General features: G+C 41.9%; 2 protein-coding genes, 1 long non-coding RNA gene and 1 other non-coding gene across 5 annotated transcripts; 1 reads left to right on the forward strand and 3 right to left on the reverse strand.

The window, feature by feature from the left end:
* The first annotated feature begins 4126 nt into the window (after window positions 1-4126).
* Window positions 4127-31553, forward strand: Ctr9 (CTR9 homolog, Paf1/RNA polymerase II complex component). Its single transcript, NM_009431.2, has 25 exons — window positions 4127-4357; window positions 5390-5488; window positions 8867-9106; window positions 9524-9641; window positions 10464-10553; window positions 13562-13710; window positions 15731-15838; window positions 17992-18099; window positions 18202-18438; window positions 18593-18682; window positions 18790-18918; window positions 19012-19195; window positions 20553-20641; window positions 21430-21615; window positions 21692-21779; window positions 21939-22087; window positions 24440-24556; window positions 24686-24831; window positions 25610-25681; window positions 26121-26256; window positions 26626-26772; window positions 27478-27635; window positions 28558-28654; window positions 28990-29102; window positions 30535-31553. The coding sequence occupies exons 1-25, from the start codon at window positions 4313-4315 to the stop codon at window positions 30959-30961; spliced, it is 3522 nt and encodes a 1173-aa protein (NP_033457.2). The 5' UTR covers window positions 4127-4312; the 3' UTR covers window positions 30962-31553.
* Window positions 31554-43160: 11607 nt separating this feature from the next.
* Window positions 43161-58206, reverse strand: Eif4g2 (eukaryotic translation initiation factor 4, gamma 2). Of its 2 annotated transcripts, NM_013507.3 has the most exon segments (22): window positions 43161-47933; window positions 49005-49126; window positions 49214-49425; window positions 49516-49720; window positions 49856-50114; window positions 50202-50417; window positions 50513-50617; window positions 50763-50888; window positions 51456-51569; window positions 51872-52032; window positions 52114-52252; window positions 52401-52499; window positions 52585-52668; window positions 52813-52923; window positions 53201-53352; window positions 53449-53515; window positions 53598-53729; window positions 54469-54571; window positions 55358-55498; window positions 56075-56140; window positions 56683-56809; window positions 57961-58206. In NM_013507.3, coding segments are annotated over 21 exon segments (2721 nt in total). In that variant the 5' UTR covers window positions 56724-56809; window positions 57961-58206; the 3' UTR covers window positions 43161-47867.
* On the reverse strand, window positions 51236-51403 carry LOC115486847. The gene has a single exon (XR_003947194.1). It is a non-coding gene; the product is annotated as a small nucleolar RNA SNORD97 (small nucleolar RNA).
* Window positions 58207-92848: 34642 nt separating the features above from the next.
* Window positions 92849-97851, reverse strand: 1700012D14Rik (RIKEN cDNA 1700012D14 gene). The gene is made up of 3 exons (NR_015573.2): window positions 97559-97851; window positions 96084-96199; window positions 92849-93068 (listed from the first exon to the last, which is right to left on the reverse strand). It is a non-coding gene; the product is annotated as an RIKEN cDNA 1700012D14 gene (long non-coding RNA).
* Window positions 97852-144179: the final 46328 nt, after the last annotated feature.

Here is a 144179-nt window from a genome sequence, read left to right on the forward strand (position 1 = left end):
AGCCTGGTCTACAGAGTGAGTTCCAGGACAGCCAGGGCTACACACAGAAACCCTGTCTCAAAAAACCAAAAGACAAAACAAAACAAAACAAACAAAAGACAGGGTTTCTCTGTGTAGCCTGGACTGTCTTGGAACTAAATTTCATTTAAATGCTAGTAGCTCTCAGGCTTCCTTCTCCAAGTCAGGAGTCGTCCTTCAGGTCTCCATCTCCAGCTGCTTAGCTGATGACTGCCTTTGGCCAGCTCAGTCTTATCAGCTGGTGGATCAGTGGCTAGACAGACCGAACCTTAAACCCCTCACTCCTCCTCCACTACCTCAGGGATGCAGCATGCCACTAGGACAGGAGTCTCTTAAGCAGTCTAGCCACATTCTTTCACCTTCCAGTCCATTTGCAAGCACACAGGACAATCTTCTAAAGCCACAGAGAACGTTTTCTCATTCCCTTTCTCTGATGCATACACATCTTTTAAAACTTTTCAGTCGCAAGGCACTTAGGTCAAAACCCCGAACTCAGGGAGTGGGGGTGGGAGAGCTAGAGATGGCTGAGTGGTTACAAGTGTGTTCTGTGCTTCCAGACGACCAAGTTTGGCGCCCAGCACCACGTTGAGCAACTCACAATTGCAACTGTCTTGTCCAGGGTATCCAATACCTTCCTCTAGGCTCCACAGGAACCTGAAGACAGACGTGTGGTATAAAACACACACACACACCACACACTCACATACTTAAATAAAAATAAGTCTGAAGGAGGAAGGGGAGGGGGAGGGGACACCAAAGCAGAGCTATTGTTAGAGCAATCACTTATAGTAACATCTGTGGGCTAGTAAGATGGCTGCATGGGTAAAAGCCCTTGATGTGCAAGCCTACATTGGAGGTTGATCCCTGGAGCCCTTGATGGAAAGAAAGAAGAAATACCTGAAAGTTGTCTTCTGTCCTCCACACACACAATAGTAAATAATAAATACGATTCTTAAGTTAAAAATAAAACACTTGGAAGAGTTTTTAAGTGAGCTCAGACTTAAAAGGACTGGTTCGGGCTGGAGAGATAGCTCAGAGGTTAAGAGCACTGACTGCTCTTCCGAAGGTCCTGAGTTCAAATCCCAGCAACCACATGGTGGTTCACAACCATCTGTAATGAGATCTGATGCCCTTTTCTGCAGTGTCTGAAGACAGCTACAATGTACTTACATATAATAAATAAATCTTAAAAAAAAAAAGGACTGGTTCATCAAATCTATACACACCAGAGTTTCCAGTTTTATAATTAGTCAGTTAGTGGTGGGAAAAGGACTATTTTCTCACATGATTCCAAATGATCTCATGTCTCCAAACTTTCACATTTAAAGTCTGCAATTAAATTGTTCTGTCAGAGAACCAGTGTCATTTGAGAAATGTTAAATACTTTCCTCTTGGGAGGCTGTAGGAAGTTAAACATTGTCCTATACTGGTTTATTTCAAAGCACAAAGTACTCTGTGTTTCCTGCTGCACCTTGGGACATCAGTGCTGACTAACACCATGAGCTTTTGTTCTACGCGGCTAACATCAGCATGCTTGAAGTAGGAATCTTCACTTCACCCTACTCTCCACGCACCCATGCCTTACGCTCCAGTCTCATGGCTTCCTTCTGGATTCATGAAGCTCCTCTCTCTAGTACACACCCACCCAAATCATACTAAATTCCCCATTAATTATCACATCTTCCAAATCCCAGTCTAAATCAAGTTCCCCTATTAACCAAACATCGAGTTCTATATTATCAAGATATCTTTGGTTACCAGTAAACAAGAGACCAAATGTCTGACAGGGACTTTCATACCAGGGAAGCTTTGGGTCATGTAAAATAATCACCACTGCCTACCACAAAGTGTGTGTGTGTGTCTCTGTGTGTGTGTGTGTGATTCGTTATAAGCTTTGTCACGATTTAAGCAGAAGTCAGTGTACTTCCTAAAACAATATCCATTAAATGCATGTGAGGACATTTGAAATATGGCTTATCCAAGTGGAGGATTGACTTTAATTGTAATTAATTGAAATTATGGAAAACTGAGGTATGTGACTCCTCTTCCAATTGTAGATATTAGAAAATCTAAATATTGACCCAAATAAAATTCATCAACTAAATTATATATATATAAAATACATGCTGGATTTCCAAGACCTAATAGGAAAAATGATAAAATATATTACTAAAATTAATTTAATCTGGCTTTTATATTTTAATGTGGTTGCTAACATTCTTTAAATTATGATGGGCATAGGTGGCTCACCCAGCACTGCACAGGCAGAGACAGACAGATCTCTGTGAGTTCAAGACCAACCTAATCTACATAGTAAGTTACAGGCTACATAGTAAGACCTTCTCTAAAAAAATTTTTTAAGATTACATATGTAGATAGCACTTTATTTATTTGGCAAGCACTTATTCAAACATGTAAAAATAGTTACACAACCATTAAGTCACAACATAAATTGAATTCAGGGGCTGGAGAGATGGTCAGCGGTTTAAGAGCACTGACTGAATTCAAAATCCAGCAACCACATGGTGGCTCACAACCATCTGTAATATCTGATGTCCTCTTCCGGTGTGTCTGAAGACAGCTACAGTATACTTACATATAATAAATAAATAAATCTTTAATAAATAAATAAATTTAATTTAGTTTCTTCTCAAGAGTTTTAAGAGAGTTAAGAGGAAAACTATAAATGAACTGGCATTTTTCATAAATACCTACGAGTGAAATATAGCTGAAACTAGGTTGGAGCTTGAAGCCAGAGAAGATGAAGAATCAAGAAAAGATGGCAAAGAGATAATAGTAGCTTTGGCTCAGCAGAAGAAATTGGGAGAAAGAGCAGTGAATATCTTAAAAAACACTGGCTAGCAGGGATGGAGGGGGGCTCTGTTTTGAGACAGGATCTCTCTATTCTGTAACCCCAGATTAGCCTGGAACTCCATGTATAGAGTAGAATGGCCTAAATTCAGCGCTCTCCTCCTGCTCCTCCCTCCTAAGAGTTGAGATTAAAGACATGTGCCACCACACCCAGTTAAACTAACCCTTTTTATTCCCCATTTGGGGGGGGGGGTTCGAGACAGGGTTTCTCTGTAGACCAGACTGGCCTCAAACTCAGAAATCAGCCTGCCTCTGCCTCCCAAGTGCTGGGATTAAAGGTACATGCCACCACTGCCCGGCCTATTCGCTTATTTATTAAGATCCTTCCCTTGTTTATTCCAAGCACAAGAAACTATTTAATACTCTTCTATAATGAAATCATGAGCTAAAATGTTTTTGAATTCTATAATTTCATTATTTAGGTTTAATAGAATTCTTTTGATTTTATTTAAATCAAACCTAGCAGTTCCTTTTCATTGTGCTCCTAAAGAAATATAAGTACATTAAGAAATATATATAAGCCAGGTGCCCAAGCATATGCCAATAACTGCAGCAGTCAGAAGGCTGAGGTCGGGAGTTTCAAGTCAACCTGGGATACAGAATATCTCAAGAAATAAACAGGGTCTGCAAAAAGTTGCCTGGCTCCAACGCTGTCTATCTGAGTTCGAGCCCTACGACCTTCAGAGTAGGAGAAAACTGATTCCCACAAGATGTCCCCTGCCCTCCATTTGCCACACCATCGCTCGCATGTATCCATATACAAATATGTAACGCAACAAATAAAAATAATAATCCGTGCATTATTACCATAACTTCAGAATTCACTGATTATGTCTATTTAAACTAGTCACAACGACATCACCAGTGTGACTTGCACAAACTGGCTGGGACAACACAAAACGACTGTAAAGCTGATAAAAGATTGAATTATCCCCCAAGAAGCTTAAGTGGCCGAAGAGGCAAGGCACCGCCCATAGAATTCGTCACCAGAGGCCCCGCCCATAGAGGCGTGGTTTCGCCTCACCACCACCACTCCCCGCTCCGGCGCGGGTCTGTGAGGAGCTCAGTTTGGACACCTTAGCGGCAGATGCCGCGTTCCCGAAGGCGCTCGGTCACCTACGGCTGACACAACAACAACCTCAGGACTATCAGTCTTTCCAAAGAAGGACGCATCAGAGCCGCCAGGCGGGCGGAGCTCGCGTGGGACACGCCCTACTGGTAGTGCTTCCGGGACAGGGGGCGGGGCCTCCGGAAGTGGCCGGTCGCGGTCTGAAGCTCGTTGTTTCAGCGGCGGACAGCAGAGGAGAAGCTGGTCTCCGGCAGCTCCGCTGGGTGTGAGGTGTGGTAACCTCTGTAAGGCTGGAAGCCGGGACTGCGATCTGCCGAGCGGCGGGGTGAGAAGCGCCTGCTTTCAGAGCTCACCATGTCGCGGGGCTCCATCGAGATTCCCCTCCGGGATACTGACGAGGTGGGTGCCGAGTGTGCAGCGGGGGAGGGCTATGAACTTGGACGATCCCAGCGCCGATTTTGCTCCGCTTGGTTTTTGGAGGGGAGAGCCGCAGCCGAGCTTCTCGGCCCAGGCACCACTCAGCTGGTCACCTTTCTGGCCGCAAGGACTTCGGGAAAGTTCGCCTGCAGCCTGCTCCTTGTTGACAGTCGGCTGTCTTCCGAGGCGCAGGGGTGTGAGCGCCGAGTAAACCTCACCTCTTACAGAGGGGAGTCAGTGCCCCAGGGGCTACCTGCTGCTCCAACTTGGGATTTGTTTATTTTTTTAAATCTCCCTGGGTATCTGAGAGACGGCTCTTAATGCCATGGAAGAAAAGTCTGTCAAGGCACACTATTAACACAGCTCTCTGGGCGAGATAAGGGGCCCGAGATTTAGCCGCTCCTGTGTGCTGATGGCAACGACCCACTTTCATCCATGGCGTGTGGTTTGTCCGAATAAAGCTCCAGCGTTGCCTCAGTCAGACTAGATTTTACACACTTTTATTTTCGATCGAGGTAGAATTCATTTCTAAAATATGGTGGTCTTGGGTACATTCCAGAATATTTTTCTTCTAATTGTTGGTGCCCACATTTTAGGCATGTATGTGACCCACGATACTGCCTCCGTGATTTAAGTGACCGTTGGTATTCAACTTTGCCTGTCCTCTGGGATAGAGTTTCTCAAGCTCTCAGACCTATGGCATCAGTGTTTCGTTGGCCTATGGGTTGTACAAGGTTTCATTTTGGTTTTGAGTAAGCAAGTCGTTGAGAATTTTATAGTTTTAGCGATGTGAAGAACGACCAACAGGATTTGCCTGCTTTTCTATGCTTTGACCAAACCAGACTACAACCTGTTTGCCATGTGTTTCCTAAATAGGAACATGTATTAATTAGTTCACTCCATTGAAAGTGAGTACATACCCTTTGTGTATGGGCATTGATGAGTATTCAAAACACGCAGAAGAGAGAAATTGTGAATTTAAAAAGGAAACGAAACGTTTATTCTGTGTTTTAGGTCATTGAACTTGACTTCGATCAGTTACCGGAGGGAGACGAAGTCATCAGCATTCTGAAGCAGGAGCACACACAACTGCACATATGGATTGCCTTGGCGGTCAGTATTCCTAGAGCAGATTTTTCTGTTGACTAAAAAAACATAGGATTTTGGTTCTCAAGTACAGTAATAGCCCACAGGATTAAATCTGTTGTGCATGATTAAATCATCTGTATGAAAATTAGTAGCAGCAGAGGCAGGTCGATCTCTGAGTTTGAGGTCAACCTGGTCTACTTCCAGGACTGTGATGGCACGTACTCACGAACAATGGTTATATTCTCATTTATGGAACAGTAAGGTCAGTTTCCCAACTACAACTCTACTGGTAAATTAATGTCTGTTGATAAAGGTGAGAGATTCATTTAAGGTAAATAGTTCTCTATATTGAGGTTTTAATTACTTCGTGGTAATTCAATGAAACTTAGCTTATGTATAGATAGAATAAACATTACTTTCCATAGCTTTTCTTCTAAAACATTCTGGAAGGTGATTAGGCTCCAAGCTAATGCAGAAGAAGGCCCTTTTGCAGTGAAATTTATCTCGGTATCACGTTTTTTGTCATATTTGTTCCTGCCTTCATAATATGAATGCTACTAGAAATTCTCAGCAAATTCAGTGTGGGAACCTATAATTTTAGACACTCTACTCCCTGGCATTATGTTTCCTTTTTATGAGCAATTGTAAGATAAACTATACTCACTATTCCTAAACTTGTATGCTACAAGTGGCTTTCATAGAAAGATACATAAGAAGTTCCAGCCGGGCGTGGTGGCACACGCCTTTAATCCCAGCACTCGGGAGGCAGAGGCAGGCTGATTTCTGAGTTCGAGGCTAGCCTGGTCTACAAAGTGAGTTCCAGGACAGCCAGAGCTATACAGAGAAACCCTGTCTAGAAAAACAAAAAAAAAAAAAAGTTCCTAATGTTACCTTGATGGTCAGAAAAGTAGGTTTAGAATTGGGCACATATTCTGCTCAATTATGCTATGGATTGAATCTAGGTCCTTGAAAATACTGGAACACTCATCTTCTAAGGTGTATCCCCAGCCTTGCTTTTACCTTTTATTATGAGGCAGAGTCTCACTAAGTTTCCCAGCTGTCCTTGACCTTTAGTCTTCCTGCTCAGCCTTCCAGATAATCATCTTAAAAAATATATAATTGTTAGTGCACATTGTACCTATTAATGGATTTCTCTATATGCATATATTGTGTGTTGGGTCATATTCACCCTCCTAAGCTCCCTCACTTCCATACCCTGCTGTATTCCATCTACTTTGAGGAGTTTTTTTTCTTTTTCTTTTCTCAATTCCAGCTCACATGTTTAAAAAAAAAATCTATACCATGCTTAGAGTTTTGTATGTGTCCTCTAGTTCCATCCATTTTCCTGAAGCTGACATGGTTCATTCTTTATGGCTAGGTAAGACTCTTTTACACATCTGGTATATTTACCATTCACCTGTATGGGTACCTACACTGATTCCATAGGCTGGCTAGTGTGCCACACTGAATGTGGATGTGCAGGTAGTGTTTATATGTGCTGACTTTTTCCTTTGGATATAAGACTGGGAGTGGTACAGGATGCTTCCCTACTGATTTTCCTCATCCTTGTCAACATTTGTTATTGTTGTTATTATTGGTAATAGCCATTTTTACTAGGGCAAGGTAGAATCTCAACTTTTTAAATTTTTGATTTATTTTTTGGAGTTTTTTTGTTTTGTTTTTAAAGATTTATTCATATTTTATGTGTCTGAGTGCTTTGCCTGTGTGTGTTCTTGTATACCACATGTATGCCTGATTCCTTCAGAGACCAAAGAGAGTATTAGACGCCCTGGAGCTGGAGGGATAGACAGTTGTTCGATGCCATTCAGGTGCTGGGAACCAAACCCCCATCCTTGCTGCCCTTAACTGCTGAGCCATCTTTCCATCCTCTGGTTTACTTACTGTTGTTGTCTGGGATGGTATTGTTGTTTGAAACAGAATTTCATGTAGTCCAGGCTGGCCTCAAACCAGCTATTTGTCTGAGGCTGACCTTGAACTCTTGATCTTCCTGCCTTCACCTCCCAAGTAGTGGGAGGTTTATGTCCCCATGCCCAGCACACAGAGTACGTTTCGTACACACTTGCCTAATGACTAAAGATAGTGAACATTTTTCATGGACTTAGTTTGTACTTAGCCTTTGGGAAGCATTTGTCATGTCATTGACCTGTTTGTTGATCGGCTTACTTGTTTTTGTGTTTGGTTTTTGGATGGTTGGTTTCTTAGTTCTTCATGTATTCTAAAGATGGATTCTGTTAGGTGAATAGCTGGCAAAGATTTTCTCCATTCTGTAAGCCATCTCCATCACTCTGTTGACGCCTTTGCTCTGTAGACACTCATTTTATTGTAGTTCTGTGTGTCAGTGGTTCTGTTTTCTAAAATGTCTACTCTAAGAAAATCTTCCCAGCTAGGTGCAGTGGCATACTTCTAAAAGCCAGAATTTCAGAGTCTGAGGCAGGGGGATTTGAAAGTTTGAAGCTAGTTTAGGCTCCATATGGAAACTGTTTCAAAAAAAAAAAAGTACATCAACAGCAACAAAATGTCTTCCACCCAGTGTGGATAGACTAAAAAGTATTCTTCTAATGGACTTTGCCATGCTGCTAGAGCAGTCACCTTTTCCTATTGCCTGGAGATTTTGATCCTGTTGTTAATGGATAGAGTTGGTATTAATGACAGAGTAAATGATAAGGCTCTGTAGATTGGGTTCCTTTTGGGGAAACTGGTCTTGGGTTTAAAGAAGACTTTGTTCAAGTTCCAACATGACTGCTGTTTGTCTTTAAACAATACTCTAATTTCTGAGGCTGTTTCCTCAAAACTATGAAGATGTTAGTACTGACTTTATTAGGTAGTTGTAAGGATCAGAGAAAATGTGTGTAGCTCCTGGCATGTTCTGTGACCTATAGACAGTAGTTAATATAGAGTAGATATTCCTTTTATATTAGCTATGAAGCATATGCCTAGGAAGTTAATAATCTGTCCCAAAGTCACTGATAATTTTTCATAGAGGCAAAACCAGAGCCCAAGTGAGTTGTGTTGTTTTGGAGACAGGGTCTCTTGTAGCATGCTAGAATTCTGCTCATTCCGTACTGGGGGTGAGGTTAGTATATATGCTGTATGCATCTGATGTGTGTTGCCCTTGTGTATGCATGTGGAGCCCAGAGACCAACATTAACTATCCTTTTTTTTTTCTTGGAGACAAGCTTCTTTTAGCATAATTAATTTGAGATTTATTTTGTCAATAGTTCACTTCTTTGCATCACAGAAATATACCACAGCTATTTTATTGATACACTTGTTAATTTGGCTTCCCATTTTTACTATTACAAATAAAGGTTCTATAAACATTTGTGTTGTTATGTGTGTGGACATGTGTTTAGTGATTTTAATTTCATCCTTTGCCTAAAGCTGGAATACTACAAGCAAGGGAAAACAGAAGAGTTTGTGAAGCTGCTGGAGGCAGCACGGATAGATGGCAATTTGGACTATCGAGATCACGAGAAAGACCAGATGACTTGCTTGGATACATTGGCAGCCTACTATGTACAACAGGCTCGGAAAGAAAAGAACAAGGACAATAAGAAGGACCTTATTACGCAGGCAACTTTGTTATATACAATGGCTGATAAAATTATTATGTATGATCAGGTAAATCAAATTTGTTTCGATTTACAAGAATACCATGTGAAAGCAAAATGTGTATAGCAGATTCTTTGTGAAAGAATTCTTACTAAAATAATTGTTGATACAGTCAAAAAAAGAATTATTGAAATTAGAATCGCATTCGTCCTCAAACTGTTATATTTGGGCAAATTTAGTGTATATGTACATGTTGAATCCATATTCCCAATATCTTGGGTCAATTTCAAACAGGTTTTAAGGATTGTGACCTTTGTCTTGTTGCTGTCTTAGGCACAGAGTTGCATTTCAGGGTAAGCTTCTCATTTGTACTTAAAGATTCTTACTGGTAGCCAGCTCCTCTGGTCACTTACAGAGGAGTGCTGAGCTCCCACCCACTGTGGATGGTAAATTGTCTCTAGTCTGAGTGAAGCCTGTACATTACAGAACCATTTGTTGGGAAGAGCCTGCTTCTGTCTGCTCGAGGGCGACAAAATGGACCAAGCTGACGCACAGTTTCACTTTGTACTTAACCAGTCTCCAAACAATATTCCAGCCCTTCTTGGTGAGTGATCTTCAGCAGGGACCATAGGTTCTAGTTGGTCATCATTGACCAGGAGCTTCTATTTGTGTGTGTGTGTGTGTGAGAGAGAGAGAGAGAGAGAGAGAGAGAGAGAGAGAGAGAGAGAGAGAGAGAGAATATGTTTTATATGTGTGTATAGTACAAAAGTATATATTATAATATGTATAAATATAATAAGCTAGTATGTATATGTGTCTCTAAAGAGAGTCCTGGTAAGTTTTTTATCATTTTGGCCCAAGGTAGAGTGAAGTGGGAAAGGAACCTCTATCATATTACCTGTAGGCAAGTCTATAGAGCGTTTTCTTGAATGATAATAGATAGAGGAGGGTCTGACTCACTGGAACAGTGCCACTCCTGGGGAGACAGTTTGGGGTGGTATAAAAAAAGCAGGCTGAGCAAGTCAGAAGGAGCAAGCCAGGAAACAGCATTCCTCCATGGCCTCTGCTTCAGTTTCTGCCTCCAGGTTTCTGCTTGAGTTCCTGTCCTGACTTGCCTTCATGACAGACTAAACTGTAAGCTAAAATATGTCCTTTCCTCCCCAAGTTGTTATGGTCCTGGTGTTTGTCACAGTAATCAGAAGCAAAGTAGAATAAGTTGTTGTTTGCTTCCAAAGAGTCAACAAGTAATCTCTTCATAGACTAACTGCAAGGTAGTTATTTATATTGTACATGAAGACTTTTAGGACTGAAATATTGCACTACCTATGGAAAACCCATTCAAGTATTTCTTACTGAGTTATAAATTAGTGTATAGCATAACAAATGTATGTTCTTTAATCAACAATGTTGTTTTTAAAAACTACAGGGAAAGCTTGTATTTCATTCAACAAGAAGGATTACAGAGGAGCTCTGGCTTACTATAAAAAAGCATTGCGCACTAACCCGGGATGTCCAGGTAGGAGGACTTTTAATTCTAAGCTGTTTATGATCCAATTTAAAATGTTGAAAATTGGTTATAAAGAGATAGTTTAGGAGTAATGAAATGACAGGATCAAAGTTATTTTGTTCCAGGGTTGGGGAAATGGCTCATTAGATAAAGTGCTTGCTACCCCAGAGCGAGGCCTGGAATTTGAAAAGTCAGGCAAGTGTGGTAGCCATCTGTAATCCCAGCACTCAGAAGGCAGAGATGGGATGCTGGTACAAGCCAGCTAGCTACACACACCAGAATTAGTGAGTGCTGGTTTGGTTGAAAGACTGCATGGATAAATATGATGGAGAAGGATGGAGGCCCCACTGCCGCTGCCGCACCCCCCCCCCCCCCGATTATTTTTTTCCTTGGTGCTTGATTTAAAACCTAATGCCTAATGGCAGATCATTATTATATTTTGACCTGTGCTACTTTTCTTCCCAAATAATTTTCATTTAGTATATTTTTGTTGTGTATCAACTATGTGCCAGGCACTGTTGTGTGCAGAGAATGCAGCAGTGAACCAAAAGATAAAAGTTTCTGCCTGCTCATGTAATTCACCTTCCAGTGAATTAAATAAGAAACACAGAGACTGTGGAAGGTTGAGAACTTGAAGCAAAATAGGTCTATGAAAGCATTGAAGAATTACTTACAAAGGGTGGCCAGGGAAACCTCCCAGGGATATAAAGTTCTAGAATAGGGTCATACAGACATATGGGAGAGTATGGTCCTGGAAAAAGCACAGCGGGTACAAAGGTCCTCAGAAAACTTGTGAAATACCATGGAGGCCAGTGTATCCAGAACGGAAATGGGTGGAAAGGCATAAGAAATGAGATCAAAGATGCTGCCCAGTGCTTTTCATGTTGAGCGTCTGAGTTTATGTTAGATACTTCAAGCTTTTGACAGAAATGGGAACCCTTGGAGGGCTTTGGGCAGAAGAATGTGTGATCTGACTTGTGCTTAAGAGTACCATTGGGGGGCTGGAGAGGGAGTTCAGCTCCCTCTCTGGAGTTAGGAGCACTGGCTGCTCTTCCAGAGAACTAAATTCCCTATACTCAAATGGCAGCTGAAAACTGCAACTTCAGTTCCGGGGAACCTGACTCCTTCACACAGACATACATGCAGATAAAACACCAGTGCACGTAGAACTTTAAGAAAAGAATACCACTGAGCAGGAGTCTAGAGTGGAGGGAGTGAATGGGTAAGGGCAGAAGCACGTGAACCAGGGAGAAGATTCTTGCAAGTGTGCAGGTCACAGACAATTCAAGTTCAAAACTGAGGAGATGACAGAGGGTAGTACATGTGGTCACAGTCTCGTATTTTGGAAGGAGAGCCGGTGTGATATGTGAAGCAAAAAGAGCAAGAATCAAAAGCTGAACAAATTTTAAGAGTGAAGCTACATTTTACTACATTTGGAAAACAGTCCTATAGTAACCTGGTTAGACATTAAAAGACTGAATACCTGTCTGAGGTACTGGCGGGAAGACTTTTATCTTGGAGTTCATGAAAGAAGTCTGTGATGAACAGGTTAACTTGAAAACCAATGTATTGATGATGCAAAAGCCAGGAGTGCATGAAGACAGGAGGAGAGTAAGTGTAGACAGGAAAGTGCCCTAGGACACTCGAGAGCAGTGGTCCTCAGCCTTCCTAAGGCTGACACCCTTCAACACAGCTGTTCATGCTGTGATGACCCCAGCCATAATGTTATTTTTGTTGCTACTTCATAACTAATTTTGCTACTGTTATAAATTGTAATATATCTGTGTTTTCTGATGGTCTTTAGTGACCCCTATGTAAAGGTCGTCTGACCCCAAAGAGGTCAGAACCCACAGGTTGAGAAAGCTGCTCTGAAGTATAAAGAAGATTTGGAAAAGCAGCCTAAGGAGTAGCCAGAGATAAGGAGGAAAAACAAAAACCTCCAAGTAATGTCCTTGAAGCCAAATGAGAAACATTTGCAAGGGTGATAGACTCTGTCTCATTGTATGGTTAGGCCAGTGAAACGGGCTGAAGGCAAATCACTAGTGACCATGATTAAATAGTTTTTCTGGAGTAGTGGGCATAACACCTCACTAGAGTGGATGCCAGAGGAAACAGAAGAGAGGAATTAGGCCAGGCGTGGTGGCACATACCTTTAATCCCAGCACTCGGGAGGCAGAGGCAGGTGGATTTCTGAGTTTGAGGCCAGCCTGGTCTACAAAGTGAGTTCCAGGACAGCCAGAGCTACACAGGAAAACCCTGTCTCGAAAAAAAAAAAAAAAAAAAAAAGAGGGGGGGGGAATTAGAGGCACCACATGTTTGATCAGTCGGGGAGTCTGTTGCCTGGAAGAACAGCAGTGGGCTGGCAGCCGGAAAGGAAATGGAATCAAGAGACTTTTCTGTAAGATGGAAGAATGTTTGAATATGGCTGAGACTGGTCCAGAGAAGAAAATATTATAATGCAGGAAAAATGAGAGATGGTACTGTCATGGTGTCTTCAAATAAATGAGAAAGAATCCCATGACCACTGGAGTGTAGCCTTAGGGAGGACATGTCTGTGTTCTGTTACTGCCTTGAAATGAGGTAGATTGTATGAGCATAGCTCAAATGAATGACACCAGTTCTGTGTGCTCCAGACATAGACTGAAAGTCTTGATGAGGGGTTTATTCTCTATTTAAATAGTAAGGTTATTCATGCGTGTACCAGAGTGTATGAACTCACATTTGTATGTGTACACACATATACATAATACTTTTTAAGTAGAAATGGAGCCGGTGATGGTGGTTTACTGCAGCAGGTACTATAAGATAAGAAAAATGCCATTATTATAGATATTCTTTTGTGTAGTTCGAGAGGTACCCATAAGAGGGGAGAAGGATTAGAATGATATGGTCTGACTACTAATGAAATCAAGTTTGTGGTCGGCTAACAAGTCTTAAAGAGTCCAGACACTGGAAATTAAACTCTTAAAGTATCCTAGATTGACAGGACAAATGACTTGATTTTATTTATTTTTTAGCTGAAGTTCGTTTAGGAATGGGCCATTGCTTTGTCAAACTTAACAAACTGGAAAAAGCTCGACTGGCATTCAGCAGAGCCCTGGAACTCAACTCGAAGTGTGTGGGAGCACTGGTTGGACTGGCTGTTCTAGAACTCAACAATAAAGAGGTATGGGAGAAAGAGGACCTCTAGCTTCAGGTTTATCAGGCCTGCTGTCCCATATCTGGGACTCCTAGAACGAACGAACTATGCTTTAGAGATGTAGATTCTAGGTTATAGTTGAAAAATGTGCTGCCTGGGCTGCAGGCACTGTCCCAAAGCAAGCATATTTCTGTGGTATAGCCGTGAGAAGACAGCCTCACAGCTTAGGTAAGATGTTCCTGCTGCCATCTGGTTTAAGACCAGCACACATACCACACACCCCTCAAAAATGGCTTTAGAACTTTCTGAAGTTTAGAATCTCAGATGAGAGATTGTAGGCCCACAGATCTGTCTAACATGTATCTGACAAAGTAACAAATACACACTCCACTGACTTAAACAAGTGTTAACTTTTTTAGTTCACTAAACAAAGTGTCTGAGATCTTACACTTGACACTACAATGTTACCAGAGTCGGTGATTTTCAATAACTTTATGTTGACTCCCTCCTTAATGTGTGACTTAACCAAGTATCTATCACCTTACAGTTACTAGCTGGTTACTGCTTGTTCCATTAGTCTTACAGAAAGGAAGGAACCAAGAGACTTTCCTGGAGAGCTTTCCCTCAGAAGTTGCAGCTAATGTGTAAAGGCGGTTCCTGTTCTGCTTCTGTATTTAATTGTACAAAGGTTGCCAGGGTTTCTCTGTCAGCACTGTTGACAGTTGAGCCTTGAGTTGTCTTTGAGTAACTTCTCCTTACTGAATGTTTACCAGCCTCTCTGGCCTTGACCATTAAACGCCAGTACCATCTCCATAGTAGTAATGACAAAACCTGACATCGTCCCTACTGAGAATTTCTTCCTTAGGCCAGTCTCTAGAGGAGGAGAATAGATTATCTTGACTAGCTATTCAGTCATGATTTGTCACCTGGGATTGGAAAAAAGGAAGAGAATTTGCAGAAATCAAAATGTCTCACAGACTACAAAACTCTCTTCAGAGGCCAGGCATGGTGAGGCATGGTTGACTCTTACCACACAGGAGACAGATGTAGGCATATCTGTGAGTCTGAGGCCAGTTTTGGTCTACATAGAGGGCTCCAGGCTAGCGTACATGGTAAGACCATGTGTTATAAAGAAAGAACAGAAGGAAGGAAAGAAGGAAGCTGTGTTCCTTTAGCAAGGTAAAATGGCTGCCACACCAAGAAGGCAACTGAGGCAGGACTAGTAAATAGGAAACCTCAAGCAAGAACTGACTAAGATAAGGAACGTAGCCCACCCACAGACCACACACACTGTCTTAGTTAGGGCTCACTGCTTACTGTGAGCAGACACCATGACCAAGGCAACGCTTACAAGAACAACATTTCATTGGGGCTGGCTTACAGGTTCAGAGGTTCAGTCCATTATCAAGGCGGGAACATGACAGCATCCAGGCAGGCATGGTACAGCTGGAGCTGAGAGTTCTACGTCTTCATCTGAAGGCTGCTAGCAGAATACTTACTTCCAGGCAGCTAGGATGAGGGTCTTAAAGCCCAGAACCACAGTGACACACCTACTCCAACAAGGCCACACCTCCAAATAGTGCCACTCCCTGGGCTAAGCATATTCAAACTATGACACACAAAATTAAATATGATTAAAATGGGGATTTCATTACAAGTGAATATTAAAAAATCGCACCCACATTGTATCTCACAGCTGTCTGCGAATCTGATGCTTTCTCCTGCCCTCCACAGCCACTGTTCACACATGGTATACATGTATACAGGCAGAATGCTCATATGTATCAATAAAAATAAGTCTTAGAAATATGTTTTCTATTCTTTGTTCTCAGAGTCAGCATAAGTTATTAAGACTGGCACCAAATATACTTTTGTTAAGAAAACTATATTGTAACAATTTGGCATTTTCCTTATTTGAAACTTTGTGTCTTTTATGAAGAATAGCAACCTGTCTTATGGTGTTGAACCATAGATATAGGACCTTATTTCTGGGCAGTGCTAATTAAGAGATTGTTTTACTCTGCTGTGTTACATTGTTTTCTTTTAGGCTGATTCCATCAAAAATGGCGTGCAGCTTCTTTCCAGAGCCTATACTATTGATCCTAGCAACCCGATGGTACTGAACCATTTGGCAAACCACTTTTTCTTCAAGAAGGTAAAATATTTTTTTAATTTATTTATTTTGAAATCTGGTTTTTTTTCTGAATATAGTCAGTACATGATTTTTGTTTAACTTGGGAAGAAATTTGAAAATGACATTTGTTTTTGTTTTACTCCCAAATTAGGCCTTGTATTAGTTGCCTGAGAGTGAGCACATTCATTCATTCACTAAATTGATATGCACTGTGTGCAGCCTGGCATGGGAGATGAGTAAGACTACTTACTGTCTGCACTCAAGCAAAGGCCTTTGCTCAGACAGAGAAATGAGCAAGTAATACGTGGTGAGCGGAGATGTCACCACAGTGCAGAAGCTGTGAGACCTGTGTTAAACTCGGTGTCACTAGGGAGTTGGAAGAGGACAGGCGTGGGCTGGAGGAAGCCTCCTCAGCCTTTGGAGAAGTCAGGACATAGCATACAGTTAGGCCCAGTTAGGAAGGACTTGCTTCTTAGAATTTGACTGTAGCTGTACAAGTATCAGAGTCAATGGTGGTTCTGTTTATTTTCACATGTTGATCTTGCCTGTTAATTCTACCATTCTTGTGGAACAGTATTTTAGATTTCTTACCATACCAAATCCAAGGTACTATTTAAAAATCATACATAATGAGTTGCACTGTGACCTTTTCATTCATATATAATATATATAATATGTATATATATATATATATATACACACACATATATATTATACTTTGGTCATATCCCTCCATTTTCTCTTATCCCCCCTCCTGCTGATCCTTGACTTTGTCCAATTAGTCCCTCTGCTCTTTTTGTCTGTTTTCACTAATTTATTTATTCACTTGACATCCCAATCTGTCTCTGACTCTGTTGCCTGCCATTGGATTCCCTTCCCCTAACTGGACTGCCTGGTTGGGCCTCAGTGTGAGAGGGTGTGCTTTTTTATCTTAGTTGGTGACCCAGTGGGTCTAATCAGGATTGCTTGTAGCAGCTTAGGTGTGCGATTGTTTATAAGCTCAGGGGCAGCTTACCAGAGGCTAGGCTACACTGCTAAAGAAAATGTCTCTCTCACCCACCAGTGACAGTTTTTATACAATAAGCAAGAGAGTTTAACCTGCTATATTAGAACCAGGGAGTAAATTGTACTATAAACTTTAAAATACTTGAGTAACAATTTAGGTAAAAGTTGGCAGTGTATCAGCCTTACTAACAGGAGCTCATATGTACCGAGTGCTTACTAAATGCCAAGCATTGGTAAAAGTGCATGCCCACTATTCACTCCTGTTAGCTCACATCTAACCTGGGAGGTAAGTAGGCTAATCCTTCCTGCTTTCCTTTCTTTCTTGAGTGTGTGAGTGTGGTTGTACATTATGAATTTATAGTTGTGTGAGTTGTGTGCTGTGGGTGAGGGTGTACATCATGAATCCACAGTTGTGTGAGTTGTGGGAGGCAAGAGGTCGGTGTGAGGTGTCTTCCTCAATCACCCTTTTCCTTTTTTAAAAGAAGGTTTTATTTTTAATTTTTGTGTTTATGCGTGTTTTGCTGCATGTGTGTATGTGCACCACATGGTGTCTAGATGGGATGAGAAGAGAGCATTGGATCCCCTGGAACTGGGGTTACAGAGGATTGTGTGAGCCACCATGTAGGTGCTGAGAACCGAACCTGGGTCTTCTGCAGGAGCAGCAGCTCTTGACTGCTGGGTCACTTCTTTAATCCCTCTCCCATGATTTTTTGGGATGGTATCTCTCTGACTCTAGAGCTCATTGATTCAGGTAAAGCGAGTGCCCATTGAGCTCTCCCTTCCCTGCCTCCCATACTGAGCTCACAGACGCATGGCCAATCTTGCGTGAGTAGTGGGGACCTGCACACAAGTCCTCATGACTGCCAAGCTCTTTCTAACTGAGCCGTCTGTCTAGCCTCTGCCCAGTTTCTTGATGAGTAAATTGAGGCAGGTTACAAGCTTAGAGCTTGATGCTGCATCATTCTTGATTGCTGCTTGTTACAGTTATGATCATTACACACATTATTATATCACATAGTTATTATTTATTGAGGTTAACTGTTACAGTGCTAAAGTTCAACTATTTAGGGAGAAGATGAAAATATACCTTATAGCTAAATGAAATGTTACCAATTACTAGTCAAGCAACCTTCTGACATCACTCAACTTTTTTCCGGTATCAAATTCAGGATTATAGTAAAGTGCAGCACCTGGCTCTCCACGCATTCCACAACACCGAGGTGGAGGCTATGCAAGCAGAAAGCTGTTACCAGCTGGCTCGGTCCTTCCATGTTCAGGTGAGACCATTGTCACCTTCCTAAGTAGTCCTTAACTTAGAGGGTTTCAGGCTTCTGGCCACTTTGACGTGTTGTTGGTCTTGTCTTATTCTCATTTCTCAGGAAGATTATGACCAAGCCTTTCAGTACTACTATCAAGCCACACAGTTTGCTTCATCTTCCTTTGTCCTACCATTTTTTGGTTTGGGACAAATGTATATTTATCGAGGTGACAAAGAGAATGCATCTCAGTGCTTTGAGAAAGTTTTGAAAGCTTATCCGAACAATTATGAAACTATGAAAATTCTTGGCTCTCTCTATGCTGCTTCAGAAGATCAGGAGAAACGAGACATAGCCAAGGTGTGTTCTAAGTCTTAGGTACCCTGAGACTCCAGCTGTGGCTAGCACAGCTGTGAGCAGTATATGGGGCTTCTTACGCAGCTTACGGTAGCCATGTTTAAGGTTGTCATTGCTTACTTTGACAGTGTTATTTTAATGATCTCATTTATCCCAGGGCCATTTGAAGAAGGTCACAGAACAGTATCCTGATGACGTGGAAGCTTGGATTGAGTTGGCCCAGATCTTAGAACAGACTGACATACAGGTATTAATGTCTGCTCTTTATATCCTAAATGATGTGTTTTAATAAGCTGGTGTAGGGTTTCTCTTTGATCTGTGAGTAAATCTTACTCTGTCTACGGTCAAATGCAGGGTGCCCTTTCAGCTTATGGAACAGCCACACGCATCCTGCAGGAGAAAGTGCAGGCCGATGTCCCTCCCGAGATTTTGAATAATGTTGGGGCCCTCCATTTTAGACTCGGAAACCTGGGGGAAGCAAAGGTAAAGAAACAAAACCTTCCTTTTTTCTATGCTTGACCAAGCTGCAGGCACTTGCTCAGCTGTATCCATAACAGTGCCTTTTCTTCCTCACAGAAATACTTCCTGGCCTCACTGGACCGCGCAAAGGCAGAGGCCGAGCATGATGAACACTACTACAATGCCATCTCTGTCACCACATCCTACAATTTAGCCAGGCTCTATGAGGCCATGTGTGAATTTCACGAAGCAGAGAAACTGTACAAAAACATTTTACGAGAGCATCCTAACTACGTTGATTGTAAGAATTTTAGGCTTTTTTGGGGGGGAGAGAATGAGAATGAGAGAGATTATTCCTAAGTTCCCATAATAACAGTAAAAACTTTTTAGGAACGAAAGTCTTTGTTAAAGATGCAGTCTGGAGTGGTAGCACTCTTCTGTCATCCTAGTACTCGAGAGGTAGATGCAGAATGGATCAAGAGTTCAAGGCCAGCCTCCCTACCTAGCAGGTTTGAGGTCACCCTGGCCGTGTATGAGGCCCTGTCTCAGAAACTGAAGTAAGGGGCTCAGGAGATGACTCAGCAGTTAAGGGCACTAGCCATTCTTCCAAAGGATCCAGGTTCAATTCCAGGCACCCACATAGCGGTTCACAACTGTTTGTAACTCCAGTTCTAAGGGACCTGACTCACTCACACAGACATACATACATGCAGGCAAAACACCAATACTCATTTTAAAAAAAAATGAAATAAAACTAACATTGCAGTTTCATTTACTTATGCTGGGAATTACAAGGATCAACAAGAGTCACTTGAGTTGTGCTCAGTAGCTGTGAGTCTGCTGCTGCCGGGCTGCTGCAGGCGAGCTTCACTAGTTAGTGGGCGTCATCTGCAAGCGCTCTTCCTTCACTAGAGGGTTTTGTTTTTGTTTGTTTGTTTTTTTCTTGAAACAATTATTACTAAAATGTCCTAGTTTGAGTTTTTACATCCAAGGCCCTGTAAATGATTGGCATTTCAAAACTAATGTGTGTTCTCTGTGGCAGTTTCTTCTCTCCTGGGCTTCACTCTCTGTAGTTTCATTTGCCTACACTCAGCTCTGCTCTCAAAATAGTAGATGAAAAAATTCTATACATAATTCCTAAATTTCAAATTGTGGACCGTCCTGCATGTGGTGCTGAGACCTCATGGCTCTCCACTCCAGCCAGCCCAGGATGTGCGTTGTCCCAGTACTGTCAGTTGCTGAGCAGTCATTTCAGAGAGCAGCTTGACTGTGGGGTACCAGAATTTGTGTGCAGTGATCCTTACAGTATTTTATAGTGATCCAGCCACATATCTTTAATCCCAGCACTCCAGAGGCAAAAGCATGGGGGTCTCTGAGCTCCAGGCCATCTTGGGCTACATAGTGAATCACAGGCCAGCCAAAGCTCAAGCATAGTAAGACCAGGGTCAAAATAGAAAAGAAAAAAAGAAAAAGAAAGAAAGAGCGACCTAGTGGTGCAGTTTTTCTTTCTCCTAGCTAGAGTGATGTGTCTCCATGTGTGGGGCTTTTCTCTTCTCTCTGAAAGTATTAACAAAATTCAGCTGTTCCAAATGTCAGACTTCAGTGTTAGGACCCGTTAGACATGAGATTGTGAAAATGAATTAAACGTGCACTTTCAGGCTATCTACGCCTAGGAGCCATGGCCAGAGATAAAGGAAACTTCTATGAAGCTTCAGACTGGTTTAAGGAAGCCCTTCAGATCAATCAGGTTAGTGGTATTGACTTGGTTTCAGAAATCTTCTTCTTTTACCTTTCAAAATCAGTCTGTCAGTTCAGTGGCTGTGATGTTTCCCGTAACCATGGCATCTCTGGGTTTAGTGGCTTGTTTTATCTTTGTCTCACTTGTTAAAGACTTTAAAGAGAATAATAGTTTGTATGATTAGTCATCTCATAATCAGAATCTTTTTTTTAAGTATATAAAACTATTTCCCTTCTATTTTTCTCTTCCTTGTCTGCCTCCTGTCTCCTGTACTCAGCCCGGTAGCCTGCTGAGAACAACTTCCAGAGTCAGTGTCTTAGCATTTGTAGGTTATCTGAGTTTCTGATCGTGGCTCACAGTAAGAAGGCTACACATTAAAAGACAGCTTTGCCGGGCGTGGTGGCACACGCCTTTAATCCCAGCACTTGGGAGGCAGAGGCAGACAAGATTTCTGAGTTCGAGGCCAGCCTGGTCTACAGATCGAGTTCCAGGACAGCCAGGACTACACAGAGAAACCCTGTCTCAAAAAACCAAAAAAAAAAAAGACAGCTTTACAAGTTGTTAGTTACTCTTCCTGGTGGGCAGCACAGTTATCATTTCCTTCCATTCTGTTGCACTATGTATGCTGATACAGGCACCACATTGATCTTGCAGTTTGCTAACAGGTCTCAATTCTCAGTCTGAAAGCCACCATTGTGGTTTAGCTTTAAACCTTTTCAGCTATTAGCCATTTTGGGAAAGATGACTGATTTTCTCAGATCCCAGATTGCAAAATTTACTTCTTTATATATACATAGGATCATCCGGATGCCTGGTCTTTGATTGGTAACCTCCATCTGGCAAAACAAGAATGGGGCCCAGGTCAGAAGAAGTTTGAGAGGATATTAAAACAGCCAGCCACACAGAGTGACACCTACTCTATGCTGGCCCTTGGCAATGTGTGGCTCCAGACTTTGCATCAGCCAACCCGAGACCGAGAAAAGGTAATCTCCTCTCTCCTTCAGCAGGATTAGTGTCCATATCCTTGTTGAATTTTTCAGTAATTCTTCTTTCCTCTAGGAAAAGCGCCATCAAGACCGTGCCCTGGCCATCTACAAACAAGTCCTCAGAAATGATGCCAAGAACCTGTATGCTGCCAATGGCATAGGTGACTAGAAGCCTTGGGACCAATAACAATTAGTGAAGTTAATACTTTCAGGGATGTCGGTAGATGAGGTTTTCCTGTTCAGTGCAGCATTTAGTATTGGACTTTGAGTTGTTAGAGCAACAGTCAGGCCTCTTACTGTCAGCCTTTGTGTAACTTTAGGAGCTGTCTTGGCCCACAAAGGATACTTCCGTGAAGCTCGTGATGTTTTCGCCCAAGTGAGAGAAGCAACAGCAGATATCAGTGATGTGTGGTTGAACCTAGCACACATCTACGTGGAGCAGAAGCAGTATATCAGCGCCGTTCAGATGGTAACGTCTTTGCTTCTCCGGATAGTTGCATGTAATGTGGAGCCATGGCTTCCTTAACCTTTCTGGTCCCATCATGGACTTTCATGTCATCTCTGATACTGTCTGCTCAGAAATTTATAAGCATGTAATGACAAAGCCAGGTAGCTATGAGCCGCAATTCCACGGATCCATGCCTCGGGCAGGGCAGATCCTCTGACTGACTTTGCTATCTCTAAAGTGGAAGTCTCTTAACCTCAGAGAGTTTTGAGCGGATCCACTATCAGAAGAACTGGGCACTAACCTGTAGAACAAATATCCGCTAAATGGAAGGTTCGGTATTTATTCCCTCAGTTTCTGAAGTGAACCGTGTTTCAGAACTGTTAAGTGATGAAGTTGTTCATGTCGAGTCTCTCCTTAGTGGCTGACCTTGACCTTGACCCTGTGTTAAAGTGTCTTCCCACATCAGCCTCCCAAGTAGCTAGGATTACAGTCAGACGGCAGCCCTGCTTTACTTGCCTTATCTTAGAATTTTACTTTTCCTTCTATGTGTGTGTTGTATGAAAGCACGCCATGTGGATTAGGATGCCTCAGGAGGCCAACGAAGGCTTTATTCTGCTGGAGCTGGAGCTCGGGCTATTGTGAATCACCTGAGCACAGGTGCAGGGAGCCAAGCTTAAGTCCTTTAAGAGCAGGAAGTGTTCTTCATCACTGAACTATCTATCCTGCCCCACTGTTTATCTTTTAAGATAAAAGAAATAGAAAATGAAAAAAAAAGACAAAAATGGAAACAAGGGTTGTATCTGTAGATTTTGTAAGTTTCTCATGTTTGCTGAGTACTTCAGTGTAAGGAAAAGTATACTCGATGTTTTCAGGACATTAAGAAAACAAAGCTCAGCCGGGAAAAAAAAAAAAGAAAACAAAGCTCAGCCGGGCGTGGTGGCGCACACCTTTAATTCCAGCACTTGGGAGGCAGGCAGATTTCTGAGTTCAAGGCCAGCCTGGTCCACAAAGTGAGTTCAGGACAGCCAGGGCTACACAGAGACAGAGAAACCCTGTCTTGAAAAACCAAAAAAAAAAAAAAAAAAAAAAGATAACAAAGCTCTTGGTGTCTGTGAGTAGAGTACCGTCAGAGCAAAAGAGGCTTCTGAACAAAGAGGACAAGAGTAGTTAGTCCAGGCTTCAGGCTTCACGTACTAAACTGATCAGAGGGATTTGCAGAGCTCAGAGAGCACAACCCAGAGCTTGTGTTCTTAGAGACAAGCCATCCCAATCTGCAGAACCTTAGCACTGCCTTCTAGAATGCAAATTAGCCATTAGAGATAGTCCAGAAAATTACCTTGTCAGTTACCTATAACAGGATGTGTATATGCTTGTGGTCAAAAATGTTGTTTATATAAAAATTAACTCTGGGGGTTAGGGAGATGACACTATGTGTAGAAGTGCTTGCTGCATAGTCATGAGGACTAAGTTCAGATTCCTAGTACCCATGAAAAATATGTTCATTTTCTTAGTGCTGTCAGAAGTGGAGACAGGAGAATCACTGGGATAGCAAAACAGGCCATGAGGGTGGAGGGGTGGCAAGCTCCAGGTGAGAAATCCTGACCATGAGATAGGGCAGCCAGTGACAGCAAGACATATCAAGACATCTGACATCTTCTTCTGGCCCCTGTATCCACCCCTCCCTTCACACACGTGAGATACAGATCTCAGACACACACTAGAGTAAAGAGGTGAAATGAACTCAGATGTTCATTTGCAGGTTGACCAACATACTAGCTGAAGTGTGAGACTTGTATGCTCATTGACACAGATCCCAGAGGAAGATGTTAAGAGTGTGTCACCCAGAGGGCCCAGGTGTGACTTGTCATGGTGGCCATGATGAATTGATTCTGGATTGTGTCCTAAAGATAGGAGAAAGGGGTTTCCCAGCTAAGGTTGAGGCAGGCAGGCAGGCTTAAATCTCTTTACCTTTTACTCAGCACTGGTCCAAATTCCAAGTGGAAAAAGTATTTTGATCCTAGTTTTTCTGTGAACAGATTTTTATGTTGTAAATACGTAAACTGACTAATGTCAGAAGTCAACTCCAGATTAGTCTCTGAAATTAGCCAAATTGGAGTGTCTTTTCAGAGCTTTAAAACTGCTTTGAAATGCAGACACAGCATGAGAATACCTCCCTGCTGTGTTCTGTTGTCGTTTGTTTATTTTTGAGACAGAGTTTCTCTGTGTACTGGCTGTCCTGGAACTTGACCTGTAGAGCAGCCTGGCTGGAACTCAGAGATTGGCTTGCCTCTGCCTCCCGAGTGCTGGGATTAAGGGAACTCGGCAACACTGCCCGGCTCTGCTGTGTTTCTAACCAGCATTTCCTTTCTGTAGTATGAGAACTGCCTCAGAAAGTTCTATAAGCACCAAAACACTGAGGTTGTGCTCTACCTGGCCCGCGCCCTCTTCAAGTGCGGCAAGCTGCAGGAGTGCAAGCAGACTCTGCTGAAGGTAACAGGACTGCATCCGCCCCCGCCCCCGCCCCACCCCCCAAATGGCTGCCTGGCTTTTACTTGTTTACTGAATGCTTTTGGTGGCATTCAGTCATAAGAAGCTACCTGCATTGCTTTCTGTTTACAGGCCAGACACGTGGCACCCAGTGACACAGTTCTGATGTTTAATGTGGCCTTGGTCTTGCAAAGATTAGCTACCTCTGTCCTGAAAGATGAAAAAAGTAATCTGAAGGAAGTCCTTAATGCTGTGAAAGAGCTGGAGCTCGCACACAGGTGAGAGCTCTGAGGAAAGGGGCTTTACAGTGGTTTGTTGCCTTAAAACTGCCTCAGGAGATTAAAAAAAAAGATTTTCCTCAAAAGAAAAATAATAATAATAACCATTAGGGGAAAGCAAGCATTAGAGGTCTAGCTAGCAGTTTAGTTTAAGGTCAAAGCACACAGTTGCCATGTGGTGGCGCCATACTCCAGGCAGAGTCCAGGCAAGTCAGCCTTGAAGCCTGATTCCTAGAGCTGCCTGGCTGGCTGTGGGCTCTCGGGGATTTTCATTCACCTCTCAGCAGTCCGAGCCAGTGTTTTACACTTGTGAGCTGTTTCGTCTCCACTTGTGTTGGTTTCATGTTCTGTTCCAGTGTGTCTTTATGGGATGTTGATTTTCATCAAGCTAGGATTAAAGATCTTATCACTTACTGCTTAACAGATTTATTCAGCTCAGTTCAAATGTGTTTAACCTTATAGGACTTAGCAGTTCAGTGTGTGGTAGATGAAAGCTCCCATCTCTGATGATCAGCTGTGCTATTGTTCATCTCTGTTAATGTTTCTTGCCTCATCTGGTGAAGAGTAAGTGCTCTCGTGACTTCTGCCCCACCCACCGTGCTGACACAGTTAGTTAGAAAGTTTAATGTTTACTACCTGTTGCTATGGTTATTTCTTAGTTTACTGACAGTATTAACTATATTTTACCTTTCTTGATGAACTTCTGTTTATTAAACAGGGCCTTAATATGAGGATTGAGTGAAATATCTTTTATCTTCTATCTTCTTCTTCCATTTAGGTACTTCAGTTACTTGAGCAAAGTTGGAGATAAAATGAGATTTGATTTGGCCCTTGCTGCCTCTGAAGCCAGGTAATGCCCTATTCACAGAAGGTGGCTTGGGGGTGGGGAGCGGGGGACGGGGAGTAGGCACGTTGGGTGTGGATTAGGAGAGTGTGACCATAACAAAGTGGTCCTGGCCTTCTCGGGGCCACTTATTCCCTCACCCACAACACCTTTTCAGATTTCAGGAAATTGATGTAGTCTTCTTAGGTTGTTGGAAAGTGCTTTCTCTTTCTGTTGTCTTTTTGAGGCATGGTCTTGCTCTGAAGCTAGACTAGAACCAGGATCCTCCTCTCATGCTACAAGCACAGGCCTGAGCCACCACACAGCTAAGAAATACGTGGCTGCTTTTCTCACGTTATGTCCATGAATCAAGACAGGAATTCTGAGTTGGGGAACTTGGAACAGTGACTTTAAGGAAAGCAGGTGCTCTTAACTGGATATTATGTCTTTGCATCTGAAATATTAGGCAGTGCTCTGACTTACTGAGCCAGGCCCAGTACCATGTGGCCCGGGCACGCAAGCAGGATGAGGAAGAACGGGAGCTGCGGGCCAAGCAGGAGCAGGAAAAGGAGCTCTTAAGACAGAAGCTTCTCAAAGAGCAGGTGCGTCTACACTGAGCTCAGGAGGGCGGGTGCCTCTGTGTGGGAGGAGCTAGCCCTCTGTCTTCTCTACACTTGTTTAGTTCTCTCTTCTTTCCTTTCCTTTCCTTTCCTTTCCTTTCCTTTCCTTTCCTTTCCTTTCCTTTCCTTTTCTTTTCTTTTCTTTATGATTTTTTCGAGACAGGGTTTCTCTGTATAGCTCTAGTTGTCCTGGAACTCACTCTGTAGACCAGGCAGGCCTCAAACTCAGAAATCCGCCTGCCTCTGCCTCCCAAGTGCTGGGATTAAAGGCATGTGCCACCACTGCCTGGCTGTTTGGTTTATTATAAGAACATTTTGATCAATTCCCATATATCCCCTTCCCCCCATTAGGAAGAGAAACGTCTCAGAGAAAAGGAAGAACAAAAGAAACTTTTGGAACAGCGTGCCCAGTATGTGGAGAAGACCAAAAATATCCTTATGTTCACTGGCGAGACTGAAGCAACAAAGGAGAAGAAAAGAGGTGGAGGTGGAGGGCGGGTAAGATCTGACCCACTGTCTGCAGCCACCTCAGAGGCTGCCTTTGAGCTTTCTAAAACGAAGAGCTTAGTTTAATTGGCTCCGTACTTACTTCTTAACCTTGACTTCCTCTACCAAGGGGTAGTCTTCTAACACAGATCGCAGTGTCCGGTGTGGGCAGTGGTCCCTGCTTTTGTGGTGGGTGTGATGCTTTGGGTGAACATGGGCTCAACACACGTACTCTGCAGCTCTTACACTGCCGACTTGAGCAAGCCAGGTAGTCCCTGCTCCCATGGGAGTGTGACTTACAGGGTTTACAATGAGCATTCGGGAGAACTGGACTTTGAATCATGGTCTTCTCCCAAGCTGAGGCATCTGGTTTGACGTTTGGAATGTGATGCAGGGTAGCTGCAGAGACCATACCTCCCTCCCAGTCAGCTCCATGGTCATGGGGGTAAACAACCAACACCTTTCTGCATTCCCAGAGCTAGGGTGGGCTAAATGCCTTTTAATTGAAGGTGTGCTTGCCTTGTGCTGACTTCTCAGGAAGTTGATGACATCTCATGTCAAGTGCAGAAAGTGTGGGCCTAGCCAAGCCCCTCTTCCACATGACTTAGTAAAAGCTCTTCACTTGTCAGAGACCCGCAAGAGCGCTCTCCGGCCTCCTGCGCCCTAGCTGTGCTCTCTCTGCCTGGAAGTGCTGATGTGGTCTCCTTGGGTCCATAGCGTTCCAAGAAAGGAGGCGAGTTTGATGAATTTGTCAACGATGACACCGACGATGACCTCCCTGTATCCAAAAAGAAGAAGAGAAGGAAGGGCAGTGGCAGTGAACAGGAAGGCGAAGAAGAGGAAGGTGGAGAGAGGAAGAAGAAGAGGAGGAGAAGGTAGTGTCCTCATTACTGTTTAAGCATCTACAAAGGCGAGAGACCTTTTGCTTTGTTTATAAATGCTTTGCTTTATTTATAATCTTCCCAAATTGCCTCCCTGCTTTAGCTTGTTTCAGAATCTCGAGCATTTAATTTACATGTGTCTCTAGGTTAGTCCCTGAAACAGCTGATAGTCACAGTGTCCTTTTGTTTCTTGAATTAGGGTTTATGTATCCCATACCAGCCTTGAATTTACTGTGTATCCCAGGTTGGCCTTAAACTCACAGAGATCTACTTGTCTCTGCCTCCAGAGCTCTGGGATTATTGGTGTGCAACACCATTTGCAGTTTTCTTTTCTTATAATGTATTTTGGACACAGATGTGAATTGAGCAGCCTGGGTGGCAGCTTCATTGACTGCATGTGCAGTACTGGCCGTCACTGAGCCATTCCTCTCTGGAATGTGAGTGATGGATGTGAAAGTGCCCTTTCACCACCCAGTGCCATCTGTCGCACGCTCTCCTGCCTAGGAGTCTTCTTTCGGCAATTTTCTCAGACCCGTCCTTCCTGTGCCTTCCTATCCTTGAGAAAGAACCTATTGATCCATTCAGATCATCACTTGTGTAGCTGTAATGAGGATCTTGGTAGCAGCTGAGAGGAAGGAAAAGTAGGGGAAAGATTTGGAGATCCAAAACATAGGTTCCTCACTCAGGCACTGAACCTTGTGCAGATGGCAGTGTAGATGGAAGAGGGAGCCGCATGGTGACAGGGTAATGGCAGCTGTCACGCAGACCAGTCCCTGCAGACTGTAGAGCCTGTGCCCTTGAGTGCATAGTATAGCTGAGTATCAGTGTCCATACAGAATGGCACTACTGTGATGGCAGTGTAGCCTTAGACCCGGCAGCTACCAACCTCCTGACAGCCTCTCATTCACTATTCAAGACCTCCAAAGGGAGAAGAGGGATCTGAGGAGGAGGAGACAGAAAATGGCCCCAAACCAAAGAAGCGCCGCCCACCGAGAGCAGAGAAAAAGAAGGCTGTGAGTTCTAGAGCTGATTTCAGCTCTGTGTGTGTGTGTGTGTGTATGTATGTATGTGTGTGTGTGTATATGTGTATGTGTGTATGCTGTGTGTGTGTGTGTGTGTGTATGTGTGTATGTATGTGTGTGTGTATGTGTATGTGTGTATGCTGTCTGTCTGTCTGTCTGTCTCTGTCTGACAGAGTGCCACAGTACACTCTTCTGCAGCTTCTTCTAGCACAAATGCTTGCTTTCATTGGTGGCTGTTGATTCTGTTACTATAATAAAACGTAGCTAGTAAGATGTCCCAATAATAAGAGAAGCCCAACTAATGGGTTTTGCTTGACATTCTCTAGCCCAAGCCAGAACGCCTGCCTCCTTCAATGAAGGGAAAAATAAAATCCAAAGCCATTATATCATCAAGTGATGATTCTTCAGATGAGGATAAACTGAAAATTGCTGATGAAGGGTAAGAACCCCCCCCACACACACACACCTTGGTAAATTTTAATGGTAAATAAGTCCCAGTTTGATAGGGGGCAGGAATCCCAGGGTAAATTCTAACTGTGGGAAGCTACAGTAGCTGCTAACCAGCCAGCTGGACCCTCTTCTGTGTCTTTGTCTTTAGAGGAAAAACAGAACTGGAGAGCAGATGACTGGCAGTGGTCAGTGTGCTGTCCTCGCCAGCTTCAGGCTGGCCTTGTACTCTATGCCTAGCTGTCTTGTAGCGAGGAGAAACCACGACACATATCAGCTTAGCTGATATCCTAGATGGCACACTCATCCCTAAGCAAGTGTCATCTGCTGCCCAGCACTGACAGGCCAGCAACTGCTAGGACTGGCCTGGACCTGGCCTTGTGGAGATGAGGAACTTAGTGACCATTTCTTCCCCTGCTGGAGACACACCTCTGCCTTCCTTGGTGGACTTAGCTTACCCACCCTCAGCTCATAGCCTTGATGACGTGACTCCTGACTGCGCTTGCATGTGTGTTTCCCTCTTTTAGATCGGGACACAAGGAGCCTTTCTTTAGTATGTAGGACGCTTTCCCTTCTCCCTAACCTTCCCAGTCTGAGTCCTGTTGGAATGTGTCATGGAAACCAGAACTGCTCAGCATAAGTCTGAGGCAGCCTCTCTCAGCGCTTCTGACATATTGAAGCAGGAGGCCAATATCACAGCTGCTGCTATCTCCCTTTCCCTGACACGTCAACCAACAGTGAAGGAAGCTGGGAAGAAAAGTTAGTAGCCTAAGGCCCCTTACTTAGCCCTGGCTTCCTGTCTGATAACCTTGTCCTTGTGAAGACCTGGGGCCTTCACAAACCTGAGAACAGCACTGAGGTCACTCTTCTTCAGGTGTCTGTTGACATGGATGTTTTAGGACAGAAGTGTTCTGCTGTTCCAGTCTTAGGACTTCTGAGTCTCAGCCACCATCAGGGAGCCCATATTTTACTTGTTTTGTTTTGTTTTGTTTTGTTTTTCGAGACAGGGTTTCTCTGTATAGCCCTGGCTGTCCTGAAACTCACTTTGTAGACCAGGCTGGCCCCGAACTCAGAAATGTACCTGTCTCCGCCTCCCAAGTGCTGGGATTAAAGGCATGCGCCACCACTGCCCAGACACATTTTAGCTTTGTGCCTAGGATTCCCCATTCTGACCTTCTGAGTTTGAAATTGAAAAATGCCTGCTAAACAGAACCTAACACTCACTGCTCATGTGCAGACTGGCTGCCGGTCACTGTGTGCTCCCTCATTGTTGATCTCAGTTTACAATGAAGTGTCCGCATTTACAGAATAGGACACAAAACAAGTACCACAGGCCCCAGCTCCTGTGTAACGCACAAAGGCTGACCCAGAACAGAAAGTGCATTTGGCTGTCCTAGTGTCTCATCCTCACCTCTCTCTTCCAGACATCCCAGGAATAGCAACAGCGATTCTGATGACGACGAGAGGCCCAACAGACGCGCCTCATCTGAGAGCGACTCAGATGACAACCAGAACAAGTCTGGCAGCGAGGCAGGCAGCCCTCGGAGGTCGGGTAGACAGGAGTCGGATGAGGATTCCGACAGTGACCAGCCGTCCAGAAAGAGAAGGCGCTCCGGCTCTGAGCAGTCGGACAATGAGTCTGTGCAGTCAGGGAGAAGCCCCTCCGGAGCTTCTGAGAACGAGAACGATTCTCGCCCGGCTTCTCCAAGTGCAGAATCGGACCACGAATCAGAGCAGGGCTCTGACAACGAGGGCTCTGGCCAAGGCTCTGGAAATGAATCAGAACCAGAGGGCTCAAACAACGAGGCCTCAGACCGAGGCTCAGAACATGGGTCAGATGATAGCGACTAGGTTTATTTCATCAAAGACTCCATGGGTTGGGAGGAGCTTTATAATATATAAAAGCTGTGATAAGAAACCTTTCAGGTGGTTAGTCACTTGTAAACTTTTTCTTAAGGCAATTTTTTTTCTACTTGTATATTTACTAACTTCCAAGAGACATTTCCTGTGCTGGAGAGTCCAGTGTCCCAAGCTGGAGCAGTGAGACTCCTGCATTGTGGTGCAGCTCCACCTGCCATATGTGAAAACTGCAGTGATAACACAGATGCTAAAGCATTCCCAAGGCTTGCAAGCCAGGCTAGCCCCTCCCCTCTCCTCTCCTCTCCTCTCCTCTCCTCTCCTCTCCTCTCCGGTAGGCAGCATGCTGCTATGTACAAACTTGTACCAAATGTTGCAGAAGCAGAGATAAAAGCCTTTGTTCCCTTTTGAGTTGAGACTGAGTTTTATCTCCAGAGGAAGAGATGTCCCTGTACTGAACTCTGTTGGAAGGGGTTGCAGCCATGAGCAGAGTGCAAACACGGGAGGGTAAGGTGTGGAAAGTGCTTTCCTGGTGTCAGAGTGGGAAGACCTCCCCAGTCACTTAATAAACCCTTTACCAACCATGCGAGTGCCTGTGTGTCCTCTTTTTTTTTTTCTTTTGGCTCAATAACATATATTTAAATATATTAAGCAAAACATTGGGAAGCTATCCAAACCAAAGGCAGTTTCATCAAGGCTTTTGTAATTCATGGCAGATTTCTGGAGGCTTTTTTTTTTTTTAAATATACTAGAAGGCTACAGTTTTGTTTATTTTATGTATATGAGTACACTGTAGCTTTCTTCAGACACACCAGAAGAGGACATCAGATTCCATTACAGATGGTTTGAGCCACCATGTAGTTGCTGGGAATTGAACTCAGAACTTCTGGAACAGCAATCAGTGCTCTTAACCACTGAGCCATCTCTCCAGCCCAGCTATGGATTTTTGTTGTTTTTGTTTTTTTTTTTTTTTTTTTTTTTTTTTTTGAGGCAAGGTCTCTACATAGTCCTGGCTGCTCTGGAACTCAGTATGAAGATTAGGCTGGCCTTGAACTCACAAAGATCTGCCTTTCATGTCCTGAGATTAAAGGCATGTGCCACACCGATTTTTAATAAGTAATTATTTTTGTAACCATTATAAAAAGTCTGTGGCAAGTCGGGCAGTGGTGGTGCACGCCTTTAATCCCAGCACTTGGGAGGCAGAGGCAGGTGGATCTCTGAGTTTGAGGCCAGCCTGGTCTACAGAGTGAGTTCCAGGACAGCCAGGGCTATGCAGAGAAACCCTGTCTACAAACAAAAGTCTTTAGTAATCAAGTATTATTAAGTTACCTTAAAACAGTGAACTGAGGATGCAGAGATAAATTGCCCCCTTCCAAAACACTCCGTGAATACAAGTTTGTCCCTATGGAGTGAAGTGGAATGTAGTGAGTGTCTGCAGACTGGGGACACCAAGGAGAAAGCAGACCAGACAAATTTCCTCAAACAGGAGACTCCAAGGTGCTGGGCAGCCCTGCTTCCTGGAGGACCTCTGAGGTGCTGCAGAGGCAAGGCCAGTGACTAAGGGAGCCAGTGACTCCTGGGAACCTCAGAAGCCTGAGATTTGGGTCTGCTGGGTGGGTTCAGGTCACACAGCTAATTCTATGAATTGTATGTGAGGAGGCAGGGTTCTCAGCACTTCTGTCTGCACTTTCCAGAACACTAATACTGCTCAGACCTGTCCCCAAGTGACAAGAACCCATTCCCTTTACTACAGGTGATAATAGCTCTGGGAAAGCCAGAGGTAACATGTGAAGTGTGGTTTCTGTTAAGGTCAGGTTCAGTACTCTTGGTTATTCCATTTAGAATAAAACTGGGATTCTAGGATGTTCCTTGCTCTAGGAGACTCCATTGTGTAAACAACTTTTTAAAAAATGTATGTGAGCCTGTGTGTACATAGGGGTACCACATGCATACAGATGCCTTCGAAGGCCAGAGGAGGACATGGAGCCTCTGAACTGGAGTTGGAGGTTGTGAGCTACCTGGTGTGAGTGCAGGAAACTAAGTTACAGTCTTCTGGAAAAGCAGCAAATACTTAGAAATGCTGAGCCGTTTCTCCCGTTCTTTACAAACAGTTTTTTACTCCATTTTGAGGGAGAGATGGCAGCAGTTTCTGATAGACCTAGAAGTACCATCTGACAGGCTGAGAATAGAAAGGGTGCCACCCTGTAAGTGAGTTGGGGAGAATTAAGACTGTAGGGGCATATGTAAGTATTAAAATCACATCAGGAGGTAGAGGCAGGTGGATCTCTGACCAGCAGAGCTACATGGCAAGACCCTGTCTCACAGAAATTCACGAGAACCAGGTGCAATACTATATTGGACACATTGACCAAGGAAAGAGTGTAACTGTCTTACCAGGTCCCCATAAGTGACAGCATGGTCTCATGGTCTCATGGCCTATTGTCTGATACCTGGAGCTTCAGCTAGCCTCAGTCCCCAGCTGGTTACAAGGCCTACTTGGCTGCCGCCTGTTCTGTTTACCCCTCTGGATCTGGACTTGGTCACCTGCTTCCTGCTCCTGACCCATATCCTGCTTCGGACAGGTTTACTCTCTCACGGAGCAGCTGTACTTCGCAGCTTTGCTCACAGACCTGATTCCAGCAGCTCCCTCCAGGCACTCTCTGGATCATTTTTCCCCCTGCAGTCTTCCAGTCCTTTTTCAATGCCTCTCAAACTCTGCTGTGGTCTCAATACATATATATCTATTCTATAACCCTTATATAGAATGGGTGTTTTGAATAAGAAGGGCCCCTAGAGACTCGTATATTTGAATGCTTGATCCACAGTTGCTAGAACTGTTTGAGAAGGACTAGGAGGTGTGACATTGTTGAGGGAGGTGTCACTGAGGGTGGGTTTTGAGTTTTGAAAGCCCACACCATTCCCAGTCTTGTGTATGTGGGTTGCTGTCTCTCCTCTCTCTGTTTGTCTCTGTGTCTTTCTCTGCCTCTCTCTCTCCCTCCCCTTCTCTCCCTTTCCAGCTCTCTTTCTCCCCCCCCCCCCCCGTGCTTGTGGATCAAATATAAGCTCTCAGCTACTGCTTGAGTGCCATGTTTGCCTGCCTACTGCCACCCTTCCCACCATGATGGTCATGGACTTGTCCTCTGGAACTGTAAGCCCCCAAATAAAATGCTTTCTATAAATTTCCTAAGTCATAAAGTTTTATAGCAATAGAAAAGAACCAAAGACAATATAAAGATATTTAGATACATTTCCTGTGTTATGTGCGATGTGAGCAGTAATAATATAGATTATTGCCATCACTTAAACACTGAACTTTGTAAACTTATTGTCACTCAATGAATTCTGACATTGTGTTCCTGTGTGTCTAGCCTAGTGTATTCACGTTTCTGTGGTGATCTGGCCTCAGAGGTGCCTGTGAGTAACACCCCGTCTGCTTTTTGTTGAATTAGCCTGTTTGTGTCCCCAGACTCCCAGAACAGCAATGTTCTCATAGTGCTGGCTACACTGTCTGCCTCAGAAGACGCTGTGAGGTTTCCTCAGGCAGACACAGCTTCCTTCAGTGCCTGGACAATCACTCCAGGAGTGATCCAGACTGGGAGAGCCCTCTGACAAGGGACCCATGACTGACTTAACTGGCCCTGCTTGGCTCCTGCTGCCCTCGGGGCCTCACAGCAGCTGGTCTCCAATCCCCAGAAAAATCATATGAATGCATGCTCCTATGCCTTGTGCCCCACTTGTCTGGACAATGGGCTGAGTTCAGACACCCTTTCATAGATTATTCTTTTGAAACTTCTTCCTTCCACCCAGTCTTTGTGCCATTCAGTCCTCTGAGCAAAATGGCCACCATCTTCCTCAGATGAGCTGTGCCTGCTTGCACTAGCCTGTCAGTACTGGCCCTCTAAACTGTTAACAAGCTTCATAGAGAGGCAGTGGAGAGGGCCATCAGACCCTCACGGGAGATTCCTACTGCTCCTTTCAGCCATCTGGAGGCAGTTCTGCCCTAACTATGCATGGCCTCGGGGGCTCGGGAGCTGCTGGGGTAAATAGGCTGTGGAAAGTCAGCTGAACGGGGCTGACTTTCTGTTTCCGGCTAGCATTTTCTATTTTTAAATAATAATTATTGGGAAAGACTTCAACTTGGAGGTAACCAAAAAAAAAAAAAAATCTTTAATCTTAATTATGTATCTATTTTGTGTGCTTGTGTGTACTGAAGCTGCTCCAACCTCACTACTGCTGTCTCTCCAGGGACTAATCTCTGTTTGGTCATGAAAGCCACAATTAACTAATGACTGAACACTGGGTAGGCTCGAGGCTTCCAAAAACCAGATTTTCAGACCTTCAATTGCTGAATTGATCTCACCTTCTCATCCAACTTGTTTTTCAAACATCTTTAAACCAATAAGGCTTTTTCATGGCACACAAAGCCTGCATAAAGAAGTCCACAGACTACTGTGTGAATGCCTTTGATCCCAGCACTCGAGAGTCAGAGACAGGTGGGAGCTCTGTGAGTTCGAAGCCAACCTGGTCTACTGAGCTAGTTCCAGGACAGTGATGGCTACACACACACACCCCTCTTGTCATGAAAAACAAAACAAAACAACAACAACAAAAAAAAACCAAAACAACCAAAGAAAGAAAGAAAAAAGATCGGCAGACAAGTTGTGAAAATGCTGAATGCTATAGTCCTGTCACAATTTGCAAAACTTTTGGTGCTTGAATGGATTGTACCAGGAGTGGAGTTGCCCTCTTGGGAGTTCTGTAAGAGGAAAGTGGGGCTCAATTAGAAGACCCCGTATTGCCAGGTGGAGTGGCATAAGGTACACTCCTGAGCTAAGGCAGAAGGATCTCTGTGAGTTTAAGGCCAGCCAGGGCTATATATAGTGGGATCTAGAAGAGCCTGGGGTACCTTGTGAGACTCTATCTCAAAACAAAACAAAACCAGCCTTCCTGGACAAATAAACTTCAAAGCAGCTCCATCTGCCCTACTCTGGAGGTGTCCTTAATGTTTTTAAGATACATTTTATTCTAACCCTGTAAATGTGCCTGGTATGTGGTATACATGAGCGCAAATACCTGTAAGGGCCAGAGACATCAGATACCCTGGAGCTGGAGTTGCAAGCTGTTGCAAGCCACCCAACACAGGTGGGTGCTGGAAAACAAACTCAGGTCCTCAGGGAAAACAACAATCACTCTTTTTGTTTGTTTGTTTTGTTTTTGTTTTTTTGAGACAGGGTTTCTCTGTATAACCCTGGCTGTCCTGGAACTCACTCTGTAGATCAAGCTGGCCTCGAACTCAGAAATCCACCTGCCTCTGCCTCCCAAGTGCTGGGATTAAAGGCGTGTGCCACCACTGCCTGGCCAACAATCACTCTTAATCACTGAGCCATGTTTTCAGTCCCTGTACTGTCTTTGAAAAGTGTTTTCTATCATTTATTTGTGGGGAAGAAGGGGTGATGTGTATGCCATAGCACACATGTGGAGGACAGAAGAAAACTTGTGGGAGGTTGCTCTCTCTATCCACCATGTGGGGCCTGGGAATTGAATTCCCACCACCAGGCTTGATGGTAGATATCCTGCCCTATTGAACCATCTCATACACACACACACACACACACACACACACACACAGACGCACACACATATGCAGGCACATATACCACACACACAGATACACAGACACACTTACACAGGCACAAACACACACACAAACATACATATACACATACTACACAGAGATATACATACATACCACAAACAACATACACACACACTGCACAGATACATACACACACACACACACACACACACACACACACACACACACGCTCTCTCAATTGCACTGTTCTCATTTCTCACAGAATTGGAGGTGGAGGTTACCTGTGTGCCATAGAACACATGTACAGGTCAGAGGACAATTTGCAGGAGTTGGGTCTCTGCCTCTACCCTATAAGTCCCTAACCTGAGACTTAGGTCATCTTGGTGACAAGCACCTTTACCACCTCGCCCACCCTCCCACAGCAGACTTCTGTGATTAGGATATAAACTTAAAACTGACTCTCTTGGGCTCCTGCAGGGTTATAACTTGGACACTGGTCATTGTCGTGTGATACTGAAGAAACTGTAGTGTGTGGGGCTCACATACCTGTCTCGAAAAAACAAAAACAAAACAAAAAAACCAAGACTTAGCAAAAAAAGTGTTATTTTGTTGTTGTTGCTGCTGTTCTTTACATTTCTTTCTTTCTTTTGTTTTTGTTTTTGTAGACAGGGTTTCTCTGTATAGCCCTGGCTGTCCTGGAACTCACTCTGTAGACCAGGCTGGCCTCGAACTCAGAAATCCGCCTGCCTCTGCCTCCCAAGTGCTGGGATTAAAGGCATATGCCACCACCGCCCAGCCCTTTTTACATTTCTTCACAGGAATGGTGGCTAATGCCAGCCACCTAGGATTATCAGCAGAAGGCAGAAAGATCAAAAGGTTGGTGAGTCAGTCTAATATATATCAATAACTGGTACCTTCTGTCCACATTTCATAAAATAATTTCATTCAAACTCTACACAAAATTTTTGACCAGCGGCTTGCCCTCGTGGTTTTTGAGAGACATCACCATTGTGTTGCTTAAACTCCAGGCCTTGGGGATCTTTGTCCCTGAACATACTGAGCTCTAGGCCTCACATTAGGATGACTGGCCTTCTCATTTTACCCAGTAGGTGGGTATTATCTTCATTCAATGTATTGCTTTTAAAAGTACTTGGAGCTGGAGCTTGGAGCTCAGTGGATAAGAGCTCATTCAGCTTGCTATTCCAGAGGACTCAAGTTCAGTTCCCTGCACCCATGCTGGGCAGCTCACAATCTCCTGTAATTCCAACTCCAAGGAGACCTGAAACCTCTTTTTTTTTTTTTTTTTTTTTTGGTTTTTTTCGAGACAGGATTTCTCTGTATAGCCCTGGCTGTCCTGGAGTTCACTTTGTAGACCACACTGGCCTCGAACTCAGAAATCTGCCTGCCTCTGCCTCCCGAGTGCTGGGATTAAAGGCGTGCGCCACCACGCCCGGCTGACCTGAAACCTCTTGCCTCCATGGGCACCTTTACCCATCTGCACAGTCTCACAGAAATATAAACACAATTAAAAGTAATAAAAATAGCCAGGCAGTGGTGATCTGCATGCTTTTAATCCCAGCACTCAGGAGGCAGAGGCAAGTAGATCTCTGAGTTCAAAGCCATCCTGGTCTACAGAGCTAGTTCTAGTACAGCAACAGCTCCACAGAGAAACCCTGTCTTGAAAAAACAAAGCCAACAATGACAAAAAAGAAATATGTCCTGGGCTGGAGAGACGGCTCAGTGGTAACCATGTAAACAGCTCATAGTCACATGTAACATCAGGTCCAGGGGATGATGCCCTCTTCTGGCCCCCACAAGTACTGAAAGCAACTGGTGCACATAAATTCACACACACACACACACACACACAACTAGATACATAGGTATTTTAAAAGTAGTTCTTTAAAAATGATTCTTTTGGCTTCTGATGACTCTTGGGATTGTACAGTCTAGACCCCAGAGCAGTGCTTAAGTCTTTCCATTGCTTTAAAAACCAACTCTTTCAAGGGCCTTTGTGAACATCACAGACCAGCAGAGGTTGGAACAATTTCAGAAGAATGTGTCATTCCCAAACAGAACACTGTTGTCCAAAACAAGTAACTGAAGGGCCTTGTATGGCTGGACAGAAATGGGGAGAGAGAACTGGATTTTCATTCTTTTCTGAAGAGTAATTTAGAGATTAAAAATTGCAAGGCCGAGGAGATTGTAGTTTTGTCTAGCATGGACAGGCCCTAAGTTTCCTCTTCAGTATTGGAGACAAACAAAATACCACAAAATGGTCAGCACAAGTGGCTGTACCTGGGGTTTCCCCAGTGTATTTGAAGTAAACTCCAATATTTTTGAGACAGAGATTTCTCTGTGTAGTTCTGGTTGTCCTGGAACTCGCTCTGTAGACCAAGCTGGACTTAATTCATAGAGATCTGCCTGCCTCTGCCTCCAGAGTGCTGGGATTAAAGGTGTGTGCCACTACTACCTGGGATAAGCTCCAAGTTGAACTGCTGGATTAGAAGAAAATATGGGTGTTAGAATTATTCAAACTTTTAGTCCAGGCTCCTGGCAGACATGACTTTTTAACAGCTGTGCCTTCCTACTTTCTGAACTGGGATAAGTGATATCTCTATCTCAGGGTTTTTTTTTTTTTCCAATTTTTATTAGGTATTTAGCTCATTTACATTTCCAATGCTATACCAAAAGTCCCCCATACCCACCCACCCCCAATCCCCTACCCACCCACTCCCCCTTTTTGGCCCTGGCGTTCCCCTGTACTGGGGCATATAAAGTTTGCAAGTCCAATGGGCCTCTCTTTCCAGTGATGGCCGACTAGGCCATCTTTTGATACATATGCAGCTAGAGTCAAGAGCTCCGGGGTACTGGTTAGTTCATAATGTTGTTCCACCTAAAGGGTTGCAGATCCCTTTAGCTCCTTGGCTACTTTCTCTAGCTCCTCCATTGGGAGCCCTGTGATCCATCCATTAGCTGACTGTGAGCATCCACTTCTGTGTTTGCTAGGCCCCGGCATAGTCTCACAAGAGACAGCTACATCTGGGTCCTTACAATAAAATCTTGCTAGTGTATGCAATGGTGTCAGCGTTTGGATGCTGATTATGGGGTGGATCCCTGGATATGGCAGTCTCTACATGGTCCATCCTTTCATCTCAGCTCCAAACTTTGTCTCTGTAACTCCTTCCATGGGTGTTTTGTTCCCAATTCTAAGGAGGGGCATAGTGTCCACACTTCAGTCTTCATTCTTCTTGAGTTTCATGTGTTTAGCAAATTGTATCTTATATCTTGGGTATCCTAGGTTTGGGGCTAATATCCACTTATCAGTGAGTACATATTGTGTGAGTTCCTTTGTGAATGTGTTACCTCACTCAGGATGATGCCCTCCAGGTCCATCCATTTGGCTAGGAATTTCATAAATTCATTCTTTTTAATAGCTGAGTAGTACTCCATTGTGTAGATGTACCACATTTTCTGTATCCATTCCTCTGTTGAGGGGCATCTGGGTTCTTTCCAGCTTCTGGCTATTATAAATAAGGCTGCTATGAACATAGTGGAGCATGTGTCCTTCTTACCCGTTGGGGCATCTTCTGGATATATGCCCAGGAGAGGTATTGCGGGTTCTTCCGGTAGTACTATGTCCAATTTTCTGAGGAACCGCCAGACTGATTTCCAGAGTGGTTGTACAAGCCTGTAATCCCACCAACAATGGAGGAGTGTTCCTCTTTCTCCACATCCACGCCAGCATCTGCTGTCACCTGAATTTTTGATCTTAGCCATTCTGACTGGTGTGAGGTGGAATCTCAGGGTTGTTTTGATTTGTATTTCCCTGATGATTAAGGATGTTGAACATTTTTTCAGGTGCTTCTCTGCCATTCGGTATTCCTCAGGTGAGAATTCTTTGTTCAGTTCTGAGCCCCATTTTTTAATGGGGTTATTTGATTTTCTGAAGTCCACCTTCTTGAGTTCTTTATATATGTTGGATATTAGTCCCCTATCTGATTTAGGATAGGTAAAGATCCTTTCCCAATCTGTTGGTGGTCTTTTTGTCTTACTGACGGTGTCTTTTGCCTTGCAGAAACTTTGGAGTTTCATTAGGTCCCATTTGTCAATTCTCGATCTTACAGTACAAGCCATTGCTGTTCTGTTCAGGAATTTTTCCCCTGTGCCCATATCTTCAAGGCTTTTCCCCACTTTCTCCTCTATAAGTTTCAGTGTCTCTGGTTTTATGTGAAGTTCCTTGATCCACTTAGATTTGACCTTAGTACAAGGAGATAAGTATGGATCGATTCGCATTCTTCTACATGATAACAACCAGTTGTGCCAGCACCAATTGTTGAAAATGCTGTCTTTCTTCCACTGGATGGTTTTAGCTCCCTTGTCGAAGATCAAGTGACCATAGGTGTGTGGGTTCATTTCTGGGTCTTCAATTCTATTCCATTGGTCTACTTGTCTGTCTCTATACCAGTACCATGCAGTTTTTATCACAATTGCTCTGTAGTAAAGCTTTAGGTCAGGCATGGTGATTCCACCAGAGGTTCTTTTATCCTTGAGAAGACTTTTTGCTATCCTAGGTTTTTTGTTATTCCAGATGAATTTGCAAATTGCTCCTTCTAATTCATTGAAGAATTGAGTTGGAATTTTGATGGGGATTGCATTGAATCTGTAGATTGCTTTTGGCAAGATAGCCATTTTTACAATGTTGATCCTGCCAATCCATGAGCATGGGAGATCTTTCCATCTTCTGAGATCTTCTTTAATTTCTTTCTTCAGAGATTTGAAGTTTTTATCATACAGATCTTTCACTTCCTTAGTTAGAGTCACGCCAAGATATTTTATATTATTTGTGACTATTGAGAAGGGTGTTGTTTCCCTAATTTCTTTCTCAGCCTGTTTATTCTTTGTATAGAGAAAGGCCATTGACTTGTTTTGAGTTTATTTTATATCCAGCTACTTCACCGAAGCTGTTTATCAGGTTTAGGAGTTCTCTGGTAGAATTTTTAGGGTCACTTATATATACTATCATATCATCTGCAAAAAGTGATATTTTGACTTCCTCTTTTCCAATTTGTATCCCCTTGATCTCCTTTTGTTGTCGAATTGCTCTGGCTAATACTTCAAGTACTATGTTGAAAAGGTAGGGAGAAAGTGGGCAGCCTTGTCTAGTCCCTGATTTTAGTGGGATTGCTTCCAGCTTCTCTCCATTTACTTTGATGTTGGCTACTGGTTTGCTGTAGATTGCTTTTATCATGTTTAGGTATGGGCCTTGAATTCCTGATCTTTCCAAAACTTTTATCATGAATGGGTGTTGGATCTTGTCAAATGCTTTTTCTGCATCTAACGAGATGATCATGTGGTTTTTGTCTTTGAGTTTGTTTATATAATGGATTACATTGATGGATTTTCGTATATTAAACCATCCCTGCATCCCTGGAATAAAACCTACTTGGTCAGGATGGATGATTGCTTTAATATGTTCTTGGATTCGGTTAGCGAGAATTTTATTGAAGATTTTTGCATCGATATTCATAAGAGAAATTGGTCTGAAGTTCTCTATCTTTGTTGGGTCTTTCTGTGGTTTAGGTATCAGAGTAATAGTGGCTTCATAAAATGAGTTGGGTAGAGTACCTTCTACTTCTATTTTGTGAAATAGTTTGTGCAGAACTGGAATTAGATCTTCTTTGAATGTCTGATAGAACTCTGCACTAAACCCGTCTGGTCCTGGGCTTTTTTTGGCTGGGAGACTATTAATAACTGCTTCTATTTCTTTAGGTGATATGGGAGTGTTTAGATGGTCAACTTGATCCTGATTCAACTTTGGTACCTGGTATCTGTCCAGAAATTTGTCCATTTCGTCCAGGTTTTCCAGTTTTGTTGAGTATAGCCTTTTGTAGAAGGATCTGATGATGTTTTGGATTTCTTCAGGATCTGTTGTTATGTCTCCCTTTTCATTTCTGATTTTGTTAATTAGGATTTTGTCCCTGTGCCCTTTAGTGAGTCTAGCTAAGGGTTTATCTATCTTGTTGATTTTCTCAAAGAACCAACTCCTCGTTTGGTTAATTCTTTGAATAGTTCTTGTTTCCACTTGGTTGATTTCACCCCTGAGTTTGATTATTTCCTGCCGTCTACTCCTCTTGGGTGAATTTGTTTCCTTTTTTTCTAGAGCTTTTAGATGTGTGTCAAGCTGCTAGTATGTGCTCTCTCCCGTTTCTTCTTGGAGGCACTCAGAGCTATGAGTTTCCCTCTTAGAAATGCTTTCATTGTGTCCCATAGGTTTGGGTTAGTTGTGGCTTCATTTTCATTAAACTCTCATTAAACTCTAAAAAGTCTTTAATTTCTGTCTGTGTTTCTTCTCTTTTTGTAAGGACACCACCACAGAGGACTACAGCCATCCTCAGGACTTCATCTGATTTGGCCACATTCAGGCCTTTAGAGTTGGGGATACAATGCAGCCCATCATAGGGGCAGTCCGGGCTGAGTATGCAGTACTCCAGGTCTCAGGGTCCAACCCTGAGGTGACTACAGCTCCAGTCACACAAGTCCAGTGCATAAGTTTCTTTTCTGTTGCTGTGAAAAAAAGCTCAGGACCATACATGTCAATGTTCAAGAGTTTATTTTGGCTTATGGTTGTAGAGGAGTCCATATGGGTGAGGAAGAAATGGCAGCAGTCAGTGGCCAGAGCAGGGAGCTGGCTGATGTAATTTCTGCTGCACATAGGAAACAGTGGGTGAGCCTATAAGCCTTCAAGTCCTGCCCCCTACCCCAGTGATATAATTACCCCCAGCAAGGATCCACTTTCTAGAGGTTTCCTAACCTCTCCTAACCTCTCCAAATAGTACAATCAACTGGGAGACCAAGTATGCAGATACATGTACGTGTACAGGGGACACTGCCCATTCAAGCCACCAGTAACTTTTGTTAAGGAGACCAAAATAGCTAATAAGCTATTTATGGAGGGAAGGATTTATTTTGGGATACAGTTCAAGAGCATGTAGCCCATGATGGTAGGGAAGCCATGATGACAGCAGTGTGAGGTCACATAGTACTCACGATCAGGAAGCAGAGAGAGACAAGTGCTGGAAACCTCTTCATCCATTCTTCTGTTAAGAAACCCCAATAAGCTTGGAGAGATGGCTCAGTGGTTTAAGAGCACTGACTACTCTTCCAGAGGTCCGGAGTTCAATTCCCAGCAACCACATGGTGACTCACAACCTTAACAATGGGATCGGATACCTCTTCTGGTGTGTCTGAGTACAGTGACAATATCCTCATATACATCAAATAAGTAAGTCATTAAAAAGAAATCCCAATAAACTAGACTTGGATAAAATTTTGTCAGTCATCCAGGTTCTCTCTGGGGTGAATAGACATTTGTTCACATCATTTCCATTCTAGTAAAAGTTACACAGGAGTGCTTAACCAGTATATAGTCACATGTGATAGGACCAGGTACAGAAAAAGGGAAAATAGAAAGGGGGCTGGTAGCATGGCACTCACTGCTCAAGCCAGATGATCTGAATTCCAAGAACCAGTTTTAAAAGCCAGCTGTGGTGTCTCATGTCTGTAATTCCAGCACTCCTACAATGAGATGGAAAGTGGAGACAGGAGAATCAGACAGAAACTCATATTGCTGTGCTGTAGAACAAGAGAGCTCCTTCCTCATAAATACCATGGAAGAGAATGGACTTCTGAAAAAAACAGTCTCCATACCTTGCCCCACCTCCCCTTCACATACACCTTACAGAATCTTAGAAAGGGCTTGGGCTGGAGGATGGCTCAGTGGTTTAAGAGCACTGACTGCTCTCCCAGAGGTCCTGAGTTCAATTCCCAGCAACCACATGGTGGCTCACAATCATCTGTAATGGGGTCTGATGCCTTCTTCTGGTGTGTCTGAAGAGAGCAATGGTGTGCTCATACACATAAAATATTAAAAAAAAAAAAAAAAAAGTGGGGGGGGGTTCATTCCACAGGCATGAAGTTTCTCTGGATGTGATAGTTAACCTTCCTTGCCAACTTGATTAAATTTGTAAATAAGTAAACTGAAGACCCACTTGAAAGTGGTGGCATCATCCTTGAGCTGGGGAAGTACTCAGACTGAATAGAGGAAGCAGTAACTTGAATCACAATGCAAGATTTCATTGCATGTGCCACTTTAAGAGCCTCTGGTTTGGGAACTTTGTAAACATCTTGTACAAGGTATATGACTTATCCAAGTCTCAGGTTCATCAGTAAATTAAAGAGAGCATAGTACCTGAGATTAGATGGGATGAATCATAGTATGTCTACTCTGATCTGACATACTAAATGCTCAGTGTTGGCTATGTTGACTAGAATAACCAAATTTTGCATTTAGTGAATAGTATCCCTGATAACTCTCTGAGCACAGCCCGTTTCACTTTGAATAGTTGGATTGGTTCTACCAACGATTCCATCGCTCTCCTGCTTCAGACCACCTTTCTCTGCTGGACCATCCTGACCTTGTTTAACATCCATCTGTATTTCAGGGCCTGTGGTTTTAGCTCCCTTGTCTGAAGGTTCTTCCTGTATGTAGGCTTGATTCCCTCCTGAAATTCATCTCCCCCAAACATGGGATTCTCAACACCCTGTTGTAAGTAGCGCTCACATGGCTCTCCTCCCTTATCCTTACTTTTTGCTACCTGTAAGTAAATGTTCCTGTTGACTAGAATGTATTCCAGATGTTTGTTCGGCGGCCCTTAAGGTGTCACTACTTCTGAGCCATATTGAATCCTTCAGTCCGTGGGGCAAAATTCTCACTTATCGCTCCTTCAAGTCTTTTTGGATGAAGGACAAAGATCCTTATATCTTGTCTACCAATGTCCAATCAGGAGGCTGGGGTCTAGCAGAGTTCTAGGAACACTCTTGGAGGGCGGATGGCTTTTTGTCCTGTTTTTCTGACCCAGTTCCAAGTAATGTAGGGGTGAAAAGTGAAGTCCATACATATGACTTCAGTGCTATTATGCTATTTCTTGACCAGGACTCTTGTCAGGCTGTCTCTAAGACAAGGTGGGGTAAGAGCTTTGTAATATCCTGGTTTACCTTAACATTGAGAGCTACAGCTGATCCACAACACCCACCTCAAGGATTTGGAGTTTACCCATGCCATGAGCAGTCAGTCAGTCTTAGAGACTGCTTTCAAGGTACTCAGTTTTCAATGTGCGTAAAGTTATATAGTAATTATTTAATATAGAAGATAGTATATCATATATATTACATACAAAACATTACAACCACCACACTGTGAAGGCCAAATAATGGGTTGGAGGCATTGTGCAATGCAATGCTAGGATCACGTGGTGTAACAAATGAAGAAAAAACCCAGGTCACTATCCAAGCATTTATTCATTACTAGTTTTTCTAGTGAGTGGGGTATACACAGATCATTTCAGTTAGTTCTGTTAGCCCTAACTCAGTTATCATGCAGTCAATCAAGCTTCAGATTCAAAGACAATCTTTTATCCAGAACATTTTAGATCCTAAACCTAATTTTGAATTGCTCTTAATTTCTATTACTGCAATTCTCTTAAGATTGAAGCTCACAAAACTGAAATTTATCATCCTACTCAGCAGTGGCTGAAGACACATCTACATTATTCTCCTTGGAGATCTGCTTTCACCAAGGGGTGGGGTAAATGGATAGTGGACTAAAACTAGGCTGAGATGTGGGATGGGCCTCCTCAGCTATCCACTTCAACTCTTCCCAGTTTCTTCTACTCTACTGCAAATCTTCAAAACAAGAGCCGCCAAAGCAGACTACGGTTCTGCTGGGAGGCAGCAAGAGTTTATCTGTTCCTACTCTGGTCACCAGTGGAGCTGGGGACATCTGAGAACAGATATTTGACAGGGACACAGGACTTGACCACCCAGTCTATTTCTGTGGTCTACTGTTCTCTGGATTCCATGCCAAAATACAATTTTTTCTTTTGCAGCAGACTTTGACACAAACATTCTCACTGTCCCAGCAGAGAAAGGCCAGTTCTTTGACATTTATATCACACCTGAAGGTTAAAGGGTGAGGGGACCACTGATTATTCCAGGTAAAGTAACTGAATACGCAAGGGCAAGAAAAATGAAAAGCAGCAAGAGGGAGCCAATTTTAGGATGACTTAAAAGTCTGCTGGGTTCTAAACCATGCAGCAGTTTTGTTTTTCAGTTTCTTGTTCTGGTTGTTTCGCTGCAAAGAACAAATGGAGATCAAGGGCTAAACAGGTATCTCAGCAGAGGTTGGTGGATGAGACAAGCTTATTCCTTAGGTGCTTAGAAAGCAGAGCCAAAGAGTTGACACAAGGTCTGTAATAGTAAAGGTCAGATTAAGTTGACAGTTTGCATTAGATTGATAGGGAATAGTTCTGAGGTGAAAAAAAATTAATGCTTGAATTAAGGGGTGTTATAGGCTCAATCACTACTAATTAAGACTATGAAATTAAAAATTTCCCAAGTTCTTAAACGGAGATAAATCCATACCTCAAAACCAAATGAATTCTTCATTACTTTGCAGATACTATTTGAAGTCATGTACAACTACATCAAGTATCACAATGTTTATTGATAGATACAAGTATATAAAATCAGGGCATGAACATGACTTGATAAATTAAGTAGACTTAATTTCAATACTATAATAAGAGGGACCAATTCAAATTCTCACCATTTGTTTCACACCCACAAAAACCACTTCAAGGGCATTAATGATCTCTCAAACTGATCAGTTTTGTGCAAGTAAACCATGTTTCTTTTAAAAAGACTTGTGCACTTGCCCAGGCTCAAGGATTTTAAAATCTAGCACATAAAGCCCATTACTAGAGGTAGAAATACAGGCAATATACTATTACGGCAACAACCATCAATTACAGTTAAGAATTTTTCTGTAACAACCAAATGGATAATCAAATATTGCAACAACTCAAGTATTACTGAGCAAAGTGCATCTCTACAGTATTCAGTGTTGCTATTCAGTTTTCTAACTTAAAACAGCCTATGGTAACTGGCAGCAAAGAAGGTCCTTGCAATAGACTGCCTCTGCTTGAGAACTTAGGATGTAATTATTGCATGCTGCTAATATTCTATCTAAACATTAAGGATACTCCTAAAGTATTTGATGGTAGACTATGATTAAGACATCACACTACAAAAACCTTATGCAGAAGGAAACCTTACTGACGTGCTTCTGCTTTAAATATTGTGAAAAAACGTTACAGCGGAATGAATTTTCGCAGTGGTTAGGTCAAATGCAGTTACATCATAGCAACAGTATGTTTTGCACAATTTAAGGCTTTGGCTGGTTCTTTAGTCAGCTTCTTCCTCTGATTCTTCTTCTTCAGCAGTTTCTAGCCAGGTTAGCCACTGATTCACCTGTAAATTAAATTTATAATTTAGTAAAAATTAAGTTTTGGTTCAGGATATATCTAAATAGAATCAGAACTTATTTATCTGAGTCTTTCCCACAGCCTTCTAAAACGACTGTACAAGCTGTTTTGCGCCTGTGTACCATGTGTGTGCAGGGCCCCACGGCAGCCCGAAAGGGCCACCGGACCCTTGGAACCTGAGAACTACAAGCACTCTGAATTGCCGATATGTCTCCAGTTGCTTACCAGGGAACAAGATCTCACAGTCCAGTCCAGGCTTTCCTTGAATTCATCATGTAACAGAGTACAACTCTAAACCTAGTCTCTTGTCCTTCTAACCTAACCCATGCACCACACCTACTTTTAATTAACTAGTCGTACACTTCTGTTTGACAGTTCTACAATGACATTTCAGGAACACTGTAGTCTTTCTTATCTAGTCCAAGACAGCAACTCTTCCAAACCAAATGTTATCAGCATCTAGATAGGCAAGGATGGCATGCCAAGATGAATACCAGAATTACTTATCAGATTCTCTAAAGTAGGAGTAGGAATTAATCCTTAATGATCTTCACAAAGTAGCCTACAAACCTTAGAAACTTTTATAAACCAGGGCTTCCTTAAATCTGAAGCCTAGAAAAACTACTACTATCTGAATTGTGCTAAATAAAGAACCTTTAGTACCAGACTGGGATCCTACTATTAATTAAACTCATTCATTTATATACATTCTGGATTATGGAATACTTTGATGTCAAGTTCCACTCTTAGAACTCCATTGATAACAGAAAACTTAACTAGTTGCTTTTTTCACCTAAGGTATAACTAATCCTTTAACCATGCAAACAGCTCTATCACCAAAATTGTCACCTAATTTAACACCTTTACATCCCACTATTTCATCCTGTAACTTTATCTCATTTTGCTAACTACCTACTTAACTAGAACTTGTATCATTGCTGACCGGCATACTTTTGGACACATTCAAGTTAGAAAGAGGGCCATTTAAAATACTAACAAGAAAAACAAAAACCAAGCCAAGTTGACAGTCAAAAAAAAATCTCAACAAAGCACTTACCTGGAACAAAGCCTTGCCTTTTCCTGGAAACTCTTGAGTTATGTCTTCCTTCCAAGCTAAGAAAGCTTCCTCTTCAATAATTTCCATGTCATAGAAGTGAACAAAAAATCGAAGTAACATGCCTTAAAAGGAAACACAGCATATATTTCATTATTTAACATGCTATTTAGGCTGCCTCTCAATCCCCGACACCTGAACAGTCACCTCACCTTTTGGGAAGCTGCTGTTGTAACAGTGCACCTGCAAAGCATACAGGGCACTGACCTGTAGATCCACATGATCATGAAGAAATTTCTGCATCACTGGCTTAAAAGAGAGCAGCAGCTGTTTTTCCTGCTCTAACTGCTCTTTGGAAGGAGCAGAGGAAGAATCTGTTTCATCGCTGGGTGGGCTTACTTCACTAGAAATGTACTGTAAGAAGCTGAACAGCAAGCTTTTTGTTAGAAACCCAATGGTTGTCTAGCTCAACAAATTGTTATTAGACTTCTGGCAAATGAACTACTCATCTTACCTGGTCATTAAGATGTTCACGAATCCTTTATCTACATGAAGTTTGGGAGAGATGTTATCTTTAATCCATTTATATATAGTTTGAGGGGATGGATCCAGCTTAATTTGCTTCAATAGTTCCTTCTCCAATTTAAGGAGTGGGAATAAGAAACTCAGTCCCTTTCCTTCCAAAATCTCCAACATTCGATCCTTATTCTGATCAATTTCTGCAAACACAAAGCAATTTCTCATTTTATCAGGTTGACCTTACCTAAACAAAGCTTTACAAATGATTTCCTAGTAAACAAAATTCCACTCAAGGACCCAAATATCCATTTAGTGTTAAGTCAGCTGGCTCTTACCTGGCAGCATTTTCTGCATATTGACCTTGCTTTGTTGAAAAAGTTCGGTTAACCACTCTCGGTCTTGCAATTTAGCTAATTGTTGAAGACAAAGTAAGAAGAGAGGGAAGTGGGTGCCACTCTCCAGTGGTTGAGCTAGTTCGGAAATGCTCACCAACTCTGAAATTATAGCACGAGCTGCAAACTGTGCCAAGTAAGATTTCACCAAGGGGATGTCAACCTCCAGTTTGGGGCACTGCTCCAATACATTCAGGAAAGCCTTGTGAAGAAAATCCAACAGTTTCATTAATTTTCAATCTTAAATGGAAAGAAGTTGCTTTATCACACTATTGGTAGAATGTTCTACCTGCATGAAGTTGTCACTTGTGGCTATCCCTTCCTGTTTGAGTAAACTGATTAAAGAGCTTGCTTTTTCTTTATCTTCATCACTTCTATCAAGTGACAGGATGATCACTTTGCTTAGCATCTCAGGAAGAAAGTGTTTTGGAGCTCTCATTTCTCTCACACCACTGACAGCGTCGTTGGCATTTCCACTGTTCAGATAGTCAGTCACAACGGCTTCCTAAAAACACAATTCAATTCTCATAAGCATTCCCTACCCTCAAATGTTTTCCAAGTACCAGAGATGATTTATTTATGAGGCTTTCTGAAACTTACGGTCAGTTTAAGTAGTTCTTCCTTTGATGGTGGTGGCTTTTTGCTAGTCTTGGCAGGCTTTTCCTGGATAAGTGGTGGATTAGTTTTGAGACCAAGTTGAGGTGTCTAAAGACAAGAAACACAACACATGTTTAATCAAAATGAAACAAACCAAAAATAGCACCACCATGAAGCAGAGGGAAGGAAACACTTGAGTCCTCACCCACCTTCAGGGACACTGAGAAGCGTACTACACTTTGGGGGCCCATACCTGTCCCAGAGGCGGTGTTTGAGTGCGTGGTGGCTGTGCACTGGGAGGAATCATAGTTATCTGGGGCTGAAGCTTTGGCACCTGATTTTTATTCATTAGAAACGACTGAGCAGGCCTCAAACTAATCTAAAATTGAAAACAAATCAACATACAACCAAGTTAACAGAACTAATGAACACAACTATAAACACTTTCAATAACCCACAACTAATTCTATACAAATCTATTATGGCAGTGATATAATTCTCCAAAAACTAAAAGTTATTTCATGTCACATAATGAATTTTAACTTATGGGAAAAATACCTGCTTTAAAGAGTAGATACTGAAATTAAAAAAAAAAAAACAAAACACTTCACAAACCTTATGTTTGTACCGTTCAAGTCTCCCAATATCAGCAATGCAGATAAACCCTTTATTCTACTCAATATCTTTACCATTTTCTCATGATAACTATATAAATAACTTAGAAACTTGCCCTCATATCTCATAATCTTCGCTCATAGGACGCTGGACATCCAGAGAGAAAAAGCAGAGAAAAGTAGAAAAGAAGTTGAAGACATAAGAGTAGAGGAGAGAATAAAAGGAAAAAGAATTCCAGCTTTAAGTCCTCTTTGGCGTCTTTTTATAATCATCGGGCAAGAGACTTCTGCACTGACAAACTACTGCATAGAAGTAATGTAGGCAAATGTACCTCATCTGCATTAAGCTGTCCTTTCTTAGAAAACCGAGGTGGCATATCCTTCGACTGTCCTTGTAGCTGGGATAAGAGTCCCTGACTCTGGTTATGGTAGAGCTGGCTTAGCCCCTATTTCAGAAAGGGAGAAAGAAAGTCTAGATAAAAATTATGGTAATCAAGTACCAAAGGGATGAGCCAAGCCATTGCTTTGCCCAGAAAAGGTGGAACAGGGAAGAATATCTAACATATCTGTTGAATAAAGTGATGTGATTTTACTAATCTTAAGGATAAGCATCTTACTCAATTTCAAACAACTGTCAAATGGAAATATGCTAAGGAAAAAAAAGCATAAGAACTCAGCTTCATTTAAAAACAATAAAGGGCAAAAGGTATTATACCTAAGGCTGGCCCTAACACTATCAATATCTTACCTGGCTTTTCATAAACTTGCCCCCCATCTCTCCAAACTGCGATTGCGTGGGAGGCATGATGTGCCCCCCATGGCCATTGAAGAGCTGATTTGAACGATGACGTCCCATTGTGGGTGAAAATCTATCCTGGATAACTCCTGGACCAGTACCAATTCCACTACCTTAAAATACAGACAACTCTTAGAAATTCACTAAAATATTAACTTTTGGTTTATCCAAAACACTGCTGCTTTTAAAATTACCTGGCATTTGTCCAAACATATCAGCAAGTCCCCCAAGTGGGTCCCTATCCATTTTCATCCTTGGCGGCATGAACGGTCCCTCCAGGAAGAAGTCATTCCTCCCTTGAGCCATAGGAGCAGGAATAAACACTCCTAGATCCTTTGAGAAGAAAGTGGGTAAGTACTGTCCTTATTAAAATGTAATGCTACCATTCTCCCAAATGGGATGAAGGACACTACAAAGCAATACCAATTCTAATTTCAAGAGTTAACAAAAAAGGAGGGGCAGGAAATCAAAAATCCCTTACTTTTACTGCATCTTGACGGATTTGATTGATCGTCTTTGGTCCATTGTCAAGAAAAGCCTTGCGAGGAACCCAATGGTGCTCTCGCAACTCTACAGTATCCTGTAATTTTAAAAAAATATAAATTTTATTTTACCATTCCAAATGAAAAACTCAAAAACTTTGAACACTGTAAAAACCATCTTACCTGCAGTAGGAAACGAATCCTGGCTGGCAATTCCTTACTTAACATTAAGGAACACATTCTGGCAAAGTACTGATCCATTAAGGACTGATAAAGAGACAGAAACACACAATTAGCTAGATGGTAAATGTGTAAGATGCTTTGGATTATTGCTATACAAGCCAATGACTAGAGTAAATACTACCACTTCACAAGACACCACCCTTTACACTGTTCTTAACAAAAACATACCTTGGCTCGTTCATGGTCTAATCGAGGTCCCACTGTCCTCATTATCTGACAGAGGCACTCCAAATCCTCTCCCATATCTTTGAGTTGGACTCTCTTCTTCTTTTCCAAAAGCTACCAAAAGAACATGTTTACGATCATTGTTACTCTTGCTTATGTAGTTTTTCCTCTTTAGATTTGGACTGACTCATTTGCAATTCCTAAAGCACGTGAGACAATGGTTTCCTACCAGTTTTCATTGAAGAAACCCTCTAAGAATGTTAACACAGGCAATCTGTTCTATCTCTACTTTATAAAGCACACTACAAACTCCTAAGTTATCTCTATTATCAAAATGTGAATAATTGTGACTGCCTCACCCCTAACCCACTACACCTCGAGTCATACTTACTGTTTTGATGCACTTATGAAGGATAGATTCATGAATAAGATCAAGCTTGCCAAGTTCTCCAATGAATTTGATGTTCCCCAACATCTTGATCTTAGCAATGGCTCTCTGTTCCTCCTCCTCAGGAAGGAGGGGATTTTCACGCTTATCATAGACTGAGGGAAGGGAGGCAAACAAAATAAAGAACACTTAGGCCATGAAAGGTGTGTACGCACACATAAAACTACCCAAGAGCAAATTTAAATTCTTACCATCAACATTTCTGGTTCGGTTTTCAAATTCATCTTGCAATTTGGAAATCAAGAGGCGTCTGAATGTCTATTTGAAAACAAAAAGTATTTGTAAAAAGAAAAAAAATTTCAAATTAATTTCAAAACAAAGAAAAAAAACTGTCACTCACTGTGCTTTGCTTCTGTCCTGGTTGACCCTCTGCTGCTGGGCCATCAAAGTTTGGTGCATCTTCTGCCAATCGCAGACATAGCTGAGCATACAGCGAGCTATACTTTGGCTCTTCTAAGGCTTTGTCCACAATCTACAGAAGTCATTAAAAAACAAACCACCATGAACTAGAAGCTGAAATAGCCTCCCTTTAAACAGTCATACTCTTACTTTTCACAACAAGTTACAATCTCAATTAATGTTTACTCTTACATTTCACAAGTTACAATCTCAATTAATTTGGACAACTCAGGAAAAAAAAACGCACTTTTAAGCTTTAAAAATTTACTATGTCTGGTACAATAGACTAGATCTCATGTTATATACCTCCTCCCCAATTAGAAATGAACTATAAATCATAAAATGCTGGATTTGGGATCCAACTCTGTGGTAGTCATGCAAAATAAGATGCCAGAATTCAGTATACCATAAAATTCCCAAAACCACTTTTACTAAAGGAAAACAACTGTTGGGCGTGGTGGCCCATGCTTTTAATCCCAGCACTGGGGAGGCAGAATTCTGGGTTCAAGCCAGCCTGGTCTACAGAGTGAGTTCCAGGACAGCCAACAAAACAAAATAAAAAAAGGAAAACAACTTAACAGCTGTTTCTGGACAGCATGGTCAACCAAATGGTTCACCCCCTTGGATCTTGATAGCCATTAAAGGTGTTTATTTTTATTAGCATCATTACTCAATCATATCTACCGTGTATGTATATGTATCATATACTTATCCATATCTAAGAATGAATCTCATCATTTAAAGCAATAACTCAGTCAAACTTGGGTCTGTTAAATTCCTCACCCTCTTTTAAGCTAACATCTTAAACTTACCAGCAGTATGACCCCTTTAAGGATGAGTTTAGACTCTACACCCACATTGAGGAGCTCAAGGCATAGCTTGTCAAACTTTTCAGGAGTAAGCTTATTTAGTATGCTAGGGGGAAAACACAAAATGTGACTTAATATTTTTCTTGAACTAAAAAAAGAGCATTTAAAATTTGACTTTTCCTTTACTAGGGTCCTAAACAAGAAAATGTTCCTCCCCCTCCCCAACTTGAGATTTCCATCATGTATTTTAAAATCATTATTTTTTGACCCAATCCCCCCATGTTCTCTAATTTATTCCTGAACTTAAGACTTGCCTTGGAGTGTGGCTGACATATCAACTGATACTCTCCGGTGGGGGGGGGGGGGGATCCCTCTCCCAGCAGCATGTATTTGCTAGTAGCTTCTTGGCTAGGAGTAGGGCTTTTGTCTGGCTTGAGCTTATGCAAATCTTGTGCATGGTATTATAGAAGTGTTCAGTTTTCATCCAGAGATGCTGGAATCACTTCTCAGTTACAACATCTGAATTGTATTTGGGCTTTCCCGCTGTTTCACAAGAAACTTCTCTAAATACTCAAGAGCAGTAGGTTTTCATTATATGGAAGTGACCATGAGTTAAGATGGTTATATTACCCATGTCACTGAGTTACACACTAAACCAACAATGGAAATGCCATCACTTCCAACTTGTAGGTTGTAAACAAATAAACCTTGCTGTCAAATACCAGTAGGCTATACTTCTGTTTAAGATTCTTTAAAATATTGTTGATATTTGAATCCACTACAATGTAATGGATGCCTAGTGAATCTTGCCAAAATCATGCCTGAATTTTTCAATTCACATACTAGAATATAGTTCACCACCACTTCCCTCAGAACAGACTTTGGCACTTACCCTCTTACTTTCCTGAAGATTGCATCATGTCGTTCTTTTTCATTTGCGGAGTTGTTTGCTGCGGAGTTGTCATCTCGTCTAGTGCTTCGTGCAGGAATCCATTTCTGAGCGTTTTGCCCTGGGGTTTTCCCCAGGAACTCGCTAGTTTAATAAAACATTGATGAAGTGGCTTACAATTATGAAAAAACTTGAACACAGCATCCACTCACAACAAATACCATAAAACCCTAAAACCGCTAAACAGAGGGGAAAAGGAGCCACCAAACCAAAGGCTTTACTTCCCCCCCCACAACAAAACAATCCTAAAAATTTTTTCAAACAGCATCAGAATTGTCCAGATGGTATCTTAAAACAGACTCGAAGGCCCATTCCCAATTTCTGTTCTAGTAGGTTTGGGGTAGTACCCAAAAATTTCCACTTCTGAATATATATATTCCCAGGCAATGCCAAAACTGCTGGCCCAGGCACCAAACCTTGAGACTTAATACTAAAATGCTTAACAAGCAAATTCCACACAGACCACTTCACAAATACCCTATAGTAGGGATCGTAATTTTGAAATACCAGCAAACATAAACCAAGAGGATGAAAAGCAGTTTGGAATTATGAATCCACATCAAGATTACTGATGACTTCCCAAGAATTACCCTGTTAGCATGGAAGTCTTTAATCAAATCGACAGTTTTAAGTTAACTGTCTTTACAAGTTTTACCATACCTGTTGCCAGCAGTCTTGGGATAGTGCTGAGGTGCACCCCTACTTCCTCCTCCGCCCGAAGAAGCACTATTCAAAAGAAAATTTTTACTATACCAATTATGCCTCACTTGGAAGGGAACCTATTTATATTTTAGAAACTGCGTAACAAAGTGAACTTTGGCCTAAAAGAAAGTGAACTGGAGGCTAGAGATGGCTCAGATATTCAAAGCAGTTCAGTTCCTAACATCCACATGGCAGCTCACAACTCCAGTCTCAGAGGATCTGATGCCCTCTTCTGACACTGTACACAGAAATGTATGCAGACATACATTCAGACAAAATAATCCCCCACCCCACCCCTGTAATCCATTTACTCTTTATTCTAGAACCACAGCACATTAGTGGGAATTGGTAACGACTTTGTTTTTTGAGTCAGGGTTTCTTTGTGTAGCCCTGCCTGTCCTGGAACTCACTCTCTAGACCAGACTGGCCTTGAAATCAGAAATCCGCCTGCCTCTGCCTCCCAAGTGCTGGGATTAAAGCCGTGCGCCACCACTGCCAGGCTTTTATGACTGGCCCTTTCTGAACACCCCCTCCAATGTATCTACTACCCACTCCCAAAACCATACCTGAAACGAGAAGCACCCCCTTCTGCAATCGCACTCTCCACTTTGGCGGCTTGACAACGAAGAATCTTCAAAAGAATAATATTAATGGATGGGGTGGGGAGGGGAGGGGATGGTAGAAATGAAAAGCCTGGAAAGAGAGAAAACACCAAAATTAGGTACTGCCATACTGAGCTATAAACTTTCAAATATAATTTATTTCCGCTCCCAGCACTGCAGCTGGTTGAACTTTCACTGCATTGCAGCCCTCAGAAGACTAAAATAGAACGAAGTCAAAACCCACAAATACACAATAAAACCTGTTTAGCCCCGTGGATTCTCTTAGTATTCAAGGATGCAAAGAACAGCTTTTGTGAGAAAAATAAAATGAAAAAAAATCTGGATGCTGCCTAGGAAGCAGCCGTATTATGGGGCCTTTAAAATTAAACAGAAATGCTATCAAGACCGGCGGTGCTACAAGGGATATGTCTGCGGTACTAAAATGGGTGGCCGGGGTGGTGACAGGCCGGCCAGAGCCTCACTACCCGGTGTTGGGCAGCTTTTCCTCCGCTCGTCTTTATAAGCCCTTCCTTTTACACAGGGCGCGTGTGGAAAGCCGCCGGAAGGCCGGGGCCACAACACAACATGGCAGCAGGCACCTCCGCCCCACTCCGCGCGAACAAAAGAGCAGCGAGTTCCTCCCCCAGGCCCAGGCTGGCTCAGCTTCCGAGCGGCGTCTAGCGAGGGCCCAGGCCTGGGCGGGAGGCGCCCCCTCCGGGCCGGCCCTTTGTTCTCCCGCAGGAAGGCGGCCTCCTGCCCACCCGCCGCCTCCACCATAAATCCCCCGGCTGACAGCGCCTCGGCTGCCAAGGCCCACAAAGGGACCGAGACTCGCTCTTGGCGTCGCCCGAGTGGGACATCCCGCAGTAGGGCCACACACCTCCTCCCCGCCGGGAGGCCGGGCTCCGGACTCGTCCGCCTCGCTGGTCCCGCGCCAACGGCCGGGCCCTGCCGCGGGCCGCGTCCCTCCCGCCGAGGCGCGAGGCCTGCCACGCTCGCACGCTGTTCCCGGATCCCACGTCAGGATCCCGGCTGCGCCCGCCACTCGACCGCACGTCAGCCTAGCTCTTCGGTCGACACAGGAAGGAGCGCGGAGGCCATAGATTTCTAAGTAGCCCAAAGGCAGAGGAAAGGCCGCCCCGCCCGGCTCCGCCTGCGGCCGCCATTTTGTTCCACTCGACAAGAAGCGGCCAGGGGCGGCGGCCATCTTAGAGGGCTCCGCTCGGCGGCGACTCCACTCACCTTCACCGAGAACTCAGCAGCTGCCACCGCAGCTGCCTCCTCTGGATCCGGTCGTCGGGGACGGGGAAGGGAGGGGGAAGGGGAACGGAAAACAAAAAAGGGGGAGGGAAGGGGGAGGAAGGAGACGCGGCCGGCTTGAAAGTCTCAGCTCAGAGGAGTAGCTGCTGCAGCCGCCACCTGGTACCCGCCGCCACCTCCATAGAGCTCCGGCTCGCTGCTGGCGCTGAGGCGTGTCTGAAGCCCAACTTATCACTCTGAGGCGGCCGACCCACTAGAGCCTCCCCGAGTGGCTCCTTCGCTATCCAATCAGCAGCCGGGCTTCCGTCCGCTACCAATCCGCGCAGGGCGGCGGGGAGGAGCCAGCGGGCAAGCTCGGTTGCGGCGCAGCCTCGCCGCAGTGCGCAAAGCCATATTCGCGAAGGCTCTGGGGCCAAGCCAGTGGCGTAAGGGCGGCGGGCCGGCGCGCTGCGGGACTCTTGCGTAGCGCCGGGAGCCCAGTGAGTGTGCGCCGCCGGGCCGCCTGGTCTTCCTGGGCCGGCGCTTTGTTCCGGAGTCCCAGCCTCATGCTTGCATAGAAGAACCTTTTCCTCGCCTCTCCTCCCTGACCCGCCCGGGCCTGGCGTCCTGAGGGCTCGGCGTGGCCTTGCGGCCTGGCCTCGGTTTAGCGTCTGGGAGCTTTGCTGAAGAGAGGGACGTGTGCCCATCGATAGGAATGCGTTCTGTTTGTTGGTCCTCCATCTGCAGAGTAACGAGAAAAGGATCAAAGGAAGGGCTTTGTATCCCAGGCTAGAGGCAGCTTTAACTCAAATGCTCGGCCTGCTGTCACCGAGCTTGACCCAGACAGTATACTAGGCTGGCTTGAGAAGTGTTTGCAGAGCGCGGGCATTTGGAAATTGCAAAGTCATTTTTTAAAGTTTTTCCTTCATTTTTAACAAACATTAAAGACGGGCAGCGCAGTGCTTTCATTTTATTTAAGGGCTATATAGGAAAATGAAGCATTTCAAACTATACTTCCAGGTGGTATTTTAAAAGATGGGTTATGTATGTATGCCACAGTATGCAACATTTTAGCTTTCCAAAAATGAAGGTATGTAAACGAGAAATGTCCCATCTCTGTTAAGCATGCATTTTTTTTTTTCAATAAGATGGGTTACTAAACTAAAGCACGTGTGTTTTCAACAGTCATGGCTTGGAATTCATTCCCAAGAGCTGGGTTTTCAAAGACCCAAACGTAATTTGGCATGTCTTGGTGTTGAAAGCCCTAGTTCTTAAATAGAATTTTCAGCAGACAATTGTACTTTCCTTAGTATTTAAGTCTGCTGAAAAGTGTGGCTTTGAAGGTTTATAATTCTAGTAAACTTAGGTCTTTGCCTTAGAATTAATGCTATTAAATAAACTTTCACTTAAACTAAAAACTGTAAAAACCATTTTTATTTGGGGGTTAAGTGTAAAAAAGAAAAGCATTTTTTAGGAGAGGGGCAATTTTTTTCAATATAAGAGATTTTGCTTTGTATATATAACTTGTATGGCTTTATAACTAGTAGAAATATATACTGTGATATTTTAGTTTTTCACAAGTGATTTACATTCATTATGATACACTAAAGACATCTGTGTGCTAGAAACACAGTGGTCCAAAAACTCAATACTCACTATACTAGTGTATGTGTCAAATAGCCACTTGGTCTAAAACATGGATATTCTAAATACAAAGGACTAGAATGTAAATATATCCTAATATATTTATATTATGCATATATCTAATAAATAAAACAGAAACTAAAATATAAAGTCTTAAAAACAGGATCTTGAATTTAAAAAAATGTTAAAAGGGACAGCAAGGTGGTGCTGCTGGTAACGAACAGCACCACGTGCTGCCAAGCCTCATGACTGAGCTCAGTCTCCAGTCCCACATGGAATAAAGAGAGAAGGCTCACTTATACACACACATTTTAAAAAGGGCTTTTTCAAGCTTTGTTAATTGCAAAAATCTGCTATGAATTTTCTATGCAGGTATGTGAGGTGCTAACTGACAGGGAGTAAAACCAAGAAGAAATTCAAAAAAAAAAAGAGGCGGAGCGTGGTGGCACTCGGGAGGCAGAGGCAGGCAGATTTCTGAGTTCGAGGCCAGCTTGGTCTACAAAGTGAGTTCAGGACAGCCAGGGCTACACAGAGAAACCCTGTCTCGAAAAAAACCAAAACAAAACAAAACAAAACAAAAAGATGGAAATAAACATAGATTTAAAAATTTTACTTTTCAGTCATAGATATAAGCATTCACAAATTTAAAGTTTCTATCATATTTTAGATGTGTAAAACTTCAAATAATTGGATTTGAAATGTAACCAAACAGCTTTATATGTCATTTTATTCATTTCTAATTAAGTCTGGAAAACTGCTAAGAGTCTTAACTTGTTAATATATTTTCACATGGTTTTAATCCTGGCAGTATTATTTTTGTTTTCTGAGCCTCTCACCATGGAGTTCAGGATGGCCTCAACCTTAATATCTTCCAGCCTCAGCTTCCTAAGTGTTGGTGTTATCTATACCTGGGATTCCTGCACCACCCACCTCACTGGTTACTGTTCTAAGCACACACTGATGTGTCTACTATCATTTCTGCTTAAGGATTCCCTAATCATGTAACTGAAGACCAGGGCTCTCACTTCTGAATTTCTAACAACTTGATCAGAGAAGCAAACTTGTAGCCTTATTTGGTTTGAGCCACAGTAGTTTTAAGCAACTTGACACTGAAATATTAAGAGATTATATACAAGGAAAAGGCTTACATCTTTTGTGAAGTTCTCTAGCCTTTACAGCCAGTTTGTTGTTTTGAAGTCTTCAATAGATTCAATACATCAGTACTGGATCTTGAGAGTATTTGTTTGTTCTCTTTTAGAGTTATGATTGAATGAGATTATATATGGAAGGGACATAGCATAGTCACTGAAATATAATGAGTTTGAATTGTCCCTCTCAGGCATGTTTTGTGAGCATTTGTTCTCTGGTTAGTGGCACTTTTTGAAGGTCGTTAGCCTTTTGGAGGCTGACAATGACTAGTGAAATAGGTACCTGAGGCAGGCCTTTGTTAGTTACACTTACTCCTGGTGCTGTCCATCTCTTTTCTGCTTCCTGATCTGGTAGCTTCACCTTACACTCTCATTACCTTGAAGAGCTGAAATCTCTGAAATTGTGAGCCAAAATATTTCTTCCCTTTAGTTGTTACTATTACAACAGTAAGAAAATCAATACAGAAATGTTCATAAGTTTATTGGGGGCTGCATATGGCTTGAAAGTGACATGTCATCCAGAGGCTCTTGCATTTGAACACCTGGTCCCAGCTATTGATCCTAGACCAGATAATTCTGAATATTTGGTTTTGGATCCCAGACATCAATAGTATTTAAAGTTCTCATTTTATTTCCAGGTGCAATCAAGTTTTACAAACACTACCATAAAGAAGAGCATTTCAAAAATTACGTTTGCAGGCCATAGGAAAGAAAACTAGAAAATGGAAATTGTCTTTTTCAAAGCAGGGTAACAAACATTCAAAACCAGGGATTTCAGCTTTTTAGTCCTTTAGATTCTGCTAAATCTTTAGATACCTTTCTGTTGGCCTTATTTTTCACCACTCCCATCTCTTAGGGAGCCAGTTAGACAGGTATTGCTGCCCTTAAAAATCAACTCCTGGGCAAGTGAGATGGCCTAGTGATTAAAGGTGCTTGCCCCTGAGCTTGACAATGAGTTTGGTCCCAAGGACTAATGTCTGTAAGTTGTCCTCTGACCTGAACAAATGTACTGTGATAAGAATACGTGACCTATTCATCTCACACATACAAAATAAATACAAAAGTAATTTAAAAAAACATCCACACATAATACTCTGCTGTATGCATTTATTTCCTCTGCCATCTCCTTTCTGAAGTAACAGATATTAAGTATCAAACCCTTACTGTCCTATTGCTATGAAGAGATACCATGACCAAGGCAATTCTTATAAAAGAAAGCATTTAATTGTGGGCTTGCTTATAGTTCCATCCATCATAGCAGACAGCATGGCAGCAGGCAGGCATGGTCCTTGGAGGCATAGCTGAGAGCTACATCCTGATCTAGAAGCAGAGAGTCTGGGCTTGGCATAGGCTTTTGAAACCTCAATGCTCACTACCAGTGATATACTTTTAACAAGGCCACAACCTCCTAATCCTTTCAAATAGTGCCACTCCCTGATTGCTAATCATTTTAATATATGAGCCTATTAGGGCCATTCTTATTCAAACCACCACAACCACTCCCCAGACCATATAATCTTGTAGTTATATCATAATGCAAAAAGACATTAATTTCAATTTCAAAAGTCCCCATAGTTTATCATTTTAATTTCTATTTATTTATTTGTTTGTTTGGTTTTGGTTTTTCGAGACAGGGTTTCTCTGTATAGCCCTGGCTGTCCTGGAACTCACTTTGTAGACCAGGCTGGCCTCAAACTCAGAAATCCGCCTGCCTCTGCCTCCCAAGTGCTGGGATTAAAGGCATGCACCACCATCGCCAGTTTATCATTTTAAAAGTCCAAAGTTCAAAGTCTCTTCTGAGACTCAAGGCAATTTCTTCCCTGTAAAACCAAAATCAAAAGCAGATCACATACTTCCAACACACAGTGGCACAGAATATACATTACTATTCCAAAAGGGAGGCAAGGGGCATAGTGAGAAAATACTGGACCAAAGCAAAACCAAAAACCAGTAGGACAAACTCCAAATGCTGAATCTCTATGTCTGATGTCAAAACACTCTTCAGATCTCCAAGTCTTTTCAGCTTTGTTGACTACAACATACTTTTCTTTCTTTGGCTAGTTCCACACCCAGTCTGCAACTTTTCTTGACAAGTATCCCATAACTCTGGCATCTCTAACATATTGGGGTCTCCAACAAAATCTAGGTTTCACTTTCACAGCTTCTTATAGAGTGTCCTCCCTGGATCTCAATGCAGGTATACCCCTGACACAAGCCTGATCATGGTAGCTTCCATTAGATGTGGAGGCAGATTCCACAGTCTCTTCATTGTATTCCCTGACTCTAATATCAAAATCACATAGTCAAAACTGCCAAGTTCTGCAGTCAAGTGGGGCTGGCACGTAGCCCCTTCCAATTCCATTCACACCACCTTTTGTTGCTGATATTTCCCTTCTGCTGCTTAAGCCTCCCTTTAACTCCTTTTCACAAGTTAGAAGCTTAGCAGGTTGGGATCTTGCCCTCAAATCACTACTCCATTTATCCCATTTACCATCAGGCTTTAAAAAACAAAAAACAAAAAGCTTTTTGGGCTGGAGAGATGGCTCAGCCATTAAGAGCACTGACTGCTATTCCAAAGGTCCTAAGTTCAATTCCCAGCAACCTCATGGTGGCTCACAACCATCTGATGCCCTCTTCTCGGGTGTCTAAAGACAGCTACAATGTACTTACATATATAAATAAATAAATCTTTAGAAACAAAACCAAAAACTTTGTATTGCTTTGAGCTCCATTATACTTCCTGGTATTGCTTTTCACACTACACATTTTGTATATCTCTTTGTCCAGCTTGCTCCTTTTCATTGTAGATATGCATAGGAGTGACTACTAATAACCACATGACAGATATAGTCTAATATTAGGCTATATTGAAATCTTTTCCTGCTAATGCCAGCCATCAGTACAAAACTCTTCATTTTAGCCTCAGGCAAAAAGCAGCCACATTCTTTCCCGAAATTTCACAAGAATAGTCTCTAGGACAGTTACTAATATTCTTCCCCTCTGGAACTTCTTGAGCCAGGCCATAATAATTTACATTGCTCTTAGCTCCATTGTCATCCATGCACTTACTAGTATGGCCCATTAAGCCCTGCTTTAAGTATTCAACTGCTTTCCTAATCCAAAGTCCCAAAGCTCACATTCCACTAACTAGCATGGTCAAGCCTGTCATGGCAATATCCCACTCCCAGTATAATCCTCTATCTTAGTCACTGTTCTATTGCTGTGAAGAGACTCCATGACCAAGACAACTCTCAGAAAGTATTCAGTTAGGGGATTGATTACAGTTTCAGAGGCTTAATTAAATTATCATCATGGCAGAGAACATGGTGGCAGGCAGAGCTATACCTTGATCTGTAAGCAGAAAGTTTATGGGCTTGACATGGCTTTGAAAACCTCAAAGTCCACCCCCAGTGACACACTTCCTCTAACAAGACCATAACTCCTAATCCTTTTAATCCTTTCAAATAGTGTCATTACCTAGTGACTAGACATTTAAATCTATGAGCCTATAAGGGTCATTCTTATTCAAACCATCACACTACCTTTCCTTTAACAGAATAACTTCTGAATTCCTTTCCTTAGTTTGGCATTAAAGGACTTTTGCTGGTTTCAGACTAATCCCCTATCCCTAAATCCACCCTTCCTTCAATCCTATAGTTAACCCTACTCTAGTTCTATGGCACTCATGTTTTGCTCCATTGTACCATGTTTTATATCAATGGTTCTGAACTCTCCTAATGCTGTGGCCCTTTGATTCAGTTCCTCATGTTGTGGTGATTCCCCACCATAAAATTATTTTTGTTGCTACTTCATAACTACAATTTTGCTAGTTATGAATCATAATGTAAATATCTGTTTTCTAATGGTCATAGAGTGACCCCTGTGAAAGGGCTGTTCAATGAATACCCCCCAAGTTGTAACCCACAGATTGAGAACCACTGTTTGATGATTAAAAATCAGTAGCTTTTGTCCATTTTGGGAAAGAAGTTAGTGAATTAATATAATGATTATGCAAGGAGCTTAGGTATAATTATTTTTAAAGGGGTTCACAGTATACCCCAAAAATAATTATGCTGATCTAACACTTGGGAGGTAGAGGCTGGCAGATCTCTGTGAGTTTGAGGCCAACCTGGTCTACGTAGAAAGTTCCAGGACAGCTGAAGGGGTTTGCAGCCCCATAGGAGGAATAACAACACGAACCAACCAGTACCCCCAGAGCTCCCAGGGGCTAAACCACCTACCAAAGAGTACACATGGAGGAACCCATGGCTCTAGCCGCATATGTAGCAGAGGATGGCCTTGTTGGTCATCAATGGGAGAAAAGGCCCTTGGTCTTGTGAAGGCTCTATGCCCCAGTGTAGGGGAATGCCAGGGCCAGGAAGCTGGAGTGGTGGGTTGGTGAGCAGGGGGAGGGGGAACGAGGTAGGGGGTTTTTAGAAGGGAAACCAGGAAAGGGGATAGCATTTGAAATGTAAATAAAGAAAATATCTAATAAAAAAAAGAAAATCATATAACAATTATAGGCAAAAGCTGGACACTTAAGTAGAAATTTAATTTAAAATCTTATAGCCAGTATAATAAAGTTCCAGGAGAGCTAGAGTTACATAGTGAAACCCTGTTGCAAAAATACAATCCCCACCCCAAACAAAACAAACAAAAAAACAAAAAAAGAAATGATGGAAGGAATGAAAAAATATGCCAGTTATAAATTAAGGGCAGGGAAGGGTTGTACCAATGCTATATTGGACAACCAAGAAGAAAATTTTATAAAAGGAATATTAGGAGATAAATCTGTTGACGTCTATCCATTATGGAACAATGCTTTGAGGTTTGACTATACAGGCAAAGAAAGTTCTTGAACATTTCTGAACTCTGCTCAATTTTATTTAAGCAAATACCTTTTTATTGACGAGTGAATGGTCTCAGGGAAACAAACCAGTACCGCAGAAGCTTCCACCTCAGTTTCCTACAGAGCTGTGTCTTCACCCCATAGTTTAGGGGTCAACCTGGTCAGATGCCTCTGAAGAAGGCTTCACCTGGCTACAGATGTAGCTCGGTGACTGCCGAGCATGCACAAGGCCTTGGGGTCAATCCCTAGAGCTGCAGGGAATGGAGTAGATACTCCCTTTCTCAGTACTCTATTCCATTCCCCTCACTTCAAAGTCCTTATTTTCTGAAATGAATTTCATTCGTATGTATTGTCTACTCATTGCATTAGCATGTAAGCTCAATGACAGTAGGAACCTTGCCTGTCATGTTACATCACTAAGAGTTTTTAAAAATGAATTGTTTCCGGATAGAAACAGGCAAAAATTTCTGAACTAGATAAGAGACACAAATGACCCTTCTGAAGAGGACAGCTGATGCTTTTTAGCTTACTGTGATTTATTATATATTTCCTTTAGAAAAAATAAAGTTAGAGAATGGATGATACTCATTACATAAGAAGCATTCCTGGAAGTTAATCAAGATTAACTGGCAGTGAGTTAAAGGAAAGCTGCTTCAAGTTGTGTATAATTCCTTTCCTCTTCTCTCCAATGTAGTAAAAGATATATGTTACTGAAAATATTATTATAGAAACACCAAATTCTTTCTCCATTTTTCCTATCTTTTAATTCTTTGAGAATTAAGTTCTGATCATATTCACTCCCTCCCCTAACTACTTCCAGATCACTCTTCTTTCCTGACCACCCAACTTTGTGTGTTTTTTCCCCTACTCATTCAGTATATGTATTTATGGATGTGTAGTCTTCCACTAGAGTATGGTCAACCTAACAGCAGCAAGTCTTTCAAAGAAAACAGATTCTCCTTCCCAGCAGTTATCATTTGCAAGTAGCTCCTCAGCTAGGGGTGGGACCCTGTCTACTTTCCTTCCTCATTCTAGGATTTGGTCTGGCTTGAGCTTGCACAGGGCTTGTGTATGTTAATGACTGCTGTGAGTTTATATGTGCAGCTGTCCTGTATGTCTAGAAGCTACTGTTTGTTTGTACTTATTCACACCATTGGCTCTTATAGTCTTTCCATTCCCTCTTCCAAGAGATCCCTGAGTTTGGGGAGGAGGGAGAATGTTCAGTAAAGATATTCCATTTAGGGTTGAGTGTTCTGCAGTGTCTTATTCTGTGCACCTCTTTGGCCATTTGTGGGTCTTTTAGTTAATCATTGTCCACTGCAAATAGAAGTTTCTGTGACAGAGGTTGAGAGATGCACTAATCTGCATCTCTGTACTACCAAATCCTTTTTTATTTCTTAAACAGGAGAGTTGCAGCTTAGTGTAGTGGTTCATGTCTCTAATTACAGCACTTAGGAGGCTGAGGAAGGAGTACTGCTGTAAGTTTTAAATCAGCCTGGGCTACAGACCATATCTCAATAAAAACATTTACATATTGAAATATTTTATATATTTTATTTGCAACAGTAATAGTCCATTTTATAATAAAATATAATCAAAATCTGCTAAAATGATGCAGCTAAAGAATGTTATCTTAGAAAATAGAAATTACTAAATTGCAATTAAAAATTTAACTGCTATAAGCCAATGTTTTATTAGGAGGAAAGTACATGTTATTCACACAGACTAGGAAGTTGATTCTCTCTCTTCACGATGTGTGTCCTAGAGACAGAAGTCATTGGGAGGCTTGGCGGCAAGCACTTTACCTGCTGAGCCATCTTATGGGCCCTGAAGAATGTTTTTGTATACAAGGAAAGAAATCTTCTCCTGGTAAGGGTTGAATTCAAGGCCTCAAATATAAGGTTCTGGGATTTCCACTATGGGAGAGATTCTATTACTGACTCAAATTCCTTACTCATTGGTCTTTTCAGATTTTCTATTTTTTCATTTTTGTTTTGTTTCAGTAGTGTTCTTTATTGTATTTAGAATCAAAGTAAGATTTCAGATATATTCCTTCTTTGAATATAAAGTTAATGAAAGACCACTGGGATAAAAGTTTAAGACAATAGATATAGATTTCAGTTTTTTAACCTATTTTTTCTATAAAATGAAATAAATATTTCTTGTGGGCTATGAATACAGCTCAGTGGTAGTGCACACAGTTAGCATAGTCAGGTGCTTTGGTGTCTGTAGGATAACTCAGTGGGTAATGGTGCTTGCCATCAAGCCTAACAAGTTGTGTGTGTGTGCCCACACCTACACCCATACACAAGTACACACAAACATAAAATGTGAAACATTTTGTAAAGGTGATTTGCTATGGTTAGGTGGCATTCATCCTTGAGATGCAAATTTCTTTCAATGTCCAGACATCTATAAATGTATCACATTAACAGAATAAAGTGAATCACTTTAATAGACACAGTAAAGGGATTTGAAAACAATTTAACATTCATTCTTCCCTAAACCCTCAGCAAATTTTGTATAGAAGCATGGCACCTCAGTATATAAAACCAGGACAACCCATAGTTAAAATAATACTCAACAGAAAGACTATGAAAACTTATATTTTAATAGCTGCATTATAATAGAAGTTGGAACCAGAGAAATTCCTGTATAAATGGCAGGAATCAGAAAAAAGAAATAGAAAGATATCACATGTTCATAGATTGGAAAAATACTGTTAAGATGTCCATTCTACATATATTAATCTAGAGAATCAATGCAATCCTATCAACATATCAATGACATTCTTTAGAAAAATAAAAAAAATTCAAAAGTCCATGTGGAAATAGAAAGACCCTAAATAGCCAACCCATACTACAGGACTTCAAAGTTGTTTTTAACCAAAGCAGCATACTACCAGCATATAAATAGACAGACCAATGGGACAGACCAGGGAACCTAGAAATAAATTCGCACATTGATACCCAACTGATTTTCCAAAAAGTTGCCAAGAATACCCAATTAATAGTCTTTTCAATAAAAAAGTGTTGGGAAAACAGAATATCACACAATGTATCTGTGAATGACCTCATTTCATAATCATATATAGAAGTCAACTGAAGGGTTGGTGAGTTGGCTCAGGGGGTAAGAGCACTGACTGCTCATCCAAAGGTCCTGAGTTCAAATCCCAGCAACCACATGGTGGCTCACAACCACTCGTAAAGAGATCTGACACCCTCTTCTGGTGCGTCTGAAGTCAGCTACAGTGCACTTATGTATAATAATAAATAAATCTTAAAAAAAAAGAAATCAACTGAAAATGAATTAAAGACTTAACTATAAGTCCAGGAATGATAAAGCTACCAACAGAACAAGATATGCTTCATGTCATTCTTCTGGGAATGATTTTTTTGGATACGTTCCCCAGAGTACAGGCAATCAAAACAAGAAGACAAGGGGGTGGAGAGATGGTTCAGCGGTTAAGAGCACTGACTGCTCTTCCGAAGGTCCTGAGTTCAAATCCCAACAACCACATGGTGGCTCACAACCATCCTTAATGAGATCTGATGCCTTCTTCTGGTGTGTCTGAAGACAGCTACAGTGTACTTACATATAATTAATAAATAAATCTTTAAAAAACAAAAAACCAAGAAGACAGAATTATACCAAACTTGAATGGCATAGCCAAGAAAACAGTAAACAGAATGAAGGACATGTAGGATGGGAGAAACTATTTTTAAACTATGCATCTGTTAAGAGGTTTATGTCCAAAATATACAAAGAACTCAACCCCCAAAGCTAGGAAGCAAATAATCTGATTAAAACCCAGATAAAGAACCTAAACATGAGCCAGGCGTGGTGGCACATGCCTTTGATCTCAGCACTTAGGAAGCAGAGACAGGTGGATCTCTGAGTTCAAGGCCAGCCTGGTCTACAGAGTGAGTTCCAGGACAGCCAGGGCTACACAGAGAAACCCTGTCTCGAAAAACCAAAAAAAAAAAAAAAAAAAAAAAAAAGAAAAAAGAATTCAAAGCTAGTCTGGAATACATAGAAGTTCAAAGCCAGCCTGAAGCACATCAGATCTTGTCTGGGGAAAGAAAAAATGTGATACATATACTCAATGGAACTTTATTCAACCACAAAGAGAAATGTAATTATGAACTTTTCAGGTAAGAGGATGGAGCTGGAAAATATATCAAATGAGGTGACCCTGGCTCAGAATAATAAATAATGCATGATTTCTCTCATGCAGGTCCTAGGTTCTGAGTTTTATGTATCTGTTTATGTGGTAGTAAGTATATGTAGAGGACAAGAAGTTGGAAGGAGGCCATGAAAGGGGGGAAAGCTTTAAGGAAGAGGTATAATAGAAGAAATGTCCTAAGAAAGTAGATGGGGTGAATGCTGGGAATAAAAAAAACTTTAAGCAGGGAGATGGGGGAGAGGAGGTTCAACCAAAACTAAGATTATTTGAAAAACATCCATAAGGAAACCTGTTATTTCATAAATTAATTGAGAGAGAGAGAGAGAGAGGGAGAGGGAAGGGGGAGGGGAAGGAGGGGGAGAGGTAGAAAGAGCCCAAGCATGGTAGTGATGGCCTTTAATCTCAGCCTTTGGGAGGAAGAGGCAGGCAGACCTCTGTGAGTATGAAGCCAGCCTGGTCTATATAGTGAGTTTCAGGACAACCAGAGCTATGTAGCCAGACTCTGTCTCAAGACAAACAAAACAAACAAAACACAAAACAAAACCAAAAATAATAAAAAGAATTTGAATGGAGGTACTTTATGGATGCATAAAGCTGCTCCCAGGTAAAATAAGCCACAGGTAAAAATAAAATGAAACGTCTAGTTGTGATACTTTTTAAAGTGTAAATACAGTTATGTAAGACTGTTAAGTACTCAGTCACTAGGGCAGTAGTTCTCAGCCTGTGGGTCACAATCCCTTTGCGTATCAAGCCACCCTTTCACAGAAGTTGCCTAAGACCATCAAAACCACAGATATTACATTATGATTCATACCAGTTGCAAAATTACAGTTATGAAGTAGCAATGATATAATTTTATGGCTAGGGGGTCACCACATGAATAGTGTATTATAGGGTCAAACCATTAGCAAGGTTGAGAATGACTGCTCTAGAGATGTGTTTATAATGTTGTATCACAGCATAATTCTAGCTCAACCAACTTGTTTGAAAACTTACTAATTTTTTTATTTTGCATACTGGAAATGTTTTACACACACACACACAAACACATACACACACACAATTTCCAGAGATAACGCTTTAATGAATATACATGCATATAATTTTGTAAATCCTTCTGCATTTCTCTAATGAAAGGAAACATCAAGAATATGTACTGCATATAAAGATTATATAATAATTACAAATGAAAGTGCATCAAACTATGCAGCACTGTTTTTCCAAGTTCTACACGTCCCTGTAATCAGAGCTCAGTACCCAAGAGAGGAGATTGTAATGGGAATTAGAATTATCTGAGTCTACAAATGATGAAACTAAAGCATGAGATCTATGTTTAGGGTCTTGCCCTTAAAGTTGTACAAGGCATGGAGTAGATGCCAGCACAAGCCCCCTGTCCCAATACCTTCTCTTTGAAAGTCATTTGTTTCATATCTCCTAAGCTAGGAATTTCAGACTTTGGTTCTGATCCATGTTCAGGTAGTGTGTTTGCTGTATGGTCAGATACTCCATATTTTCAGTAATTTTGTCACTAATTGAAACATAACGTCAAAGGACCATGAGGTGGTTTGAATCAGAATGGCCCTCAGAGGCTCAGAGGTTTGAATACTTGGTCACCAAGTAGTTACACTATTTGAAAGGATTAGGTGTGGCCTTGTTAGAGGAAGTGTGTCACTGTGGATGGGCTTTAAGTTTTCAAAAGCCCATGCCAGGCCAAGTGTCTCTTCCTGCTGCCTGCAGATCTGGATGTAGAATTCCCAGCTACTTCTCCAGCACATGTCTGTCTATGTGCTACCATGCTCCCTGCCATGATGATAATGGACTAAATCTCTGAACTGTAAGCCAGCCCCAGTAAATGTTTTCCTTTATAAGAGCTGCTGTGGTCATGGTGTCTCTTCATACCAGCAGAACACTGATTAAGATAGTCAGCTTTAATAATGAGAATTTCAAATATCTGTAAAGACTATAAAGAATTCCAGTATATTTGGACCTGGAATGTAGTGCTCTTAAAAGGTCTTATTTTTAGGTGGCAATATTAGTGGATATAAGAAAGATAATGTGAAAACATGAAAAAAATGAGAATGTTTGTGATGGCAGGTGAAGCAATTCATAAATTTAATAGCTCAATCAGCCTTGTCCTTTCTTTTTTGTCTTCTCTCTCTCTCTCTCTCTCCCTCTCTCTCTCTCTCTCTCTCTGTGTGTGTGTGTGTGTGTGTGTGTGTGTGTGTGTGTGTGTGTGTGTCATGGGGGAGGTGAGTGTTGAAGACTGAATCCCAGGGCCTTTTATATACCAGGCAAATATTTTACCATCATCAAATTAAAACTGAAGCCCATTATTTAAATACTTAAATTTTGGCATTAAAATTAAAAATATAGAAGAACTTTAATTTTCCTTATCAAATTAAAAAGAAATTAAGTGATGCTCTCATTCAACATAAAAATTATCTATAGTATGCTATTATACTAATAATTTTGGAAGAATTTTTATCTTAAAATTATTGGGAGATTAATGATTTACTAAAAATTTGAGGGACAGTTAAATAACTTGGTTGGTGCTGCAAAGCCTGTTGACCTGAGTTCAATTCCTGTGTGACTCTACAGTTGTGCCCTGAACTCCACACATGTGTTAAGGTATAGCCCCCACCCCCAATAAAGGTCATAAAATAAAAGTAAAAAGCTTTTATAATAACCAATTAACCTTGATTTTATAGTCAGAATGGTGAGTCAAATCTAGAAGGGAAAGAAATTTTGAGATAGTAAGGCGAAGTTTTGTGAATTCTGGTTGCTATTAAACTAAAAATGCCGACCTTTCCTTAGCTATAAACATCCTGTATTTGTTGACAGTTGCATCTCAATATGGCTGATCAGGTAAAGGGTGTGTGGCACCAAAGAACTCCATACAGAAGGCCAACACTGGTGAAACAAGCAATGCTGTCAGAAGACTAATCTGTCTCTCTGTACTCTTGTTTCCCATGTATCCATTTTCACATTCTGGCTGCTAGGCATCCTCCAGAAGGGATAGTACTTGTCAGAACAAAAATAAAGATGCCTCTTTAGCTAATTAACCATATCTTTCTTAAGCTCCACTCTCTCCTCCTTTTGATTCTCAGGCATCATTTATATTAGAACTTCATAGTTTGTTTTAGAAAATGTTCTCTATTATCTTCTAGTGAGAACATTTAAAAAGTTTGCCTCAGCCAGGTAGTGGTAGCACATGCCTTTGATCCCAACACTTGGGAGGCAGAGGCAGGTAGATCTCTAAGTTCAAGATCAGCTTGGTCTACAGAGCAAGGTCTAGGACAGCCAGAGCTACATAGATAAACCAACCCCAAAACAAACAAACAAACAAACACCAAAAGAAAAAAGAAAAAAGTTTGTCTCTTTTCTATATGTTTTCACTAAATCATAAGCCAGTGATAAATCCAGCCAGATCTGAGGAGCAACTGGTGAGAATGGCCCTAAACTAAGTGTAGATGTCTCTGACACCTTTACAATTAAAGTTTAATCCTCCCATCCTGTTAACACCCAAAGAGGAAATGTTGGTGGACAAAACCACCAACTCACAAAGCCAGAAAAAGAAAACCAAAAAGACTGGAACCAGCTCAAGGTTTAAAGCTTCTGAGAACTTGGAGAACTGAGAATTTGGGGAATGACAACATGTAGTTTTGTTTTTGTTTGCTTGCTTGCTTGCTTGCTTTTTCCTTCTTCCTTTAAAAAAATAAAATTTACAGGTCACTAGTTTGCTCTGGGAATCCTGCCACCTTGTAAGGTTGGAATTACAGGCCAGTGGCCACACCCACTCAGTACTGACTCAGGTTCTGAGGGTCCAAACTCCAGTTCTCACACTTGCATGGTAAATGCTTTAACTGCTGAGCGGTCTCACCATCTCTAATTTATTTTAAATAATAGGAAAAGTTATAATTTTGACAGTCTCTATTAAATTTACTCAAGAGAAAGGGAATCATACAGACCTATGAATGCAAAATCTGCTTCTGTTCTTCTGAAGAAAACAATATATAGTAGCCATTACAAAAAGGTACTTTCCCCTGGGATATCAGGGTATATACAATAGCTAACCAGGTGGCTTAGCAGCCAGGCATGGAGGCAAACCCTTTAATTCCAGCACTCAGGAGGCAGAGGCAGGAGGATCTTGATAAATTCGAGGCCGGTCTGGTCTATAAATAGAATTCCAGGGCAGGATGAGCTCATAGAGAAAATGGCTCAGCACACACTGAAATGTTAGCACAAATCTGTAATTCCAGCACTCAGGGAATGCAGAAGAGTTGCTATAAGTTTGAGACAGCCGGTGTCACGTGGCAAGTTCAAGCCAGCCAATACTACTTATTAACCAAAAGAAACCAACAAAGCAGTAGAGATGATAATAAAGGATCATCTAGAAAAACAGTTATTCCTTGCCATTAGGACTATCAATAGAACAAATGCTGCTCATGAAAATTAGCATTAGGGTTTTTTTTGTTTGTTTTGTTTTGTTTTATCTTTGTGATCTGCCCAGCATATTGTCTGGTTCCCATGGTTAATAAACACTTGCTAAATTGCTACTGTGATATAAGTACCCTGAGTCTTTCTCAAATAAGGTCCATTCAAGCATGGGTGAAACACAAATGTTCACCATGTTTTAGTCTATGTTCTGAATATTTCATATATGCATAGATAGTATTTCTTTAAATACATCAGGAGAGTCAGACACACAAAAATACATAAATAGTACCTGGATTTGAGACTAGGAAGCATAGCTACAAGAGGAATAAACTATACTAACAGGAGTACTAGCTCAGGTAAATTAGGGAAAAAACCCCAGCCAACCAGAGGTTACTCACTATATTAAACAAGAGTTGAATATGTATTTGATCCAAGAACCAAGAATGCTTGCACAGAGTGGCATGATTGATTCCCTCATATAATTTGGGTAGTGGATACTAGAGCAGTGGATTTCAGAAGATCATCAATCTCCCGGATGCTATAAGGAGACTGCAGAGAGCCAGAGTGAGAGAAACAATGAGGAGGGAAGTGGAGAAGAGGTAGAAGGAGGAAACAGACAGAGGAAAACAAAGTTAGGGACAAAACCTGGCAAGTGGGGTGGGGTAAGTAACAGATGGAGTCAAGACGGTCAAGCTCAGAAGTTGACTTGTTTGTGGTGGCAATAAACTTGGAATTTTAATATTTCTCCCTAACTCTAAAATCTGACAAGTAGTAATGATCATGGTTTGAAAAAACTGTCTGCTATGGGGTGTGAAATGTGCTCCCCTGGGCCAATTCATATGCTGAACTCTTAACTCCCCGGTGATAGTTTAAGAAGTAAGGCCTTTGAGAGGTGATTAGATCAAGAGGGGAGATCCCTTATTAATACAGTAAATGCCCTGAGATAAAGGAGGACCAAGCAAGCTTATTTTGCTTCTTCATCGTGTGAGGACAAAGAGAGGAGGTGAACCACCTAAGAAGGAGGGCCCTTACCCAACACTGGATCTACTAGGACTTTGGTTTTTGACTTTCCATCCTCCAGACAAAAAAATTGCCCAGTGAATGGAAATGTTATAGCCACCTGAGTGGACTAATATACTTTTGAATAAATCTTCTCTAACAAAAATATTAGAAGTGGGGGCTAGAGAGATGGCTCAGTGGTTAAGAGCACTGGCTGTTCTTCCGGAGGACCTGGGTTCAAATCCCAGTACTCAGATGGCAGCTCACAACTGTAAATCCAAGACCTGAACCCCCATATAGACCTACATGCAGGCAAAACACCAATGCACATAAAATACAATAATTTTTAAAAATATTAGAAGTGATATATGAAATTTGGTTTAACTTAATTAAGTTTTTGTTAGCCTGAGTCTCTATAATGGAGGCAATCAAGGAAAAATGGCCTTGGTTAGGTGACTTTTTTTTTCTTTTCTTTTTCATTAACTGAAGAGACTTGCCAACTCTCTTGTTCAACCACTACAGAGAGATTCAAAGAAAGTCTTCTCTTTTTATCTATTATGTATTGTCTTAGTCAGGGTTTCTATTCCTGCACAAACATCATGACCAAGAAGCAAGTTGGGGAGGAAAGGATTTATTCGGCTTACACTTCCATGCTGCTGTTCATCACCAAAGGAAGTCAGGACTGGAACTCAAGCAGGTCAGGGAGCAGGAGCTGATGCAGAGGCCATGGAGGGATGTTCTTTACTGGCTTACCTCACCTGGCTTGCTCAGCCTGCTCTCTTATAGAACCCAAGACTACCAGCCCAGAGATGGTCCCACCCACAAGGGGCCTTCCCCCTTGATCACTAATTGAGAAAATGCCTTACAGTTGGATCTCATGGAGGCATTTCCTCAACTGAAGCTCCTTTCTCTGTGATAACTCCAGCTGTGTCAAGTTGACACAAAACTAACCAGTACATGTATTTATCTTTATTTTATGTACATTGATGTTTTGCTTGCATACACGTCTGTGTGTGGGTATTGGATCTCCTAGAACTGGAGTACCAGACAGTTGTGAATTGCTATGTGGTTTCTGGGAATTAAACCTGGGTGCTCTGAGGGAGTAGCCAGTGGTCTTAACTGCTGACCCATTTTCTTTTCTTTCTTTCTTCCTTTCTTTCTTTCTTTCTTTCTTTCTTTCTTTCTTTCTTTCTTTCTTTCTTTCTTTCTTTTCTTCTTCTTCTTCTTCTTCTTCTTCTTCTTCTTCTTCTTCTTCTTCTTCTTCTTCTTCTTCTTCTTCTTCTTCTCCTTCTTCCTCCTTCTTCCTCCTTCTTCCTCCTTCTTCCTCCTTCTTCCTCCTCCTCCTCCTTCTTCTTCTTCTCCTCCTCCTCCTTCCTCCTTCCTTCTCCTTCCTTCTCCTTTGTTCCTTCTCCTTCCTTCCTTCCTCCTTCCTCCCTCCTCCCTCCTCTCTCCTTCTCCTTCTTCTTCTGACCCATAAGCTTCTTGTATATTAGTGATTCCCCAAGACTCATACACTGGAACTTCAGAGAACAAAGGGTAGGAAGTGCTAGTGTGGGATGGTCAGGAGGGCTATTGAGCAGATCTAGTGACCCTAAACATTGTCATGTGCGAAAACAGGAAGTTACAAGTTACATTTTCAAGATTTAAAATTTCTTGTTTGTACTTTCCCTGGAGGTTTTTTGTTGTTGTTGTTTGTTTTGTTTTTTTTTTAAAGTTTTTAGAGATAAGGTTTCTATCTCAGGTCTGGCTGTCCTTGTACTTACTATGTAGAGTAGGTTGACCTCAAATTCACAGAAATTTGCCTGCCTATGCCTCCCAAGTGCTGGGATTAAAGAAGGTGTGCGCCCCATCCCCCACCCCCGCCTAGGAGTCCATTATGTTTTAACAACACATTTTGTGTAAAAAAAAAAGTTTCATTGCACTAAGAATGGGACAAATAAATTTTGTTATTTACTAATACGTATCAGAAACAGCACTGTATGTATCCAATAAATATCTACTGAATGTCTGCTATGTGCTGGGAGCTATGTCACTTGCTGGTGAGGTGATAGATAATGAATGGAAGCAGAAATCATTTTGGCCTTCTTGTTAACTAAAAGCTCTTTGGAAGAAAGACACTGACAAAGAAATTGGCATGTGATATGTTATAAAACAGAAGTCCAGGGTACTGTGGGTATTAGTGGCTAGAAAAGTTAGAGAAATGGGAACAGGTGCTCTGGCCATTAGAATAGTGAACAGCTAAAGACATAAATGAGAAAATTGAAAAGAAATCAAAAGCCAACATAAAAGCTGGGAGGGCCAAGAATGAGTCATAACAGACAGTGGTCCATGAAACCAAAATCTGATTTGCTTGACTAGGTTGAACAGTTAAGGGTTTTATTTTTCTTTCTGGGCCTTTTGTCTAGAGAAGAGGGACATTCTGAAGGAGTTGGTCTGAATCCATTTCCTTATTATCTTTACAGATTAATTTTGTGACACATGAGCTAGCACGATGGCTCATTGGCTAAAAGTGCTTGTTATGCAAGCATGACAAGGAGTTCCATCCCCAGAACCCATGGTAGAAGAAGAGAACTGACTCCTGCACTCATACAACAAGTACAAATAGAAACTGTTAAGTACAATAAGCCTAGAAAATGTGACAAGTCTGGTTTGTTGTCCCCCAAATTGCTCTTAGTCTTCTGGGAGAAACAGTATATAAACATAAAATTAAAGAAGCCTACTAGACTATAAAGGACTAACTGCACATTAATGAAGACAGAGGAAGTTGTTGGCAGGAATGATAAGAGATAGGATAATCTTATACAACTACTAAATTGACAATCTAAGGACTATTGGGCATGCTCCTATAGTCCTGGCACTCAGGAGGCCGAGGAGGAAGAATCACAAACAAGTCAGACTAGTCAACATAGTTGAATAACAAGACAGCCAGGACTATGTAATGAGGTCCACTCTAAAAAAAAAAAAAAAAAAAAAAGATTTGGGTCTAAAACTAAGTCAGGATTTCTCAACTCCAACATTATTGATATATAAGGGTTGATCGTTGCTGTGGGAGTCTGTTTTGTGGGATGTTTATCATACTTAGCCTCTATCTACTAGAACATTTCTCCCATCTATGACAAAGAAAGATGTCTTGCCGGAATTACCAAATGTCCCATGGAAGACAAAAATGATCTCTCAGTTGATTATCCCTGCTTAGATACTGCCATGTTTGTCAAGTTTGGCAAGCATGTTTGGCTTGGGTGATGGTAGAGGGCAGTGTAGCAATATAGGGGATAGTTAAGGGTCAATAGCTAATCTATAGTTATGAGAAAATAAACTGACAGCAAGATTATATGTTCTGGTATCCAGAAAGAGGTTTTCAGAGGTCAGGACAAAACTTTCCTTTTAGACTGAAGAATCAAAGTATTTTTGCCCTTAAGAATAAAATCTGGCACACACCTTTAATCCCAGCACTTGGGAGGCAGAGGCAGGCGAATTTCTGAGTTCGAGGCCAGCCTGGTCTACAGAGTTCCAGGACAGCCAGGGCTATACAGAGAAACTCTGTCTCGAGAAAAAAAAAAAAAAGAATAAAATCCAGTGATTAAGACAAGTCAGCTATTTTGGGGGTCAATCTCCATACTAAGACTCCAAGGAAATATTTTTAATATCTTCCCAATAAGTATCAGTTGCGGATCTGAGGTACAACTGTGTCACCATACAGAGGATATCATGTCATTCACTACACAGATGAATCATCGATGAGCTGGCAGGGAGAAACATGTGTAGAATTTTGTTTCCTTTGCTTTGGGTTTATTAGTATTGTGGGATTTGTCTAGGTTATCTCTTATGTTCTTTCCAACTCCTGAATTCTATGAGATGGGAAAGACACTTTAATGATATTATATACCACCTATGTGTTTACTTCAGGCACTTTCATGTATTATTCTACTTGCACATCTCATTGAGAAAGTATAATCCTCACAGTACAGTTAAGGTTTAAAAAGGTTTAATAACTTGCTCAAGGTTACATGGCTACAAAGAAGCCAACATTAAAACCCATATTTGTCTGACCCCCAAATCCTTGAATTTTCTGTACTCACACACAGAAGGGTTCATAGTAAATACTGTAAGAATTATTATAATCTCAATTGTAAAAATAGTACAGTGTTTAATTATGGTATTATGTTTTAGGGAGGTGCTAATAAAAGCAAGGGACATAAAATTGAAAAAATATTTTTTTAAAGAACTGTGTAAAATACAGCCAATATAACTAGCAAATCTACAGGATAATGGCAATTCTTTGTGGGTGTGCATGCTTGTCAGTGAGCTCCAGTGAACCTCTGTCTTCACCTCCTCAGCACTGGAATTACTCGTTTGCACTGCTACACTTGGCTAGTTCACATGTATGCTGGGGACAGAACTCATGTCCTCCTGCATGTAACCAGCTGGCCTATCTCCCCAGCCTTATAACAGTGATTCTTCAATAATCAATGTCAAGAGCTGTGAATTGATGCTATGAGTATATCACGGGAGTTCACAAGAAAGCTAACAAGTGACAGCTCTGGACTTCAATTTCATTTAGGATTCTAGATTCAGTCCAATGAACTGCATTAAGAGAAATTAAAAATTAAAATATGAGAAAAGATGCGTGGATAATGTGCTATGTGAACTTTTTTTTTTTTTTGGTTTTTCGAGACAGGGTTTCTCTGTGTAGTCCTAGCTGTCCTGGAACTTGCTCTGTAGACCAGGCTGGCCTCGAACTCAGTAATCCGCCTGCCTCTGCCTCCCAAGCTATGTGAACTTGTTAGAGGCGACATATATGACTCTGAGGCCTTTTCTAACAGTAGCAACATTGGTAATATGATTGTATTGTGACAGCACTGGTAGCAACTACAGCCATAGGCTTGGAGCTTTTCTAATTACAGCAGAAATTAGAGTTGTTGTGAGCATTAAAGACATTTCCAAATAGTTGGACCTACAGCTTGATCCTTTAGACTTTTCCGTGGGTTGTCAGTTGTCATTAAATCCTTTTTTTTTTCTTTTTTTTTTTTGGTTTTTGGTTTTGGTTTTTCGACACAGGGTTTCTCTGTATAGCCCTGGCTGTCCTGGAACTCACTCTGTAGACCCGGCTGGCCTCGAACTCAGAAATTCGCCTGCCTCTGCCTCCCAAAGGCTGGGATTAAAGGCGTGCGCCACCACGCCCGGCTTTTTTTTTCTTATTTTTGCCTAAACTATCCTTGATATTCTTTTATGCAACTGAACCTTTAAATACAGTAACAAAAGTTGTAGGTGGGCACAGTGACTCACACCTTTAATCCTAGCGTTTGGGAAGCTGAAGCAGGAAGACCACAATCAATTCAAGGCCAGCTAAGACTACACAGTGAGTTTTCTGCTATCCCTGGTTACAGTTTGAGACCCTGTTCCTCCCAACCCTCAAATCAAAACCAAACAAAGGTGTGCATATTAGTTTGGGTTTGGTTAACCAGAATCAACTTGGGAAGGAAAGAGTTTATTTCATTTACATGTCCTGATCACAGTCCATCATTAAGGGACTTGAGGGCAGGAAATCAAGCAGGAACAGAGGAAGAAAGCTACATATTAGCTTGCTTGCTTCCTTGCTCTCCTTCAGCTATCTTTCACATATAACCTAGGCCTCTCTACCCAGGGATGACACCATGCACAGTGTAAGGGAACAGCTATCACTAATTTTAGTCTTGGGAAACTCAGAGATAGAGAGAGGCCTTGTTGTGTAGAATGTACTATGTACCTCTGAGAAAAGATCCTGCATATCAAGGATATCTAAAGTATCACACATAAATCTTTCTCTCACTTTTCCCTAAAAAGGACGTAAAAGTAAATATGCATGGGCACAGGGGTAGGGATATATCACATCCTTAAAGGGATTATTAGACAGCAGTGTTAATCCCTGGTGACCCAGAATGCTATACTCACAAGACTCACTGGTTTTACTGCACACTATATCCCTGTACTGTCTTGTTTTATGTGTCAACTTGACACAGCTGGAGTTATCATAGAGAAAGGAGCCTCCCTTGAGGAAATGCCTCCATGAGATCCAGCTGTAAGGCATTTTCTCAATTAGTGATAAAGTGTGGGAGGGCCCACTGTGGGTGGTGCCATCCCTGGGCTGGTAGTCCTGGGTTCTATAAGAAAGCAAGCTGAGCAAGCCAGAGGAAGCAATCCAGTAAGGAACATTCCTCCAAAGCCTCTGCATCAGCTCCTGCTTCCAAGTTCCTGCTCTGTGTGAGTTCCTATCCTGACTTCCTTTGATGATGAACAGCAATGTGGAAGTGTAAGCTGAATAAACCCTTTCCTCCCCAGCTTACTTCTTGGTCATGATGTTTTGTTCAGGAAAGAAATCCTGACTAAGACAATCCCATATCCTGTTTTTGTACAGACTTTAAGAATATTTTTATGCTGAGAGATGGTGGCTCATGCCTTTAGTCCCAGCACTCAGGAGGCAGAGGCAGGTGAATCTCTGAGTTCAAGGCCACCCCTATCTACAGAATGAGTTCCAAGATAGCCAGAACTACATAGATAAACTCTTGTCTTGAAAAACAAAACAAAGAGAATATTCTTACACCTTAAAAGGGCTATAAACAAAATCAAAGACTATGGCCTCAAACTCACAGAGATATGTTATACAGCCTTAACATTTTTCTCATTCTAGACTGTAATCTGTGTCCTACAGCATTATCCTTAGGGAGCCAGCAACAAACATCAAGTGCTGTCTCTCTCTTCTGTTATGCCTGATAATCCAACTCATAAATTGTGTTGCTTTCTAGTCCTACAACTTTGATAATTTTGTTTTGTTTTGTCTAGAGATCTTAGTATCCATGGAAGTAATAATATTTTCCCCAGAAATCCCAAGAATAGCCTAACTTTCATTTAACTGGAAATTTATGCTATAGTTTATTTTAGTGGGCTTTGTTTTTGTTTTTTTCTTTTTTGAGACAGAGTCTCTCTACATAGCCCTTGTTGTCGTAGAACTATGTAAACTACGCCTGACTCTGCCTCCTGAGTGCTGGGATTAAGGAATGCACCAGGCCCTATTTTGGGCTTTTCATGCTACTGGAACAATGCAAGGACACAGAGTTCCATTTAGCCTTGAGATCAGGGGAAATATGGTTGCTACTGCATAACAAGAAACAATGAACAATGGTTTGAAAGGGACATGTCCATTCATTGTGTTGCCATGTATAGTGATAAGTGGTACAAGAAGTCACACAAGTAGAAACATTAAGAACTCAAAAGTTTTAAGACTGAGGGTTATCAATTCATGTGAAAACTCAAATCAGCAGAATGAACACTGAAGGTAACAAAACATAGTAAACAGGTATAGAAATAAGGATGGAGTAACTACCTCCTTTTATTTAGCACTCATCTATACATGTTAATTATTCTCATTTTTTGTCCTAGTATATATAAGGCTTATTCCTAATTTTTAAAATGGCTTTGTTCTTTTTTTTTTGTAGATGGTTCATCATTTTTATTTATTTATTTATTATATGTAAGTACACTGTAGCTCAGATCTTGTTATGGATGGTTGTGAGCCACCATGTGGTTGCTGGGATTTGAACTCCAGACCTTCGGAAGAGCAGTCGGGTGCTCTTACCCACTGAGCCATCTCACCAGCCCCAGCTTTGTTCTTTTAAAATTGATTTTAATCATTATTCCACATTCAGAGTTTAGGGGGACTCTTTGTGAAGGTAACTTTTGAGACTTTTCTTTTTTTTTTTTTTTTTTTTTTTTTTGGTTTTTCAAGACAGGGTTTCTCTGTCTGTGTAGCCCTAGCAGTCCTGGAACTCACTCTGTAGACCAGACTGGTCTCGAACTCAGAAATCTGCCTGCCTCTGCCTCCCAAGTGCTGGGATTAAAGATGTGTGCCACCACAATCCGGCTTGAGACTTCTGTCAGTCTAAATTTACTTCATAATAAAGTGATTGTGTATGTTTACATGTGTATATTTATGTATACAGGCATGTATGTGTGGGTATATATTTCATAATAGTTTTTGTGGAGTTTTTTGTTTTATTTTTTGAGAGTGTCTTGCTATGTAGTTTGGCCAGTAGGAAACTCACTATGTAGACCAGGCTGGCCTCAAACTCAGAGATATGTCTGTGTCTGCGTCCCAAATGCTTGGATTAAAGATGTGTACCATCACACCCAGTTTTTTTTTTTTTTTTTTTTTTTTTGAGACAGGGTTTCTCTGTGTAGCCCTGGCTGTCCTAGAACTCACTCTGTAGACCAGGTTGGCCTTGAACTCAGAAATCTGCCTGCCTCTACACACACAGTTTCATACAGTGTTAGGAACTGAACCCAGGGCTTCATGAACTTGAGGCACTTTACCAACTGAGCCACACCCTCAACCCTCTATTATTCCTTTGGAGTACATTTTCAAAACATGTTACTGAAACTTATTCTTCCAGTTTTGTTAATTTACATGCTGTTTAGCCTTTCTTTCTTTTCTTTTCTTTCTTTCTTTCTTTCTCTCTCTCTCTCTCTCTCTCTCTCTCTCTCTCTCTCTCTCTCTCTCTTTCTTTCTTTCTTTCTTTCTTTCTTTCTTTCTGGCAGTACTGTGTATTCAATTTAGGATGTTATGTATGTGAAGCAAATGCTTTTAACTCTGAGCTATAGCTCTGTCCCAGAGCAAAGATCTAGTTTTTGTTGTTGTTGCTGCTTTGAGAACTAGTTCAGAATGCCCTTAAAACTATAAATCCATTCATTACTTTAACCTTGTTGAAAGTATCTTCTTATATTTTTTTTAAAAGAAAAATTCAGATACTTCTAAAATTTGGAAGTTATTTCAAACCAAAAATAAAAAGTTTACCTCTTTATATCTATGAAGAAAATGTTTAAGATGAATAATCCTAGGAAAAACAATTAGAATGGAAGCAGCTTATTCTATCTTAGAGAACAAATATATTTTTAAAAAGTGAAGAATTGAAGAAGCCAACATGGAGGCAGATGGACAGGAAGAAGATCCTTATCTCATGTGGTTTTAACAGCCACAAGTAGCTAAGATTTTCACAAGGTTAGAACAATTGGGGTAAAGCTTTTATCATTATCAACTGGCTCTGAAATTATTGTATTGGCATCTTGTAAATTGTGATATTATTGTTATATAGATCCAATTGGATAATTTAAATAAGTGAATGATTAATTTCTAGCAGGATAAACGCTAGTCCAATGCATAGTCACTATGCATTCACTGGGAGAAGAGTAATTGATGGGTGTACTGGCCTTGTTCCCAGGCAGATGGGACTCAAGAGTCTCAGGTTTGCTACTCATTACCTTTGTGAAACTGGAAAAGCAAGTTCAACTCTCCCAGGCTGTGGGAGATGTCTCCTAAAATGGCTGACAATCATCTGCGCCTCCTTGGACTTATGCCCTTGTGTAATACTCACACACCTTGAATAGGAACAGGATCCATGTGACTTGTTTTAAATGGTAAAACACAGCAAAAATTCAGGGGTATCAATTCTAATACAACTAGATTATAGTAGATGGACTTCAGACTGGGAGATGTAGCTCAATAGTGTAGGATTTACCTAGCATGCACAAGGCTTGTCTCAGCAACAAAAAGACTTGTAACAGCAACAAAAAGACTGACTTTAGTGTTCCTGGCACTTTCACTAATTCATCTTAATAGAGCCAGCTTAAGTATGCTGTGATCTGCCCTGCAGAAGTCCATGTATCAAAGAACTTCAAACAGACTGAGACAAACCACATCCTGCTGACACAAATAAGCTTGGAAGTGCATTTTTCTCTAGTGGAGTCTCCAAATGACTACAGTCCTGGCCACCACTTGCACTACCAGCTCGTGAGAGATTCTGAATCAGGGTTTGAAGCTAGGCTGTATCTGATTCCTGACACGTTAAAAATGGACTTAAGGCATACTGCTGTGGCCAGAGATGTAGCTCAGTGGCAGAGTGCTTGTCAAGTATGGACAAGGCCCTTGGTTCAATATTTTAGTACATAAATATATAAATATAAAAGTTGATGTCTAAAAGCTAGTAAGTTTTGAGTTCTTTTAATACATCAAATTTAGTTTCCTAATCTTTAAAACAGGATTAATAGTCTACTTCACATGTGTATTAAATAAGATTACATAAAGCAACTGGCACCTAGTATATTATTGAAAAGAAAAATGTTACTATGAATTCAAATCTACTCTTGCAGGTTACATTGCGTTATAACACTGTTGGTATAAAAATACTGTCTTTAGATAAGGTTATAGCATTTTCCATGGTGATTTTAAGCATTACAATCACTTGCCTTTGCATAGATTAGAATATCACTTTGTTTTGAGATGGTGAGATGGGGTCTCATTAGCTGGAGCTAGTATTGAACTCATGTCCCTACCTTTACCTCTCAAGTGCTATAATTATAGGTGTTTTCTCTATTAATATTAATAATGTAGCACATTATTATTATTATGCCTGGCCAATTATTATTTCCCTTTAAGAGATAAAGAAACTTAGGGTCAGAAGACTTAAGCGACTTGTTCATGGTTTTCTACAGTTAGAAAGTTATTAGACCTAATCTCTTTTCATCACTACTATGTAACATTTAATTAAAACTAAATGTTAAACTATTAAGTATCAGGTGTTATTTTAGGCTTAGAACACAAAGATAAACTCAAAGATTTTGTTTTTTTGAAGTTTATATTTCCTTTTACATACCATAATAAATTGGAAAAGACAATTTAGGCTTTTATTAAGAAATAGTCAAGCTTGTGTTTCAAAATTTTGACTTGGAAATGCAATGTTTATCATTAGCTTTGCCATGACCGCTCTAAGGTTATATAATTAATTAGCAGTTATATAACATATGGCAGTGGCTTGCTTTATTTCACTGACTAAATTCCTGATAGAGCTTCATATATACACTGAACAATTATTTGTTGGTTGTGATAACATAATTTGAGTTCTCAACTTCAGATCTTTTACTTCATAAGCTTTATTCATCTCTTGGCATATAGTTTAGCTGATAAAAGTGTCTTTTCTCTTGAGTATAAAAACAATCAAAAGTACAACAGATACAGCTTATTTAGTAGTATTGCAGATAGTGTTAGACTGATGAGAAATCCAAGAACAATATGAAAATGTCTTAACTCAGCTTACTGAGTAAATGTGAGAAGTCACTAAACTCAGAATTTGTAAACTACTCATAGATCAAAGCAAAATACTGTACTTGTCTGAATACTCTAAGTTTTAGAATAAATATAATTACCTGTTGGAACCCACTCTCCCAACACACACACACACACACACACACACACACACACAATTTTCTGAAAGATTGTTTAATTCCTGATGACAACTGTCTGATCAAACTATGGTGTTTTTATAGATCACATGTGTACATTTAAATGATCTGCAATTCACAAGTGAGTTGCTGTTAGGTAGAAGTACTCAGTTGTGTCCTTAAAACAGGGGTTTCATTGAGAAAAGAAATGGTGAATTAGAGTTGCTGAATGAAACTGGTAAGTTTCTTCAAGCACTCCCAGAGAGCATTTGCGTTTTTTGAAAATGCTACAGCACTTCCTTTCAGTAACCTATCTAGTGTCTTTTCATTATCATCTGGAATAGTTAAAACTAACATTGGCCTTTTAAAGATTCCTGTAAAAAATATTTCCTAAGTGTTAAACAATGAATTCTTACACAGACAGGATTTGGTTCTATAGCTTATGAAGAGTGAATAACCTAACACATATGAAGTGCTCTGGGTAAGAATGGACTAAATTTTAAACACTGTTTCAGGTAGCAAAGAAAAGCCTTGGGCTAAAGTCCTATTGTTCAAGTTTATTTTTATTCTATTTTTTTTTTATTCAGATCACTATTCTCCTTTACATACTTTGGGCAGGGAGGAAAGGATATTTCTTTATATAAGTCTTAAAAATCATGATTCAAGGAGAATAGAATTTAAAAACTAAGCTTAAAAATTCCAACAATGACATCTCCCCAACAGGATTTCCTGGATGAGAGGAACAGTAGGGGAGAGGCATAGCAGCGAAGACCCAGCAGCTGTGCAGTTGAAGGGTCCTAGCTAAGGACCTTCATGTGATAATCATCCCTTTCACTTGATAAAAACAAAAGCAAATGTACTGGTGAGTTTTATGTTAACTTGACACAGCTAGAGTCATCTGCAAGGAGACAGTCTCAGTTGAGAAAATGGCTGGCTGTATGGCATTTTCTTAAATAGGGATCAGCAGGAGAGCCCAGTTCATTGTGGGTGGTGCCACCTCTGGGTTCTATAAAAAAGCAGGCTGAGCAAGCCAGTAAGCAGTATTCCTCCATGGCCTCTGCATCAGTCCCTGCCTCCAGGTTCCTGCCCTGTTTTGAATTTCTGACCTGACTTCCTTTAATGATGAACAGTGCCTTTTGGTCATGCGGTTTCATCACAGCAATAGAAATCCCAACTAAGACAGCAAATTTGGGGATTTTTATAGATTAAAGGCCTGGCTAGTATACTCTATTTCTCTAAGATAAAACAGGTAATTGTTCAAGTTACACAAAGAGCCTGGTATAAAAGGTGCTATATAGTATGAAAAGCCCAAAGTATAGTCCCTACTCTTTGAAAAAATGGAGTCTTAAGACAGGAACAGTGGCTGGGCAGTGGTGGCGCATGCCTTTAATCCCAGCACTTGGGAGGCAGAGGCAGGCAGATTTCTGAGTTTGAGGCCAGCCTGGTCTACAGAGTGAGTTCCAGGACAGCCAGGGCTACACAGAGAAACCCTGTCTCCAAAAACCAAAAACCAAAAACCAAAAACCAAAAACTAAAAACCAAAAACCAAAAACCAAAATCCAAAAAAAAAAAAAAGGACAGGAATGGTGTTTACCTGCACTCTTAGTACTTGGGAGGTAGAAGTAAGACAGAGTCCTAGGCTAGCTTGGGCTTCAAGGAGAATTTTGTGCTATCCTGGGTTACAGAGTTCCTATCTTAAAGACATGAAAACAGAAGACTGAGTCTCTTTTAACTACTATATACATTTCTCAACATGGTCTTTAAAGTGAAAGATCTCAGAAATCTTTCAAAATACAGCTAGCATATAAACTCAGTTTTCCAAGAATATCTTGTATGGGTACTAAGCTTATATTAATGGCTCCTTTAGGAAGCTTATTTAAAGCTTTTGACAGAAAGCAACTTTTAAGGTAGAGAACTACTCAAACTACTTCTGCCTGTTACTTCCTCTACAAATCATGACTTACTAAGGTGTTTTTGTTTTTAAAGTTTCATCATCTTACTAACCTCCAGCAAATGAAAGAAAATTGAACAGGTCCTAATCTCTAATTTCAGTTATATAGCCAATTCAGGACTAACCTAGCCTAAGCTTAAAAAAAAAAAAAAATCCATGAATTACCAAGTTGGTCCACTGAGAGAAAAGCCATTTGATGATACTGACCACCACCACATGTCCTGACTGAGCTCCCCATCTATACAATAGAAAAGACAACTGGACCTAACTCCTCACACTTCAGCCTTTCCTTAAATGTTTCCCAAAAGTCAAAACATGTCTCCCTCGCTCCAAAACACTTCATTCTTTACAGTCAGTATCCATGAAAGGCAATTTGTTAATTTTCATTTGACTGATATGAAGTGGTAAAAGAGTAATTGAAAAAGGTTGGCTTCTAAGGAAAAAAACATTTTATTTTTAAAGATTAAAAAAAATGTGTTTGAGTGTTTTGCTTGCAAGTATGTAAGTGTACTACATATGTGCCTGGTACACTCAGAGATCCAAAGAGTTGGATCCCCTGGAACTAGAGTTTCAAATTGTGAGTTGTAATATGGGTGCTGACAACCAAACTGGGTCTTCAGCAGGAACAACAAATGTTCTGAACATCTGAACCATATCTCCACAAATATCCCAAATTTAAATTTCAAATAACTGAGTCCCTAATGAAATGGAAATTAAGGGTTCTTTGGAAAGTCGTTTCGATGGTGTTTTGGTGGGGCAAACATGGGAGGGAACTTTTTGTTAAAGTGGACACAGGTGTGAAAGATTAAAGCAGACTCGTGAAGAAACATTTTGCTGAAGTAGACACAGGAGAAAGGATGTTTTGTTAAAGCAAACACATGAAAGGATACATGATAAAGGATTCTTTGCTAATGACATGCACATATTGGTTGGCTTTACCTTGCATAGTTGAGCTGCATTTGTTGAGACTCTGTAGACAGAAACTCGACAAAACACTTCTAGTGGTGTGCTGCAGTTTCTTGCTGCTTCTATGGATTCAGGCAGGGTGATGTCAGCTGAGACAGACACATGTGCTGAGGCAAGACTCATGGGAGACAAGTAATGTTTGGAGGGTATAAACAGGACTCTCCGAACAGTGCAGGAGGCAGAGCTTGGCTTGCTTATAGAGCTAGCCGTGCAACTGTGGGTTCCATGTCTTCACTGATCTTTCCCTTTACTGAGAGAGGCACAGCTGAGAACTTCTCCTGGTGTTCCTGCTGGTCCCTCCTGTTGAATCAAGCCGAGGCTGAGGCCTGGCTGTCTCTGCTAGGTCATGTCACCACTGTTGCTAACCCAACTCTACCAAACTGAACTGTTGGTGTATCCATGAGGTGTTTGCAAGTAGATCAAGTTGCTGCCGCCTGCTAACCTGTGAAATGAATTGCTGATTTCCAGACAACACAGACAGGAGTTGCTCCAAAAAACCTTTCTAAACTGGTCCACTTCCCCCATATCCTTTCTTTCCCACTACCTCTGGTGAGTGGTGGGCTAAAGGGAAATTAAGCATTTAAGAACAATCATTAAAAATAGGTTTGAAAAAAATTAAAATTATACCCTAATCCTTATTTGAATTTAAAATTTGATCTTATCTGGTAAGAATTTTAGAGCTCACTTCAGTTCAATCCCTTTCATTTAAAAAATTAACTAAAGCCTAGAGAGGGATGAACTTTAAGACAGTTAATTAGTTACAGAACATAAGTCTCTTGATACTTACTCCAGAATTCTTTCCATTGTGCTAATTAACAGTAGTCAGTTATAGTAACTTAAAATGAAACATGAAGCAGTTCCACAAATACATTTCCAAAGCTGAGAGACCATTTTATAAGTTATAGGTAAATTACATTTTAGGGAATAAAACAATCTTAAGGCAATAGGGAATTTCCCTAAATAAATGCTGCCTTTGAAGCTCTTGAAATACAGGTTCATTTTTAATACTGTTTAAGGAAGGCTTCAAAAAACTACTCTCTCATGAATTATATTTTACCTTTTAACTAGAAAATTCAATCCACTTTTCTATCATTAGAAATCTGGCAGCCAAGAGATGGTGGTGCACGCCTTTAATCCCAGCACTTGAGAGGCAGAGGCAGGCGGATTTCTGAGTTGGAGGCCAGCTTGGTCTACAGAGTGAGTTTCAGGACAGCCAGGGCTACACAGAGAAACCCTGTCTTGAAAAAACCAAAAACCCAAAACCCAAAAACCAAGCGGGGGGTGGGGGTAGAGGGAGAGAGGGAGAGAGGGAGAGAGGGAGAGAGGGAGAGAGGGAGAGGGAGAGGGAGAGGGAGAGGGAGAGGGAGAGGGAGAGGGAGAGGGAGAATATGAATATGAGTAAGAACCTGGCTGGGTGGTAGTGGCACGTGCCTTTTGAACCTGGCTGGGTGGTAGTGGCACATGCCTTTTGCCAGGGTTGGAGTGTGGCGGGGGTGGTGAGACAGGTTTTTTTCTGTATAGATCTGGCTGTTCTGAAACTTGTTCTGTAGACCAAGCTGGCTGACACATGCCTTTAATCTCAGCACTTGGGAGACAGAGGCAGGCAAATCTGAGTTTGAGGCTACCTTGTAACAGAGCTAGTTCCAGGACAGCCAGGACTATAGAGAAACAGGTCTTAAAAAAAGAAGAGCAGGAGGAGGAAGAGGAAGAGGAAGAGGAGGAGGAAGAAGAAACAGACTTTGACTACCACTGTATTTATGTGCAGATGCATATCAAGACTAAAAAGGCACAATCCTCATTAAGAAATCTAAGCAATTTGAACTATTTGAAATACAGAGATTAAAGATAAGAAAGTCCTTTGGGGTTCAACACATCAAAGTGGGCACTGCTTTATAGATACGCAGGCCAGGTAGCTGTCATTGCTGGTGCCTTGAAAATATCATTTATCCCTCAAGTAGCTATTTTATTAAGTGAAGTTATTTATTTCTCCTTTTAACATTTCTTGTGTGTGTGTGTGTGTGTGCAGGAGAGTGTGCTCATGTGTAAGATATATCAGATAGTAGCTTCCTTCCTGCTGGAGAGAAAGGTTCCCATACTATTCTTAAAAATGCTGCCTGGCACAATAACCACAGGGTTTGTAAACAGTGAAGAAAGGGAGACAGGCAGAATGGCTAACTTTGGGTTTTACAGAACAGCCAGCCAATTGTGAAGGACAAGTGTTTAAATACAGAAGAAAAGAATTTTCTCTTTGGGGGTCCAGTTGTAACTAACAGATTAGAACGATTTAGAAGTGTGGTATGGAGTTAGTCTATTTTTCAGCAGGCATCAGACCCACCTTTACATGCTAAAGTTCATTTTCCCCAGTTACCTACTTCATAATAGAATAGGCCAGATAGGTTTCAGAACACTTGAGTTGGTGTCAAGTTGGGCAAGAGGTCTAATAGCAGGAAACAGGGTCCCAGTTAATATGACTGGATAAATAGAACAAAGTGGACGGCTAAAAATGCGGTTTAGGAAAAGATAGGGAAGTAATACATTTGAAGAGTGAGACATCCTGGAGAGAGATTTAATCACATAAGAATCTTTTAGTTGTCAGAGTTCAGTACAAGACAGATGCAGAAATGCTTCTCAAACTGAGGCATGTTTAATACCAGGGCTTGCACATAAAATGTATTGCATGTATAGGAAACTATGATGCATTTTTGAATATTTAACTTTATATTAAAGAAATTTGTATTTTTTTTTCAGAAAAATAAAGTTATAAAGTAGATAATCCACTTTGGATGAATTTAGAAGAAAACACGGATTTCAAAGAATATTTGGATTTTAGGAGCTACTGTTGTACTGAACTTATAAAGTCACTGTCTTCTTTTCTTTGAAAAGTCTGCAGGGCAGTGACAGAGAAAAGTACCGTCTTTGAGAAAGACTAAACTTTGCTACTCAGTGTGTTACCTCACTCAAGCCCAAGTCTTCCAGTATTATTATAAACATAATCATAACACGTTAGCCGGGCAGTGGTGGCACACGCCTTTAAATCCAGAGGCAGGCGAATTTCTAAGTTCAAGGCCAGCCTGGTCTACAGAGTGAGTTCCAGGACAGCCAGGGCTATATAGAGAAACTCTGTCTCGAGAAAAAAGAAAAAAAAAAAAAAAAAAAAAAAAAGAAAAGTAGGAGTCACCAGAGACTATGTGAATGACTGAGGCTTTTGGGATCTGAAAGCATGAAACTGATATTTTTATGGGATGGAAAGACATTTCATAGAACTAGATGTTTGTAGGGCAAGGATGGATAGGAAAAAGGTAGGGAGCATATCCTAAGTGCTACACTAAGTAAGGAACTAGACTTTTGTTTTATAGACTGTCATTTCCTAGTTGTAACTATGGAACCCTTTGAAATTTACAATGTAAGAAATAATAGCAATAACATGTTTGAATTTTTGACTCATTTTCTTAAAATCTCAATACCAGAGATAAACCCATCTTTTATTTTCATCTTACATTAACAATAAGACATGCAAACCCCTTCAATTTCGATGAGAATAGTGTTTCTACGTCTTTTTACCACACACATATTAGGTGTGATGTTGCTAAGTCAGATCCGCATTTAAGCCGCAGCATCAAGTCTTTTCCTGTACTTGTTTTTGTTGCAGCATAATATGTAAACCCATGTCACATAGGTGCACTGCTGTAAAAGGAAGAAGTATGTGATCAGCACATCTTACAGTGTTTGGATATTCTTGAATTAGGCTACTCCAAAGGTGTCAGTTCACTGAAATGTTGCTTCACTTGGGATTCAGATGTTAAATCAATCAGGCTTTCGTGGTTCTGAGCTACTAATTAGGCTGGTTTAACAGTTACCATAAATGGATTTCTAACTCAAGCATTATCATCACTTGTCACAGAAAATATTTTAAAAGAGCAGAACATAAACCCCTTAGATGCTGCATGATAGCACCACAGATAACTTTATTAACTGTATTAAAGACATTTATCAAAATTTGAGTATAGAAGTAAGGTGGCTTTCTCAAAGTAAGTTTCTTATAAGACTTTGAGCTTTGGCTCTCTACTCAGAAGAAGAGCTGAGCGCTGAGCAGCCATTTCCTCACATAAAATTTTTAGTAACTGGGATTGATGTGATCCAGCTTTAATGTAACTGATAATGTGTACTGCTTGATCTAGCACATTTTCTACAGATGGAGGCATTATTTTAACTGCTAATGCATGCCGATATAATAAGCAGTGACTACTGATTCTTCCTGGAGCTACATGTTCTAAGGTGACAGCCTCAGCTATTTTCCCATCCACTACCCTAGAAGCAGCACTGCAAACATCAACACATTTCTTCTGTTCAATTTCATGTCTCTGCATAAAATTGTTGATACAGTTGAATATTTCTTCACCAGTTGTAAAGATCCACATAAGAGTAGGTCCTCCTTGATAGATTTTTTAAATCTATAGTGAATAAACACAAGCAGCACAGCAAGTCCTGAAACATCAGCTGATTCATCTAGTTGCAGTGAAAACCCATCACAAAATTTCAGTCTACAAACAAGTTCTTCTTCAATATCAGCAGCCAGATCTTTAATTCGATGGACCACAGTACTGTTCAAGAGTTGTACTGCATCTCTCTTTTTACTATTCATCAACCATCACTGTTTATTCATCATCTTTTTACACTGTTCATCAACCATCTGCATCACTGCATCTTTTGCACAAGGTTTAATAAGTAATTCTTCAACAGTATGAGCTTCTCTACTCAGGGCTAGGTTGTAGCTTACACTGTACGATGCTTCTGTAACACTTTCAGTCTCTGTATTGACAATCTTAGGTGCTGGAGGTTTTGTTTTCAGGTAAATCAAGCTGTTGCTTGAAAAAGCTTATGTCTTTGTCCTTATACTCAACATGTTTAGTTTCTAAATGTCTTCCAAGCTGATAGGGACTAAAGAGCTAGGGGATAAAGTTTTCTTATATAGTACACACTAAGCATGAGGTTCATCTAGATTTCCAGAGTAAATAAATGCAAAGGACAAATAACTTTCATCATATTTTCTTCTTATTTATTTAGTTTTTTATTTATTTTTACAAAATGTTGCTATTTTATTGGAATTGGACATAAATTTGACCCTAGAAAGCTCACGTTCTGGTTTTTCAGAAACTGAAGATTGCAGTGGTTCATCTTTACTTTGTACTGTACCAACCTTTTGACATTCTGATTGAGATACTGGTTGGCAACAAACAAGTCTACTTCTTATTTAAGATTTCCTTGTTTTAGCAAAGGATCCAAGGGTAATCAGTTTGTGGCACAAAACATGGTTAATTTAGATTTAACACAGAGTATCACAAATGTTTTGAAATTGTAGGACAAGAAACAAAGATGAGAGAGATATACAGAAGCACACATGTTAATTTGTAATGCTACCTACACATCCTCATGAAGATGGACATCACTTGTTCTTTTATCAGGTGATCTCTCATGCAACTTCCTGGTGCTCTGGTATGCACATCTTTCTTTTTTTTTTTTTTTTTTTTTTGGTTTTTGAGACAGGGTTTCTCTGTATAGCCCTGGCTGTCCTGGAACTCACTCTGTAGACCAGGCTGGCCTCGAACTCAGAAATCCGCCTGCCTCTGCCTCCCGAGTGCTGAGATTAAAGGCGTGCGCCACCATGCCCGGCTGCACATCTTTCTTAAAGGTAGATTATCACATAAAAATAAAAACTATAGAAATGTGTTTAGTATTCTTAAACTTACATTCAAATCATCTTATACTAAAACTATAAAGAAAAACTATTATTGCTAGTATCAATTTTTTTTCTCAAAACACTCAAGAGAATATAACATTATTCAAAATTATCTGGGAATTAGTAGGGTAAGAAATAATGAGTTTGTATGTACACTTTTAAGGAAGGGATCTTTAGAAACATCTTTAGGAACCCTTCCATGGCAAAGGTTGGTAAATATTTAAGACCATACAGTAAGAATGCTTGCTTTGTTGGTTATACAGATTCTGTTGCAACTATTCAACTCTGTAGTTATAGCATAACAACAGATGAAAGAATGGGTGGGTGTTCCAATAAAACTTTTATGTACCAAAACAGACTTTGTAGGCTTAATTTACCAACCTAATCTCATAGTGCATAATATTTTTGAATCTTTTATCTTTCTGATAACTATTGCCATTAGATGCACTCAATGTTGCACTCAATGTTGATAGTATTATATACCAGAACTCTCCCTTCAGAGTTGCAAGAATTCTAATAAGCTGTATTAAAAATACACATTGTTCCAAGACAGAGAACTCTAGTGTATTCTAAGCATTATGTGTTAACAATCAAAAGTAAACTATAGACCAAAAAGTAGATACTACTTCTCCAGTTTAAAATATAAACTTATATTATCTTAATTAAGATATATTTAAAATAATGCATACTGTTATGAGTTATTCTGCCTACTGTTGTGCCAAAGGTCAGAATCTTAAGAAAATATAAACTCACTTTAATAGATTTTCCTCTCATGTAACACAGGGTAATACAAACTTAAGACCGTCTAGTGAATATTCCCTGAGATTTAAATTAAATTTGTAAAGGAATACAGATTGTTCCTGTTGATTTAAATGCCATGTGCTTAAGGATTAAGCTCTATCCTATCGTTTTAGCTCTTCAATCAAAATGGTTCTCCTGTTAACACCTAGTAGGTAAAATACCTGAAACAATGAACACGTCTTTCTGTAATTGCTCTCTCCACCTTGATAGCTTGAACTGCAGATTCTTCAGAAAAATAAAATTAAGGGATAGGGTGGGAACGGGAGTAACCAGAAGCCTAGAATAAGAAAAGTTAAAATCAGACACTGCAGCAAGCAGAAGTATCAATGTCTACCATGACAATTTATCATATTTTAAATATAGTCAATACAAATGATTTTTCACTACAATGCAGCTCTTGGGATGTAAACAGAGAATGCCTAGTATGTAGTAAAGTAAATATGCTAATATTTTCCATTCCACTTACTGTTCTGGTAATTTCCTTGCTTTGAAATGCTTTTTTACCCACTGACATAGAAACATTCGTGGGTGGTGGTGGTGGGAATAAAAACCAACTGAGTTTTTTTTTTTTTTTTAAATACAGCCCCATTTCAATATCTCTAAAACTAAAAACTCAATCTAAAGTGGAATCAGATATGCAAGTGTTACATGACATATGCTGTTACTATAACCAGTCTGTCCCCGATCTAACAATTAATGCTTACTGAGTAACTCTCTTATTTTCTGTGGCCTGTTAGTATCTGTGCCCAATTCCTCATAAAGGTTAATTCATCTAATTGTCAAGAACCTGAGATTATCAACGACTGCATTTTAGAGAAAGATACAGGGAAGTTGGCACCTGCTAGGTTAACACATTTAGTCAGTGAAGAATGAACAGAGTTCCCAAACTGACTGTGCAGCCCACGTGCCTCGACAGTACTTGGGAGTTTTCTACTTCATCAAGCATAACGAGCATTTGGTACTAGAGGTTGGTGTGTGTGTACAAACAGATTGCCAGCGTGTTGTAACAGGCGAAGGCAGCAATCTTAAACTAGGCAGTAGTTAGAAAACCTATTCCTTAGCAGTGGACTCTCCTTCCAGCCTCGATTTAAATTTAGCAAAACAGAGAGCTTCTCGGAGCCACTGGTTCACCATAAAATGAAGTTTCCCCACCTCGTTGTCAAGTGGGCACAAAAAAAAGTAGCTTTGTTTTCTTAAAAGGGCCCCGTATTCCTTTCTCTTCTGAGGTACATCCCAGCAGCTCTTGGGGACAAAGCATCTGCCCTCCTAAGTTTCCAGTTCCTTTCAGGGAACACTAGGGTCTCCCCTTAGGGGCCTTTTGCTGCCAGGCGGCCCTAGGTGTGAACGGGAGCGCAGGCCAATCGCAAAGGTTAAGAAGCAGAAGGGGCCGGGCAGCTCCACTAGGACCTAGAAGTATTTCAACGCGGTCACTTCGCCCTGCGGCCAGTGACAGCCATCCCTCCGGGCCAGGCGTGCACTGCTCGCAGAGCACCACGCCCCCGGAGGCATGCTTCTTGCCCTAGCCTACCAGTGGGTGACACAGGATTCCTCTCGCCCCAGGAATGTCGACTGTGCCATCGACATGAAGTCGTGTCAACACACCCAACACCTTTCCACTCCATCTCCATCGCCCTACCGTCTCGGCTGCGGCTGGGCTGCAGAGCCGCGTCGCGGTCCCCAGCCGAGCACGAGACCGCCATTTTAGACAGCTCAAGGCAGCGGCCATTTCGGAGCGGCCCACTCGCCGGTGGCTCAGCTCACCTTCAGCGAGGGTCTAGGGCCAGTCGTCGGGGACTGGAGGGAGGAGGGAGAGATGAAAAACAAAACAGAGGAGAGGAGGACGCGGGACGGGGTGATGCTGTCAACTCAGGGATACCGCCTAAGCCACCTCAAAGGGCCCCGACTCTCGGACGGCGCGGCCTGAAGTCTGAATTCAGGGACTCTTAGAGCTCCACTGCGGCCAGACGCGATGGTCTGCAGGAGCGACTTCGCCGCTGTCCAATCAGCGACAGAGCTCATCCCTACCGCCAATCCGCGCTGAGCAGCGAGGCGGGACTAAGAGCCCAAGTTTGGTTGAGGCGCGGTGTGACCTGGGAGCCGCCTAGCCGGCTCTGGGCTCCGGGCTGGCGGGCGAAGCCATTGTTTTCTGAATTCCCCGGCACGCCGTGGGCCTGGCGCGGGTTTAGAGAGCAGATTCCGGGGCTCCTCCAGTTCCACGTGGCTGATGCTGACAGACAGATGGCGGCCCAGTCGGCATTTCCCTCAGCTCTGTCGCTCTGCAAGGACTGCTGAGACAGCTATGGATCCTGAGCTCGCCAGCCTAGGCTGATGGTGGCCCGGTCACTCAGTGCTTGGAAGCGGGAAGAAAAAACTCACCTTACTCGGCGTGCATAAACCTTTACCAGCCGGGGGGTTAGGCCAGGCCAAGGGCACGCCTGATGTTTGGCCTCCCAGGTGGCCCAGCAGGACGAAAGGGAAAATCCTTAGAACTCTTCTTTTTCTGAGGTTTACCTCAGCGTTACCAACTCATCTCTGTTGGGTGGGCTGGCAACATTTGGGTGTTTAAGCCATCTATCCCCGTTCTCCCTCTTTTCCAAAAGGGCATGGCCAGGCTTGAGGTCCTGTGTGTAGGGATTAAAAAGCATGTGCCACCATGCCCCGCGAAGCCTAACCCTTAATAGTAGTTATCAGGACTGATGGCAGTCATCAAGCTTCAGTATAATTTTGGAATAAGATTTTGTTTATTATATATTTTTATATATGTCCCCAATGTGAACTTCACATACCTGGTTTGTGTCTTTGTAAATTGGAAAAAAAACTCAAAAATAAGACAATGGGAAGAATAATTAAACATATTCGTGTTTAATTAAAGACTAGGATTTAACTTAGGCTCTATATGCTGACGAGTCTACTGTTCTTGAAACATACAGATTTTTTTCTGTTAATTGCTGTGTCAAATTATAATTTATTATATATTTATATACAGTTATGATTATAATATATGTTGGTTGAGAGAAAAATACAGGCAATGTAGGACTCAGCAAATAAAGATAATAATACTGTTTATAGAGTGCACTGTAGGAGCCAGGGGCTGTTTTATGTACTTTTTGTTTTGTTTTGATATTTGAGACAGGGTTTCTTTGTGTAGCCTTGGCTGCCCTAGAACTTGCTCTCTAGACTAGGCTGGCCTTGAACTCATAGAGATCTGCCTGCCCCTGCCTCCTGTGCTGGAATTAAAGGTATGCACCATCACCACCTGGCTGTTTCATGTTCTTTCAATGTTTTAATTCATATACTCATCACCAGTCTAAGATCAGATCCTAGTTATAGGTAAGGACTTAGAGCATAGAGAAGTACATTTTGCAAACATGACCAACTGATAGTCTATGTTGGGTTCCTTTTTAGTTGTGGGAACCACAAATTGTGTATTTGCTTGTGTGCATGCATGCTCTCATACAAAGTTAATTTATATTAAAGACTTGTAAGATTACAACAATATATCAGTAAAGAAGGTGGGGCCTCACTTTTAAAAAGGAACTGAAAGCTGGGTGTGTTGGCACACTTCGTAATCCCAGCACTGGGAGGGTTAAGGAGAGATTACCACACAGACTGAGAATTGTCAGACCAGCCTGGGTTACAAAGCAAGACATTGTCTCCAAAAAATGGAGGGAAAGGTAGGAAGACAATTCAATAAAGTACTTGCAAGAAAGAGCCAGCATGAAATTCTGAGTTTAGTCTCCAGCACTAATGTAAAAAGGAAGGTATGGCGACACATTTGTAATCTCAGAGCTCCACATCTCAGTGTCTTAAGAAAAAAAGTAGGAGGGCTGGAGAGATGGCTCAGATGTCAAGAATACTTGTTCCTGTAGAAGACCTAGGGTTGATTGCTAGCACCCATATTGTGGCTCAGTTCCAGGGGATCCAAGAGGCACACATGTGGTGCATATACATGCACACAGGCAAAACATTCATATACAAAAACAAAAAACAAAAAACCCCAGCAAAACAAAATTTCAGAAAAGAAACAAGATGGCTCTTGAAGAACAATACCTGAATTTAATCTCTCACATGTACACACACACACACACACACACACACACACACACACACCAAACAAAACAAAAATCTGCAATCTGAACCTCAAGTAAAATCATCACTGAAGCAGTAACAAGAACTCGGTTCCTTCAGAAGTCTGAGGTGGCATTTCTTTTGACCTTGGTTGTGGCTGGATTACATACACTACAATTAAATTCTCTAGGAAAGATGATGAGCCAAGTGCTCTGAACCTATCGTGAGCCAGTGTCCTGCTCTGGGATTTACAGTCCACCCTATCTTTTAAAGCTGGGGGATGCCCTGGAAGGGCATGATTGCCACCAAACAGACTCTGAAAGATTTGATAGTAGATAGAGCCCATCTTTCCCAAACAATGCAGCAAATCCTTTCTTGAAGGAAGACTGTAGTGATGCACCTCCAGTTTTTACAGAATCTATAACATTTAACTATGATAGTATAATTTCATTATTTCTTGAACATTATCATTAGGGGTACATGCTTTCTCAGCTTTTGATGTCTATGAAACTTGTATGTGAAGGTCACTTTGCAAAAGTTAGGTAAATGCTCATAAAGCTCTCACTGCCTGTGATGGTTTGTATATCCTTGGACCAGGGAGTGTCACCATCAGGTGTGGCCTTGTTGGAATAGGTGTGACCTGGTTGGAATGGGTGTGTCACTGTGGATGTGGGCATAAGATCCTCACCCTAGTTGCCTGGAAGTCAGTCTTCCACTAGCAGCCTTTGGATGAAGACATAGAACTCTCAGCTCCTCCTGTGCCATGCCTGCCTGGATACTGCCATACTCCCTTTTTGATGATAATGGACTGAACCTCTGATCCTGTAAGCCAGCCCCAACTAAATGTTTTTTATAAGACTTGCCTTGGTCATGGTGTCTGTTCACAGCAGTAAAACCCTAACTAAGACACTGCCTAAGATATTATTACATTTATAATAATAGTTTCAAGTGTCTAAGAAAAATTAATTAGTTGAATATGTAAATAACATTAAATATTTAAGAAATACTTAGTTAAGCTTGTGAATTAGATCATAGCAAAGTGTCCATATTTTATGATTATAAAATTTGAAAACATATAATATTTATTAAGCTTAAAGGCATAGGAAGTAACTGTTGTATAATTTAACACATTTTGATTATATTAATAAGCAAATCATGTCAAATTATCAGGTTTTTAACTCGCTTATATTCACTCCTGAAACTATTTCTTTCATATTCATTTATATGTACTCACCATATACATAAATAATAAGTTGATAATAAAAATATTTTAGGATTTTAGATTCTATTAAGGCCCTACATTGTTACACTTGGAGTCATCAATTTTTCCGACTCATCTTTATCTCTTGCAGATATAGACATTGTCTTAGCTGAGAATTCTACATCTTGATCCAAAGGCTGACAGGAGAAAAGTCTCAGCAGGCATCCAGAAGAGACTGTCGCACTGGCCAAACTTGAGCAAATATATGAGACCTCAAAGCCCTGCCTCCACAGTGGCACACACTTCCCCTAACAAGCACAGTGACACATTCCCCTAACAAGGCTGCCCCTTCCAATGAGGCCATACCTCCTAATAGTGCCACTTTACACAGGCTAAGCATATTCAAACCACCATATTCCACTCCCTAGATCCCATAGGCTTGTTCAAACACATGAGTCCCTGGGGGCCATACCAAGCCATAGCATAATGCAAATTAGTCCAATTTCAAAAGTCCCCATAGTCCATCACAGTTTCAACCACGATTCACAGTCTCTTCTGAGATTCAGGCAGTCTCTTAACTGTAATCCCCTATAAAATTGAAATAAAAAAGCAGGTCACATACTCCCAACATCACAGAATATACATTACTATTCCAAACATCATAGTGAGGAACTACTAGACCAAAATAAGACTAAAAACCAGCTGGGAAAACCCCAAACTGAATCTCCATGTTTGATATCCAACTCCTTTTGGCTTGTTGACTACAACACAATTCTTTCTCTTGGGTTAGTTCCATTCCTTGTTAGCAAATTTCCTTGGCAAGTATCCCACAGCTTTGGCATCTCTAACGTCCTACAAGCTCCAAGGCAACTTCATAGCTTCTTGTTCCAGTGTATGAGATCTACACATCATGTGTGATCTTCTGGGCTCTTCCAAAGGGTTTGGGCCATTTCTTCAGGTCTGCCCTCTGTAGCACTCTAGGCTCTGGTTGACTCTACTCCATTGCTGCTGCTGTTCTTGGTGGTTATTGCATGGTACTGGCATCTCCAATACAGTAGGTCTTCTGCTGCAACTAGGCTTCACCATTTGCTTCTTATAGTCTCTCTTCACAGTGCCTCAACTTCTCTGCATGACCACTTCAGTCCTCGGCCATCAACTTCAACTGAGGCTACACACCTTCACCAATGGCCTTTCCTAGCCTCTCACAGTGGCAGGCCTCGGCTGACCTCTCCATGACCCCTTCATGACTTTAAAACAAGTACCAACTGTGTGATTCTTACACATTATCAAGTCTGGCTGCCAGCACTGAAGTCTGTCTCTGGAACACCACTTCTTTGTGTTCTCAGAAGATACTTTCCAAAAGATTTCACCTCAGTGATAGTGGTCTCTCTTTTTTTTTAAATAAAGATTTATTTAATCTATATGAGTATACTGTCATATCTATAAGAGGGGATCAGATCCTATTACAGATAGTTGTGAGCCACCATGTGGTTGCTGGGAATTGAACTCAGGACTGCTGGAAGAGTAATCAGTGCTCCTAACCTCTGAGCCATCTCTCCAGCCCAGTTTCTTCTTCTTCTTCTTTTTAAAAAAGATTTATTTATTATATGTAAGTGCACTGTAGCTGTCCTCAGATACTCCAGAAGAGGGCCATCAGATTTCGTTACGGATGGTTGTGAGCCACCATGTGGTTGCTGGGATTTGAACTCGGAACCTTCGGAAGAGCAGTTGGCACTCTTAACCACTGAGCCATCTCACCAGCCCCAAGCCCAGTTTCTTCTTAATCACAGTGATTAACCAGCTAACCAGTATCAGTTGTCCCAGTTACCCCTTCTACTCTTCTCTAAAGCCAGAGCCACATGGCCGAAGCTGCTGAGTTCTGCTGCTTGCTGGGCTGGAACATGGTCCCCTTATTCTATTATATCATCACTAGCTTCTGTTTTCCAACTCCTTCACTGCTTAAGCTTGGTTATCCTGGAACTTGTACTTTAGACTGACCTTGAACTCAGAGATCTGTATAACTGTCTCCTGAGTGCTGGGATTAAAGGCATGGACTACCATGTTGTCTTTCAGGGTTTTACTGCGGTGAAGATACAATGATCATGTCAAATCTATAAAGGACAATATTTAATTGAGGCTGGCTTACAGGTTCAGAGGTTCAATCCATCATCATCAGCTGGGGACATGCAGCACCTAGGCAGACATGGTGCGGGAGATGCTGAGAGTTCTACATCCTTAACTGAAGCTGCTAGCAGAATACTGTCAGACAGCTAGCTCTTGGGTATTAAAGCCCACACCCACAGTGACACACCACTCCAACCAGGCCATACCTTCTAATAGTGCTGCTCCCTGCCCCAGGTGTATACAAACCATCACACATGCCTAAATCTAAGTCTTTCTTTACCTTTTCACAAGATCATTTTTGTTTGTTTGGTTTGGTTTGGTTTGGTTTTTTTGAGACAGGATTTCTCTGTGTAGCCCTGGCTGTCCTGTAACTCACTTTGTAGACCAGGCTGGCCTCGAACTCAGAAATTTGCCTGCCTCTGCCTCCCAAGTGCTGGGATTAAAGGCGTGCGCCACCACTGCCCAGCTCACAAGATTTTTTTAAGTTCTGGACTGTAGTTTATTCCAGGTATAGTTAAGTTGACAACCAAGAATAGCTATCACCATCCATCCTTTGTCATTTGACACATAATCATATCTCCTTATGTCTAAATGAAAACAATAACCAGGTCATAATAGTACCTAATGATATAACTATCACTTGTTCAACTGCAAAGATGTAAACAATAAGCTTAGCTGAGTGGGATCTTGCCCTGAAGTCACCACTTTCTTAATTTCATTTAATATCCTACCTCCATTCTACTTCCTGGTGCCCCTTTAATATCTGAACCATACATTTTGTATTTTTCCTTTCTCAGTTTGCTACACTTGATGAAAGCACTCTTTATAAGAGTGAACCACAGGGCAGAGTCTATGCTAGGCTTTTTTGAGACATTCCTCAGTGCAACTAACCTGAATCTCTTCACCTTAGCCTTGGACAGACTCTCAAGCAAAGGGCAAAAAGATACCATGTTCTTCACCAAAACATCATAAGAATGATCTCCAGGCAACATAGTAAAATCCTTTTCCTCTGAGACCTCTTGAGCCATGTCTCCACAGTTCAAATCACCCTCAAGTCAACTGTCTTCCATATTTCTACTAGGATGACCCATTAAGCCCCCACTTAAAGCATTCCAGGGCTTTGAAAGTCAAAAGTTCTCAGATTCATAGTTCTCCAAACAAAAAAACATGGTCAGACCTATCATAGCAATACCTCAGTCCCTGGTATCAACTTCTGTCTTAGTTAGAGTTTCCATTGCTATAAAGAGAAACCGTGACCAAAGCAACCCTTTTAAAAACATTTAATTGGGGTTGGCTTACAGTTTCAGTCCATTATCCACATGGTGGCAAACATGGGGATGTCCAGGCAGACATGGTGCTTTGGAAAGTTCTACTTGTGGATCTGAAAGGCACCAGGAGAAAACTCTCTTCCAGCAGGCATCCAGGAGAGACTATCATACCTACCTGACTTGAATATGTATGTACATATACATATACATATACATATACATATACATATACATATACATACATACATACATACATACATACATACATACATACATACATACATACTGGAATGCTTTAAGTGGGAGCTTAACAGGTCATTCTATTAGGAACATGGAAGACAGTTGTACTGAGGGTGATCTGAACTGTGGGGGCATGGCTCAAGAGGTTTCAGAGGAAAAGGATTTTACTATGTTGCCTGGAGATCATATATTATATATGTGACCTCAAAGCCCCACATCCACAAAGACATACTTCCTCTATCAAGGCTACACCACACCTCCTAAAAAGTGCCACTTCTCATGGGCCAAGCATATTCAAACCACCACAGGCATTGAGTTGTTACTTTTTATTAGGTTTTTTTTTTTTCTTAGTTTTTAGTTTTGTTGTCTGTGAGTGTTTTACTTGCATGTATGTCTGTGCATCACTTTCATTCCTGGTGTTTGTAGAGGCCAAGAGTATTGGCTCCACTAAATGGAGTTACAGATGGTTGAAAATAACCAAGTGGGTACTGAGAAACAAGCCTGGGTCCTTTTTAAGAATAGCTGAGGCTTTTAACCACTGAGCCATGTCTCCAGCCCTATATTAGTATTTTTAGTACTCACCTTCTTCCTTCTGTCATCTTACATGTCCCTTACAACAGGGTCAAGAAGACTTTTTCAAAGTTATATTTATTCAGTATGCATGCCCGAATATTGGAGTGCACTCCCAGGTGCTAGCTTCAGTCCCTAGCACTACATAAACCAGGTGTGGTGGCACATGCCTGTAACCCCAGCACTCAGGAGAGGTTATAGCAGGAGGATGGCAAATTCAAGTTCTTAGGCTATATATTGAGACCCTGTCTGAGCAAAAACCAGCATCATAAGTTTATCAGTTTGGGCATGGGTAGATTCTATGGTTCAAATAAAGTCTATTTGACTTTATATTATATCTATCAATGATAAGCCCTGATTTCATAGTATGATGATCTGTGACCTCTCCAAACTTCTGGGGAGAGAGAAAATTCTTTCCAGCAGCATTAGAAGAAAGCTTCCAGAAAGGACTTTAATTTGAGGTTGTGTTTGTGAACTAAACAGTTGTAGTGTCCACTTTAGAACTCTCTCTCTCTCTCCCCCTCTCTCTCTGTGTGTGTGTGCTTAAAGATTTATATTCTCTCCTTTCCTTCTCCCCTTTCCTCTAGAATGGGGGTCGGGGAGGAAGGGGTGTGTACAAGTGCTTGCAGAGGCCAAAAATGGACATCAGAATCCCTGGAGTTGGACTTTTGAGGCAGTTGTGAGCTGCCTGACATGAGTGCTAGGAACCAAAATCGGATCTTCTGAAAGAGCAGCAAGTGTTAACTGCTGAGCCGTCTCCTAAGTCCCTCTCCTGTTTTAAGGGAAGACTTATTCTCATCAACACTCAAATCCCATGGAGTAGATGAGGGGCTGTGTCTAAAAGGAAATAATTGTGGAAAGAAAAAGTGAACGTTATGTAAAAAAAACATTTTGGGGGGAGATGCAACACACACATCTGTTTACTTCAGATAGGGAACTCATGGCAGACTGAAGTATGGAGACAACTAAAGTCCAATTTGGTGAACCTATGAGTTCTATTGGTGTTACTGATGGTGTTACTGGAGTATGGGTGAGGGTTACTTATAGTAGCAGAAATGACTCAAAGAACAGCTGCATCACTAAAGTCTACCCCAGGATGGACGATAGCTCATAAAACTGGGGCCCTGGAGCACTCTGTACAGCCTGCAGGAAACCAAACAGGTTGGAGAATGTCCTTTCCAGATGCCTCAGTTGTCCTGAACTTCTTCCAGGCAGCTCAGTTGATTTGTTTTTTCCAGACTGCTTGTCTGGTCTCAGAGTCTGAGACTCTTCTGGGCAGTTCAGTTTCCTTCTGTTTGAGAGGGAACTCTCAGCTTTTATTTCATACTCTGGTAGGGAGGGACCTAATGGATCTAGTCAGTTTCAGGGACTTCTGAAACTATTTGAGTTGTTCACTGGCAAGCTTCCTTGATGGAGTGTTTCAATCTCAGAAGAAACATACAGTACAGGGGAAGACACCAAACTTACTTTTGCTCCTCAGATTTTACCAAGCAAGAAGCCCCCCAACAATAGATCACTGTGTCCATCCTTTTCTCTAGCCTCACTGTCACCATTTCAATTCTAGTCTATCTCCTAGGCAATCTCAAATTTCTCTCTCTCTCTCTCTCTCTCTCTCTCTCTCTCTCTCTCTCTCTCTCTGTGTGTGTGTGTGTGTGTGTGTGTGTGTGTGTGTACTATGATGGTTAACACTGTCAACTTAACAAGACCTAGTATTATCTAGGAGACAAGTCTCTGGGCAAGCTTATGAGGGATTTTTAGATTAGGTTAATTAAAGTGGGAAGAGCCACCCTGAGTTAAATGGCATCATGCCATGGGATGGGATGTGGACTTCCCCACTGGATACAATGTGACCAGGTGCCTCAGCTCCTCCCATCAGAATCTCCCCAGCATGGTAGATGGTACTCTTGAGCCATGAGCCCAAACAAACCTTTCCTGAAGTTGTTTTGGTCAGATATTTTATCACAGCAATGAGACAATTCATATAGATATTATTATAGACTTTCTGTAAAATCCAGATATTAGAGTCATTTTCTCATTTACTGTTATTGGAAAATTAACTCCTTTTGGCATGCCATTTAGGGTTTTCAGAAATAATAATGAATTTTTGTGTTTACATTCTTGGGTTTTTTTTGAGACTTGGTCTCATATAGCTCAAGCTGGGTCTTCAACTTAGTAAGCATGGACTTGAGAATGACCAGGAAATCCTAGTTCTCCTGTCTTTACCTTCCTAGTATTGGGGCTACAGATTTGTACTATTGTGTCCAACTTCTCAAAAATAATTTTTATTGTTCTTCAAGTTTATAGCAGCAGAACTGGTAGGAAGCAAGACAATAAGGACAGAGTGTCTAGAGCTAGTGGTCACTAGTTGTGTGCATAACCATGAAATTTCTGGTGAAGATGTTGTCCTGCTTATCAATGACCTATTATTGTCCTGGCTCCTGTCTGCCCTGCAAGGTGGTCTGACAAGTTCTCAGAACTGTGTGGAATCTTTCCCTGGGAACCACATTCTTCCTCAGACTGGCGCCAGGCTTCAGCCCTCTTCTTTCCCCAGCACTCGTTGGAGAGCATCATTTCAATTGTCTGATAGCCAAAGGGAGGGGCATGACTGTATCTTCATTCCTGCCAGGGTGGTTACATCAGGCCTGGAGCAAGATGGGTGGGTACACTAGTGTGATTAATATTTTGGCATCTGATTGTTGATTACATCATAGATTGAAGAATTTAATTCTAATAGCAGGTCTTACTGTTTGAAGCTGGAAACACAGAGACTACATTTGCCGGAAGACATTACAGGTTGGATTATAACCTTAGTTTCTGTGCCTTAGGACTGTATGGAAGTTGAACATGAATGTTCAAGTGAAGACTATACTTTTGCCACATCTGTGGTTCCCACTAGGAAGGAATGTTTTTGTCTTTTCTTCTTCTTCTTCTTCTTCTTCTTCTTCTTCTTCTTCTTCTTCTTCTTCTTCTTCTTCTTCTTCTTCTTCTTCTTCTTCTTCCTTCTTCTTCTTCTTCTTCCTTCTTCTTCTTCTTCTTCTTCTTCTTCTTCTTCTTCTTCTTCTTCTTCTTCTTCTTCTTCTTCTTCTTCTTCTTCCTCCTCCTCCTCCTCCTCCTCCTCCTCCTCCTCCTCCTCCTCCTCGTCTTCTTCTTCTTCTTCTTCTTCTTCTTCTTCTTCTTCTTCTTCTTCTTCTTCTTCTTCTTCTTCTTCTTCTTCTTCTTCTTCTTCTTCCTTTTTTCTGAGACAGTTCAAGCTGATGTCCCAGCATCGAGCTCCTACATTTCAAGGACGATGAGAGATGGGAAATAGGGGCACCCATTTTGCTGGTTCAGATAGTGGCAGAGTGTCCAGACTCCCAATTCTGTGTCACAAAAGTATGGTGGCCAGGTTGGGCTAGTTCTGTAAAGGGGCTCTGGAAGTTGTCTCTGAAAGTCCAACCCTGTTGTTCCAACTCCTCTGGTACTTTTATAAACACTCAATTCCTCCTTGTAAATCTCTTTATATTTAACTAGGTAGAGTGAAATCTGCTTTACATGCCGTTGAACCCTGATACATCATTAAAAGTTTTTTAAATACATGTTTAATACATATTTCATGGAGACAGTAAAAAACTAATTTTCCATCAGTTAAATTACACACATCCCTACATGGTGTAAGTATTTTGAAACATTTTGGTATTTCACCCTTTTCTGTAGTGCCCTCTTTTGCAATTTTTCTGAACTGAATTTTTTTTTTTTGAAACGTATTAACTAACAGGTTTTAAATAGGTCACTGGTTCTTGTCCACAGACTGAGCCATGAATAATTCTATGGTTTTAGTTTTGGTCTGCCTGATGAATTTCACCAAAACCGTCTGTATAATGAGGCAAGGTACAAAAACATTTGGCAGATAGCTTAGTTACTTCTTTTATTGCGGTGGCCAAAACCTGACAGACCGATATTAAGAAGGAGCAATTTATTTGGTTCCCAATTCAAGAGGATATAGTCTGTCAGAGCAGGAGATTATGGATGCTGGGACCCTGCACATGGCAGTGGAACCTTGTGGGATAATGTGTTATATCTCAATGGATTAGGAAGCAGAGCTCTTGGACCAAAAGCAGGGCCAGGCTACAGTCCTCAAAACCCAACCCCTGGACACCCACTTCTGCTAGCTGGACCCCAACTGTAAGGGTCCATGATTCGCCGAAGAATGATACCCCAGGCTCAAATAGTATGTAAATGAAAAGAGTGTTTTATTCTTCAGAAGTCCAGCATGCTGGGGTTACCCTTACCAAAGTAGAGAAACAACCAAGTGAGCTTGCAGTCTCTATTTAAAGCACATTGGAATTCCAGGGTAGGTGACCTCTACGTTAATCTGTGGGGTCCATCTCTACGGACATTCTATTACTGGGGCATGGAATCTGGACACTTGCTGAGGAGGTCTGGAAACTGTTGCTGAGGAAATAGCTGAGGAAGTCTGGAAACTGCTGCTGACCCATTGGCCTTGCCTCAGGCTAGGTGGCAGGGCAGTTTCTGAGGCCTGGACTTGCCTGGTATTGCCCAGTTCTTGGAAACAGACCTAGTCTCCTTAACTGTCAATTTGAAGCCTGTCATGGAATCAGTCTAGCCTTCTCTTAAAGATCCACAGCTTCCCAGAATAGTGTCACCAGCTAGAGACCAAGTGTTCAAGTGCATGGGCCCACTGGGGAAATTTCATATTCAAACCATAACATGCTGGCCCCGGCTCTCATAGACTCTTGGCTATCTCATAACACAAAATGAAATCCACCTCCCTAAGTCCCTATAACCTTAACAGTTCCAAAACTTTAAAAACAAAACAAAACAAAACAAAACAAAAAACAAAAAACAAAAAAACAAAAAAACAGTTCCAACACTTAAAAAAAAAAGTCTGAAGTCTTTTCTGGCACTCATAATTTCTTGACTGTAAACTCCTGCAAAATAAAAAGGAAACTATTTATACAGTTGCAGTGTGCGATTGCACAGAGTAAACATTCCCATTCCAAGAGGAGAAGCTGGAGAATAGCTAGGGAAGACCAGAGCAAAGCCAGAGCAGAACCCAGCAGGGTAAATCAATCCTGCAGCTCCAAGTCTGGCACCTGGAACTTGAGGTGACATCTTTTGAGCAACAGGCTTAGGTAGACCTGCTCCTCCAGGCTTACTCCCTACTGTGCATGTGTGTTCTCTCTTGGGCTGGCTCCACTTGGTGCTTGCAGCCTTTCCCCACCCCACATTCTTAGCATCTCCAATATCCTGTAGTCTTTATTGCAACGCATCTTCACTTTCAAAGCTTCATGTATCTGGGGCCTCTCTTCAGGGGAACCTGATCCTGCCACACATTGCCTGGCCACTGGGTTTGGGGGGAATTTGGCATAGACCGCCATGATGCCGTAACTATTGCATTATGTGTGCCTGGAAAGCCAGCATCGTATGTATGATGCCAGGTTACACCCACTTGAGGTGCAGCCCCACGGAACCACAGCTGCAGCTGTGCTGAGTGCACGGCTGACAGAACATGGGAAATAATTTTGGTAGGCTGCCTTGTCCGAGCAAGTTGCCTTAGGGGCTGTAACGTCTCAGGTACTCTCTTTTTAAATGAAAGAATTCTGTATTTACACGCATTTTATACCCTGTGACGACCTGCAGTCTTTCTCTCAAAGCACCTTCCCTTTTGTCTCAGTGCACAGTCTGAAATTTCTTCTTCATGGTACCATTTGGTACCTTAATGGCCATTTGGTCTGCATCCATCTGCCTTATCTGCCCTGTTGGCAATTTTGAATATTTATTAGTACTTTACCTTGATAAAGTGCATATTAAAAAAAAAAACAAGTCTTTCTGCTCTAATTTGTGTTTGGTTCCAGACTCAGGACAAGGTACTGAGGCACATATTTTATGTACCACAGCAGGCCTAGACTTGAGGTTCTTTTAGCATCTCTCAGTCCCTACCTGGCATACTTTGCCCCCAACCCTGAACTTTCCATACAAGGAACTGGGCTATCCTTCCTCCAGAGGGCCAATCTTTCTCTCTCTCTCTCTCTCCCTCTCTCTCTCTCTCTCTCTCTCTCTCTCTCTTCCTCTGCATGCACACCCGCACCCTCTCTCCCCCCCAGCTTTTCTCTCCCTTTGGCAACTTCCCTCCCCGGCTTCAGTCCTTGGGGCCAGTGAACTCTCCCAAGAGCAGCTTCCTGCATTTAAGCATTTAATATAACCTTATCTGGTTTTTCACCCGCGGAGAAATAACATCACTTTGTGCTCTCTATTCTCATAAGAACAGTTATCAGTAACCATGCTGCAATCTGCAAGCAAAGCTAGCTTGACATTTCCTCTACCAAACAAACTAGTGCACCGCTTCTCAAGTCAGCCTCACTCAGGTTTTCAGGACATAGCTAAGATGCCTTTCCAGGATGTAATGCCAACAGCTTCGGATCTAGTTCCTAGTAGAGCTAGTCTCCTTTGAAACCTCACAAGCGCAGTCTTCCCTGTCTGTTTGTGTTGGCATCCTGGTCTTCCAAGCTCTTCGCAGAATGGTTTCGCCAGTGCAGCCGGTAGCACTCTGGGCTTCTTTTTCTAGCTGATAGCTCCAAACTTCTCTGCATTCCTTTTGCAATTCTGAAGCCTACAAACTGCATAGGTGTATTAGAGCTGCAGCCACATTCCTGGTACCTGTTTTCTGTCTTAGTTAACAAGTTAAGGGAGGAGGGATTTATTTTGTCTCATGCTTTAAAAGGATAGAGTACGTTATGGCAGGGAAGGCATAGAGTGGGATTCTGCCCATATCTTCTTGAGGAGCCTTTTATATCTCAGTGGATCATGAAGCAGAAAGAGCTATCAGCCCAGTGTGGGGCCAGGCTATAGCCCTCAAGGCCCACCCTTTAGCAATCTATTTCTTCCTGCTAGATCCCACTTCCTAAAAGACCCAGGCTCCTCCAAACTACCATCTGGGAACGGAGTGTTTAGACACATAAGTCTATGTGGTACCATTGTACATTCAAACCATAATAACAGACTGAAAAACTGGATAAGGACTAGAAGGCCTGGTTAATCTAGCTCCAGGAGGAAGGCTGCATACAAATAACACCACCATATGCTACCTGCACAACAGCCTTTGGTATCTGAATTTCCTCATCAGGAAAATAGGTTTAGTCACATATATAATTGCTGGGTTTAAAATAAATAATATATATAAAGCTCTTGGCATAGGGCCTGGTATGTAAAAAGCATACAATAAGCGTTCAGTTAGCAGTATGTTTTATTTCCACTTGCTTGGGTTGTATTTCAAACAGGGCAAATATATATTGATATCCTTATGTGATGCTTAGTTCTCACTGTTGAATCATCTAGGGTTTGGGATCATCTAGGAGACACATCTCTGGATATGTCTGTGAGGGTATTTCCAGAGCCTTAACTGACCAGAAAGGAGCTACTTTGGACATGGGTGGCAGCGTCCTGTGGACTGGAATCCCAGACTTAGTAAAAAGTGGGAGGAAGAAGCCACCTGAATCCCAGCATTCACCTCTCTCTGTATGTCCACGTGTGCCTTGCAATCAGCCTCACACTTTCCTATCAGCTCTTCTCTTACGTTGCTCTGTCAGGTATTTGTCTTAGTAGTCGTTGGTCTGAGTTTCTGCCTCACCGCTGGGGTGTCAGAATGCTGCTGCTAAGGCGCTCAGGGAAGGGAAACTCAGGGGTGCTAGGCTGTGTTTCCTCTCTGGGGTTCTGGACATGCTGCTTAGGGGAGACAAAACACAGTCTAAGATAGGGGTCTGTCTTAGATAGGGTTTTACTACTGTGAACAGACACCATGACCAAGGCAACTCTTATAAATGACAACATTTAATTGGGGCTGGCTTACAAGTTCAGTCCAGTATCATCAAGGCATGGTAGTATCTAGGCAGGCATGGTACAGGAGGAGCTGAGAGTTCTACATCTTCATCTGAAGGCTGCTAGTAGACTACTGACTTCCAGGAAGCTGACAGTCTTAAAGACCACACCCACAATGATAAACCTACTCCACACCCTCTAATAGTGCCACTCCCTGGGCCAAACCTATACAAACCATCACAGGGTCCCAGCCCATGTATTTCCAGGTCAGGAATGGTGGGTACTGGAACAGAGGCTGTGGTTCTCAAACTCCTGTGCACCCAGACACTGTTGTGAACCATGTTGGGAATGGCCTGTGGGCCTGCAAAGAGCCCAGGGCTGGGGATCCGGCTTAGCTCCGAGTGTCCAGAGTGCGAGGGGCCTTCAATGAGAGACTTAGGCTCATGACAAAGTTCCCCCAACTCCCCAACCAGGGGTTCTTAATGAAGGAGACAGTCCTTGCTGCTGTTCTGGATGAAGGAGGCAGTCCTTGTTTGTCCAACCTGCTCTATTCATGGAGGATGAGTGTAACTTTAATTTTTTTCAAATCCTATTTTTAATGACAGTTCTTAAATGTTAACGTCCTTTGTAGCCCACCACCCATTGACATAGTGGGAAAGAAAGGGTAATGGGGGTGGGGGAAGTGGATGTGTTTAGAAAGGTTCTTTGGAGCAACTCCCATCTGTGTTATCTGGAAATTGGCAGATCATTTCTCAGGTTGGCAGGCAGCAGCAGGAGCAGCATCAACTCTATCCACTTGCAAACACTTCATGGATACACCAGTAGTCCAGTTCTGTAGAGTTGGGTTAGGAACAGTGGTGACATGACCTAGCAGAGACAGCCAGGCCTCAGCCTCGGCTTGATACAGCAGGAAGGACCAGCAGAAACACCAGGAGTTCTCAGCTGTGCCTCTCTCAGCGAAGTGAAGATCAGCGAAGACATGAGGCCCACAGGCATTGCACAGCTAGCTGTATCAGCAAGCCAAGTGCTCACTCTCTCTTTCTCTCTCCCTCTCCTTCCTCCCTCTCTCTCTCCCCTCCCTCTCCCTCCCCCCTGCCCCCCGTGGAGTCCTATACCCTTTAAACATCACATGTCCTCCATGTGCCTTGCCTCAGCCTGTGCATCAAAGTAGCCCAAGTCCTTGGAAATAGAAACAAATTGTAGTGCACCACCAGAGGTTTTGTTTTTTTGGTATGTTTCTCTCTATGGTGTCCTGACAAATGCAGCTCAACCAAGCAATCAATGTAAGGCAGACCAATACATGCGTGTGGTTAGCAAAGAATCTTGCATCATGTGTCCTTTTATGTGCTTGCCTTAGCAGAACATCCTTTCTCCTGTGTCTGCTTCAGGGAAACGTTCCCTCAAGAGTTTGCATTAGCCTTTCACACCTGTGTCCACTTCAACAAAATGTTCCTTCATGTGTTTGCCCTAGCAAAACACCATCCGACTGACTTTCCAAAGAACCCTAAAGTTTTCACTTCAGATGAAGATTCATAGGACTTATTCAGAGTAAACCAGAAATTAAATACCTTTTTGGGATTCTGAACTTTGATACTACGTCACCAGTGTTTCTGTCTGGTGGCATGGTCCACTGCCCCACACCGGTGAGAAGCACCTGCTAACATTCAAGAGTTTACCTGTGGATGCCTGAATTACCTATGTATCGACTTCATATTTTAATGGTGCTTCAGTACCCCTTATGGGTGAGTGATGTGAGCAACCGCCCAAAAGCCCATCTTTTAATCCAGCCCTGGCTTTGGTTTAGGAAGTAGGATCATGAGAGCAGAAACTGAAGGAAGGGGCATTTTGTGCTGAAAAGGACTGTGGCAGATACTGCAGTGCGAAACAGCTCTAGTATAATTCCCTAACCAAGTCAGCACAGGCAGTCAATGGGTTCTCCAGTGGGGGAGTGAGGATTAAAAAGAAAAAGACAATTACACAACACTGTAGTATGACCCCAGCCTGTTCTGAGGCTGAAGCGGGTTTATTTTTTTTTTCCCCAGTCAACTTTTATACCATTTTAATTACATTCAAGTAATAAGGTCAGTTCCAGGTTAAGGAACAAGCAAGGCAATAAACACAAATAGTCAAGGAACAAGCAGGCAATAAACAAAGTCTCCTGAACACTGTTTCTAGGGGCTAATCAGGATGACCAAGATATCCGAGCCTACTTCCCTGCCCTAGCCCAATGTCAAATTCCTGCCAGGTTTCTAGAAGCGGCCCAAAAAGCTCTTCACAATGTTCCGTAATCTTTGACTAAACCTGACACACCTAATAAGTTTCATATGCTCCTTTTCTAGAGGTTGAAGATGAGAACTCAGTCTAGAACTAAACTAAACAAAACAATTTCTGGGCTACCACTGGAGAGACTTAAGCTTAGCAAATCAGACATTTTGTATTTTTAAGGTGGAGTAGAAAATACACTCATATGAAGAACTCCATTAATAATTGTTGTCTCAAACTCTGGGACAAATGGCTGAGGTGCCTATTTAACATATCAAAGTGAACCTGGCCCTCAGGTTCTCCCAGCATTCCTCAGTCCTTACTTGTTACAGGATGTGACTGGCATATCCTGCCCTCTACCCTGAACTCTATAGCCCAGGGGCTGGGTTACTCTTCCTCCAGAGACTCTTCCCTATATAATCCAACCATTTTGGTTATCTGCCCTTTTATCTTTTGCCTTCTTGGCTGCTGCTTCTCCCCTTTCTCTTCCCTGCCCCCAACCCCCACTCTTACATGACTCAGGGTCATGTCCACTTTGGACTCCCCCAGATGTCTCTGCTTCTGGCTGTGTTGTCCCTTTTATTTACAATAAACTTTCTCTTCCACCATACCTAGGAGTAGTTATGTCCTTCATTTTTATTTCTTTTTTATTCAATAATAATGCTAGGTATCTAATACTTCCCAGTCTCTCTTATTTGAAACTTGAGACAGCCCATGTATTTAATCAGAGAATCATTATCTTATATATGGGGAATTTGAGATCATAGAATTTGATGGAGTTACACATGGTTGCACATGAAGTTATTGGAAGAGGCAAGTTTTCCTTGATTAGTTTTCCTGATTCATTTATCTTCATACTTCCTTAAGAATGATTTCAGAATTAGAGCAATGCAGCTACAGAGTGCCCCTGCTAAGGTTTTGATCTTAGGAGAAATGGTATGATCAGAGCTGTCACTTGGGAGAAAGACTATTTCTTCTAGAGTCTTACAGAAGATGAAGACGAATCTTATTCTTTTGACTTTCTTGGGAAGGTTGATGTTAAACTTTATAAAGCCATTACTTTAAGAAAGAATCCCAGACATAGGCAATTTTTGATGCCAACGTGAGGGTTTGCAAGCCATTTAAACACTCAATTACTTGAGAAGAGATCGAGATGCCAGGGGATGGAGTATTTATAGCACCGCGCTGAGAGCCAGTGTGTATATTTATTTGTACAGGAGTGGAATTCTGTCTCTGGATCATTTCCTGACTTGTTTGAGAATCTGGGCAAGGCATTTATTATGTCTGTAGATTTTGGAATTATAGCCTTGCCTCAAAGATGTGCTGTGTGAATAAATGTGTGTCTGTTGTAAATCTTGCTTAAATTTCTCTGATGAGAGGTATATCAGTGTTGATAGTTGTGCTGACAATAGGAATGTGATAATACAAGTGCGCAGAACAGTGACAGCAAGGCTGCTCTGAGAGCTTCCCATGCAGCATGTGGCTGGGCTGGAGGTGGGGGCACACACACCCTCTCTACACCCATCACCACAAACATTTTACTAGAAATAATTACTACCGAAATTGTAAAATACAGATTGAGAAAAATATGTTCTCATTCCATCCTGTCTGATTACATTCTTTTTTCACTCATCACAGCCAATAGATTTTTTATATATTCATGTAAGTGAATGAAAAAAAAGAAAGAAAGAAAGAGGAAAGGAAGTATGACTGCTCACATAGGTATAGAGGAGGAGAAGGCTTATTGTAGTTTTTTTTTTTTGGGAGACCCTAGTCAGAGTCACAGACCTCTGGGAGAGTCCAGAGTAGACATGATCACACTGAGCTGTTTCATGTCGGGAGAGGGGAGAGAGGGGAATTGGGTGTAGTAGCCAGGAGGCCCAAAGGTACAAAGAGATCGGGTAGCCCAAATGGTTGGATTATATAGGGAAGAGCTGCCCAGTTCCCTAAGCTGGGGAGTTCAGAGAAGTGGGCAGTGTATGCCAGCCAGGTAGGAACTGAGGGGTTGCAGGGAATATGGGGCAGCTGGTGTTCCCTTTGATCTGTTAAGTAGGCACCTCAGCCCTTTGTCCCAGGTTTGAAACCTAACAATAAGTGCATATGTCAGTGTACATAACTGATTTAAGTATTCAACATGATTTGGCAGCACATTTTTGACTTTGTTAATATGGCAAGAAATTTCTTGCATATAAAGCTCTCTAGTGAAGCGTAATGTTCCACTGAATTCATTGTTCCCTTATGGAAAGACTTTGAGGTTGGCTAGAACGAACACTACAATAAATATCATGTGTGCATCTCTGTGTGTGTCCTTTTATTGGTTAGATTCCTAACCTGGCATCAATGGCTTAAACATTGGCTCAGTTAAACAATGGCTCATATTATACTTCTGAAGTCTATACTAGCTTATGTTTCTAGATTTAGCACAGAAGGACCTACCCTCCATGCCTAAAACTATATATATATATAATCAGTCTTTTTAACTTTTGCAATACCTTGGTTACTAATGAGGTTTTTGTTTTTTGTTTGTTTTTGTTTTGTTTTGCTTATCACGGTTCCCATCTCTTCTATGCATTGTCTGTTCAGAAGTTTCATTTTCTATTTGTAAAATCTCTTAAAAGACTATGCATGATTCTGAATTTGGTGTTAGGTCTGTTTCTCTTGGCTTTTAAGATGTTGACTTTTTCTTTTCTTCCCTTTTGCTAAAATTTGCTCTCAAGTTTTCAATCCTTGTGGAGTCAATTACTCTGAATAGCCATGAGAAAGGAAAACATACCCTCTAAGTCTGGGTGTGGTGATTCAGGTCTTAATCCGTCCCCACAACTGAACTGCGGGAGGCAGAAGCCTTTAAGCCTTAAGATGGGACCCCATCTTAAACAGACAGCAGAGTTCCCTCAAAGTTTAATAGTTGTTTCAAATCATTGTACTGGTCTACGAGTTTATGTTGTATTTGGCATGTTTGTTAAGTTTCTTTCCCCCTTCTTTTTTCGTATGTTTGAGTGTGTATGCATCTGTGAACCAATGTCTACTCTGGTGTCATTTTTTTCAGGAGACTCCTGCCTTGTATTTTGAAAAAAAGGTCTCTTGCTGGTCTGGGGCTAAGCTGGCTGACTGGCAAGCCCCAGGGATCCTTTGGTCTGTACCATTGTTTACAAGTACCTATACCATGCTGGCCTTTTACCTGAATTGTGGCAGTTGCCTTGCAAGGGGACACTTAGTCTTAAGACCTGCTTCTGGTGTTTGGTATCTCCTAGTTTGGACCCAAATAAGAGGTTCAACAAGACAAATGCAGACTCTGATCTAGGGAGAAATTGTTTGCTCTCCTCCTCTTCCTTCAAAAAAAAAAAAAAAAAAAAAAAGCAGCTGGGCGTGGTGGTGCACGCCTTTAATCCCTGCACTAGGGAGTCAGAGGCAGGTGGACTTCTGAGTTCGAGGCCAGCCTGGTCTACAAAGTGAGTTCCAGGACATCCAAGGCTATACAGAGATACCCTGTCTCAAAAAACCAAAAACAAAACAAAACAACAGCAACAACAAAAAAAACCGCACAGTATTTGATGGTTCATACATTGTAGAAACTCAGAAGTATGTGTGGGAATAGAGTCTAAGGATGTAGGCCAAAAAGAATAGGATATAATTTTACATCAGGATTAGCATAGGATATGAATATATCTACCAGCTATTCTGGCTTTACTCTTTTAAAGCTGTTAAGGACTCTTATGGCTTGCTTAGATGACAAAAGTTTGAGCTCAGGGAAGACCTACATTCAGAGGAATTTGATGCCAGAAAACTCACTGATGGTGTAGGGGCAGACTAAGGAGATGGGAATTTTGGAAGCAGATTTCAGATATGACCCACACATCTATTTCCCTCCTGCACATTCCAGGAAGTCCTAGAGGAGTTCTTCCCCAAACTCTAGGAAATGTGACAGTGGAGAAGACCCTGGGAAGCTCTGTGGTACTTGTCCTCTGCAGTCAGAAATGGCAGGGGAAGATATTTTGTCATTGAAACAGACACAATACCACCTTCTGGCAGCCTTTAAACAACAGCTTTCTGCCACCTCTCAAAAACATACGTGTACTCTAGCTTTCCTGAAGAGGGAAGTTGCTAGAGAAAGGGCGGATGTTTGCATTGGAAATCTCTAGAGCTGCATCTAGTGGACTGCTGGGTAGCTACTTGAGGGTAAGCGTGAGAATGGGAATGAGAAAGCTCACTGAAGAAAACAGCAGATCAGGTACAGGGTGTGCTCTTACCCACAAAACAAAAACAAAAAAAACAACAAAAAACCCCCCAAAAAACAAAAAACAAAAAAACCAAAACAACAACAACAGGGAGGCAGTATGTAGGAAATGAAAATAATATGCTATCTGCTAGAACTATTTGCTATTTTCTGTTTCTCCAAAGGCCAATGCTGCACAGGGGTATGTTTTTGAACACTTCAAATCACATCAGAATTGAGATAGGGAAAGGAATTTATTTTAGCATTTTTCAAAGAAACTACATTGCTCCCCTAACCAAAGCCAAAACTTTCACTGATAATTTGAGTAGAATAATTAGTATGGTCTCAGAATTAATAAACCATTATCAATTTACTGCAGTGCCCAACCTTATCATTGATAAGGTAATAATTTATTTTCCAGATTGAAAGTAAGAACCCATTCCTAAAAGAAAAAGATAATTATGATAGGCTGAAAGAAAAGTTATAGTGTCCTTTTCTGATCCATAGGTGCCCAGCACCGGTTAACATCTTTAGTGCTTTCAGACTAAACAGAGGACCAGTTGTATATAACTGTCCTCGTCTGTGAGACTCTGACTACTTCTCAGAAGGCTTTGCCTGGCCGTGTCTTGAATTCCTTCCTCTAGTCACTTTCTTATCCCTTCCTCTAGTCACTTTCTCACTGTAGCAGCCGGGCCAGCCTGCTATGCTACCTATCCTAGAACATGACAAGAAGAAAGCACCTGCCAGAGCCATGAACTTGTATTTTGCCCAAGGACAGAGAGTCATAAACTGACAGGAGATCATTTCTTTGTATTATAGGTTATTTACTAATTTTCTCAAACTTAAACAGAGGCAGCCCAGTGTCTACCTGTGTGAATGGGATGTATGGAAACACATGTTTTCCCAAACTAGTGTTCTAACTGTCACTTCCAGCTTCTACTAGGCATCTTAGAAGTGAATGTTCCCTCAGGACTTTAAGCTCCTAAAACAGCGTGGAGAAACTTACTGAAAATAGTTGGTAAAGTTAAGGGGCGTCACTGCTGTCCTCTGTCACCCTTTCTCCATTTGGGTTGCAGCTGGGCCACTTCTAATGCTCACCTTCCTGGCTCTCTATTTCCTTTCCCACCTTCCAGCCAAAACAAAACACAAAAGTGTTATGATAAAACTCAAGATCACTTCGTACTCTTAAAAATGGTTGAAAAAGTGTAGGGCTGGAGCTGTGTAGATAACGTGCTTGCCTAACATGCATGGAGCCTCTAGGATTGTCCTCCAGTGCAGCATGAAACGGGCTATCGTGGAACATTATAATCCTAGTACTGGAGAGTAGGAAGAGGGAGGGAAGACAGGAAGATCGTAAGTTCAATGCTATCCTGGCTTTCATAGTAAGTTCCAGGCTAATCCGTGTAGAATATATACGACCCTGTCTCACATTGAGGAGCCCAGACTTTTGTTTGTGAGGGTTATGTTTATTTATAGTTTTTTTTTTAATTGGAAATTTAAATGAGGGGAATTAAAGCTAGGCATGGTGGCTCATGCCTATAACTCAAGCACTGAGTGCTAAATGAGGAAGCCGAGGCTGTAGAATTCCTATAAAGTTGAGGCAAATTTGAGCTATATAGAGTTCCTGGCCATTTGTGGGTATAGAGCCTCAACATACAAATGAAAAAAAAAATGGCTTCCATTTTTGTCATTGTTGTTTGTTTGATGAGACAGGTTTTTTTTTTTTTTTGTTTTTTTGTTTTTTGTTTTTTTCCCATAAGACAACTCTGGCTGCCCTGGAACTTGCTTTGTAGATCAGGGTAGTCTTGAACTCACAGAGATCCACCTGCCTCTGCCTCCTGAGAGCAGGTGCCACCATATCTGGCAAAATGGTTACCATCCCAGAGGCAGTACACACGGGGAGAACTGCTGGTCTGTAGACAGGGCTGACATGAGAAAGTAACTCTAAACTGTACAGTCCCAAGCCTACTCTTTATCCCATGAGCTCTGTGTGATTGTTTGTAATGGCCTTCTTTGGTGACACTTACCTATTACTCCACTAAACAAGTAACAGATATCTGCCCTGGGTGCACAATCCAGCATCAGTTTGGCCCAGTCAGGCAAATATTTATATTGACTAAATTTAGACCTAATTTTTAAATACATCGAGTTACATTTACCTGTGTACTTTATGTCTTCTAGAAAGCCATTGACCTCTCACATGGTGAGGGTGTGACAGCTAAAGTCTTGTTTTAAGTTTATGTTACTGTGCTTAAGAGATCTGTAAAATAGAAATGTCTCTAACTCACCCAGGGACAGATAACTTCCTGGAATGCTAGGGGCTGTTGTTCCTGTAAGATAATAAACGCTGAGTTTTTGCTGCTTCAAACAAGCTTGGTTGTCTCAACTGCACAGGATGTGTTGGGTCGGTCACACGTAGGTGGGATGTATGTCAGGATGAATGCTTGCCCCTGATTGGATGAAGGTGTCAAGTAGGTAGCCGCATATGTTTTACCTTTATAAGCCACTAACTAATGAGTTTGGATTCACTTGCTAAGAATCCCAGGTATGGACCTGGCCAGAGTCCATTGTTCTGGCCAGTCTCTCATAAAGCTTGCTTTAAAATCGGCTCAAGAACTGTGGTAGTGGTCTTATTCTCGTCTGGTGGGAGTAAGAGTGATAACTTCCTTCCTGGTTATTTCAGAATTGCTATTTGTTCCTTTTTATGTCTTTATTATTTCAATTACAGTTTTAGAAATGAGGAGTGGGAAAGCCTTTAATTTTATTAGCCATCTTTTTATGTGGCACTGGGGATCAAATCCAGGGCCTGGTACATGCTGGGCAAGCCTGCTACCACATTCACAGTCCATTGCTTTCTGAAGTCTAGAGTGTGCCTTGTCCTTAGAAGTAAGAGTTTTAGCTTTCTATTAATTTGGGAGAATCTGGGTCTGGAGAAACTGTTCAGCAAAGAGCCTTTTCTTCTCTGCAGAGGATCAGAGTTCTGTTCCCAGCAGCAGTGTTGGGTAGCTTATGCCTGTCTCAGCTCCAGGGGCTCTAACATCTCCTTTTAGCTTCACGGGCACCTGCAAGTATCAGCGCATGCGCGCGCGCGCACACACACACACACACACACACACACACACACACACACACACACACACAGACATAAAAAAAAGTCTAAATATTTTGGAATGACCTTTCCTCTAATTGGCTTAGGGAGATTTTAAGCACTTCAGTGAGAGGGAGGTACACTCCTTACCTCATCGTTAAGGTTGATTCTGCAGCCTCTCCCCAGAGTTCATTTCAAGGGCGGGGAGGTTATACAAGCCAGAGCTGTCCTAGTGGATCTGCCTTTCTAGTTGGCTCAGTCCCACAGTGATGTTCTGTTTTTATTCCAAACAATTCTTCATTGAGTTTGGCAACGGGTGTTGGGTCTGGTTCTTAAGGTCTTGTTAAAGATGGCTCTCCTTTTCAGTATGTTTTCATGACTTCAGTTTTTTTTTTTTTTTTCTGGTATGGAATTAAGATAAAAACATCTGTTCAAATAGATGAAAACCCTCATGGGCAAGACATGAGTAAGAGGGCTAGAACAGGGTGGAAGGCTCTGTGCGGTTAGTAGACAGAGTGATGCAGAATTACTGACAATGGCATCATTCACAGGTGTGTGTGTGTGTGTGTGTATGTGTGTGTGTGTGTGTGTGCATACGCATTTGTGCATGTGCATAAAAATTAGCAACATATCAAAGTCTGAAAGGCTAGGGAAGATTAGACTCCACATTGTATCTAAGTTGCCTTTCCTTTTTACTTTAACCAAGATAAAGTTCACAAAGATTTCTTCTAAAGGTTGAAGTAAGTAATAATTTTGACATCAGGGAGAGTTTTGCTAAAGAAATGTTTTCAGAGAAAATATGTGTACTTTTGTCCCTAGCAATGGTCCAAAACCCACCTGTAGTGCTTTGAAACATGCTCAGATATTTTTCTAAGTTTCTATTTAGGACTAGAAAAGAAAGCTCACTGAAGTAAACGTTCTTGACCTGAGAATGCTGCTGCTAAGAATAAATCAAGATGTGAGCACTTACAAAATGGCTTGGAAGAATCTGAAATTTTAAAATGGCTTTTAATGGTTGCAAGTTCAGCAGAGAGTTGGTTTCTTTATTTGTTTAGAATGCAACCTACATGGTGAATAACAGTAACCATAGCAAAGCAGGAATACCAGACTTAGAAATCAGATCTGCTTCAGCGTGGAGACCTTGTCTTAAAATTCATATCATTGCATGTGAATATGATGTGATGTTTGTGTGTTGTGGGGTACACATGCCCTAATGTGTGTGTGTAGGGCAGAGGCAATACTACAGAGTCAGCTCATTTCTATTTTTATTTGGGTTCCCAGGACTGAACTCAGGTCACTAGGCTTGCATAACAAACACTTTACCCACTGAGCCATCTCACCCAACCCTCATTTAAAAAATTTGTAAATGCTTAGCATACCACTAGTGTTTAGAAACACATATACTACAATACTAGTAGTATTGAAATTTATAAGGTGTGACTTGCTCAAGGGTACGCGCTGGGGCTTGAACACAATTTCTTTACTTTGAATGTTCACCATCTTCTCCTGTACCTCAGATGTGGCAACCTTAGATTTCTTCTAGTTTTCCATTTCCTAGACTCCAAAGACAAGAGGTATTTTAGAAAATTCTTTCTCTGCAAGAGCTGACCTCCAGGTTGTTTCATGAGTGAAGACAATGGTGAGGAACTGAGGAGGGGCAAACAATGTGGCCCAGGAGGCTCGTCCTAGTGGAAATGTCTTCCTGAGCTCCAATCAGAGCAGCACCAGAAGTAGTGCAGAGAAAAACTACATGCTCCATGGGTGTCCTTGGATGCCCGTTTCCCTATTAAAGAGGCACAGTGGAGAAACCCTGTCTCGAAACAAACAAACAAACAAACAACCCCTCAAAACAAAAACAAAAACAAACAAACAAACAAATAAGAGGCACAGTAGGATGGTGGAGGACTCCGTGGAGGCAGAGGGTTAGAGGATGACAATCTCGACTAGTCATTTTCTGATTAATGGTTACTCTAAGAGACTGAGGCTCCTGGAGTAGAAGCCCATGGCTTTTCCTGCAAAGTGACTCCTCCTTACTGTATCTGCCAGTCACTTGCTATCAGGGTGGCTGTCTTAGTCAGGGTTTTCTAGAGGAATAGAGCTTATAGAATAAATATAGTCTATGTGTGTGTATGATTTATTAGAATGACTTACAGGCTGTGGTCCAGCCAGTTCAATAGTAGTTAGTTGTTTAGTCCACAAGGCTGGATGTTTCAGTATCTCAGCTCCTCTTCAGTATGTACCAGAATCTTGAAGAGGTTCTAACACTGGTAAAAGAATGGACTTGCTAGGGAGAACTAGCTTCCTCCTCCCAAGTCCTTTATTAAGGCTGGCAGCAAAAAGTGTGGCCCACATTAAAGGCAGAGCTTCCTACCTCAAAGATCTGGATTAGTGGTGGACCTCCCTATTTCAAAGAACTTAATGAAGCAAAAAAAAAAAAAAAATCCCTTACAGATGTACCCAGCCATTTGGGTTTCAATTCTAGATGTAGTCAGGTTGATAACCAAGAAGAGCCATCACAGCAGCCACATGAAAAGAAATCCCTCCAAAGAGGGAGATTTTTGTATAGTAGCAGGCCAAATGTTCTTCTACAGCTCTGCGAGGAGATTGCTAGTGTCCTATTTTATGTTTATCTCGTAACGCATGTCAGGGTTTTTTCAAAGTGGTTATGATCTTGGCCTTGTCATTCCTGCCACCAGACAGCTTCCAAATTGTCTATTCTTGGCAATGTTCAGTGGCGTGTCCCCTGTCCTTCTGTCAGGGACTGCTCATTTGAGCTGCCAAGAGGGTTTGCTTTATTGCCCAGCTAGACAAGGATTGTGCTGCTCTATGGCATTTCAAAGTGAATCGATGATAGAAATTTCAATTTGTTTCAGAAGAGAGTTGATAACAGGCCTGGAGTTCAGAAAATGAGTGGCCAGATCTTTAGAAAGAATTGATTTGTACACACATGGATAGAAGGCAGGCTGAACGCTGTTTCAGCGTGTGATTATTCTTTGAAGCTGCCCTTATTTATACCTAAGTCCTGATGCTAAGGGACGGGTACCGAGACTAATATTGATGAGTAGAATGCCTTCCTACCTACTTTGCTAAATATAGTAATCACAGATTGTTTCTCCCCGTTCCTCCCCAGTCTCAGTGCTTGTGATCTGGAAGGAGCTGATTGCAGATCTAGTTCAAGGGTAGGCATGTGACCCAGCCCTGTCCTATGAGAAGCATGGCTTTCATTCAGGGATGGACAAGTTTGCTGTAAGAGTCAAATTCTGGAAACTGATGACCTTATATTTTCAAAGTGGGTTATGGGTAGATGTAGGGAAAAATCACAACAGATAATGCAGTTTTGGGATGGGGGCACCTATCATGGTAAGGCATTGGTTTGGTACCACTTAAGGTTGTAGAGGAGAGAGAAAGGGGGGAGGGAGGGAGGGAGGGAGGGAGGGAGGGAGGGAGGGAGGGAGAGAGAGAGAGAGAGAGAGAGAGAGAGAGAGAGAGAGAGAGAGAGAGAGAGAGAGAGAATTTTAGGTTAGCTGGACCTAACTACTGACTGAGAGGCACAGCTAATCCATGTAGGCTTTTGTAAAGGGGCTGAGGGAAAGGATCGACTGAACCTTATTATTTTCCTTTCCTCCATTTCCCATGATTCTTTTCCTTGATAATACCCCAAAGGAACACCCAGGGGAAAGGAGCCATGGATGCATCCACACAGACCCCTATAGAGTAGGGAGAAGAACAGAGTAGATTTACAGGTCACGCTGAAGATGTTCCACACATAAGCTTATTCAGGACAATTGTAAGGTAAACCTGAAGAAACGGACTACCCCAAAGAGGGATAAAGCAACCAGAGAGCCAAGAAGCTGAGTCACAGCTATCCTAACCTATTTTGTGCTTGCACAGCATGGCCAGCATGACTTAAATAAATGAGACCCCAAGGCTCTCACACAACCCCAAAATGAAAAATAGAGTGGCTACTAACACAGTCAACTCACACAGGTGTAAGACGGAGTCAGCCTCCTAACAACTTTCTCCACTAACCAGAGCTGACTAATGAGTGGTCTATAAAGCAGTGTAGCTCAGGCAGCAGCCAATCTGGAGCAAGTACTTTCTGGGTGCTCCAATCCCTTATTTGTATGAAGGTCAGGACAAGGAACCTTTGATGAGAACCTTCTTATGTTCAGTTACTTCTTTGCTTGTTTCCTGCCCTTCCTTCCCTCCCCTCCCCTCCCCTCCCTCCCTCCCTCCCTCCCTCCCTCCCTCCCTCCCTCCCTCCCTCCCTCCCTTCCTTCCTTCCTTCCTTCCTTCCTTCCTTCCTTCCTTCCTTCGTTTTTGACACACAACCACCCACAGGTTTATTGGCAGTAACTTTATAAAATGTATTCATGATATCTGATGTTACAAAGTTGAGGGTCTTTGAGATATGATCTCTCTTAATGGTTTTCATTGTTATTTCTTTCTCTTTCTTTCTTTCTTTCTTTCTTTCTTTCTTTCTTTCTTTCTGTTTTTTCTTTTTCTTTTTCTTTTTTTTTTTTTTTTTTGACAGGGTCTCTCTGTGTAGCCCTGGATGTCCTGGCACTCACTTTGTAGACCAGGCTGGCTTCAAACTCAGAAATCTGCCTGCCTCTGCTTCCCAAGTGCTGGGATTAAAGGCAGGTGCCACTAACCACTGCATGGCACTTCTTAAGAGGCTCCTTATAAGGGTCTTCCATTGAACTAGGAGGGTCCTCACTGCTGGTCACGTCTTCATCACAGCACTGTATGAGTTCTGAGATTGATGAGGCAGACAGAAGCCATCATCAAACCTCTTCCCCCTACTCCACTGCACACAGCAACCATAGCTGCCATGCTTCTTTGATGATCCTCTCCCTCTTCTTTTCCTTAACCCTTCTTTCCCTTTCTTTATGGAGCCTCCAGCAAGGCTTCTCAGAACAGCATTTCTTGTCCTGCTCAAACAGATGTCCTAATAGACTTAACTGTGCTCCTCTGGGCCTGGTTTTATTTCTGGACCCAAGATTCTGGCTCCAGTAGCACTAAGCTTTTTGGTGGGACAATTGGAAAGTAGGTTCTTATATCTACGTGCATTTCTGTGGCAAGCACACCTGAAGCTGTTGGCCACTATCACCACTATAGAGAAGAGATTTACAGTAAAGAAACTGGGATAGTTTTTGATGACACAATCTAAGTATTTGTTTTCAATTATATTTAGAATTTTCAGCTAGGGATTAGAAATTTCTCCTCTGCTTTTAACAATCATGTGTCCATTATTATGTCTTAAAGATGCCTGACAAATGAACCATATGACTAGTCTTATGCACAGTAGAATTCAGCTCCTTGAGCCATACAGCTGATCTGCTACACCAACCAATGGCTTCTAATCAAGTCACTTAGCCCATCAAATCTCATGTCCTCAGTCTGTGCAGATGCTAGCCCATCTCTGTCCAAACTCATCCGGTGCCTGCCTCAGTTCTTCCTTCTTCTTTGTCACTAAGAAATTTCAGAAGTCAATGCCTAGAGGCATAGTTGGGCAACATCTGGGATTTACAAATTCAGGGTGTTTTAGGAGACAGTATTTTAAAATGTGCAGGGAATTAAAGATATACCCCTCTCATATGTAAAAAGGCCCAAATTGATATTGATTGGCTTAAAAAAATTGAGGTCTTAAAGTGTGCACAAATTTGGTAAAGTCAGGCAGATCAAATTATTTTACCACAGAATTACTTTTTGTTGTTGTTGTTTTGTTTTCAACACAGAGTTTCTCTGTGTAGCCCTGGCTGTCCTGGAACTCATTCTGTAGACAAGGCTGACCTCAAACTCACAGAGATCCTCCTGCCTCCACCTCCCAAGTGCTGGAATCAAAGGTGTGCACCACTACTACCCAGTGGCAACAGAGCTACTTCTAATATAAGAATAGCACATATTTTTAACATAAGGACGGGCCACTGCAGGACGGGCAGGTTGAATATTAGCTCAGGATGAATAGTGATTGTTCTGGAAAATAATTAGCCTCAAAACACATTGATCAGTCATTGTCTTTGATAGCTAGCAAGTTCTAAATTTAGAGAGATCCTCCTTCTCCTCTTCCTCATTTTCTTCTTCTTCCTCCTTGTCCTTTTCCTCTTAAAAAAGATGTATTTTAAATTATGCATATGTGTCTGTGAGTGATTAAGTGCACGTGTAAGACCAGAGAGGGCATCAGATCCCATGGAGCAAGGGTACTGGGAATCAAACCCCAGTCTTCTGCAAAAGCAGTAGGCTCTCTCTCCAATGCCGGCCTCCTCCCTTGGGTGTCCATCTCTGCTTTCCACATCGTTTGAGAGAGGGTTTCTTGTGGTTTTGCTTCTGTGTATACCAGATTAGCTGATTTGGGAGCTTTGGGGGGGATTTTCCTGAATCCAATTCCTATCTCACCACGGGAGTGCTGGGATTACAGACCCATGTTCTACCACTGAGCTTTGTGTGGGGTCCTGGGATTAGAACTCAGATCCTCACACTTGGACAGCAAGCACTTTTACCAGTTGAGCAACCTCCCTAGCCCATATGGAACCTTCTCTGTCTGTGTGTATGAACATAAAACCAAATTATCTTTAATACACTTCTCACCAGCAAGCAAGAGAAATGTTTTGTGGGCTGACAGCGGAGAGCTATCTGCTTTCTTTAGCAAAGTCTTGAAGCTGTGTGTACCTTCCTCCTAGGTTACCTCTTCAACGTTCCCTCCACCTATCAGGAGAAGTTGAAGACTCCGTTGTGCACATGTGCAGGAGGAGAGACGACGAGGGACGAAACACCTAGTGGCAGAGCTGAAAGAACAGGCTTGCACGTGTTCCTGCTTTTCTGGGATCTAGGCTTCACCTCTTTAAGCTCCTGCACCCTCCTTTATGAAATGAGGTGGAAAGCATCTTTCTCAGGGCGTGGCTGTGAGGACCCATGAGACCGTGTAAGCAAAGTTTCTAAAATAATGTGCGGTGAATTTCTTCATAAACAGTCTTAAGAGTAAGCGCATCAACAAATCCGGGCAAGCTGGATTGGCGGTGTAACAGAGATTCCACGTGGGATGCCTCACACAATTGTCTATGTTTGTTTCTTCTTCCTGCTCAGACTTCCCAGATAGACTTTTCTAACCTCATCTCAGGGAAGCATGAAGCAATGGAAGCAACAACAGGTTTGGAAAGCTTTAGTTTCTTTCCTTGGCTGACTAAACCTGCTGCTGAGAACTGGCCTAAGAAATACTCTTAAATAAGTCCCAGGTGCTAAGATGCGTACTAGAGACTCCTACATGATGGTAGAAAAACACCAATATCCACTAGTCAGGTCAGTTATGGCAATTTCACTAAAAGCAGTGGTTCTCAAATCTTTCACAGGGGTCACATATCATACATCCCACATATCAGATATTTACATTACAATACATCACAGCAGCAAAATTACAGTTATGAAGCAGCAATGAAAATAATCTTATGGTTGGGGTCATCACAACATGAGGAACTGTATTAAAGGGTCACAGCATTAGGAAGGTTGGGAAGCCCTGCTAAAAGGGCTACTCTGCAGTCACTGAGCTGGTGCTGGGGAGATGGCTCAGACAGGCATGAGGACCTAAGTTCAATGCCCAGAATCTACACAAAAAAGCCAGATACAGTAGTATGCATCCAGTAGTGGGAGGTAGGGACAGGGAGAGCTCTGGAGTTTGCTGGCCTGATTGGTGAGCCCTAAGAGAAGAGACTCTGTCTCTAAAGAATGACACTAAACCAAGATAAGAAGCTCCCAAGGATGTTACCTACCTGAGGTTGTCCATGAACGTCCACATACACCTGGACACACACATACTCGCACACACAAAGACAAGCATATAAAATATGAACACACACACACATATCTGCACACACACACACACACACACACACACACACACACACACCCCAAAGACTATTCTATGTAGTGACATGGCAACTGTTTATGATTTAGCATTAAGTCAAAGGAGGCATGCAGAGTCCTGCCTATGTTATGACATACTATGACAGGTGTGTGTTCATGTCAGAGGCACCTTTAGGCACCTTCTGGTCCCCTGGGTACTCCATGTATATTAATATTATACACTGGCTTATGGAGAGGATTCTCCAATCTATTATAACTTGGCTTATTTTTTGACCAGTTATAGATGCTTGGCTAGGAATCTTTGAGATGAGCAGAAATTGAGACGAATTTTGATAATGTCCAACTCCTGTTGATGGGTGAATAATCTAATAAATATTAGCAACCAAAAAAATTGAAATAAATATGGGATGACCCTTCCTTTCCTGTTGATAAAAAGCATTGCCAAATTTTGTTTTGTTTTGTTTTTGTTTTTTGAAAAATGGTCTCAGCAAGTCAAGAGATGAGCCTAAAATGTAGCTGCCTCAGGTGAGGGAGGGGCTCTAGAGATTAAAGCTACCTTGGAGGCAGGGCCAGGGAAAACCCTATTGTGAGAACCAAAAGGCCCGGTGAGACACTCAGGGACACTGGAAGCTATCTACAAGCTACCCAGAGGCTGGCTGACTTACAGAATCCTCACCGCAGCCCACAGGGAAACTGTTGTGTCCAAAACAGATCGAGCCAGAAACACGTGATAAGACAGTCGTTTAAAAAGAGAAGTTTAAGAGTCACCAAAGGGCCAGAAGCAGCTGTGACAAGGGATTAAGAGCCCAGGAGGTGAGAGCAGAAACAGGGAATCCAGGAATTGGCTAGAACAGGTGCTGCTTGGGGTCCTCCTGGGCAAGCTGAGGGAGGAGAGCAGTGGAAATAAGGGTTCGGGGTAGGGAGTGGGGGTAAAGGTTCCCCTGAATTTAAGGGTCCTCACAGACACCAACAGTATACAGAAGACCATTCAGAAATCTCTCACCCTAGCTTGGGCTCAGAATGAGAAATCAAGACAGAAATTCCCCTGGTGAATCAGGCTGAGCCCAAGGGGAGGGGAAGGCTGTTTAGAGATAAGGATAAACCCTATTGGGTGCTTAGGTAGAGAGACAAGTCTAGGCACTGGAGCCCAGGCTCTGTGAGTCCTGCGTGCTCAGGCCTGAATGAAAAACTAGGTTTGGGGGAAGAGACTGGCTGGTGAATCACAAGTCCCAGATGTGGGGCACACACTGCAGGCAGACCGTGGCTGCTGTCAGCAGATTTGACCACAGCCTGGGTTAGCTGACAGGCTCAGGACACCGGCCCTGGTTTTAGGCCAGAGAAAGGAAGAACTGCCCCTGGACCCTCCAATATGAAAGCCACAGAGCCCCACAGAACTCCATCTGGGTGAGCAAAAGTATTCAGAACCAGGCTTTACAAGTTGGTTTTATGATGCATCTGGGCTGAAGGTGAACCACCCCAGTCATTAGCTCACTTCCCCTGGGGCTGAATTCCGCAAGGAGCCAGGGGAACGGGTTTCTCCAGCACACACAGACCTGTCCATCAATGTTTGCTCAGAAAAATCCTTGGCACCTCAGAGGCTGTCCCTGGCTCACCTCTGAGACCATGTGCTTTCTCTTGCAGGCAGTTTTGCTGGCTGTTCCCGTAACGGACAGGACAAAGGGACTATATTAAGGCTTCCCTGGGTTAGACAAGATTGGAACACGTCAGATGGCCAACTGCTAGCACATTGTGGTGTCCAGTATCATATATCTTTTCTCCCTCCCTCCCTCCCTCCCTCCCTCCCTCCCTCCCTCCCTCCCTCTCTCTTCTCCTCCTCTATCCTCCCTCTCTGTCTTTCTGTCTCTTTCTCTGTGTCTGTCTCTTTCTGTTTCTGTCTCCATTTCTCTCTTCCTCTCTCCCTCCCTCCCCCTACCTCTCTTGGTGTGTGTTCTTTAAATTCCAGCTTAGCAGCCACATGATTTAGGTTACTTCTGTCCTCCTAAAATAGGACTCTGGCCACGTCTCCAATGGAGGCCCCGGCAACACACGGGTGGGCTGGCTGCCAGGGCTGGCGGAGGGAGATGTGGGCTGGAAATAAACTCATCGTGTTTGCTTACAGCTTCTTCCCCCCACCTCACCGGTGAGTCAGATGGCTTCTCACCCCACATTTTGCTCTTACCCTCTTTTCTCTTCAGGGGTGGGGGTGGGGTGGAGGATGCTGTCAGGTTTAAAATACACCCTCAAATTATACGTATTTGTATGCCCATATACAACAGGGACTTGTTCTTTCTTTAATGCAATACAGAATTATTTTTGGCTTTTTCAGGTTCATTCTGTTTTAAGTCATCCTTGGCTAGGAAGTGAGCGCCAGGAGTTGAGAGAGTGAGATCTCAAGTCCCCACCCTGCTCCTTAGTAACTGTGGCATTTGGGGCAAGGCAGTTCACCTCTGAAAGCTTCTTTCTCAGCTCTCGGCCTCCCTTGGGCAAGGCCTTCTTTGTAGCCCCGGAGTATGACCCTTGACCTTCATTCCCCAGGCTTGTCCTGACAGTGGGTTAGGTCTGTTTTATAAATGTTTTGGAAACGTGTGCCATTCCTGGGAGGGGTACTTCTCCCTAGTTTATCTTCTCCACCTCCACTCCCATCTGTTTCTCCGAATTCTTCACAGTTACTCAGCCGTGTCTGTGAATGAAGTGTTGGGAACCGGAGACAGGCCATCTCTATCTGGTTTTCAGGATGCACTATCTCCAGAATGCCACTCACAGCATCTCTGTATCTGCTGCTTCCCAGAGGTGGTTCATAAATTCCCAATGTGTTTGTTCGTCACGTGGTGAAATCCACCATTTCTTGCTTTAGCCACATTTAGGTATCCAGTGCAGTGACCTCAAGTATGTTACAGTGCTGTGGAATCAGCTCCTGCGCCATCTCTAGAACCTATTTATTTTGTAAAACCAAGACTGCATCCAGTCATCTAGCTCTATAACCATTTCCCCTCCCCTGCCCTTTCTCATTGAGTCTGACTGCCTCAGCTAAAGGCAACCATACAGTTTTATGACTTGTGTCTTCAAGGATCATCCAGACTGTTTTGTGGGGAACTGAGAGAGAAGTTTTCAGAACATCTCAAAATTAGATAGAAAAGACAACATTTTTTCCCAGAAGCCACTGTGAAGGAAAGACTGAATGGACTATACACTACTTTATTTAGGTATTTTTTTTTCATACATACATACATACATACATACATACATACATACATCTTGCAGGACCACAAAGTTACTTTCTTAAAACAGATGTAAAACCATGTGGTCTATCTGCACAGCTGGACCTCAGCTGAGCATGCAGAAACTGAAAGACACCAGCATATGACGTGTAGAATGGGATTACAGCTTTCTTCCCAAATGTTTATTTCTCTTTCACAATTTTCCTGGCGACCAAAGAGCCCCTGAGAAAGAATGCTCGAGCCATTCCCACAGATGGAGTTCAGGCATTGTGACAGTCACTCCTAATTGTCAGTTTGGCTGGATTTATAATCATGTAGGAGACACATCTTTGGGCATGTCTGTGAGGGTGTTTTCAGAGAGGATTAGCAGAGGAGGCAGGGACGATGTACCATGGTGGGGACCCATTCCACAGGCTGGAGGGGCCGGTACTGGATTAAAATGGGAAAAGGAGAAAGCCAGATGAATTTCCACAGTTGTCTCTTTGTTCTGCTTTTGGTCCCTGGGATGTGAGCCAGCAGCCACGTTGCTACCACAGATGGGAGCTGGTCCTACTGTCATGCTTTCCCCCTCATGATGGACTGGATCCCTGGAGCCATGAGCCAACATAAACCTTCTTCACTTCTGTTGCTCCTTGGCAGGACATAGCAATCAGAAAAGTAATACAGGCATGTACTGTACCCACTTTTCTTGCAGAGATAGGAGTGGTTCGAGGGGTTCTGGCTACAGTCAAGTTTCAGAAGGAAAAATTGGGAAGGAGAAGTAACTGAAGGGCAAGTGCAGCTGGCACCAGAGGGAAGCAGCATTGGAGTCCTGATGTGCAGACTAGAGTGGGCATTTAAGCAACTATGAAGGTGTAAAGTAGGCAGGAATCCCAGCTCTCAGGCCTGGTGGTGGACTCCTGACTTGGTGTGTCATACCACGGAGGCAGTTTCTTTATTGTTATTTTAGATATCATGCTTGAATCCAATTAAACAGAACAGAGGGTGGAGGTCAGGAAGATGGCTCAATGGTTAAGGCATTTGTTGTGCAAGTGTGAAGACCTATGTTCGAATCTCTGGAAACTGTGTAAAGCTGGACGCAGTATCTCAGGCATCCCAGAGATCCTACAGCAAGCTGGGAGACAGGGGTGGGAAATTCCCAGAAGCTTGAAGGCCAAGTAGTCAGATGTACACTGAGTTGAACAAGAGACCCTGTGGTGGTTTGAATAAGAATAGGCTCATATATTTGACTACTTGGAATTAGGAGGTATGACTTTGTTGGAGTAGGTGTGACCTTATTGGAGGAAGTGTGTCTCTCAGGGTGGGATTTGAGGTTTCAAAAGCCCAAGCCAGTCCCAGTGTCTCTCCTGCTGCCCGTGGATCCAGATAAAGAACTCTCAGCTACTTCTCCAGCACCATCTCTGCCTGCATGTGGTCATGCTCCTCACTGTGATGACAATGAGCTAAATCTCTGAAACTGTAAGTCAGCCAGCCCTAATTAAATGCTTTCCTTTATAAAAGTTGCTGTGGCCTATGGTGTCTCTTTGAAGCAATAAAACACTGACTAAGACAACCTTATCTCAAACAAAGTGGAAGACCAGGATCAACACCTAAGGTTGCCCTTTGACCTCTATATACTTACACAGTGGCACAAATAATCTTTAAATGTGAACACACACACACACACACACACATACACACACACACAGACACACACAGAGACGGAGAGGGAGATGGGTTGGGGGGGTGACTATACAAATATGTAGTCCCATACCCAAATGTAGCCATTGATGACAACTTAGGAATGTGACGGCCACTTAGAGTAATGCTTCAGAGACTTCAGCATGCATATAAAGTAGCTGATGTATTTTGGGATGAGGCCCAAGATTCTGTACTTCTAAGGAGCTTGCAGGCAACATTGATGCTGTTGTTCGAGACCTCCTGGAGGTCTAAGGAACTAGGGGGGCACCGTGATAGCACCATAGTCTCCGGAGTCTGGAGCTCAGCAGCCTGGAGTGGTACAGCCCATGACTTTTATGTTCTGCTTTGAATCCAGAACCAATAAAATCCAAAAGAGCATTTTCCTCTAGAGGAAATATGGTTTGAACCTGTATGAGGCTATTTATAAAATTTACTTCTAAGTTTACATGAATATCACATTTTTATTGTGAGTCTATTATTGTGTTTGATTATAAGAAGTTGCATTAGACTCTGTTGGGGTGATGCTAGAGAGGCATTTTACCATATTCCAGAGCCCCAAATTCTGAATCTTGAAATATTTTTGACTATAAGAGTTTGTGCTGCATAGCAATTTCTTCTAACTTAAAACCTTCCAACTTGGGGAAAGCTCATTAAGACAAGGGATGTTCTTTAAAAATGTTTTTCTTTAAAAATATTTAATTAATTTTTAATTGAATATAGATTCTTCTCTCATAGCATATATCCCTACCATAGTTTCCCCTCCCTCTATTCCTCTCAGCTCCCCTCCCCACCTGCCCTCTCCCTCAGATCCATTCCCCCTCCATTTCCTCTCCAGAAAAGAGCAGACCTCCAAGAGACATCAGCCTAATAGGACAAAACAAGATACAGTAAGACAAGGCAAAAGTCCTCATGTTGAGGCTGGACAAAGCAACCCAATAAGAGGAAAAGAGTCCCAAGAGCAGACAGAGTTGGAGACACACCTACTCCCACTGTTAAGAGTCCCACAAAACACCAGGCTATCAGCTATAACATATATATATATATATATATATATATCAATCATATATGCAGAGGACTTGGTACCGACCCATGCAGCCTCCTTGTTTGAGGGGGTATGGGTAAGAGAGTAGGATGACAAGGGATATTCTAAAGTGAGGTGGAACATTCCATTCTGCAGGTAATCTTAAGCTCAGGAAATAAACAATTCAAAGGCTTCAGGAAGTTCCTGAAACTGACCAGATTCACTAGGTCTCTCCCTTCCCAAGCATATATAGTCTCTATAGTCTGGAGCTCAGCAGCCTGGAGTGACACAATTAAACAAGCTGATCTGCTTAAAAGACACTCAACAAGCACACAGCCCAGAAGAAGCTCAAACCAACCGAATTACCTGGAAAGGACACTCTCCCACCCGTTAAGATATCTACAGGCTATGCAGTGTGCTCCAGGTCACAGCTTTTTTGAGCCATCACCCATGTTAGGGTGGACTTTTGGTCATACAACTGTCTTTGAGTAATTTCTGCTGCTCTAAGTAACCCCTCACCTATAAGTAACCCCAATAAAACTCATTGGTTCATCAAGTTGGACTTTGGTGTTAACTTTTCTTTTGTCTGTTTCCTGTCTGGGGTGAATAGACTCATGTCTCCCCAGGAATTGTGTATACAACAGTTGTTTGTCTGTGATAATCAAGGTGAACACATGGACAAATTGATAGGTAGAACACTCCATTGGGTGCAGAGTTATCTTTGGGGGAATTTGTAGCCAGGAAGCACAGGTGATTTAAGCAAGGACAGAGGTAGGTGAGGAACAGCTTTCTTTAGCTGACACTTGAGAAGCAGAGAAGGCTGATATGCACAGAGAGAGAGAGAGAGAGAGAGAGAGAGAGAGAGAGAGAGAGAGAGAGAGAGAGAGAGAAAAGAAGAAGAAGGAGGAGGAGGAGGAGGAGGAGGAGGAAGAGGAGAAGAAGAAAAAGAAGGAGAAGGAGAAGAAGGAGAAGAGGAGGAGGAGGAGAAGGAGGAGAAGGAGAAGGAGAAGGAGAAGGAGAAGGAGAAGGAGAAGGAGAAGGAGAAGGAGAAGAAGACAGAAGAGGGTTGGGGTGGGGGTGAGGGAAGCCAGGGTTTCAGTATCTTCTTCAAAGGGACACTCTCAATAACCTGCTCCCTCCAACTAGGTTTCATTTCCCAAAGGCTCCAGCACCTCCTAATGGTGCTACTGGTTAGGCATACAGGCCTTCAGAGGACATTTCCTGATCAGAACTACATCTTCCATAAAAATTGTGAACAGTATGAGTGGAGAGTTTCCAGATTGGTGAACACAAGGACAAATTGAGAGGGTAGAGCATCCCAATTCCATGGGGGAAAGAAGTTCTTGTACTCCAGACCCTTATAGAACTTGATGTGTATATCCCTTCATCTGATAGAGCCATAGAGCCTTTGCATCATTAATGCTACCCTTTACAGGAAACCAGGACACATAATGACAGCACTTCCTGCATTCTGTGAACTGTTATGGTAAGTTGTTGAACTTGAAAAGAGAGCTGTTCAGTCAAGTCAGACTGAATGGAGATTATTTTGGGGACCCACTACATTCAGCTCCAGGCTAAAGTGTGGGTTATTTAGGGAGTGCTTGCTGCAATGGACATTTAAAGTTAATGTCCTGTCTGAGAGCCTGAGTCTGTCATCTACAGAGTCTGCAGTCACTATGGTTAGTTGGTGTCTGAGTTAGATGACAGGATGGTCTGAGTAGGATGACAGGACATCCGTCTGGTGTCTTCAGAGAAGTGGAGAGTTGTCTGGGATGGAAACCTGACTCTTGGTGTCAGAAGTGTGAGCAGGGAGACACTTTCCAGTTTGCTGTTTCAGCATCAACAACCTGTTCCCTTGAAGGCTGGGACAAGCAGCCACCCTCTTATATAAATTTCTGCATTTTGTTAATGCAACCTAAAGTGACTTCCCTAAGACACTTTATAAAAAGGCTTTGGAGAACGGATGTGTACATGGAATTCTCGAGAGAATGCCAATTTATTAATTTCCATGTTGAGTAGCTGCCAGTGGGACCAAGAATACTCCGACTCTGGGTCAGCCTGTTCTCTCCCAGTAGGGAAATCTGCAGGGGAAGCCAAATTATAACGAGAAGACTACCTGATGAGAGCAGACAGAGCAGATAATTAGGGGATCTGAGCAGGCTGTCTCCAACTGGGGATGGCTTGAGGCACTTTCTCCTCCTCCAGCATGTACTCAACCTGCCAAGTAGTGGACGCGTGTGCTTGTGCTAGCTCACCCTTGGAAAATAGGCCAGCTCACTAAAACCAGCTCATCTATAAGCCAAGTCAGTTAACGAGCCGTTTGCCTAAAATTAGTAATTGTGGAAACATCCCATGTGTGATGGGTGGCTTTCACCACTCTCAGTACTTTCCCCTGAGGTGACTGCTGACTTTTCTAAGTCCTTCCCTTCTTTCTTCTTTTCCTCCTCCTCTTCCCTCTCTCTCTCCCCCTCCTTCTCTCTCTCTCTCTTTCTCTCTCTCTCTCCTGCTTTCTCTTCTGCCCTTATTTGAAAGAGACTGTTCTGTTTTACCCTAGACTGCCCTCTTCTCCACCATCACACTTCAACCTGCTGTATATCATTTGAAAAGTTAAAAAAAAAAAAGTGTTTGTTTTTGTGTGCATGTGTATATATGAAGCTTGTGCATGTAGTACCTGAAGAGGCCAGACGAGGGCGTTGGATCAACAGGGGAGAACTTACCTTTGTGAACCACCGACATAGGTGCTGGAAACCTGGAGAGAATGGGGAGTGTTGGGAGGTAGGGTGGGAAGGTTGGGGGTTGGGTCTGAAGGCCAGGAGTCATATACATCCAATTGAAGATGTCCTATAGTGGCAGGACAAGTTCATCAACTGGAAAGCAAATAGAGCAGATAGGACAGTATGCTGGCATGGAGGGAGAAAGTTCTGGAACCAGCAAGGAGATGATGAGAGTTGTTTTATACATCTATTGCTCATTAACTGTGTTAGAATTTTCTGTTTCTCTAAAATTGTGGTGTGTGCCTTTTGGTAAGAAATCTGTGCAGAACTCAGTCTGCATACATTGAGAGTTGCTCAACTCAGCGTGGGGGTGTTTTGTTTATGATTCATCAAATTTCCTCTCTCCCTCTCTCAATTTAGCTTCTCTTTCCTGCTGCTTGGTGCCTGCTTCCTGAAGCTTTGTGTACTAGATGTCATTATTAAGCAAATCGCTCCATATCTGATGTGTATTGCTGGGTAGTAAGGCATTGATGTGTCGAAGGCTGAGAATAATTAAGAATAAGACATAGTCCTCTGAAGCCATTGTTCTTTATGTTGTGATATGTAAATAGTAAAGAAATATTTCACTGTGACTATTAACCCATGCCATTGTATGTGGGGGTGTGTGTAGTGTATGCACGTGTGCCCATGTGTTACTTCTAAAGATTTTTTTTTAATTTCTTTTCTTTTTTCTTCTTCTTTTTTTTTTTTTTTGTTTTTTTTTTTTTTGTTTTTCGAGACAGGGTTTCTCTGTGTAGTCCTGGCTGTCCTGGAACTCACTCTGTAGACCAGGCTGGCCTTGAACTCAGAAATCCACCTGCCTCTGCCTCCCCAGTGCTGAGATTAAAGGAGTGCACTACCACTGCCCGGCTCTAAAGATCTTTTTAAAGCTCTTTTAAAATAAAGACAGTGCACCCATCTGAGGCTGGCCCCCACCCTGATATGTGGCAGAGGATAGCCTTCAACTTGTGATCTCCATTTCTCTGCCTTCCCAATGCTGGGATTACAGGTGTAGGCCACATTTGTAATTCCATATTCGGTTAATGTTGGGCTGGGCATGGAGCCCAGAGCACATGGATGCCAGGCAAGCTCTATTTAAACTGAGCTCCATGCCTGGACCCAAAGGCTTCTTTTAACCAAATGAAGCATGTTTTAATCAGAAAAAGGTTTTTTTTTTCTTTTTTTAATCCGTAAAATAGCACACATTTGTATTTGTTTTCAATTGTTGCTGTAACTGATTTTAAGTTTTAAGATCATGTCATCAAAAAATGGCTTTGTTTAGGGGGCTTTTGGGGAAAATCCCTTTCCTTGCCCGTACACATGACCACATCCCTCTCTGTCTTTCTTGAAATTGGTGTGAAATCTTCCAGTCTCCAGCTGTCTTCAGTTTCTATAGCAAAATTTCTAGCACTGAGTACTTTGTAAAGAAAAACGGTCCATTTAGTTCACAGTTCTGGGGTGGGGGTCGGTCAAGGAAATGTCATTGGTACTGCTCCTGTGATGGCCACGTGGCAGAGGGCATCCTGGGAGGAGAAGGCAGAGGAGAGATTGTGTGATGAGTTTTGGGGGTGGGGAGCTTGCTTTCCTATAATAACCCACTCTTAACCCATTTTTACTGAAACGAACTGGGGTTCCATGAGAGCGCTACCTCATTCTCTTCTGAGGGGGTGCCTCCCATGTGTTCCTTCAGACCCCACCCCTTAAATGCTCTACCACCTCAGCACAGTCACTGCAGTCTGAGCTTCCAGGACACAGCCTTTGAGGGACAAACTACACCCAAACTGCAGCACCTTCTGAGCCCTGTTTTTTTTTTTTTTAATATTTTTTTATTACGTATTTTCCTCAATTACATTTCCAATGCTCTCCCAAAAGTCCCCCATACCCTCCCCCCCCATTTCCCTACCCACCCATTCCCATTTTTTGGCCCTGGCATTCCCCTGTACTGGGGCATATAAAGTTTGCAAGTCCAATGGTCCTCTCTTTCCAGTGATGGCCGACTAGGCCATCTTTTGATACATATGCAGCTAGAGTCAAGAGCTCTGGGGTACTGGTTAGTTCAAAATGTTGTTCCACCTATAGGGTTGCAGATCCCTTTATGAGCCCTGTTTTTGAACCTTCCTTTTTTCACAAATACCCTTCAGATGCTATGAGGCCACCCAGTTTCTCCAGGCCCGTCTCCCCCATTATGAGATTCTTTCATGAGGTAACATACCCTCAGGTTCTGGGGTTAGGATACCAGTGTCATTGGTGGTCAACCATAATGCTTTTTAATGGTAATTGGCCTATCCTAATACTAATTTATGAAATTTTAATAAAATAGAATCCAGAAAGGTATATCTTGTGCTTTTACTACTGAAAGAAATATAGCAAATATTTGTTTCTAGCTTAAAAAAAAATACAAGCAATCAATGTATGGCGGCTCACAACTTTAATCTCATCACTCAGGAGGCAGAGACAACAAAGTCTTTGTGAGTTCAAGGCCATCCTGATCTACACAACACATTCCAGACCTACCAAGACTACATAGTGAGACCCCGTCTAAACAAACAAACAAACAAACACATTTTTTACATAGATAAAATTATATTACATTTAACAGTTGAGATCCTGTATTTTTATGGAATATTGATTGTATACTGGTTTATTTTCTATATTCTACATAGTCTGATAATTTATTGAATATATATATTATATCAAGTGACTATACTATATTTTAGCTAAGCCACTTTAAATATTTTATTTATTTATTTTAATATTTTTTAATTAGGAATTTTCTTCATTTACATTTCAAATGCTATCCCAAAAGTCCCCCATACCCCTGCCCCAATCTCCTACCCACCCACTCCCACTTCTTGGCCCTGGTGTTCCCCTGTACTGAGGCATATAAAGTTTGCAAGACCAAGGGGCCTCTCTTCCCAATGATGGCCAACTAGGCCATCTTCTGCTACATATGCAGCTAGAGACACAAGCTCTGGGGGTACTGGTTAGTTCATATTGTTGTTCCACCTATAGGGTTGCAGACCCCTTTAGCTCCTTGGGTACTTTCTCTAGATTTTCCCCATTGGGGGCCCTGTGTTCCATTCAATAGCTGACTGTGAGCATCCACTTCTGTGTTTGCCAGGCACCGGCATAGCCTCACAAGAGACAGCTATATCAGGATCCTTTCAGCAAAATCTTGCTGGCGTATGCGATGGTGTCTGCGTTTGGAGGCTGATTATGGGATGGATCCCCAGGTGCGGCAGTCTCTAGATGGTCCATCCTTTCGTCTCAGCTCCAAACTTTGTCTCTGTAACTCCTTAAATATTTTATTTTTAACTATGTGTATAAGTATGTGTCTCTGTGTGGGTATGTGACTTGAGTACAGAGCCCACAAAGGCCAGAAGAGGGTGTGGAATTCTCTGGAGCTGGAGTTATAAAGGCAGTTGTGAGCTGTTCGATGTGGGTGCTGGGAACTGAACTCAGGACCTCTGCAAGAGTGGTCAGCGCTCTTAACCACTGGGCCACCCACCTCTCTAGTCCCACTTTTTACTTTTCAAAATTCATCTTAAATTTTTTGATATAATAAATAATCCTGTGACAAATATTTCAGCTTCCATTATCTCTGTGGTTTTAGTTTTTTTCTTGGGATAGATCCCCAGTTGTGGTTTTATTGAAGCTTTTTCTTTTTCACAGTCTGTTTTTCAGAGAGATTAAAGAGATGTTAGAATCCCTAGACGTATGTTACCATCATTTTACTAGAGTTCCACTGCTCTGAATAAGGCAGCAACATCATAAACTACACCTCTGCCAATCACGCAGATGGGATTTTTATCTTTTTTGTTTTAGTTTGCATACATTTGTTTACAAAGATTTTCGTGGGCTTGTTTTTGAACTAGCTATAATTCTTTGATGAAATATTGATGAATGCCTTTCACTCTGGGGAGATCAAAATACTTTTAAAATTATTTTACCAGAGCTTAATATTTTTAAAAGTTTATTTGGTATCTGTGATAATTGCCACACTTACGTTTCTTATATTGTCACTAGAGATTTTTGTGCTTAGAAATTTAACATTCTTTGGATTTTATTTTTCTTCTTCTCCTGCTCCCACCCCTTTCCTTCTTTTCACTTTCAGCATCCCTCTTGGCTGGGGCCAGGGAATGGCCCAGCCAGTAAAGGTGCCTGCTACCAAGCTGACACCCCGAGTTTGATTCCCATGTTCCACACGGTGGAGAGAGAGAACTGAGTCCTGCAAGTTCTGACCTCAACATACTTGCTGTGGCATGCCCCCGCCCCATACACACAAATAAATGAATACATGTAATTAAAAAAAGAGTCCTGTTGTTGTTTTTTAAAAAAAATATTTCTGTCCAAATGACCAAATTCACAGTACATGTAATATTATAGTTCTTCCTATGGGTTGGAAGGTGTCTTTTTTTTCTCTCTGACTATGTGACGTGATGTGTGTGTGTGTGTGTGTGTGTGTGTGAGAGAGAGAGAGAGAGAGAGAGAGAGAGAGAGAGAGAGAGCTTGTGTGCTCACATTTATGTATGTGAATGCAGGCCTGTTTGTGCCACTTTGTGTGTACTTAGAGGTCAAAGGGCAACCTTAGGTGTTGATCCTGGTCTTCCACTTTGTTTGAGATAAGGTTGTCTTAGTCAGTGTTTTATTGCTTCAAAGAGACACCATAGGCCACAGCAACTTATATAAAGGAAAGCATTTAATTGGGGCTGGCTGACTTACAGTTTCAGAGATTTAGCTCATTGTCATCACAGTGAGGAGCATGACCACATGCAGGCAGAGATGGTGCTGGAGAAGTAGCTGAGAGTTCTTCATCTGGATCCACAGGCAGCAGCAGAAGAGACACTGGACACATGTGCATGTGGAGGCCCAAGGT

The sequence above is a fragment of the Mus musculus genome, chromosome 7, assembly GCF_000001635.26.
Source record: "Mus musculus strain C57BL/6J chromosome 7, GRCm38.p6 C57BL/6J".
Classification (NCBI taxonomy): Eukaryota; Metazoa; Chordata; class Mammalia; order Rodentia; family Muridae; genus Mus; species Mus musculus.

Bases quoted from the DNA above. Each gene is read 5' to 3' on its own strand.
- Ctr9 (NM_009431.2), top strand. From the start codon at position 4,313: ATGTCGCGGGGCTCCATCGAGATTCCCCTCCGGGATACTGACGAG. The intron at 9,107-9,523 runs GTAAATCAAATT...TGTACATTACAG, and splicing joins AAATTATTATGTATGATCAG to AACCATTTGTTGGGAAGAGC. The intron at 13,711-15,730 runs GTATGGGAGAAA...GTTTTCTTTTAG, and splicing joins TAGAACTCAACAATAAAGAG to GCTGATTCCATCAAAAATGG.